The 122,091-nt window shown below is 42.9% G+C and overlaps 1 protein-coding gene and 1 long non-coding RNA gene across 3 annotated transcripts; one reads left to right on the forward strand and one right to left on the reverse strand.

The window, feature by feature from the left end:
* Positions 1–3,775: 3,775 nt before the first annotated feature.
* LOC113747915 (uncharacterized) lies at positions 3,776–9,492 on the reverse strand. Its single transcript, XR_003463989.1, has 3 exons — positions 9,386–9,492; positions 9,024–9,243; positions 3,776–5,055 (listed from the first exon to the last, which is right to left on the reverse strand). It is a non-coding gene; the product is annotated as an uncharacterized LOC113747915 (long non-coding RNA).
* On the forward strand, positions 9,250–120,703 carry LOC104929798 (zinc finger MIZ domain-containing protein 1). 2 transcript variants are annotated; one of them, XM_010744452.3, is made up of 23 exons: positions 9,250–9,484; positions 39,149–39,248; positions 80,907–81,026; positions 86,556–86,669; positions 90,725–90,830; positions 110,521–110,656; positions 111,073–111,187; positions 111,375–111,592; positions 111,681–111,882; positions 112,247–112,522; positions 112,612–112,794; positions 112,879–112,956; positions 113,043–113,211; positions 113,299–113,440; positions 114,445–114,655; positions 114,866–114,971; positions 115,061–115,221; positions 115,328–115,395; positions 115,492–115,560; positions 115,655–115,899; positions 115,990–116,153; positions 116,579–116,866; positions 116,955–120,703. In XM_010744452.3, exons 3-23 carry the CDS (start codon positions 80,958–80,960, stop codon positions 117,060–117,062), a joined length of 3,228 nt encoding a protein of 1,075 aa, XP_010742754.2. In that variant the 5' UTR covers positions 9,250–9,484; positions 39,149–39,248; positions 80,907–80,957; the 3' UTR covers positions 117,063–120,703. The 2 variants fall into 2 exon arrangements, with proteins under 2 accessions (XP_010742754.2, XP_019124905.1); XM_019269360.2 differs by lacking the exons at positions 9,250–9,484; positions 39,149–39,248; positions 80,907–81,026; positions 86,556–86,669; positions 90,725–90,830 and adding an exon at positions 96,822–96,959.
* The last annotated feature ends 1,388 nt before the right edge of the window (positions 120,704–122,091 follow it).

Raw genomic sequence — 122,091 nt, forward strand, 5'->3', positions numbered from 1 at the left:
TCCATGGGACTTAACAAGTTGCTGCACCTTTCCTATTATTAATCTCCCGTTGCCTAATACGGCAATGACTGTTTCTGGAAATAGTTTAGGATGCACGAGGAAGGGACGCCAAAAGGTCAAAGGATTTGGGTGCATTTATATTTGGTCTTGTTAAATAATGTCGAGGCAAAGTATTTTAGGAATAAGCATAATCAGGGCTGCTGTTGCTGCCAACTCAAGGTCACATCCTTGGGATTCTTTTTGTGGAATGTACAATGCAGAAAGTTACACATGGAGTCTCGTGTGTATTGGGATTCCCATTCCTCTGATTCATTTATTTTTGCAGCAATGAATAATGTGTGTACAGGGACACATTAAAAATAAAGGAATGCAAGCCATTTTGCTGCATTGGGAGCCTGAATGCTTTATTGTTCATTTCCAGATGATCTACAGCAGACAGTGTTGGGCAAGTTACTCAAAAAATGTAACCTGTTACTCTCACATATTGCCAAAGGTGCCTCCGTACCTACATATCATGTCTTCTGTATTAGTTCCTTTTAAAAACAGAAGACGTTGTGGCGTGCAACCAATCTAGCATTGCACTCCTGTAACAATGTCAGTCTCACGGTGGATAATTAAAAACAATAAATCGATGCAGCACAACCAGAGATGTAATAAGAGAGTCTTTTTTTTAATTGCACACATTCCTCCTGGTCAAAAACTTGATTATATTATGCGCAATGCACCACCCACAGTCCACGGTTCAGTCAGAGATTCAGGTGTTCTGTGCTAATAGAGCTTTAAACAGAGATGAGAGGTTTGATAAAACAACTTCAATGCAATCTCAATTTCAAACTTGTAGTCATCACTTTAGTACTTTTGCAGTACTCCCCAAGACCTGTAAACATGCAGCAAGCCTATAGTTTGGAGGTATTTACTGACCAGTAAAGCTTAGCCTTAGTTGAGTGCAGAAGACCTCACCTCACAGAGAGCTTGAAATATAAGTTAGAATAAATAATATAAGATATTTCTTACAGCACCTCCAGCCCTTGTACAAAGGTAACACATCCTGGACCAGTTTATTCTCCCAGTTCAACAGCAAACAAGACAACCCTCAAAATAACTAAAGTAGAAGATGATTACTGGGATTAATAACTGTGATGTAATTGCTAAACGTCAAAGCTTCCACTTGCTAAAAAAGTAATCACATTACTGTAGCATTACTGGAGTAGAGGTAGATAAACTTTCCCAGTCTGAGATGAACATGCTGCTACAAGGTGAAAAACCTCTGCTCTGTACATCGTCGCACCTACAGTGTCATATCATATCTGTGAAAATGTATTACTGATGCGTTTCTGACATTATTTTTCTTATTAGTATTAAAAACAGACATTCAGGCAACACTCAGCAGCAAATGAGGAAAAATAATCTCTTCTTTATCCAGGACAGAGCTCTTGCATCTTCAGTTTCTAGTCCCGTTTTGTTGTTTGCCAGAATGTATGTCAAGTGTTCCTGTGGATAGCCAGCCAAACTCTGATGCCAGCATCCGGCTGCTACAGCAGAGTCTGATTGCACAAAGTGTTTCCGTGATCTAAAACATCAGAAGAAAACCGAAGCTTCTTAGAGAAAGAGCTTCTTTATGCAATTTGCACCAGCAACAGCAACAACAACAACGGATATCTCGGAGAGATCTCAGTACACCGTGACGCAGTAAAGCAACAAGACATGTAAAGGCTTTGTTAACTACAAGCAAGAGCCGCGGCAAGTTCACAAGTTCACACTTGCTCTACAGGGGTTTGGGGAGAGTTATTCTGCGAAAAGTAAGAAATCACTAACAGATACACAGAGAAACTGTAAGAAAATCAATCCTGGCAAGCCTGATGATGTATAACAGAGCATGAGCATCGGGGGGGTGATTTTTTAACTTTAGAATCACAGTAGATCTACGCCTTCTTAGATCGTGTATGTTGATACCTGTCGTCGAAGTGAATTATCATGTGAGGGAATCACACTCAGCTAAGCTCCTTTGATGAAAAAATAACTGAAGAGATTCAGCCTGACCTTAAAAAACATGTGACATTTCCCATCTGAGGAGCTGGAACCCATCCTCTACGATAAGGAGAGCATCTTACTTAAATGTCACAGCGCCGGACAGACTAGCTGTGATATTGTTAAGGGACTGCCTTTTTTTTTATGAGTGCATATGAAACTGCAATGCAATTTACTGTGGTATCTCATTAAACCGTATAATGTCTTGCCAATAATTAAACGCTCACATTTAGCAGAAAATGATTCGGCAGAGATCACAGGCCCGGGATTCTGACAAACACAGTATGCAATGACTATAATTGACTTTTCACTCTGCCCTGGAGTTACAGGAGAATAATGGGCCTGGAAATAGCTAGTTAACCTCCTGTCAGGTAATACATAAAACGAAAACAAAAAAAGTCTTCGCAGCACTGCAATATACCTAAACCCTTTTTCCTCTGAGAGGGAACAGAGAGATGTCAAGGTGGGAGTTGTTACACACAAGTGATTTTATTAAGTGGAACACCCACTGTGAGCTCAATCTGTCACGCAGGGATTGTTTGACGCAAATTATACATAATTCCCAGTGCATGACAACACACATACTGTATGGTTAAACAGCACAGCACTGTGCCATATAGAAAACAAAGAACTAATAACCCATAAATCAAGAAAATATTACTCAGTGATCATTAGGTTTGAAAAGGATAATTGATCAGTCGTGGAAAGAAGAATAAAGACGTTTACTGTGTATGTTTTTTAACAGGTTAAATTAAGATTTGCTCAAGAATATTTTGTCTGTAATGTCTTTAATGGTAAATATGGTATGTTTTTTTTAATCTATAGTGATCTACAGGAACCGGAAACAGCCTCAGACAACATCTTAAAAAAAGCAGCCTTCATTTTATACTATATTATATCTTATATTTTATTGGAAGAGTTTAAATGATTTCTTCAGTCTATCAGCAGAAAATGATATTGTATTAAACATCGTTTAAGGAAAATGCTGAAAAAAAAGTGTAATTGTGAAGTGTGATGATGTCATCTGGGTTTATCAGGAAACCACAGTTTATTTATTTTTACAATGATCATTTAGTAATCACTTTAAACCGTGATGTTTTTATAACCCTCACCATCATCTTCCCCTAACCACTTTGTTTTATGGCCAAACCTGACCACAGTGCTGTCACATCATGAAACTGATTTAAACATTCAGTTGGTTTTGGAGCCACAATGATGGAAATGATGTCGTCCTGCTTACTGTGTCAGCACATTAGCTTCTGTTGTTGTGTGTATGTGTCGTTCTAGAGGGCATCTACAAACTACATATTTTGTTGTTTTATTTCGAGGACTTGCTGAAAACTCTTAACATTTAACACTCGTTAAATGTCAAATTAGCTGGAGACAAATCCAAAACATTAATCTGTTTTCTTAGTTTATATTTCTAAAAATAAATACTTTTTTTGTATCTATGGTGATCTACAGGAACACACAATATTTAAAATTCAATATTTACACAATATTATATATATATTTTTTTAATGATCGGTTAGTCTATCTATCCCAGCATGAGACTCTGTTTGTGTTTTTGCTATTATTTTAACATTGTTTTATTGTTTATTATTGTTTTTATATTGTTCTTTGTTTTATATGTCTTATTTCATGTTCTATTTTATGTACAGCACTTTGTGTCAGCTGCAGCTGTTTTTAAAGGGCTTTATAAATAAAGTTGAGTTGAGTATCCATTCGGCTTTTTTCTCAGTTTTATATCATCGTAAATGGAATAAATCTGTATTCTGAGCTTGTAGTTTTTCTGCTTTATAATATTTTTAACGGACTATTTTTGATAGCAATTTGCCAATGTTAGCTTGGGCTCTCGAAACTGGTGACAGGTATTTTTCACCTTTACACATCCAGTCTCTAGAATGAATCGACTAATCGATTAATCGCAAAATAATAAACTGATATGAATTCTTAATGACGCAAACATTGGCAGTGGCTTTGTTGTGATGTTCTTTAAACAGGCGATATTCTCGTGATGTGATTTCAGTGGAGTTTGTATTACATTTCCTGCACGTCAGCACTGCAGTGATCATGTTATTCCTCTCAGTTTATAGTAGCAAAGGAAACATGTTGTCAACCCGCTCGCCTCTCTTCTCTCTCTCTCTCTGCACTGTCTCCCTCTGTCTCTCCCACTTCTTCATTGCCCATGGCCTGAGGGAACAGTTGGCTTTCTGAATGCTCTTCCCCCCTTTGTGAGCACACATTGATTGGCTCTCCGCTCCCCCCAAAAGCAAAGCAGCATGGGGTGCCGGCAGCCAGCTTTCTGCTGGTGCTGCTCAAAAAGTCTGAGGGAAGAAGAAAAAACAAAAAACGAGGGGTTGGAAATCATCAGGAGGCTTCACCACAGCCTGTCGAGGTATGTCTGTTCTCTCTGTCTGCCTCTCCTGCTATAATGAGAATCAATGGGGTTTATCACATTTCCCTCATGTCTTTTTGTCAAATGGAGCGCAATAGTTGTCTCCACTGTTTGCAGAGCCCTCGTCTTCCTCCTCCTCCTCATTGCCCTCCTGATTCCCTCCAGCCTTTGCAATCCTATTTGTTGACCAGACTCCACTGCTCAGTCTGCAGCGCTGTCACCGGGTCAAACACAACAGAACCCCAATAACACAGTTGTTTGGGGATAGACGCACATGAACCTGAAGGGGCTTGGTACAGTAAGAATGAAAGCACAAAAATCTGTCGTCTACAGCGATAATTTAACTCACATTTTCATGTTTCAGCGAAAGAAAGTGGAAGCAAAATATGCCAGCACAGCTCTTGAACATCATAGTAAGTAGACCCTCGGGAATGAACGACTCCAACACTGTCTCTCTCTCCATATTTTCGGACACACCGCCGAGCAGCATGAGCTCCCTGTCCACAGCAGAGTAAAGTGTGCACTGTGAACACATTTGGACTGGAAGACAGCCAGTGGTTGGTTGGTTGTGGAGGATGTGGGCTGGTCTCTGGAGCCTGGCGGTTGTTCATTCATAAACCAGGTGGGAACTGTAAATGAAAACACAGACATGTCCCTGCCTACACTTTGAAAGATCACATTGTGCTGTTTTTACACGAGGAGCAGCAGGATGTGTGGGGATGTGTCCAACATCCACGTAAATCTCAACTGAAAAAAAAAAAAAGTGAAGAGAGTATTAGATTTTCATTTTTATTAAAACTTGGGTTGGATCAAATCTGACATGAAACTAGACGTGGTGAAACAGTCCATTTGTCTTCATGACCGCCATCTGGACGACACAATATGGGTGTTTATGGGGTGTTATTATACCAGGTAAATCCCTCTCATAAACTCTAACAAGCAATGGACACTGACAGACAGAAAGATCCGTTTATTCACTGCAATGCCTTCATGAGCATGATTTAAGAAGATACTCTAGATGAGTTATCAGTCCAGCACTAACCCTGTCTCATGAAACTTCATGTCCTGCATTTGGCGTGTGATCAGGTTTAGGCAAAACAATAATCTTACCTTATCATTAACAAGTGCTTTGACTTGCTTAATAATGCATAAATTGCCATAAGTGGATATTGTGGGAATAGGAAGTTAAATGCTGCAAGTTAAAAACTGACAGACAACTTTGCAGATTCATGCATTCAAAACAGAGGACGTGTAATCATTTTGCTGATCTTTTGACTTTTCCTGTAGCTCCATCATCATGTTTCTACCATCCAATGCTTTGCAACACGCTAAACAAAGATGATGAACATTATAAACATTATACCTGTTTAGCGTGCTCCTGTTAGAGTTTAGTGCCTAAGCCTCCCGAGCTGCTGCAGCACGGTTGTAGACTCTTTGTTTTAGCTGGAGCTTGTTTGCTGACAAAGTTAGCTGCCTCCTGTGGCTGGATATGACAATGATGAGAAAACAGTTCACTGGAAAAAACACTAAAATGCTGAACAGAGCTGAGGAGTTGACATGACGTCTCACTGCCTCTGATTGTCATGTCTGTAGATTTGCCACTACACTATAAAAAATGTTTTTACAGTGGAAAAACTGCCAAACCATGACAATAAAAGACTAAATAATATGCCATTTAGTATAGTATAGTATATAGTTTATCAAAAAGGTTATGCCATACATACTACCGTAAAATTCTGACAACCATAACTGTCAGTTTTTTACCGTTTCAATGTTAATTTCAATGTAAACTGATTTATAATATCCTCTTCTACTGTCTATAGAGCGACTTTTTTGGTCTCTAAAATCAGAATGAACGAGACAATAAACAACATTGTTACACTGACTATCGAACCCACATGAAGTCACACTCAGTTTGCACTTGAGCCTGTGCTATGTGCGAACACTTTCAAAGACTAAATTCTTTATAAGGTTTTAGATTTACATATTGCATAGTTCACTGTTACTGGTTTTATTTACCTGTTATTTACACATGTGTATATAGTGTTAAAATAGGATATCGTTTAGGTGTATAGTGTTAGTTTTGTTTTCTTGCTATCACTTACTATCTAACTTACCGTTTGGGAGCTGATGTAACGAAAACAATTTCCCTTTGGGGATTAATAAAGTATTTCTGATTTCTGATTTCTGATGCTACAGTGTTGAACATCACTCAAGAGTACAATTTTTAAAGCATTTTACTATCAGACTTATTCTGACTGAGCCTCCTTGACCCAGTTGTGATAAGGAAAAAAATTCCCATCTATATTTGGATCAGTGTGTCTGTCTTGCACTGGCGAACAACACGTCATCTGGAGAGAGGAGGTGTCACTACGCTGTGATCACAGGTCTGACAGGTCGATCCCTGTAAAAACATCCCGGTGGAACGCAACAGGGAGGATTTTAGATCATGACGGTCAGTTATTCTGCTGAGAAAGACAGCAAACGTGATCATCAAGTGAAACATGCATCGAATCCTTAAATGTGCCGATACTGAACCACAAGAATATACGTAGTCCTTCCAGCTGAGTGTGACGAGCTTAAGTGGCCTGAGACAAATTGTTGAATGAGGGCTATTTTAAGCTATTTAATAGGCGGCAATTGAGGAATTCCTACCAGTGAGAGCACCAAACAGCTGCCTAACTGCATTTAAAATTAGCCGTGTGGTACAAAATATAGATCTAAAGCACTCTGGCTCACACTCAAATAGGATTTCACCTATAAAGAGAACAGTTTTAACTAATTTAACCAACCAGCCTGTGGTCATATTTACTTGACTGACCTCTTTTGTAGTTGTACATGCAATCTTTAAAAGGTCCAGCGTGTCAGATTTAAGGGGCTCCATTGACATAACACGGCAGAAATGGAATATAATATGTTTTAATTAGTGTTTAATCACTTGAATGAGCCTTTTATATCTACAGGGTCCTCTTCCACGGTTGTCTGCCATGTTTCTACAGTAGCCCAGAAGGGACCAAACACTGACTCTAGATCAGGCTATCATAGTTTTTCCTTTACATTTTAAACAGGAAGGCGAGTGGAGGGGGTTGCAAGCTTGATGACACTAAATCCCACACATTGCTCCCTTAAGCATGTTGTCAACTTTGAATTTAGTAGCAGCAAATAAAATTTGGATGTGGAAACAAAAGTTTGTTCCTGCATCCTCATGCAACAATTGCAATTAGCGAGGGGGGGGTAAATAAATAAATAATCCAATCAGCGTTAGTGGGAAATGTTCGCATTAGCCAAATTCAGGGATGGCTTACAAGGCTGAAATCAATGCTTCCTGTCACCTTTTAGCAGGACAAATGGCGCCTATTGTTGCAGCCCTGTATCCCTCCCCCTAACTTAGACAGCTGGGGTAGACACACAGGCCAGAAAGCAGAGAGCGAGAGGGGGGGGGGGGGGGGGGGGGGGGACTCGAACACACCAGCAGTGTGTATCGCATGGATGTATGGTGACTTACAGAGGGGAAGGAAACCAGTGTGACCACAGCCCAACTTTGAAGAGTCAGTCACAGCACACCATGTGGTGTGTTTCTAACTTTTGACATGGGGTGCTTCCAAACAGGCCACAGTGGCAGCAGCAGGTCAATGTGTGTGTTTATGTGTGTGTGTGTGTGTGTGTGTGTGTGTGCGTGTGTCTGGATGCTGCTTGGCACAGTCATGGCTCCTTGACGTCAGCGCTCAGCCCAGACTGCTGCTGCTGCTGCTGCTGCTGCTGATGCCGCTGCTGCTCTCAAACATGTCTTTGTTATTCAGAGCTTTCCATCAGAGAGCGGCGACCTGCAAAACACGGAGGGTGGCGTCCACTGCGAGGAGGATCACGGGATACGACAGGGAGCACAGGGAGCGCGTGGGTCTATGCGTCAGTGCGCCGGTGTGAGCGCGTGTGCGCGTGTTTGTTGTTGTTTTTTAGGTTATTATGTCTTTTATTTAATTTATAGTTGATGTTTATTTTGTAAATAAACGAACAGACTGTGATCACAGAGTTCATTTAAAGGATTTATTATTATTAATATTATTGGATATTTATATATTTATTTAAATTATTTTTATTTTATTTTATCTATTGTGATTATTATTGTTGTATATTTTAAAATAAATATATACTTAAAATATTTTTTTAAATATTTTTAATTGACATTATATATTGCTTTTATTTGTATATATTTTTTGTTATAGTTTATGAACAATATATATTTATATATTTTTATTTTATCAAATTCTATCATTTATTATTTGATCTATTATGATTCTTATTATTATTGTATATTTTGTATTTTTGTAATTTGTTTTATTTTATGGATTAATATTATTTTATTGTTTATATTGTTATTGTTGTAATACATTTTACAATATTTTCATATTTCTAATATTTGTGTTTATTATTATTATTGACTACTCTTACTAATGGTAAATACCTATATTACTTTGTCACGTGATAAATAATTCATTTAAAATTGAACTAAATAACCATTTCATGTAATTGAATCAATAAAGAGAACAAATGAAACACTCAGCATGTTCAGTTTCCATGCGTGTACTCCATAACGTACTAGATTTATGTATCATAGACTGTGTGTACACAGCATAGCAGACCCGGCTCGGTTGGTTGGTTGGTTGGTTGGTTCCAGTCTCGGAGCGGGTCGCTCCAGCAGATCCAGTGTACCGGATGAATGCTGAGCTGAGCTGAGCGACATTCCGGCTCCGGTTCCTCTCTCTCTCTATCTCTCTCTCTCTCTCTCTCTCTCTCTCTCTCTCTCTCTCTCTCCGCTCCTGATGGCGTCAAAAAAGAAAAAAAATCCGCGACACATTTTGTCAGCAGCCACCGAGCATGGGTCCCTTTGGTAATAGAATAGCCAATGTAATTTGACACTTCAACTTACTGCGCTCTCTCCGAGTCTATTCAGTTACTCACCCACTGACGTTGAGCCCATTCTCAGTGGCCGTGAGGGGGGAAGATATTTAAAAACAAGAGCCCGAAAATTACCGAGGACTTTCTCCGCGTAATAACCCGGTGAGTAAACTGCAAACTTAAAAAAAAAAAACGCTGCTTATCCCCGGCGTGTCGCTGCGAGCCTCTCTTGTTGTCTCGGTTGAAGGTTTTTTTGGGGTTTTTTTTTTGTTTCCACTTTTGGCTCAGATTGTTTCTCAACAATAGAGTGACCACTTGAAGTGGCACTGAGGGAGAGCACACGTCGGGAGTCTGTAATAATAATCAGCCGCGGCTTTATTGTGATTATGATTATTGGCGTTTATTATCACTAGGCGGCTGTGCCCGTGCGCCCGTCTCGGGATTTGAACCGGCGTGCTGCTGTTGTTGAAAGCAGGTTGTGCATTTCGTTGGTAACAGATGCCGCGTTGATCTCCAAAGCGTCGGAGGGGCTACATTTGTAGCAGGCTTGCGTGCGTTTTGCTTGCAGAATGAATCACGCCGCGCTGCGTGTGTCTGTGCGCGTCTGTGCGCAAAAGCTTCTCCTTCATGTTTATTTATTTATTTATACATATTTATTTGGTACCCTTTTTTTTCTCGGATTATGATGTGCACAAAGCACATGGTTTGTGTGTAAATGTGCTGCTGCTGCTGCTGCCGCCGTGCAGGCTTGCAGGATCAACTCATCAGTGGTGGCCAATGCGCGGATTTCTCCACTGAAATGTCACGTTTAATGTTTTTTTATTTATTTATTTTTTATTTCTGAACTTTGGTAAGAGCAGCACGTGTGCATACTGTCAGATATCAATGTATTTATGTCACAGCCTCGGAGTTATCATCCTCCTCCTGCTGCTGCTGCTGTTAAATAAAGGGGGTTTAACAAGTTGACTCCCCAAATTCCTGCTGTCTGAATATGGAACCAGTTTGAACAAGGGGAGGGTGGCTCTCTCATATAGGACTGGGCTGGTTTCCACTTGCTGTACATCTGTCCGAGAAGCAAAAAGCATGGCCAAGTGGAAAAAGTAAGCCCCCCCACTCCCCGATCTGCTTCCTAACCATTGTCGGTGAACTAGAGAGAGTGTGTGTGTGCTGCTCTGTTGGTCTGTTTGCTTCTGAAAGGTCCAGTTTGGGAGTATCAAGCGAGCGAGCATGCACAACAAACACACATGCAGATGTTCCTTGTCTTTTTTTCTTGTGAAATGTCCAGAAGAGCTCTTCCTGTTTTTGTTTTGTTGCTGCTGAAAAGTTCATTCTCCTTCGCTCGTCTGCTTCGAGCTGCAGCATCCCGGTTTGTCCTGCACACCCGGCTGCTCATGGGGGTCATGTAGAAACTTCCGTGGTTACTGCTTTGTTTACATTTCTGTGTTGTGGTTTAATAGCTGCTGGACTGACTTCTCCGGGAGACTCGGCTGGTTTTTTAAAACTTTCAGATGAAAGCCTCGTGCACCTTGGTCCTCTCTGATTGCTCTTCGCACAAATCTCTGCATGGGCCACCTTTCCAAAAACACTGGATGGCGATGCGTGATTAAACGCTGATTGAGCTCTGCTTGAAAACTTCAAACTTCCAGTATAGGTTTTTCGTTGGTGTCAGACAGGAGGAGAAGGGGGAGGAGGTTTTCTGTCCCGTCCCCTCTGTGGGGCCCCAGGTTGGGCTCCTGAATAACCATGGGGCAGACCCCACCAGGCTGACCTTCTTCTATACAAGTTGAGGATGTTGAAACACCAGCCGTCAAACAAAAGACACATTGAAACAGAGATCTGCAGCCCAGCACGTGTGTCTGGGCGCTGAAGTAGACCATTTATTAACTCCGAATTTGACCAGCGAGAAGCGTCAGCACTTACTGAGGCAGAATAAAAAACTGTAAAAGGATATTAAGCTGCGTCTGGCACGGATTAGTGAGTGATAAACACACAAATACTTTTATTTTGAAATCAAATTTCACGTATCTCGTTGACACCTAGAGCAAACCTTTTAATTTGTCTGACCTGCAAGCTGGTCTAAGGTCTGTGTGTGGCTCTGTGCGGGGTGGGAGTTTTTTTTTTCTTTTTCTTTGGCTCTAGCCTTTCCACCCAGCCGACGAGGTGAGAGTAAAGGCGGAAGCTTGGAAATGGCCGTGCCACATGGGAAATAATTCAACTCTCAGATCAGAGAGGACACACAAGAGGCCTCATTACCTCCAGCAGTACTGCTGGCCAGCCCTGCGAGGAGAATGAGAGCTTGTGCGCCTCAGCCAGCCACACTCACCTCCTGTAATATTGTCTGTACGCTGCATCTTTTGTCTGGAAATATTCCTGCAACACAGCGCACGGTGACATTGTACACCCAAATAGTTAAGAGACAAACCCAGCATCATATGTCTCCCAATGGTTTGCAGCCTGAGCCTCCTTCTTTTTTTACCAACAATGTGTGCTTAAGTAGCTGGTAAACATGGCTGTTAGATGGTGTATAATGTCATAATGTTATTGATTCGACTTGGGAATTCCACTTGCGGCGTGCAGCCCTCTTAAGCACTCTAACGTGGGGAGGGAAAAAAAAAAAGAAAGGCGACCGACTGCTCTTCCTACGCGGTCAGAACCTGTGGGAGGTTTGTGTAGGTTTTGCTCAAGGTCCCTTTTGTGTTGTCTTTGCTAGAGAGAATAAACTCCTGGGATGAATCACCCCTGCTGGTATGGCTATTTTCAAAGAGTGAGCAGAGCGCAGGGCAAAGCGTGGCGCGCTCTCCGTGCGGAAAGTGTGTCACTGGGCAGCTGGAGTAGCTTAATCATGAGGTTTAGTTTCAAACGGCGCTTGGTTTTTTAATAATGTCCTTATGTCACATGCGAGCGATCGGAAACATCTTAACAGGTTAATGTGATGCTGTGATATCTCTGGAAGTGAGTAGATTGTACATTGTAACACATAATCCACCAAAAATACTGTGTTTCCTAACTCTGCTACATTTGTTTGAGAGCTGTAGCTACTAGCTACTTTGCAGATAAAGAATACTGTTTAATATTTTATGAAATATGTCGCATTTTTCTAGATTAAATCGACCTTTCCGGGCCTGTGAAGGAACCAAAACTAAGTGAAGAAGGTCAAAGTTTCTCGAAAATCTTAATAAACCGAGCACAAGATGAAGTACTTTCCATCTGCCCATAAACTTTTTGGAGTGCATGAACTTTTGTGGTGTGTGTTAACGGCTTGTGACCCTTTTAAAAATGATGCAACATGTACTTGCAGCTCATTGTCACACACAGTATTATTACACTGTGGTATAGTGCTAGTTTTACTATCTGAATACTTCTTCCACCACTCAAAATAACAAAATTTGCTCGACATCGCACCCCCGTATTCTTCCCACATGTGTAATTGTGCATTCCGTGTGTGTGTGTGTGTGTGTGTGTGTGTGTGCTGATTTGTGACGCTCCACCTCGGTGACGCACTCGCCACGGTAACGTGTAACCGTGCAGATATCCACAGAGGGGTTATATGATGGAGAGAATGGTCAGACTGTACCTGTCAGCTTAACTGTTGACTGTTAATATGAAGCTTCTATTTTCAAAACACAGCTCAGGGAAAGGGAATCCGTGTGTGTGTGTGTGTTCAAAACACAGCTCAGGGAAAGGGAATCCGTGTGTGTGTGTGTGTGTGTGTGTTTGTGTTTCGTGCAGCATGGAGATACAGAGCAAAGCGAGGGATGGGAGAGGTGCTGGGAGTGACGCCAGACCACACATCATTTAATCATGTTAGAGTGTGCAACCACTTTGTGCATATTTTCGGTTGCACTGCTGATAGGAGTTGTTGTTGTACAAACTGTACGTGTACAGAGGGCTCGACGGGAGGAACGGGGATGACAGTTTTGACAGAGAGGAGGAAAAATAACCCTTATTTTAGGGGCGGGGGGTTGAGTTTGTCAAATTGTAGATTAATTTCAGCTTTATGACCACGATACGGTAATAAAAATCTGATTTTTGCTGCTGCAGCTGCACGCTTGTGAAACGTGAAGCAACAACGTTCGAGACCACTTAAAAGTTGAGCCTGTGACCATTGTGCATATTAGCATTGGATTTGAACGTGTCCTTTTGGCTTAATCCCACTGTTGACTCGCCTGCTAAGTACTGAGTGTGTTATTTCTGCTCTTTTTAGGGAGCCCCTCTCTGCATAATCTCACTTAATCTAATCTATCCCTCTTTATAATAGACTGGGAATGATGTGACTTTATAGAAAAAGCTTTAGTGTAGATCCATACCAAACAGACTTCTTCCCCAACCCCTCTGGCAAAGCTCTTGTGAAAATGCAAGTGACCTCTGCGGCCCTTGTTAGTCTGAACAATAGGCCTGCCTCCTCTTACAGCTGCAGCCATGCTGGAGGGGAAGTTAACCGGAACACAAAAAGAACACAAAACTCGTGATTAATAGGTCTAAATACTGTATTTTTGGCTTGATCCCACGCCTGCTTGGTGCACAAGGAAAATTCCCTTTTTTTATTTATAATATCAATTACATGCACGATTTGGGGTTCTGCAACTAATAATTATTTTCATGATTAGTCGTTTTGTCAAAAAAGAAATCTGTATAACTCCCCGCATTTCATCTTGTGTTGTCCGGCCAACATATTCAGAGAGAAATATTCCGTTTCCAATCATCTATGACAAAGAAAAGCATGAAATCTTCACATGTGAGATGCTTTAACCAGGAAATATTGCTTTAAAAACTTCAGGAAAAAAGACGATTCGATTGACTAATTGTTGCCGCTCTCGCAGGATTAGTGCTCAAAGCGGCTGACGGAGTTCCTGAAGATGAATGGCATGAAACAATAAGTCGATTATTCAGTTTTATTAGCGTCAGTCGTTTATCAAGCAATGAAGCTTCTAAATTATGAAGATCTGCTGCTTTTCTTGTTCATTCGGCTTTAGACTCTTGTTAAACAACAACCCTGACTAATATTTTATAGACTAAACAAATAATTAATTGAGAAAATAATCAGCATATTAATTGATAGTGGAAATAGTTGCAGAAATAGTCTCATCTATGTGCCAAATTATTGTGATTTGTGCTTCAGCTGACAGGTTTCCCGAAGATCTGTCTAATGTGGGAGTGATATATGAAATCAAAACGTAGTTAACATACAGTAATATGCTGTTTGTTTACATGTTTGGGAGTCAAACAGGGGAGTTAGGCTGCAGCATGATAGTTGTAGTAAAGAAACAACAAACTTAAATCTAATCTGCCAACATTTGAACCCGTGCTGGATATATTTGGAGCTTTTGAGACCCCTAGCAGTCGCGGGCTCATGCATGTTGAATGTGACATGCTGTGAAAAACATACGCAGATGATGTCACAGTGCAGCACCGCAGCGTTAAGTGTAAATGAAAGGCTCTGAATCATGAATAACATCCGGCTTCTCCCGAGTCTCATCTTCTATAAATTAAACAAAGTCCAAACCCAGGAAGCTTGAAGGGTTGTCAAATCTTAGCAGCGTAGGATAGTGTTGCACGGCACGACATATTTCTTTCTTAAATTTCAGCGTAAACTGAGAAACTAGCAGCTGCTCTGGAAAATTTGAAAACGGCGTCTCGAGAGGTGTAATCTCACGATCAAAAAAAAAAAAGAGACTCCTGAGGGGTTCTGTTGAAGCATCGCAGCGTCTAGTATGAGAGTATAGGAGAGAGAGATCCACACCTCTGATGAGTAATGAAGGTGATTCTGAGCAAGTGGTGGAATTACATTCAACAGAGCCCGCAGGGGTCCATATCTCATTGTTCTCTGACAGGGAAAATTAACTGGGATTTACTAATACACAGGGAACGTCCTCGTCCTTCCCCCCATCCTCTCTCTTTCTCTCGCTCTCAAAGAAAAGGTCTGAGGGTAATCTCCTTCCCCAGCAACACCCCCGCCTGCTCTCCGTCTGAATCCTCCACTCGCTCCACCCCAAATACAAATGTCAGATGCTTCCAAGTTTGTTATCAAGATGTAAAACGCGAGCGGATGAAATCGCCAACGTGTCGGGCGGTTTGCTCGTTCGTCCGCTGCCGTATGTCGACGCACAAGAGGCTTGTATTCAAATATTGTTTTTGCATTTCACCTGTTTTCCTTTGCATAGTGCCAAAAGTCTGAGATGACCCGAAGCAAAGAGGGTGTTAATCTCACACAGGCTTTGATTCTAATCAATAATACTCCTTTTTTTGTTGTTATATCACTTAAAATCTCTGGCTGGTGTGTTATGATTTAATAACAGTTTAACTGTTAGGACTCTTTGCGTGTGATTTGATCCCATTTGATTGAAGCGACAGAAGAAAATAACCCAACATCTGTGAGCAGATTTCTGATCACTGCTGTCAGCCTGGAGGATTTGCTGCTTTTCTCTGTTTCATATGATTGAACATTGAATATGTTCAGATTTAGGACTGTTGTTGGAGACAAAAACAAGGACCCTGGGCATTAATAATGGGCCATGTGTCAACTCTTTTTACACCTACTTTAAAGCTGCGAAAATAGCACAGATGAACAATAACATAAAAAAACACTTTGTTCTCAAATAACCAGTTGTTTAAATGTTGGTATCGCTACGTTTTTTTTTACAGGACTTAATGTAAAACTGTCCCAGCAGAGCTTCAACAGAAACGTGTCGCTTCATTTAGGCTTGATAGATTTACTTTACTTGCTTACATTCAGTTTTGTTCCATGTTTGCTCCCCTCTCTGACAAATATAAACACAGTTTAGAGTGTAATACAAACTCTCTTCTGAACAGCAGCAATGATTCATCGGAAAAAAGCTGCAACATCCTTTTTAGTTTGCACGGTAGCATCTCCGACACAAGTGCTGCGAGAGTGTGTTTGTGAGAATTACAGGACTTTTTAACAATTTCTTCAGTGAATCTGTCAATAAAATATCCAAGAATGGTGAAAAATGGCCCACAAATTGCTTATCTAGTCTAAAATCACCCAAATTTAAAATCCCGCTGATCAGCTAACTGTTTAACTGATAAATCCTTTCAGCATCAGGTTCAGATTTCTCTGTCATCAGTGGAGCTCCCACAGAATCATTTATCTCACTTGATTTTCTCTCTTTTGAGTCTTTTTTCTTTTACTCTGTTCAAACTAAACCGTCTAACCGATGATGAAGCAGGGGCAGACAGCACTAACACCACACCCTCCGCCTGTGTGTCAGCTTACACTGCACCCTGGCTCTAACACGGTGTCTGTGTGCGGTCGGTTACCCAGGTGCAAGGCATGCATCACAGACCAGAACTGATACACTAACGTGACAGCTGTGGGCAGTGAAAGAAGACCATGACAGACCGTCTCAGCACTGGATAGGCTGGAATATGTTAACCCTTAACATCCGATTGATGCTTTTTGAGTCCTTTATGATGTCCATCCGTGAATTAGCTCAGAAACCGTTGCCTTATTTGTTTGTTGGCTCACGAGGATGGGAGCACCCTGACTATCATGTTTTTATGGTTATTAAATTGAACCTTAATCTCGCCCCATGACACTCAGATCTTCAGTGTTACAGTGATGCAGGTGCTTGTTGTCTGTAGTGTAAACAGGAACTGCTAGTAGCTAAAGCAGACGTGACTATTCATGGTGCAGATTTGGCCGCAGTGTAAACAAATGAAGACAAAAAAAAAAAAAAAAAAACTGGGATCAGGTATAACCCACAGATAACTCTGCGTGGCAACACAATACTTCCTGTTTACATCCCCCAAAGCATGACGGAATTGTAGTGTAAGCTTACAGAAAAAAAAATGGGAATAAGACAAAAAAAATCAAAGAAATCTAAATTATAGCTTTTCATCTTTGGTTTTACAATTTGATTTGCACAGAACATCCCACCAATGTGGTTCTAGTATTCCAGGAACACTGACACTGTCCTTTATTCGTTCATGTACAGACATGTGGTGTGTGTTGAATACTTGTGGACAGATGATACAGATTATTTCCAATTGTATACATGTTTTGTGTCCTAGAACATGTAAACTCCAATTGAAGGGTATTTCTGACAGACCCTCCAGGAATTCTTCAACGCAACTTCAGTGAATCTCCATGAATTCAGGGCGGTGTTGCAATTTTAACCAATCACAGCGATTTTTCCGCAACTTTGACCAATCATTGGCTTGAGCTTACGTCGCCAAACTGCCTTCCACTTCACTTCCGTGAACGAAACTGTGATAAGGAACACAGCACAGAATCCCCGTACGACGGGCGCATTTCCTCTGGGTCGGCTTGGAAAGGCTCGGGGGCAAAGGAAGGTACAGTGCCTTCCCACCCGAACCTCGCCGCTCCCCGGGGCCGTGGACTCAGTGCTCGCTGCACCCTCTCCGGGGCTCACCCCCGGGAACGGGGCCCCCTCGCCTACGGCGTGACTGTCGAATCACAACATATCCCAACTTTCACTTCCTCCCGCAACAAAAATGTAAAAAGCACCGCAACTTTCACCGCAATTTTTTTTTTGAAAACCTCATGCAACATCAGGCATTTTAGGCTGCAACTATTTTTTTTTTAAAAAGCCTGCGAAATCCTGCTGGGACTGTTCTGAGTAGCCAAATAATATTCTGAACGTTACTTGGCTACAAGCCCAGGGTTCAAAGGGTCAACAACAAGTTCACTGTGTGTCTGTGTATCATCACAGCATGCAAGTGACCAACAACATGTCTATTTAGCCACGTGCGATGCCGTCCCAGTGGTGACTTTAAATAACTCTTCTGTAAACACTTCCTGTCTCTTTCCTTATGCTCCCTCGTCCGGTTGCCCGGCGGGCCATCCCGTCCTCAGTGGTGACTTCGGGAAATGAACAAGAGGTTGTTTCACACACTAATAGTAATCACAGATATCATAACAACTACCGTTGCTGATGAATACTAATTAATTGGGAAGTGTTTGGCCGGATGTAAACACGCAGCGAGACACATATGCAGACATACTTCGCGTTGCTATTTATAGATGCAGATTGCATAAGATTTTTTATTTTTTTTTCTCCTAACAACAGGGTGTTCTCACTTTGTCAGTATCAAACAGAGAAAAGCTGTAACTGACCAGATTATTTTTACACACACATATATTGCACCCCTAGTCCTTCTTGGCAAACGGTGTGTGGCCCAACGGGTCCCACGGCTTACAAAAATGTTGACGGCGGACGCTATTTTTGACCATCTGCTCTAAAAGGAGGGCATGTTCGAGTCACAGACGCTGTGGTGTGAGGCTGCGCCCGTGATGTGCCTGGCATGTAGAGAGAGAGGGAGAGAGAGGGAGGGAGGGAGAGGGAGAGATGGCTCACCCGAGGGCCCAGCATCCTTCACGTCACCATGGGGCATACACACAGTGCGCGGCTGGTTTCACTAATGTGTGTTACATTAGCATGAAGGGTGATGGAGGCGGGGTGGAGGGTGTGTGTGTGTGTGTGTGTGTGTGTGTTGTGGGGAAGGGAGGGGTTCGATCCTCCACATCTTGGACGAAGAACAAGGGAGAAGATATCCTTGTGCTTGACTTCTAGTGTAAACATCGTCAGTGAGATGAAATAGTCTGAGGTCAGAAATGTCTCAACAAAAGTGTCTGTGTCTTATTCCACCTCTCTCTCTCTCTCTGTGTGTGTGTGTGAGGTAGGAATGTGAAACCTAATCTGGGCTGGCTGGGGGGGTTGGGCACATTGGGTTTCTTTTGGAGAATTAGTTTACGACTTTTTTTTTGGGGGGTGGGGGGGTAGAAAAATCTGGCGGCTACACAACTTTCGCAAACTACTTTCATATTTACCCATTTCTTTGTTTTATTTGAACTTTTACTGCTTGTCTTTCCATTGTTCACATCCTTATGATTCTCATGTACTTCCAAGTGATTTCTTCACGCACGTGTGCAGATAACCTTTCCGTCAAGTCATTTTGGCCTGCGCTTCTTTTCCTAAAACGAGCGAAAATCTTGACGGTTCAGCAGTCTTATTTCAACTTTTTGTTTTCTCTGAACGATAGCCACCAAAGTTGTTTTCCCTGGAGACTCAAACAGTGAATTTTGTCTTTAAATGTACCCTCTAATTATTCGCTGCAGCTGTTAAGAAACCCCCACACACTCCTGATCTGTGGTTTTGCTTGACCTTGGATGTTTAAGGTCGAATGGCACGTCTTGGTTTTGGTGGCACAGTTGCCCACAAGAACCACGTCCACGAAGAACCACGTCCAAAAAAAAAATTAAATTTAAAACATACTACTCTTAGCACTGATGAATCCATGACACCTTGTGGCTTTGTTATTGTCATGTTTGAAATCAGCTGATTGAAAAGGCTTGATGATCACTTGAGGCTATCTTGCAACCTCTTTGTGTGGCATCGGCAGCCACTTCCTTTAGAGGAGGAGGAGGAGGAGGGAGGTGGAGAAGATCATGTGAGCTGTAATTATATTTATGTTGGGTCCTATTCAATCTGTCACAGTAAATTTTGCCTGACTTGTCATATTGTAAATCATTACAGCGGATTAGACGCTGGTTATGAACTCAAAAGGCAGAGGGAAGGATTCTTTTTTTTTTTTTTTTTTTTTTCCTTGTGATCACTGTATTTGTTTGTTTTTGACAAGCTAGTTGTGATGATATTAGCCGTGCCAGTGTTTCCTGGATGTTCTGAATAAATTTTAATTGGGAGGAGAATGGGTAATGTCACCAACGTTTTGCTTTGAAGAAAACCCCTTTCAGAAGAGCGGGCAGTCTTCCAACAGTGGAAGAATGCCTCTAAAAAAGCCTCCGTGTTTCACGAGCAGTCCTCCATCAAAGTCGCACGATGAGCAGAGATGGAAGATTTGACTCTGTTTCTGGCAAGTGTCTTCGTTCCAACCAGTCCTTTTTGATTTATCTGAATCAGCTGAAGCAGGATAGATTTCTGGTGACTGAAAGACTGATGGCTTGCGTATGGCTGTCTTAAAAATCCATGTACTTGCTAGTATCAGTTGACACAATATTACTCATAAATATCCTAATGATTATTTCAATCCGTCACTCATTAGTAAGTGGCACGAATTGTTACTCCCAAATCACTAAAAAGATTAGTTCGGAATGAATGAACTTCTCCCGCCACAATCGTATCATCGGGCTCCGTTTTAATTCACCCCTCGTGAAATTTCTCGGCAGTTAAATCAACTTACCGTGGCTGTTTGACGCACACGTGTTCGGACGCCTTGAGCACAAAGACCGGGTGCGAGCCTCACATGTCGTAGCAGTTGCTTCATTTGTCTACAAAATCGCTTGTTTAGAGAAGCCCTGAATGTTGCATGCGGGCGATTTGTATGCGAATCACATCTACCCAAATAAGACCTCGAAAATTTCCCTAATGTTTACTGCAGCTAAATCACATTTCAGCCTTATTTATGCTGTTGTCTTCACCTGAAGACGTAATTTCATCCTTAATCTTTCAGAGACGCTCTAACTTGCTATATATTATGGATTTCAGCAAGTTCTAAGAGGGAAAGTATGAATTATTTGTGTCATTACTTTTGCTGCTGATAGGAAATGTTTTGCATAATAAACAGCCAAGACAACAAGTGAAAAATTAATGAGCAATATATAGTTTATGATGCATGCCGTGTGATGTTTGCTGATGACTTAAAAAGAAGAAGAAGAAAAAAAACACACTATTCTCTTTGGGGTGATTGTCAACCATCAATTTTCATAACGTCATTGTTGAGCTCGTGAGTATTTGTTTTTATTAATCTCCACAGTTTGTATTGTCATGTTAATTTACTCTACAAGAGTCTCACTACAGAGTGAAATTTTAAGAACAATGAGGATGAAAGCTAAGAAGACGAGGCTCATAACAGTGGAGAAGGATATTGGAGAAGAGTAGTCTACACTATGTTGAACTCCCAAAGCGTCTTTTTTAATATTTAGCTCCTGTCAGTTAAAATCAAAAAGTTTCTCACTTTCTAAAGCTTGGAGAGAGAGAGAGAGAGAGAGAGAGAGAGGGAAACTGCTTCACGGGTGAAAGCCCTCGCACATGAATATTTAATGGTTGCATTTTAACCAGAGTCATAAAATCCAAGAGGATGTGGCTGAAAAGAGAGCAGTGAGGAGTGTGCAAAGTAGGCTACTTTGTTTCTTTATAGTCTGAGCTGAATGCCTGAAAGTCATGTAACTCTTTTTCTGGCTGCACACTGAATCAAATATGTGGATTGTGTCAGGCTAATTTAAAGCCCGGGCCACGTTTAGCGATGTGTTTTTGCAGGGTAAGCAGCTTGTTCTTACAGCGGGATGAAGAAATCCCGGACCTTAAGGGGCTAAATTGAAAATGTTTCATTTTGACACTTCCTTTTTTTTTGTGCACTCAGGAAAATGGATTTGATACACTTAATCCATTTGGCCAGTTGACCAGATTCAGAAGCAACATCTATTCAAGACGCATCAATTTTAGCTTAATGCAGTTTGAGCCCCAAAAAAAACAAGATATCTGTGGATATTTAAAAATGCAACCTCTCCTCCTTCCTCTTCTTCTAGTCTTGTGATGCATTTTTAAAATTCTGTACAGCCCTTCACCGAGCCAGACTCGCAGCAGACAGACACTGAGCTGATTGTTAAGTTTGATAAAGCTCTGTATTTGCGCGTGGCGGGGGGGTTATTTTCGTGTATGTAAGCTTTACTTCACCGAGGTAATCATTTGTCATCCAATATTGAATCTAGTTAAATGGACTCATAAATTGCAATCACTTAACTCTGCCCAACTATTACGTTTAATATTGCTTTGTGGAAAAGGTCAGCCGGCAGTAGATCAGGTTCCAGCAACCCAGATAATTCAGCTGCCTTTTTATGAGTCTTTTTAAGCTCCGGAAAAATCAGCAGCCAAGCAAACTGACTGTACAGTACTTAACGGCAGCGGCACACAGGATACGACACCGCTACTGTTTATGTTTTCTGTCCTTAAATATCCTTAATGCAGCATTTAAAGTGTGTGTGTGTGGTTGGCAGCTTGCAGATAAACCATAGTGGATGCCCTTAAGGGAAGCAAAATAGAAGGCTTTCCCCACTGAAAGGTCCAAAGTGCAGTTGTCCACTCTGCACAGCAACAATGGAGCGGTTGTGCAAACGGAGCCATCAGCGGCACTGGCAAGCCTGGCAAACCAGCTTATCAGGAGGCACTGAGCAGTGGGTGGAGGGGGTAAGTGGAGGTTAGAGTGCATGTGTGTGTGACTTTGTGCGGCGTTCAGTGCTACACAACCTCCCTCAGTTCATTTGGAAGCTGTGTGTGCTCGCTCAGGCTGCAGAGACACAGCTGGGTTGTGCTCTACGCATGGTCCCGTTTGTGTTCGCATGTTATTAACAGCTCCGATTGTGAATATACATTGGTTTGCGTGTGTGTGATAATGTATGAGCTGCTAAAAGAATACTCCACCACAAATATTTCCTTTGTGAGTATCAAATGCACTGGCTGAAATCAATATTAGGATAATAAAGGTTCATATTTATGGCTGAAATGACAATATGCTCATGTCATGGTTTCATTTATTCATTGTTTGGACCAAAAAAATGTCACAAAATAGTGACTGGTGATTTCCCAGAGCAAAGGGTGACAAATTTAAATCTAAAAACCTCAAAATATCCAATTTACAATGAAATAAAACAAAGAAAAATAGTAAAACCTCACATTTGAGAAGCCGTGGCCACACGATAATCAGCTTGTTTGCTTGAAATCTGACTAAATATTTGTTGATTAATGTTCCGTTGATTGATTCAGTTTTAAATGCTAACAATAACACTGTAAGAGGCACTTGCGTCAATAAATCGACTATTTGTCGAGCTGCAAAGTGGTTAGAAAGTTAGTCACTCTGCTGTTTGACAAAGCTCAGAGCTCCGAGATGTTTACATGACATTAAATCTTAAGTATACAATACCACGGCTTGGCGTGTCAGGAGGAGGTTGTGGTGGAGGAATGGTAAGAGCTGAAACGGTTGATTAATCGATTGTTGGATAATAATAATTGAGTTCATTGTTTACACATAAAGGGGACAGACTGTCCCGAGTGTAAGCGTTTCATTTGGAAGGATTTGCTGTTTTTTAATAAATAAAATATCTTTTGAAGGCGTCACCTTTGGATAAACAAACTGTATTTTTAAATCTAATCGGTTTAAAAAAGCGTCTCTGAAAAGTTTGTAACTTGCTCGGTTTTTTGATTCATTCAAACTGCCGACGTCCTTGAAAGAGGAGAGATCAAACATTTCGGAGCCACCTTTCAATATTTAGTATTTGACACCTGAAAGATAGATTTCCAACAGGGTATTCCTTGAATCCCCCCCTTACCTGGAATAGCACGGAGCAGATGTTAAATGGCTCTAACAGGACAGGTGTGGTGAGGGCTATCAGAGTGTCAATATTTGCTTTACTTTTCTTGTCAGTGAAACACATTTTAAAGCCTCGTCTCAACACTGGAGTGACTCTGATTTGAAGTTGTCGGTGGCAGCTCTTTCTCAGAGCTGTTTGAGGTGTTTGGAGGAACGCTTCTTGTGCTCAGCTGAGTTTACTCACTCGCAATATAGTCTGTAGTGCTTTCACTGCATTTCCTTTGGGACACAACACTTGGAAAAAAAAAAAAAGAAGTCTCAAGGTGCCTGTGTTAGGCTTTAGATGTGACTCTGGGTTGGTAAATATTTAGAGAGCAAACATTTTGATACCAGCAGGGATTATAGTTGAGGGAAACATGTTTTTCTAAGAATGTAAATGTCAGCATATTGCAAAGCATAACGCTACATATTTTCATTTTAATGCCAGTCTCCAAAAAAACAGCAGTTTAGCAACTCAAATCCCGCAGAAGAAATCAGATTGTTTTTCCAAGTCTGGCTTATTTTGATGTCGCCTGCCCACTGAAACTCTTTTTTTTTTTTTTGTTGTTCAAAATAGAGTTGCACGATATCCACGGTACCCCGCGGTGCCAAATCGTAACGGTTCCTACTATAATAGAAATTCTACACAAGGAATACTATACTACCGGTTTTCAAACTTGTTTCAGTCTAATTCTTACATCACCAGTATTATGTTTATCATGCACCAAACAACATTATAAGTAATTAATAAGTATTTATAACTTGTACAAACACATTGCGGTTCATAAAAATAATAATAACAAAAAAAGGCTGCAGTATCGCGATAATACCCGAAACTGTGATACTTTGTCTGGTATAGTATCGTGGTTACTCGTTTTGATATCGTGACAACTCTCGTTCAAAAACCATCCCAATTCATCAGCAGGGATTGCTGCCGCCCACAAACAACCAGCATATTTGTTCTGCTGCTTCACCCTGTTGGCTTTGTTGAGGGAAGGTGCCAAAGGTGGATGTTAAACATGTCAAGTGCTATCTGCCTTATTTACTTGGCTGCTGAATATTCATGAGGCTTGATACTGGTGTCAGCCTTCAGCCAGCCGTGCAGAGAACCAGCAGCCGTCAAACAGGCCCGATCCCTCGACGCGCGACTCCTTCCAGAGATCCTCGTCTGCGGCACGTTTACATTTGTTTTCTAATAAGGTGGTGATTTCGCCCCAAAGCTGACAATCGCTTCCTGTTCCAATTTGCGTGCACGGGCCGGTTGAGGGGGACGAGGAGGAGGAGGAGGAGGAGCCGTGCTGCTTCTCGCTTGGAGACGTTCTGGGACGAGGCACCCCGCGAAGAAGAAGAGGAGGGGAGGAAAACGGGTATAACCCCATGTTCTGCAGTCATGCCCATTTACTCCCCCTGACACCTCCGGGGACACGCTCTGACCTCTGCAGGGATCTCGCCTCCCTCTTTACTCTCCCTCATGCGTTTCCTCTCTGCTCTGAGGAAACCGCACAAAATACTTTGTGCATTACAAGAGCTTTTTCGGGGAGGCCCGTCCACCGCTCAGCCTCGTCTAGACTGCCGTGACTGTTGTTGTTTGGCAGCGCCGCCGAGCTGCGGTGTGGGGTCAGACTCACTTGGTATGGCAGCGGAGATTGCAGTGGTTGTCTCATTAAATATGTTTCCTGTGTTAACATGAAAAGCTCATGCTCTTTGTTGTTCCTTGCCTCAGATGAAAGACAGCCTCTGTAGGCTGCAGACACTGTCAACGTGGTAAACGCTGTACATTAGTAATTTGTAGGGTGTTCCAATGAGATCTGGGCAGTGGTTGAATACTTACAAACCAAACAATCAATCAGTTCTTTCAAATAAAAGCTACAGCCTTATATGAAAGTTAAAAATTTCAATGGATCCAAGAATAATAATGATATAGTAACAGTTACGCAAGACATTTCTCTCAATTTGGTACTTTTACTTTTGATATTTTAAGTATGTTTACCCAAATATTTGTTGAGCATTGCTTAAATTGCATTCACTTGAGCTAACAACAACAACTAAGACGTGAGACATTTGGGCCCATTTTATTCAAAACCAACTCCCGAACGAAATATGTGTCACTGTGTTGACACTAGCTTTCAGTTTGGTGCAAAAGTATTGTTTTGTCCATTAGTACCATGTTTTCTTATAAACACAGCACTTGAAAAATGAGAATAAGTTGTTTAATAAATTAATTTTGGAGTAAGTATACGGTCAAATTGCCAATTTGAGGAGTTTCTCTAGGTAACGTTAGCTAAAAGCTCTTGGTAACGTTAGCTAAAAACTCCTAGATGTGGCAATCCAGAAGTCATGGCTTATTACTTGTCTGTTATATATATATATAATAGTGGTACCCAGCTAGCTACTTTTTCAGACTAACATTACTGGCTAGTTTAACCTGTAACAATGCATAATATTTTTTGTAAGATATTCATATGGCTTGTATGTAAAAACCTGAAAAGTGACTACAAAGTTTAGCTTTCATTTGAGTACAAAGTAAAGTACCTTAACATAAGTATAGTACTTGACAAAATGCACTTACTTCCTTGTACTTGTAACTGGGTTAGTACCCACCACTGGATGTGCGAGAGGAGGAGCAGAGCGAGTCTTCAGTGCTGGCACATGAGCTTGGCTGCAGCAGGGGGAATTTCATCTCCTGTCATCTCCCCGTTGATTAGTATTGATTGGTTGGATTGAATTGGCCTCTTGAATGGAAGTTGCATCAAATAATCCCTCATTCTTGTTTCCCAAATCCATTGTGAGCGCCGGAGAACGACTGTATCAGTGGCTTTCCGAGCAAGTTGAAACATTTCCTACGGGGGGGTCAGAAAAAAAAAAAAAGACGGGTTTTTCTAGCCTCTGTTTTACCTCTTAATGAGATTGTGGGGAAAGTTGACCTACCGAGTAATTGTGACAAACATAGCCGAGGGGGAGCCGAGTGTTGCCCTGCCCCCCTTTCACTGTGGTGGTTTAAAAAAAAAAACCAAGTCCCTGCACCTGCAGTTTGTATAGACATGAATCTTTTCCCAGACAAAACGAGGAATTCGCTGCAGCTTGGAAAGATCCCCCTGTGGTGCATGGATGACATGGTCCGCTGTGCCGCCACCGCCACCACTGCCTCTACCGCCACCGGTTGGCTTTCGATGGGGGCAGGTTGAACGTAATGATGAAATGGGAAAAGTTCCAGCGCAGTGAATACTCTCACACAGAAGGTAATTGGAGATTTTACCACCAAAGGACTCCACGCCACAGGCAGATAGACCACAACGTTTGATTATATTTGTTGTTAACTAACTGAGATCCTGTTCAGACAGGGTGCAAAGTGAGAAAGGCAGCTGCTTTTTTATTTTTTTTTATCTGTTACCATGAAAGTAGCGTCAACATTATTATTTCAGTCTGCTTCAATCTCAAGTTTTCACTGTGGAGGTGTTTTTCGAAGCACAAAGACATGCACAGGAGCCAGCACAAATAGGTTCTGGCATCCTATTCTTAATTTATGAGGCCCGAGTGTCGTGTATTAAATGATTGACAGGTTATGGATTGCTTGGGATCCCCACATTAGTGTAGCATTGTTGATGCATTTTGAGAGCAGGTGTTTGAGGCTCCTGTTAGCCTTGTTTAATTAAGGCAGGACTCGAGATTGGTGGTTCTTTAACCACTTCAAGTCTGATTTGACACTAGAGGATCGGAGTGTGTTCAATGGAAAGCAAATGAATGATTGATAAGAGAAGCAAAGCTGCTTCAAGTCCTGCTCAGAGGACATTAATAATGAAGGATTCTTTGAGCGCCTCAGTGGAAGACAAGAGATTTCATCACCTCCTGCATTTTGCAGTACTATTTTTTTGTTTTTGTATTTATACTTACTTATTTTTATGATTTTTCTTTTTTTGTAATGGTTTTATCTTCATTTCATTTATTTTTTTTTTAACTGATTTTATTCTTAATTATTTCTTTTGTTATATATGGAAATAAATCTACTGAATGTTTGGCCGGTAATAAACACATCTTTTCAGTTCTGGAAATGCTCACGGTTTTAAGTACTGTGCACAATCAGCACCAGGGCTTGATGTGGCCCGCAGTACAAAGAATGGATGTGACGTAAACCCACAGGTTTCTGAAGAGCCATTTTGAAGCTCAAAATATGTGTTGCCACCATGTTTGTAGTCCTACCTCTCTCGCCTGCCAGCTGATCTAAAAATTGGCAAAGACGTGGATCATTGGCATACCTAAGGGTGGGCTGAATGACACCTGCTTGCTCACGAGCCATCTGTAACCAGACCCACCTGCCTTTAAGCCTTAATGTAATTTGAACGAATTATATAAAAATTCACTCTCAGTACAGTTGTCATGAACAGGGAAATTAGCTCTAAAGACCAAAACAGTTTTTTGTACCAGGTTGTAAACATGCTTATTTCTGCTGTGAAGTTGGACATTTTAACATGGGGGTTTATGGAAATGGACTAGTTCTGTAGCCAGCCTCAAGTGGCCACTTGAGGAACTGCAGTTTTTGACACTTAGGCATGGGCTTCATTTGGTTGCCGTTTGGGTCCTACGCTTGTTAAGAATCTTTGGACACCAATTATGTTTTTTATTTTTCTCTATTTTACTTTTATTTTGGTTAGTTGTTGAAAAAAGAGGAAACACACTGGCTCCCAGGTAGTTTTTGGTGTTTGAGACCCGTAAACTGCATCGTTAAACGTGCATTTCCACCCATCTTATGCGCATTTTCAATCTGTGCACAAAAAAACTGGGCGAAAATGCCAGCAATTCAACAAAAATATTGGAAAAAGTAGAATTTTAATACAGTATCTTCTTCTGTGATGGTTTAATGGTACCCGACTGAAGAAGTATCTGTTGTATCTCATTGCACCCGAATCCAAATATTTGTAGTGGATAGAAATGCACATTTATTCATTTTCTTTTGCCAGATTTCTGAAAAGTTGGTTGGAATTTGCACTCGATTTGGACAGAAACTGATACCTTAGCAATTAAAATTTATTTAGCTCGTGCCCAATTGTTCGGCAGTGACTGGCTCATTTCACTCTGCAAGGTTGTGCCCATGGTTGGTGCTCAAAGTTTGATTGTTCACTTTTGAGTTATGAGTGCGAGAGGTGCCAAAACACATAAAAGATGTTGGAAGAGGAAAAAGGAAGATGAGGAGATGCTTTTTGGCAGTGCTTTTTAGCTCTGTGAAGCTGCCTCTCCTGTCTGTAGTGTAGATCCTGCTGCACTGTGTGTGTGTCTGTCAGGCTCCATGTCATCCTGCCATTGTTCAGGCCAGAAATCAGCACAGACTCCCATTGTTCTGCACACAGATCTGCAGCTACAGGCTGTTCTTCGCAATATCTCTACACTTTGTCGTCTCTCAGCTATGATAAGAGGTCGCCGCGGGTTCTGCTACCTCTACTGTCTCTGTGTGGTTTGGAAGTTACGACGACGTCGACGAATTCTTCAACCGAGCCATAATTTACTTCAGCGCATTCGGGTGCTGTTGTGGCAAAAAAAATTAGCCTGAGTGGTAAGCTCTTCCTCCGTAAACCCTAACCGGCTTTTGACAGTAAAGGAAGACATGCTTCAAAGTGGATCAAAGTAATTCCTCCCTCCCTCTGTCTAAACGGAGCAACATGTTGACATGGTCCCGGTCACAAGCTCCATCGTTTGTGGAGGAGGAGGAGGTGGAGGAGGAGGAGGAGGAGGAGAGTGACTGAGGATTGCTCCGGCTCGTGGGAAAGCATTCTGGCTGAAAAGGCGTCCTGACATTTGTTTTCCAAACACTGTTTGTCTGGCGTCATGTTAAGGGGCAGCGAGGATCTCGGAGTGTTCAGTGGGTTTTTCTTTCTGCACTTCTCTTGTGTGAGCTGATTGTATGTACTCCTTTCATGTGGTTTTACTTTGTGAGGCACCTAACTTAACACTTTCACTTTGCCGCTCCGGCTCTTCAGCCTGGTGAGGCTTGTGTGTCCCTTTCAATGGCAAAGCAGCACGGCTCCTCGACAGGCTACAGCAAGTAACCTTTAGTTCAGAGGATAAAAAACGTTTTTCTCAGTAAGACATTTACTCTTATGCCATATGCACTTCTTGGCCCTGGCAGTGTTCCCTTTTATAGTGTCCTTATGAAGTGCTCTCACATTGAGCAAAATAAATGATTGTGTTTGCATTAAATCCTGCAGAGCTGTGATGTTACTAACTCCACAAGAAGAAAAATGCAGTGTAATATATACTCTATGTCTTGTTTGGATGCCCACTGCACTGAGAGCAGTGAAAAGGGAGTTTACTCTGCTGTTGTGGAAGTCTGATCATAATGTTATGTGACCCGCTTGTTTGCTTTTTGTGGCACAGTGTTTAGTTCCCAACAATAAAGCATTCATAAGATAAGATAAGATCCTTTTTAAAAACTACATTTTAAATTTTTAATCATCCAGGACACTCTGGAAAGACCCAGAAGTCTTAAATTATTAACTATTTGAGTAAAAACCAACAATTTCTTTATTTGCATTCATTGTTTGTTGTATTTTTTTGGCCACTTTGGGGCAGAGGAACAAGTTGCACACATCCAGCAGATACATGTGTTCACAGTATAGTAGCTTCTGCACCAAACACAGTGGTTATGGACCAGTTCGCGTGGTTCTATGAGGAACTACTGGTAGCTATAAGCATGAACTACATGTGTGGTGTTTCCAATGATGACTTCCCGCACAGTCATGTTACAAACTGCTCGCTGCCGCCTGGTTATAGCACTGAAATTAAACCAAAACAGCAATTTTAACCAAAACTACGAGCTGAAAGAAGCTAAAACAGCCTTCGAATTATCCATGCTGTCGCAATTTTTCCACTATTAATATATAAACGTTGATTTGTACAGCTTGAAGCTTGAGACTGTTCGCCGTACATCTGGTATTAGTTCCTGTTAAACAGTACAAGTCAGCTATTATTATTCTATGCTGTGTTTTAGCTGTTCATTTCGGGTCTTCCTCATAGTCCTCATAACTCAAGATAACCGCTAATGAACAGCTTGAATGTGATCAACATTTGATTGAATTCTTAATTTGTCCTTGATTGATGCTGAGTGTGTAAGAACATATGGCTCTGGTGTCTGTAATGGCCTGCCGGGGTTCTGATGTTTTGCTCCAATAAGCCGCCAGACATTTCTCAGCCAGCGTTGCCTTCGCTATGACACATGAAGAGACCGCAGATGAGAATCACCTATCTGTGGTGAGCCCCGGGAAGCAGAGCCCATCTCCTCTCAAGGCGGGTTGTCACCGCGGCTATTAAGACTAATAGCGGCAGCCTGTGATAAGCACAGTTAGCTGAATTCATGACCTGAGCGGCTGGAGCGGCGAGATCATTTCCACTTGTGTGTTTTTCTGCTGATGCGTTTAATTTTTATCCTGTCCGGTGCTGTGACACAAGAGGGAAACCAGAGAGTGCCAGAAAGAGAGAGGAAAATAGAAAGGGAGTGATGGAGCCTTGGGTGGAGTATTGATTGGTACAATCCAGGATGAAAACACTGTACAGACGGACATTATATTCCCTCATGTGACATATGATATATGTGGTGCTGATTGGATAAAGCACAGATAAATTACTCTTTTGTCACTGATAGTTTCTTGTCTCCATTTTTTGGCAGTGGTTTGTTCATGGAAATGTTACAAATTACCTCACGAACCATGAAGATTAGTCCAGATTTAAAGGTCCAGTGTGTAAGATCAGAGTATTTATTGGCAGGCATGTAATACAGTATCCATTAGTATGTTTTTATTAGTGTATAATCACCTGAATATAAGAATCATTGTGTTTCTGTTGTCTTAAAATAAGCTCCTTTATATCTACAGTGAGAGCAGGTCACATTCTGCAACCTCACCGCTAGGTGCCACTAAATCCTACACACTGGACCTTTTTAAAAATTAATAATATAACAACTGTAATATTTAAATGGTTGTTGTGAAGGAGATCTACAAAAGAAAGCCCTGTCTCCCACGACCTGTTGATTGTACAGTTGTTAATTTCAGCTCAGTACGTAATGAAATCCACTCATCCCCGCTCAGAAGGATCACGTTTTTTAAAGTAATTTGGGCGAACTGGCCCTTTAAGGCAACGTGATTGAGTAGATGCGAAGATTTTACCTCCCACATTCACTCACCAACCATTCCTCTCATTTAAAAAAACAACTAACCAGATATTCGCCTGAGCATCACTTTGATGATTGCTCCCCCCAACTCGCTGCCACCACACGGCCGGTATTAGCCGATTTTCCTTGATATCACTGGAGGATGCCGTCGGAGCACTTGTGCTCCCTCTTTCTCCCTCTCCGTTCAGCTCAGCGCAGAGTGGCCCGCTTAATGCATTGTAATGGTTGACCATTATTTACGCAGGGGATAAACAAAGAGAAGCGAGGAATTGATGGAGTAATCCACTCTCGCAGTCATTAGGCATTGAGATGGAGGAGCCGGTTGGAGCCGCCTCCTCCTTATGCCTCTCGAGTCGAGCAGCTAATGGAAATGGGACTCATTAAGACACCTTATACTCCGACGCACCCAAGATCATGAGCAATTGCTAATTGATTGTCGTTAGCGCTCTCGCAATGAGACGCTCTGCCTGTTTTCTCATTTGTTATGAACAGCTTTGTTTTCTTCCCCCCGTCTCTTTCACTTCATTATTGATGTTGCTGTTTTTCTTTCCCTTTCTCTTCTCTCCCTTCCGCCTCGGGAGCCCTCCTGCGACTGAGTCATCCTAACACTGTTTTACCTGGTTAGCTGCAACAATCACAGTCCCGAGGAATCTAGTATTTCCTATAATTAGAAGGTAGCAACGCTTTAAAAATCAATATGCTGGACCCACTAATGACTGTATGTTCATGAAACGCACCAGGCCAAAGGCTAGTGTAAAAGGGCGGATGTAGAAAATGTGCTTCTGCCGGCATGGTCATGGTTGAATAGCAGGGAGAGGCAGGTCTCCCTGTGATGCTTTGATTATTGGCTCTGGAAATTCCTTCCTCTTTCCTCTAGAACCAGCAGATTGTGTTCATCTAAGCCTTTAATCATTTTTTCCCTCCCAATAGTAATGTGCTCTCTTTCCCCTCCCTGGATTCCTCTGTGTATGTGTATGTCCGCTCCCCACCTTTCTTCCCTCTCATTGCTTTTTTTTTCTTCTTTTTCCTTATTATGAGAAGGAGAAAGAAAAGATAAGGGAGGGAGAAAATGCAAATACACCGCCGTGGTTCTTTCTTGTGACAGATCAGGCCTCATTACACCCACCTCTCTCCTTTTGCAATTGGCTCAGGGACGATCTCCCCTCTATTCCTCTCCTCTCTTTCTTGTCTCCATTACATTTTGAAGTCTTTTCACCTCCGGTAAACCCTCCTCTGTTCCCGGGCCCCGGTGCAACGGTGAGAACAGCCAGGTGACCAAAGAGGAATCTCTGGCTGCAGGGCATGGGATTTGCTTTGCAGATGAAGCAGGACAGTAGTAAGGGAGGTAGGGGGGGGGCATCATTTTTATGTCTGTGGTCAGACGGTGCAGCATTTCTTTGCTTTAGTGCTCTGCCAGCAGCCTACACCTCTATCTCTGTCTCCCTCGTGGGAGTTGCTACCACCTTCTCGCTCTGATAGGGAAAGACTGGAAACAAAGGAAGAAAAATACAGACGCCCTCTTGGGCTGCTCTCGCTTTTGAAACAAGATATACTGTAGAGAGAGAGAGAGAGAGAGAAGGAGGAGGAGGAGGAGAAATAATATTGAAGCCATCAATTCATGTGAGACCCACATAAGCATCAGCTCAATCCTTTGAAATAAAAAAAACATAGATATTTAAACTGCAATGCTGGTTTCATACAATTTGGGTCTTATTTTGATGGTTTTGGCCGTCGTTCCTAGTAGTAATAATATAAGCGAGTTAGGAGACTCTTTAATAACTCTTCCGTGAGTGAAATTACAATCCTGAGAACAAAATCCGGGGAGCTATTTTGATTAAATATCACAAGCCTGTTCCTGACTTGCAAGCATGTTAACCTAGCTACCTTATTCTGGGGTTCAAATGTCGGCTTGTTTACAACCTGTTTTGTCGCCTGGTGCCTCATTTCGTGTCCGTTGATGTATTACCAGATCTTACCAGTCAGGTTAGTGAGGACAGCGATATCATAACTAATTGAAATAATTTCCAGAACTATGAAATAATAAAATAATGAACCTTTAAAACTATTATTCTTAATTATAAAGCCTGTTTTAGGACGACTTCATTCAATTGTTACACTCGTTTAGGCGATCCGCAACACGAGCAATTGTTGCCGGAGGGCAAACACATTGGGAAGTAACGCGCTGCAGGAAGTAAATTACCTGCATTTGCTTGAATAAGAGAGATAATTGGTAGTTGCCGCGATGCTGATCTGGTGGCACACAACATGTATACACTGCACTGTTTTGCACCAAAGTGTGTTGTATAGGTTATGCGTACGTGTGAGTGCGAGGCTTCTGCATAATTACAGCAGCGGTGGTTAACTAGGCCCCGACATTTGTGTTAATCAGTAGAGAGTGAAGACTCTGGGAGCTAACTGAGCTGGTGTCACTTAATGCTCTCTAAATGTATCACGCTAAAAACCATTATCTATTGTATTATCTATCTGAACCTGTAATCATCGACACCACTTGATGTTTAAGGCTTTGCCCCACCAACAACACGTGACTGTCTAATGTAATCATTCCATATGAATGTCCTCAGAGACCACCAGCATGTGTTGGTGTGTCAGTACAGTATACAAAGCGCACTGTTGTAAATGATGATAATACTTGATGAATGGCTTTATGTTGGTTTTGCAATAACCCAATAAGTTCACGCGCTTTATTTAATAACTGGGTTCTTAATTTTTATGGGAAATGTTGTGTTGAAAGTGCCACGAAACACGGAAGTTATCTGTTTCATGAAAGTATTTTTGGTGTTTCTCCTAAAATGCATTTTTGTTCCCACCACAATCGGCAATTTTACCAAATCCGAGACTGAATTTAGACACTAAAAGGTAAAAACTGAGTGGAACCGTGAAGGTTTATCAGACGTTACTGCTATTTTAATATTCCAAAGTCAATATTTATGATCTGCTTCACACTGAAACAATCAACAGATAGATTCATGTAGTTAATTGCAATTCATGTAATTATAAAGACTGATGAGTTATCAACCTTTAACTTTAATTCCACTAAAATAACCCAATTAAAGTGTTGCATGACAGTTGCAGACGTGAGAGTGTCCTCTTAATTAATTTGTCTATAATCACGTCATTAGTGTATATGCAAACACGCTGACTGTGAGGGAGAGATGACTGCCAGCGTGTTTCCAACACAATCCTGTTTTTCAGAAAAGCCGGATTCTCTGCTGAAAAATCGTTCCAGACGACGAGATCGTCCTCCCTTACGTTTGCGGTTGCAGCATTCCCTTCTTTCTAACTTCAAGTGTCTTTGTCTGGATGTCCTTTGAAAAGCAGAGACGCGTATCTCGGTTGATCTTGCGTGTCTTGAGCGTATCAACAACAGGAAAGAGCCTAAAGGAGGCGTTGTGATTCGTTCGTGTGCCAAGGTAACACCAAGTAGAAGTGGAGCGCTGTCGAGGGAGGTGAATGGGAGGTCAGAAGTTTCAGAGCTGGTATTTACCGAGGACATAATGGTGTGATTAAAACCGTTCCTTTTCACACATTTCTCTGCTTTTTTGAAAACTTTGCATCGCTGCTACACATCTGTCAAAAGACATTTTTCAAAGGGGTCATTTGGAAATATCACCCTACCTTTTATTCATTTTGCTCAGCAAACAGCATATTCAACACAATAATCACAAAGTAGCTCTGCATGTTTATGTTTTCTGAGCTTTTTTTTAATCACCTCCCTTAGCTCATTGTTTCCCTTTTTTTTTTTTCCACTGAGGCCAAAAAACCTCTTTAAAAACCTCTTTAATCCTTTTCCTGTTCCATTTGTTCACATGCTTCATGCCCATGTGCATTCGAAACCTACTGTATTTACCAGTTAAAATGCAAATAAGGGCCCACTGGGAATAATAGCCCCAGAGAGCTGGCTGGGTGGACAGACAGCCTGTGGCTCTCAAGAGCTTTTCCCACAGTGTTGAGAGCAGAGCCAGGTGAGAGTTTCTCCCCAGGTGTCCCCTCTCCTTTACCATTGTCCAGGCATAGCGGGTGGCGTTCAGCTCCCCACCCTCCAAGTCTGACTCACTGCCGGGTTTCATGGCCGCTTTGAATGTCTGTTCTTCATGGCAGACAGTAAAAGCCGGTGCTGACTGGGGAGGAATGAGTCTGTCCAGCTCCGGTGGCTACAGCGACAGTGGGGATTTTGACTCCATGAGGACCCAATTAAACCTGGGAGGGCCTCTCTGAAGGAATAATAACTATGATAAATGCACCTCTGTGGCCGGCTTAAAAGGCAGAGAGAAATGTTTTATTGTGCTGGCCTGTCTTGACACAATTTACTCCCAGCTTCTGTTTTTTTTGCAGTATCAGGAGGTTTAAAATCTCACCTTGTGAAAGCTTTTTTTGTTTATTTATTTATATATATATAAATATATTGGTGTCATCTTTTAAACATTGTGATGACTTTGCTTTCTCTCTCTGCATGTGCTTTGAATTGGCTCGGGATGGAGTGACTCCCTGCCAAAAGTACAAATAATGTGTGTGCGTGCATCTGTTGGTGTGTGAGTTGCACACATGATTTGAGCTTGCGTGTGTGTGTGTGTTTGGTGTGTATTAAAAAAAATGTGATCACAAATCGTGATTATGAAGTTTAGATTTGGCAAATATTTGCTGGTTCCATCGTCTCAGACGTGATGATTAGCTGCTTTTATGTTTTATATCACAGTTAATTAAATATCTGAACAGTCTGGGGTGATGGTCGAACAAAACAAGCAATTAGAAGATGTTAATTTGACATTTTAATCCCAAAAATATTAACAAATTAGAAGATGTTAATTTGACATTTTAATCCCAAAAATATTAACATATTGATCAATACTGATTTAAAAAAAACATAATCAAAGCAAAACTTTGATACTTTTCAACCTGGACCCGATGAAAATATCAAGAGTTTTGACTAAACTAGAGTTGTTGATTGTTGGAACGGTGGAAAGATAAAGGAAAGTATGGGTGAGTTGGAGTTTGGTACAACTTTTGTCAATGAAGTTTGGTGGCGTTGAACAGCGTTACAACAGCTGTTGCTGGTTTACTCGGTTGGGATCCTTTTTCATGATGTTGTCGTACACTCTGTGGCAAAATAAGCACTTTTTGTGAACGTACTTTGACAGCGAACAACTGCACATGAGGATTATGTTGCCAGTTTCAAAAATAGTTGCCCCTAGTAAGTTACTTAGACACATAAACATGGAAAAAAAATAGTGTCCAGGTTGGAAAATATCCTTTATATGAATTAACTTTTTTTGTATTCAGGAATGTTTTATACTTTGAAGACACCCTTTACTTTGGATTTACTCTGTCTTAGAGAAGATACGCAGTCACTTGAGACTCAAAGTGTGTTTTCCTCTGTCAGGTGGTAATTCAGGGGAAAAACTACTTTAATTAGATAACAGGCTTCTGTATTTCAGATTTGCACTTTGCCAGCAGTTTGTCAATTACTGCTTGTGGTTTCATACTGCCAGTCAGTCTTTGTCTGGGAGCTCGAGCCTCCTCCTCACCGCGCTGCAGAGCCGTGTTATTGTACTTAAACAAATCAATTCTGTTGCAGTTGAGCTTTTTTTCCTCCATCCCCCGTCATTATGAACTGTTTGCAGTGCAGAGCACATTGATTTTTCACAGCCCTGGAAAAGCTGTTGATGAATAGCACAGAGGTATCTGGGGAGAATCTGGCTTTAAAAAGGAGGCACCCAGCGTCAACCCCTCCTCCTCTCCTGACCCATTGAGCCCCCAGCTCTCCTCCACTTTCTCTTTTCAGAAAGCGCTACTTCCAACAGGGGAGAAATGCTGCCTGAAAAATCTTCCACTGATTAAAAAAAAAAAAAAAAAAAAGGGAATAAAAAAAAAAGTGCACAAGGGACTGCCTTCTACCGCTGAATGTGAAAGTACACCTTGTGGTTAGACAGTTTTTATATTTGGAGCATTAGCCTTGTCCTGTGAGCTCAGGAGAGGCCAGAGAGGAGCTCTGCACGGGGGGATAGAAATGGCGAGTATGCTGTGTCACTCTGCAGACGCCTGATGAATATGATACAGGCTGAACAGGATACAGCTATAGACTTTAAGGGAGGTGGTGGAGGGGGTTAAAGAAGGGGAAGGCATTTGTCACACACTTGCATACTCCACGTACATTCAAGTTAGAGCAAACACCTTCAAGACATTTTTATTCATCCTGTTGAACTAGCATCTCCATCAGCACCTTGAAATTTCAAAGTTCAACATTTGCCCTCAAACTGTTTGCGTGTCACACTTTCTGAACAAAGAACAGAGTTTAAGGGAATAGCAGGACAAAAAAAATAAAATAAAAAGGATTTGTCTGTACACCTATTGAGAGCTGTGCCACCTTAAAAAGCTGACTACCACCTTAACCGAGACTCCTTATTGAGTATTTTAGCTGACGTTGTACTCGCTCTCTCATGAAAGCCTGAATAATATCTTTCAACGTCCAAATTTACACATTTAAGATGTTGTGGAACTACAATGTAGATTAGAAACACTCCGACGGTGTCACAGCCACTCATTTGAGCAGTGAAATTATTGCAAATGTAAATATCCAAAGCGATTTTTCTGTCAGATGCCAGCGGAGGCACGTGTGATTTATGGAACGATAACACATGCTAGAATCCAGCTCATGCATATTTTGCTAGTAATTACAACTACTCACAATGATTAATTCACTAAGGAAAATTAAGTCCCTGTACTTAGTTGCTTGGGCGAACATAAGATAAGACACGATTATTAGCTGTGTGAGATAAATCAAATTTTCTCTTTACATTTTCGAGCAATATTACAGTATATTCAGAGTTCCTATGTTAAGTTCTTAACCAGCTTATATGTAATGGTTTCTTGAACCTCTCTAATAACCAATGTGGTCATTTTCAGGGATCTGAATGTCACTGGGTGTACGCACACAAGCCCTGCCCAGCCCGGTGTGCTAAGTGTAAAGCCACAGCCAAGGCCTCTCTTAATAGGCTTATCTGTCAATCGGGAGTGAATTGTGAACGTGCCACGGCGGTGAACCTACTCTGTGGTTGATGTTTATGATGCCATACTGATCATGTGAAGTATCGGTTGCTCTTTTGATTCGTCCTTCATGTGCAGGAGAGCGTGAAGGAGATTATCCGTGCGGGGAAGACGTGTATCACGTTAAAGCAGATGAAAGCCCAGAGGATGCTGTGAGAAGTGAAATCACTGAGTGGCAACCAAAAAAATAAATAAAAAATGCAAATGTAATAATGGAGTAGTGGATAATGCAGCAGTGATTGATGTATTTTTTTTTTTCTTCTCAGGGGCAGAAGACGTGAGGTGCTGAAGTGTTTCTCCCCCTGGTGTGTGAATGGGTGGGGGGGGTCCTTCGTGGTGACGGATCAAGGATTGAAGTCAACACATGTGAGTTCTGTTTATCTTCTTATACATATGTGGTGGGACGAAGAGAGTCCAGCTTGACTCAGTGGACCATTTGGTTTGAAGTCATGTACACAAATTAGAAATTTACGGTCTCAGATCAGTGTTACTGTAGCCGTGGAAAGTTTGCTGTTGCTACTCAGTTACTGAGGAACGCTTGGCTGCGTGTTAGCAGCTTTATCGTTGGGGTGTCTTCAGGGAACAGATTTTCTTACACTAATATTATTGGGTAGTTGTATTCATTAATTTAGCAGCGATCACTTGTGTGCATATAGCTTGCCAAAGTGTGTCCTACACACTTCATATATCAGGTTCAACTTCCATTGACCAATAGCAACCAATGACCATGGTATCTTTTGAGGGAATGAGTCCAGAATGGAGGAAGTATTAGTTGTGTTGCTCCTTCAATTTCATCTGTTGTTGACACACAAATTGCAGGAGTCGATGATACAAATACATCTTTTGGATGTTGTAGAGAAACGTACTGTTACATAATCCACAAAGCTACTTGAGCTTGCCTACTGATAGTTACCAACTTGCTGATGTGTTCGCCAGCTTTAGTAGTTCACCACCTCGCCCTGAGAGCACATGCAGGTGACAACAACATGCTTTAACTTAAGTTTCTGCAGGAATGACTCATTCGTGTGCAAGAATGTAACCATTCAAAAGCTAAATTCAGTCATCATCACATCCTTGAGACTTTCCGGCCTCTGCGAGGACCCTCTTATTTACCTGTTGCTTTGCACGAACCCTTACTGTAAAAGATATCGTGTCGCAACGGGCATGAAACAAAGCTTGTTGAGCAGATATACGCCTCCCCCTGTCACCGCAGTGATTTAAAGACTACAACTTTGTTTGCACGGGCCACGCTCTGTCCTCCTCTGTGCTCGAGTGTCTTTGGTAAACATTTGATGGCAGCAGTTTGTGTGTGGTCAGCCTCGCAGAGCATGTTGAGTTCATTAGACTCTCCTGGGGGGGAATGGGGAGGGGGGGGGGCTCCGATTAACAAAGTGCTGAGATGTTGCGTCTGTTTATATTTTTTTGCAAGTCCATAAGCAGTCTGGAGACTGTGTACACACACAGAAGGTCATCCTTATGCAATATGTAGCTCAGTGTACGTTCCACCAAAAGGGAGAATTATGTCGTGAAGAGGGGGATGTAATTGGTTAGTCCGATGTATTATACAATACAGCTATGGCTTCATGGATTAGGAATTAGGACATCCAGGACACACACACACACACTGAATAGATAAGAGTGGTTAATCTTGATTAGAGTAGTGTGAATGCTGAGAAATATGGTGCCCTGACAAACATCTGCCAGCCGCACAGCTGAGTGGGATAAACCAAAGTGATTATTGTGAAAATGTCAGGCGAGGTAGACAGTGAGAGCAAGTCAAACGAGGGTGGATATGACATGAACAGGGGGCATGACATGAGTGCTTCACAAGTTCACAGTCAGCTCTCTCCCCCTCCCTCGCTCCCTCGCTCTCTTAGTGACAGATTTCTTCACTCATACTGTCGATGTAAGGTTGCCGTACTGGAGGGAAAAATCTAGCTGAGTTTGATGGAAAGGCTGCAGTCAGAAGAAAGTCTCGAATAGAGAAGTGAGATGTGCGAGGTGGATAGCCAAATGCAATCACCCGGCAATGAAATGTGTCTTTCTTTATTGATTAATCCCTCGGTTATTTATTTATTTATGTGTTTGTTTAGTCTGTAAAATGTCAGGAAATCATTTTTTAAAAAAGCCCATCAAACATTCGTGCATCCCCGGATTGCTTGTTTTATTAACAGCCCGAAACCAAAAAAAATATTTCATTTACAATGATACAAAACAGAAAGAAACGGCATATGTTTGCATTCAAGGAGCTGGAAGCGATTAAATCCAGAGTAAATGACTTAATGCAGATCAAAATGGTTTATTTATACGCGATTAATCAACTAGTTCTTTCAGCATTAAGCACCTAGTTTCATATCAGTTGTTTGGTTGATTTAAAGGTTGCCAGGTTGGTCTTTGTCTCTGTTGAGCTTTAATGAATAATTGCTTTCCTCTGTGAAATGTGAGGGGTGCAGACTTTCTGTTAACCTCGCTAAAGGAAAAAAAAAGAAAAGAGGGAGGGGAAAAAAAAAATCTGCTTCCTGTCAGTGGTCTCTCTCTTTCTCTCTGTTCTTGTGAGATCTGGAACTGATAAGTGTGTGAGGGCCTCTGGTAACTGAACAGGAAGGATAGAGGGCCTGGCCTCGGAGCCCCTGCCTCTGCACACATGTCCACCTCCTCCCCTGCACGGGCAAACAAAGGGAGCAGAGTCTGCCACTTAACTTCAAGTTTCAAAAAAACATTTAAGCCTATTAGAAGGATTATTATCATTTGCCGGAGTGAACTCTTGTTCTGGAGAGATTTCTGTTGAATATAATAATGAAATAGACCTCCTGACAAATTACTGCTTTGCAGTAGCTTCACACCCGAGCACAATCACAACTCCCTTGTTCCACTGACCAATGTTGAGTCAAGTGGAAGCACTTTATTAAACAAGCACATGGCAGGGCGGAGTGAGAGTTTAACATTCAACCCAGAGGTCTGAATGACAAGCTGTTAAACTGATAACTGTGATGGGGCTATGTCTGTACATAGATGTTTCCTGAAGCAGGTGCTTGAACGTTGAAAGAAACAACAAACAAAAAATCTAACGCAGAATGAACTTTGACATTTAAAATGTGTGTGTAAACGTGTGAATAACCAGTTGAAAGAGAGGTGCAAAGATCAGTTTTGTGACTTAAATTTGCCATTACGACAAAGCAAAAGTTGTTCTGAACTTCTTTTGGTGAGCTTCTCGTGCCAGCAGAACAGACAGGACAGCATTTATGAAGTATTTACTGCATGAAAACAGAAATTACAGACAGGCTATCTGTAACTTCAGGGTTATAAACAACAGATTGCCCAAAGTTAGTCGAACATAAAAGGGAAAAGAAGATCTGTAATCTTTGTAATGATAATAGTCCATGGCAGGACTATGATTTTTTTTTCAAATATAAAAATGTCATCATAGTGAAAACAGGACAGTGTTTGCAAAAGTACTATTTAAACCATCCGTCTATGTCTGTTTTGTTATTACAGTCAAAAAACTAAGTGCTTTCTTTAAGAATGCCTGCTATTATTTTGTCATGTGTTGTTGTTTACGCTCTGTACCATGTTAACATGGTCTCAATGGCCTTTATTTGAATCAGCCATTCAGATCTTTACGTTGCATTTCAAGGCCATTTTGCTCTCTGCCGTGTTTTTTTTTCATTCATTTTACAAGCCAATAACACACGATGTGTGTTTCAGTGCAGCAACCGTGGAGATTGAGAAAAGATGCTTTAATTGTTACCTAAGCCATCAGTAGCAACAGTATAGTACAAAACTATTTTACTTCCCCCATAATCTTAAAAGAAAAAAAAAGTCCTCTTACTCGACTCAAAGAATCTCTTTCTCCACAAACAGTAGTTTCAGTAATTAAAGTGCAGCGCAGCCATATGACACGTTGCAGGTTCAGTATTCTCCAAATATTCTCGCTCCACTTATTACCACGAGCTGGATGTAACCAGATCAAATTCAGTGTGTGAGAGTGTCCAGAGTTTTGTAAAATACAAAGCACTTTATCACAATAAAAACCCTGTGGAATGAAGTGACCTACTCTTATTGATGTTTTTATAGCAGTGAACAATTACCAAAGGATTTTGCCCTTGACGTTAGTGCTTCCTGACAGAGATGATGCAGGGCTATTGACTCAACGGCTCACCGTTGACATGTAGTGGAAGGATTATTTTCCTGTACCTAACCGGGCCTGAGAAGATTGTACTGAAGCCAGGTTGCCCTCTTGCAACCTCTTTGGAATCCATCTATTATCTAATCTAACTTGTTTTTCCTCTATACTTAAAGGTCCAGTGTGTGGGATTTAGTGACACCTAGCGGTGAAGTTTCAGATTGCAACCAACTGAATACTCTCCCACTCCTCACCCTCAAGGACTCATTTTGAGACAATAAAAACACAACAATTCTTATTTTCAGGTGATTATACACTGATGAAAACATACTAATGAAGAAATACACACTGGACCTTTAACACTCATGAGGTATTTCCATCTGATCCCATCTTGTTCACATCACAGTAACCTTTAGTTGAAAAGAAACTTTGGGAATCTAGTGCATATCTTTTATTCAAGGCTGAGACTGTGGCTGAGATGTTTTCCGGAGTCACCGGAGAGAGAAAGAGGTGGATGAACATGGCATCTGTCAAGAAAGCGTCTCTTTTTTTTGCAGATAGCCTCCCCTAAATACCGCTGAGGAATCTTGTAAGTCTCTCCCACTGATGTAGGAGCTGGAGGGCCGGGGTCAGGGAGCAGAGCTGGAGCTATCCCGGTGTTCTGCTGCTGCTGCTGCTGCTGCTGATGACCCGGCCGCCTGTCCTAGGAACAGAGCAGCATAACACAGAGGCAGAACTCAGTGTACTCGACTAAAAATAGACGTGGCGTCAACCCTGCTTTCCCATAGACAGACACAAATGTGGACGCACGCGCTCATGCTCTTGAACGCGCGGCCCCATACCAGTGTGGGCGCACATCTTCAGAGGCAACCGCTGGTGATCGTCACCGACATGCCAGAACACGTTTGATTGACAGGGTGACTGCGGCGGTACAAAGTGTCTGTGTGTTCGGGACAGATGTTCTCGACAGCCCGCTCAGATGTACGGCAGGAGGAAACCATTAAGTAACACTTGGCTCCGAGATGAACTTCCCCACCGTTCTGTGACCCTGTTGAATCTCCGAGCCTCCTTTACATCTCGTGTGTCTTTGTATAAGTTATCTGCCTGGCTCTGACACTGCAAAGAAAACCAAGAGTACTAAACAACTGGAGTAGCGATTGCTACTTCCTTTGATGCAAAATTAAACCTGATATCCCTTTGACATGCCTTCCGCAGGTAACCTGTCAATTTCCTGCTCGTGATGAATAGCTTGAATAAGCTACGCTTCACAAGCCAACAAATTAATTAATGGCATGGCGTAATATGTTTTAAGAACACTTGGCAATGAGATGCTGTTGGCTTTTGAGCGGTCTGTGTCGACGTCGCCTCTTGAAATACGGCCGCATTAACAAGCCTTTCTTCTGTCTAATGCTGCCATAATATTGCATCCCTGTTCGTCAGTGAACGCTGTTACTGCAGTCTCTTTACGTTGGTACACGGTACCAACAAGCTTGACTCGACTCCACACGGCTTCTGCTAAATGTTCTATTTGTAATATGTCTGTTTAAAGCTAATGAAATGATGATAGTGGCAGCACTGCAGGGCCTTGAATTAGCCCATCAGCTGATCTGACTGCTGTTCAAGTGGCCCAGTTTGAAAATGTATTTACAGCAGGAGGACAAATATAAGCCCAGATCCGAGTTGCTGTAGCTAAGGTTCATCAAGTTTTCTGCACCGATTGATGTATTCTACTTTTTCTCGCACTATAATTCAGAGGGTTGGATTGTTGTTGTCATTTATTTGACATACTACTTTTCAGATTTCAGAGGTTTTACACAACTATTCAACAGTACATGAAGGAGTAAGCTACAAAGAATTATCACCCGAATCTGCAGTTCTCCTCGGCTGTACAAAGTAAAAGAAAAAAAAAAGTTTCAGCTCATTGTTTAGTTCAACTTTACGATCTTAGTTCACTCCCACCGCTCTCTTGGTGTCGTTTTCAGCTGCAGCAGGCAGCTATTTTCAACAGAAAAGCTCCCTTCAAAAGTTGGTGGAGACCAAAAACAGAGATAAAAGAGTGAATATTAGGCTTGAACTTGAAATCAGTGACTATGTGGAGCCATAACTGCTGGATGTGTAAATGATAGCCCTGTTATGTCTGTGCGCTCAGTGTCCAGGAGGCAATTAGCTTAGGTTAGTGTAAGTTTTCCTAAATTCCAAAATACACCTACCAATGTCTTTAAAATGTTTTGTCTTGTTTGTTTAAAATGCAAAAATGGAAGGCTTGGATGTTATGAAAACTGACACATGTATATTATATTATGATCAATCACCTTTACTGATCCTTAAGTTTTTAGCCACAGAGGAGAAGAAAAACAGATATTTTAGTATTTACAGATAGTTTTTTTGGTGTACAGCACTTTGTCATGTTAAAAACTGCGACGTTAAGATGTTGCTTTTCTGTTTCATTAAAGATTCTGATATAAAAAATGGTCTTTATTACCATTTTATGTCAGTAGCATGATTGTGTGTTGTACAATGACAGTCGGATCTTTTCGAAAAGCTCAGGAATTCGTGGCAGACGGGCTGATAGTCGTCAATTTCAGACTTGTTTGGTAATTTTTTTGGGGATCAAAGGCGATGATGATACTGATGCTAATCCCACTGAAGGGGATGATTGAGTCATCAAGGCAAAACAGCTGTCTTATGTGCCGCCGCCGCCGCCAACCCCCCCTCCCCAACTAATGGCTGATGATGACGGTAGCAGAGTGTAAGTGAGTGCAATTGACAGTGGAGTTCGAGCTTCCTCGGGGAGGAGGGAGAAAGGCTGAATCTGAGCAAAGGGAAGAAGGCAGCAGGGTGGCCATGAAACATTCATGCACCTGGGGACTCTTTGCATAAGGAGAGCAAGCTGAGCCAGTAATGAAGTAAAGAGCAGAAGACTTTTAATGGCTCTGTTTGTCCTTTTTATGAGATTAGCTTTAGTCTGGTTTCTTATATGAATTGCGTTAAAAAGCCTAATTGCATACAGTGATTTAGTGATTTGTACTCGCACAAAAGGTACCGCCGGCTGCTCATGCCTTCTAGGAAATATTATTTACATTTGGATTAATCTAATTGTGGTTAGCTACAAGATAATTGGTACCACAGGTGCAGCGGCTGGTTATAGCTCAAAGCTGGACAGCAGAAGGTGAGTTATTCCCAGCACTCTGCCTCGGACTGTTGACATGACAACGGAGCGCCAAATGTGGACATCCCCAGTTGTGCCGGTGGAACAGTTGTTCCTACTAAACTCATCTTGCTCGGCGACTGCAAGCTCACGTAGGGACAGAAAAAGGAGCGCAGAGGAATGGCAAGATGAAGAGCAGACGGGAGAAGTAATATTTAGACAGCTGCACGTGTAGTGCCGTGTATCGCTGTCAGAGGAAGGAGGGGAGGGTTTAGAAGTGGAGGGATATTTTGGTGTCCTCAGCTAGGCCTCAGACAAACTGCAGTATTGATGTCGCTGCACCCTAAATCACAAGTCGAAGTCATCTATAGATTTACAAACACCTGCTGCCTATGTACCCATTTCATAGCCGTATATTATCTGTGTGAACTGAGTCAACTTGTCCAAACATGTTTTAAAGCTAAGCCATTAGAGAAAACCTATCCGCGAGAAGCTCGCCTGTCAATGTCTTCGTCCTCAGCCCTGGCTTGCAAGACGTGATACAGTAACGTTGGTTGTGTGAGACAGCTGGTCACATGTCTGTGGTCCTGTGCTAGACTGGCCCTGTGCCTTGAGGTGGTGGATGGCAGCTGACTGCTCTGATTCACTGGGAACTCGACTTGTGTGTTGTGTGCCTCACAATGGACTGACTCATAGGGAGTCGACGCCGAGCTTGTTCAGTGTCCATCTCTCCGCCGTTTTACTGGAACTTTCTGTTTGACTCCTTTGTTGCCTCTGTGTTTTGATGGAGACAGTGGTCTTTTTTTTTTACGACTGTGTATTTTTCTTGCATTGTTCCCTCTTTCATTCCAGTGGGGATGGTCAGTTTGGCTCCTTTCCCCTCATCACACTGTGCTTCTTGTTACTGCTAACTTTCACACTGTTGTCCCGGAGAGGATGTGGACTGTCAGTCAGTCGCAAGCAGCTTCTTTTCACCTGACATGGAGGTGTTTCACTGGTGGTGGGAAATGTCCACCTTAATCAGACCCTCCACCCTGCCTCAACCTCAAACTTGCTAATGATCCCTCACTGGCTTCCCAGCAAACACTCCACTCCACAGCACTCTGCTGCAATGATCGTGTGAACAAAAAACAAGCCGACAACTACATAAACTACATTTTATGTCACATTTAATATTAAAATCACTGCATTACAACCCCCTCTAAATATTCAGCCATGCCACAGTTGATGGCATGACAGCTCACAATTAACACGCAGCAAGGCAACATGTTTTTCAGCTCGGATTTTCCAGGTAGTCGGCCAAGTATCACTACTATCACAGCAAGCGATGGAAATATTTGTCCCTGTAAATAGAGCTCAAAGAAATGCTGACACGTCTCAGCCTCCAACACAGTCTGAGGCTCAAATCGAATCTGAGCAACAGAATTAAAATCAGATTGAACACTGAAAGCTACGAAGCTTGGCGGACCGTGGAAAAACATTTCTTGTGATGGGGTTTCAGAAAGTCTGGGAATGACTGCTGCAATTATTTTTTCCTCGGTCTCGACCATTTTAACTAAGATGGATAACGATAGAACTGTATTCTCTTTCATTGGCTCTCTATTTCACCTTGTGAGCACCACTGAGTAACTAGTCTTCTTTGTGCTCTTCAATAAACCGCTCTGCATGGTGACAGCATTCATAAACCCGACATTAAATTCTCTACCTGCGGTCACTCTCACTCCCCTATCACATAATAACATGTGCAACATCCGCGCAGCAGCCGCTAATTGCTGCTGGATATTAGATGCGAGGTCTCCTAAGACACTGACCTTGCTTTAGCCAATCATAACAAACCGTGTTACCGGTTTGAGCTCTGATCAGAAGAACCCCCACAAGCACGAACAGGAGGAATTAATTATTCAGACCGATTGCTCGCACATTTTGCTGGACAGCACGTTTAATGACATCTATAATGGCATCTTTGTGAGAGATTAATGGTGATGTGAGACTATCAAAGCAGAAAATGCACAAAAGTCCAGCCAGGCAGCTCTCTGCGTGCCAGGTAGGAGCACAAAGGGAACGCTGGGTGTGAGCAATTCACGGTACAGATACTCCTCACTGCAATTCATCTTTCTAGATCTGACACATCTTTATGCCTTCTCTCTCTCTCATTTTGTGACATTTTGTCTCAAACTGACACTTGTGAACATATGGGAATGAGATTTGCTTAAATATTTATTGTACAAGGAAATGAAGAGGTAAGAGATTAGTGCCTGTCCTCACAATATTTACATCTCCGACAACACTGTTTAGCTTCTACAGCTCGAGGAAAAGGCTGAGTTCAGTGTAATGATCGGTAATTGCGTTTCTAGTGACCTTTTACGAGACAGAACGGCACTTGGATGGATTGAGAATGTTTTCACGTCTGTTAGGAAAAAGGGGAAGCGATGGTTTATTTTGGCCTGGCTGTCCTCTTGATGACAACTTCAGCACAGGGATCATTGTATCATTTAAATGAGATGTTATGCAGTACTTCTTCTTCAGGAACAATATTTCTCTTAGTGGAGAAGATCCACTGTGTAGGATTTAGTTGTAACTGCTGTATTGCAATCTCCTCACGTCACCCTTGCCTATCTAGTGTAAAGGAGAAACCACGCTTGAAAGGACCTGTCAGTATTTAGTTTGTCACTTCTGGGCTACTGTAGAACAGTGTTTCAACATGGTGGCCTTCATGGAAGAGGACCCACTCCCACTGTGGATATACAAGAATAATGTTTAACAACAACAGTGATTATACATGCATGAAAACATACAGTAGATATGAAAATAGAGCCCTGAAAATCATACACACTGGATGTTTAATTTGTGATTTTGCTCAATATGCATCAGTTTAAAGTCTAATAAATCTTCTTTGGATAAATATGTCCACCTCTTACTTTTTTAGGATAATAATTTACACACACACAACACGATGGCGATATTGATGTATTGATAAATAAGAGGCGTGTCGCAGGAAAGTAGGTTAGTAAAGAAAAACTGTCAAGCACTGCAGCTCTCGCAGCTTTCTTGTGTATTTGCTGTAAATAGTGCTTAGCAACAGCAAGGTTACTGACTCTGGATGCATCTGCATTATGCTAATGTAATGAGAGCAGGAAGCCAATGGAGGCCAGTTGCACCGGATCGCTACGGGGACACAAACGTGACGAGTCATCATGCAAATTAGCAGGATGGCTGATTGCTCAAAATAACAAAAGTTATTTTTTTTTTAATATATTTTTATAGAAATAAGGAGCCAAACCGAACCACACCTAAAGTGTCCAGGTCCGATTCCGATGTTGAGTTCTGCTTTGATATTTCGCTCTAACCAAACGTTCTTATCGCCACCCCCGAGCAAACATGCAAACAATCTGGCTTGTGTGTTTCCAGTCACATGGGCCTGAAGTGCTGGAGAGTCAGCGTGTCTGTCCTGGTATTTCCTGAGGCTTCGTAAACATGCATACACACTCTCTCTCTCTCTCTCTCTTTCTCTCTCCGTCACACACGCACAGTAGGTTCTGTTTAAACAGGCAATAATGATAGTAATACTATAATGATCATCTTTATTTATATAAAGGTAAGTGTTTAACGGGCCGAAGCAAAGTAAAACCTGTTACTACGGAACACAATAAGACTTTTATTGTCTGTATATTTTTATAACTGTTATTGTTTTTGGCCAAGGAAACCTGAAAGAGATTTGAATTTCATGTTTCCTAATGAAGTCACGGTTAAATAAAAAACAAGAACAGCAAAAAGAACTGTGATTTGACAGTAAATATCATGTAAAATGCCAAGCGTAATAAATTGAAGTTTAAAGGTCAAACCTGGAATGATCTACAGAATCCTTTATTACATTTTTCAGCTTGCTGTTTTGTTTTTTTGTTTTTCAAAATAAAATCCTTAAATCCTTTAGTGAATATGTTTTCACTGTAAGTGGAATAATCTGTGTGTGAATCTGCCTCCAACTTTGCGGTTACTCGGAAGGAAGTGTGACTTTATTTTGCACTTCTCTTTTCGTTCTTCTCATACTCACAATACCTAAAGTCAGATGAAAACTGTAAAAGCTGCGGCTACAGCTACAGAATGAAGTTAAATCCACTTCTTATGCATTAAGCTCACTAAAAAGCATATTCTTTTAGCAATTACACCACCATCACTAAAGCCATTAATGGATGTTGTTTGTGTGCGAGTATGATTATTTCGCTGAACTTTACCAGAGGATGGCCATGCATTAAATCATTATTCGATTTAACCAGTTGAAATGTGTGTGTGCATGTGTGTGTGCGTACTGGTTCATCTAATTGATTTGGAGTGTTAAAGTGCAGGGTTCAATGAATACTCTAATCAAAACCTTGGAGGCTGCTGCTAAATGGTAAAGAATGATTTAATGTGTCTCTGGCTTTTTATCTTTAAGCTCACGGCTTTAAACAGGCTCTGTGTGTTTTAACTTTTGTGCCGGCGTCTGCAGAGGGAGTTAATATAGAAACTGGAAAGGCAAACGTTTGGATCTAAAGTCTGAATAAAATTAAAGAAAACCGAAATCATGAACTTCCCGATGCGTTAAGTGCCAGTGCCGCCAGTATCTCTTGCCGCTAATCTCCTTTTTTTTTTTTTTTTTTACCCATTTAGTCGCCATCTAACACAATTTCATGGTGTTGATACAGAATCTAAAAATTCAATAGCTGAGCATGTATGCTGGGATTATAATTTAGAGGCTCTGTGGGGGATGTAGGTCAACTGAAAGGCTCCATTTCCTCAAATATTGTAATCCCCATTTGTTCTGCTTTTTCACCAGAAACACAGCTTTGAGGTCTTTGTCGGACGACAATGCCCTGGGCAGGACAGTGTCTGTCAATGCTGTTGTCATGTTTCCAGATGATTTCTCGACTCGAGCAATGCTGTTGTCATGTTTCCAGATGATTTCTCGACTCGAGCGCCAGTGTGCACATCCATATGATGTTTGAATCGCTTTCTTTACCTTAGCTCCCCTCTTTTTTCACACCCTCTGTATCTCTTGTTCCTGTTACTTCCAGCTTGGACTTTTACTTCTTTGGGTTGTCCACTCTCCTCGGCTGCAGTGCAAGAACCAAAGGAGGTCATGTTTATGGTTGAACTGTGGAACGGGGTCAGCAGGATATACCCATTTAACCTTGCTGGAGACCTGCAAGGCCCAGAGAAAGGAAGTCATTCATTTGGTGTCAAGTTGAACTGTCTACTCTGTCTGCCTTTTCATTGATAAAAAAGAAAAAAACTGATTTCTCCATCACTTTCTCAAACGGTTCCACTAATTCGGCATATTAACAACCACACTCAGCTGAGCTAATTCCGCGCCTGCTTCTCTGGGCTGCAGGAATAGTTTTGTGAAACCATGCGTGAACACGAAAAATTGATTTGTTTATATATCATTTGAGTATAATGGGTTTTTGCCCTGATTCAGTGACAAAACCTGATGTACCTTGTAAGAAAGGGAGGAGGAAAAAAAGGGAGGAGGATTACTCTACTCGCTGGCATGTTCATCTTCTGCTCCTGTGTTGTATAAACCTGATAACAAGTATGGCACAAGACAAGGCTGTCCATTGTGGAAAGAGCTTTTTTTTTTCTTTTTTCCAACAAAAGTCATTATGCTGGATCAATGCTCCCCGGAGAAACAGCAGGCGTAAACGCCACACACAGAGATGGAGGAGTGTGTCAAAATATGTAACAGCCCTAGGCTTCTTTTTGACGGTTCAACAGGCCAAGGTACGTACCACATACCTGCAATTATGTGGATGTTTTTATTCGGCTCACATAATTCATCTAATGTCTCACATGCCTTTCTGAAAAGTGACACAAAAAGCATTAAAATAACATTAAATTGTTTGTTCAACCGCTTAAACATATTTTCACACTTAACTCCAGCAGCCATGCAGATAGTCGCGGTTTTATTCGCTCGGGTCAATAAAACGGAGGTGAATGAAACTGGTGAGGATAGCACAGAGAATATGCAATTAGAAAAATCCAACTGCGTGATATCTTTCCAGAAACACGACTGTCAGACTTACTGTGGATAATCTACAGACCTCATTGTCAACAGTCATAGGAACTATTTGTTCAGATTCCAATGAAAGCGGCTCGCAGTGAAGTCTGTGGCAGCAGAAGTTTCCAAGATGGATAAATCAAAACCCTCGCAAATAAAACCATCAACTGTCAGTTGAAGGATGAGGCCCAACTGTTGCTAGTCGAGTTGCATTGTGGGCGATGTAGGCGCCAGCTTTTGACAAGAAAGAAGAATGTGTGGAAATAAAAATCCCCCCCCAAAAAATGCTGTCTTCCAGTTCTGCTTTCTCGATCTTGATCCTTTTTTATTTCAATATGTCCGTCACAGGTCTGGCAGTGATACAGGAGTGCGATGCTAAATTGGTGGAGTGTTCTTTAAAGTTCAGCTGGAGTTATTATGAGCAGTCTGAGTTAGACAGGATCAAGTGGATATCTTCCAGAGCTACTGTCTTTTTCTGTATTGGCAGTATTCCCTCTTTGTTTTAGTGTCCCTCTGCAGCAGCTCTGCAAGGAAACACGTATTTAACTCAAAAGACTAACTGGAAAACAGCCACTCGATTTGTCTGGAATACATAAATTTAGTTTCCTGTCACTTCGATTGGAGATCTCGTCCACAGACGTATGAACATAAGGAATGACGTCAGCGACTAATGACGCTTTCAGCTTACATAGGGGCATGTGGGTAATGTTGAAAAAATGTAAACACGTAGCCCAACCCCTTTCAGATCACACATCTCACATCAGGAACTAAATGCACATGTGCTCTTCTCTGTCTCCTCCATTCATTAAATCATGTCCGCCGGTCTGTCTTTGTCATCAGCCTGCAGCCTGTCTGAGGCGGTTGCACATGACAGCAGCGTGCGTATGTATGGACAGCACATTTAAGCTCTCTGTCTCTCGAGTTCACTTGTACCCACGGGTCAAGTAACATCTCGTTTAAAAAATAAAGTCAAGTATTTCCTTGGTTATAGAGCTGGATGATCTGAGAAGTCTCCCTCCATCTGTGTGCATGACTGTACGGTACACGGAGCCATGTGGTGGTGGTGGTGGTGGATCTGCTCGAGGGGGTTTTGTAGAGGCAAGTTAAAAGGGGGGGGAAGCAGGAGAAGTGGTGACAGCGGCAGTGGGCGCGGGGGGGGTGTGTTTCTCTAAATAGCCCACCCTGCGTTAAGAACCGGCATGCCGGGGCAGCGCTCTGTGCAGTCCTGACCTCGGCAACCGAGCCCCGCCGCTTACATTTCCTCACAGCGCGGGAGGCTGTGGAAGTCAACGCTCACTGTTTCACCACTTTATCCAGGTCAGATCTGATCTACTCTCACTAGTACAGCACTGACGCTCGTGACCTCGGCGCCCCCTCTCACTGCCAACCAGTGTCAAAATAACACGAGCAGCTCGGCCTCCGCCTGCTGTTGTGAAATCACGCCGCCCTCATTTGTGTGTTATTTTTTTTGTTTTGTTTTTTTAAATATCAACTACTCCAATACATTTTCAGATCAAAACAAAGCATCAGCTCGATTTGATTTCTCCACTGTTAAAGGAGAGTTTGCCTCGCAGCGTATGTGCGGTGGATATATATATATATATATGTGTGTGTGTGTGTGCTTGGAAGTAGGTCATTGATTTGGAACTTGGACACTGATTATGTGCTGGCCTAGAAATGCGCTATAATCGGTGTCTGTCATACCAAAACAGCTTTTCATAAGTGGCAGTTATTTCAAGGTCAGGACAACAGTTGTGTCTCATCGCTTACACATACATGCAGACTTTATTTATCTCCTTCTCGGTTTCAACAGATTGCTGTTTCTTAAAATCTGTCCAATCTTGTGAGATTGCTCATTTTAGGATATATTACCACTGGGAGGAAGAAAAGAAGAAAAGACTCTGAATATCATGTTCATCTCTCTTTATAGAGGATGAGAATGTGCCAAATCTGCAGGCATGCCCTGTTCTGTCCTCGATGGGGGTTTGATGTGCTCATTCAGATGCCATTTGAGCCAATAATGTAAATATTCGTGGTCTTTCAACAAGCCAAGACGTGATCTAATCTGTCTCTCGCATAGTCTCAAGCAAACTCTCCTGCAACACGTGTAAAGGAAGAAGAAAAAAAAGAGAGGGAGTTTTCTTCATGAACATGTTGGAGTAAATCTCGCGCTCAAAGCTGGGAATTAACTGTCAGCGAGCATCATCACAACTCCCTCTCTCTGTCTCTCTCTATAGCTCGAAGCCAGTGCTGTATTAGCAGAGGATTTTGCTGAAACGCCCTCCGGATGAAGCCTTGATATTGTTTTGAAAATGTAGCTGGATATAGATTGAGCTCCGCTCACAGTACGAGCCGATATTTGGCTGGAAGGACTGGCTGTGCGTCTCTTAATGGTGGTTGTAGGAGTTCAGAAGGGCATGTTTGTGTACTTCCTTTTCTCTTCCTTAGTCTCGGCTTCTGTGGGTCAAGAACAAACACTGGGAGCGTGCTAGTATGAATGGAGAGCTATTATTTTTGAAAGTGGCTGCATTCCCCCGGTGTGTTCTCTTGTGTGTTGTTGCAGCGTCTTTTCATAATGACACCAGGAAGAGCTCGAAAGAGCAAATCTGAGTTTGCATATCATCTCTGGTTTGCATGAGAACAGCGTTCGCGATCGCTCCTCCCTCCTCCTCCTCCTCCTCCTCCTCCTGCTCTCCGTTTGTCCCACATGAAAGATCCTGAGCGTGTGCGCCTGTTTAAATGAGCCCTCGCCATGTTTGCATTTGTTTAGGCAGAGAGGCAGAAACCGACAAGCAGGCACAGACAAAAAAAAAAAGAAAAAATCCTATCAAAAAAAATGACATCAGCCACAACAGCTGCAGGCTGTGACACTGGGAGGAGAGGAGGGAGAGAAAGGGAGAAGGAGAAAGAGAGGGAGGAGAACAATTGACCAGAAGCGACACGGGAAAGAGAGGTGACCTGATTGCTCAGCTGGCCAAGAGCACGGGAAGGAAGCAGCAGGAAAGGCCTGGTCCCCTCAGTCTGGCCTGGCTCTCTGCTACTTCTGGTGGGTCCCTCTGTGGCCTTCCTCTCCTCCCATTCGCTCCACCTTCCTCCTTCCCCTCCTCCTCCCGTCCTCCTTCCCGCACTGCTGCCTGTCACGGCTCACTACATCGGAACAAAATGATCAGCTCTCACCTCCTCATGAACACGGGTCATCATGGTAGCCATGCAAAGGCTGGGCCCTTTGTATTAGATAGGGATCACTGATATCTGTGGAGGAGGAGGAGGTGGAGGAGGAGAAGCTGCTGCAGCCAGCTGGAGAAGTCAATATTGTTTTGGTTTTTACTGCACATATATGTATGGGTGTTTAATTTTTATTATTTTATTTATTAGCGATGGCCTTGAGGTTACAAATTTTGTGGCTCTATTAATTTCATCTTGTCGCACTCGAGGAATTATTGGATGTGTGTGTGTGTGCGTTTATGATTCCTCTCTCCACAAGGAAGCACGTCAAGTACCTCTTTCACAGTTCCTGTAGCTCATAATGTAATTAATTCTAATCGCAATCATCGTAATAGCTTTTCAGATCAAATACCCAAGAGCGGTCCTAACAAAATAATCCATTCCTCTGAAAAACAAACACCCAAACTCTCTCTCTCTCTCACACACACCCTCCCTCTGTTTGGCTTTGGCTTGGAGAGAAGAGCAGTCAGTTGGATGAAGGGGGGGAAAAACATCAGAAAACAGAAGGACCTGCACATTTGCATACCTTTTTAGCATGTGGCTGAGGGAGCCTTTATTAAATTCAACCCCCCTGTGGGGTGGGCCCAACCATTGGAGTGAGGAGGAGGGGGCGAGGGGCACGGAGGGCTGAGAAGGGAGGCAGGGAAGGGAAAGGGAGGGGTGGTCTCATCTTGGAGACAGGAGGCACCATCTGAGCCAAGCAGCAGACAAACAATGTTTCCAGACGCGAGAACAAGGTGGCAGCAACAGCAAAGTGTTTTTCAGCAGTCTCAGCGCTGTCCCTGTCTGGTCATGGAGGAGGGCGGTGCAAGGGGGGGTGGGGGGAGGCTGTCCGGGTCCATGACCAGAAACAAACATTAACCCCCGAAGAAGAGCAAATTAGTGGTGCTGAAATAATTAGCTGATCAACAGCAGTACTGAGAATTAGTTAACCGTTGATTGATGGAGCAAAAAACGCCTAAATGTTTATTACCGCTTCTCAAAAAGTGAGGATTTGCTACTTTTCTCTTTTTAAGCAATCGTAAATTGAATATATATTTTGGACAAAACAAAACCATTTAAAGTCTGTGTAAAGTTCTGAGTTTGTCAGACCAAAGAAGAAAGTGTTATTAACCACCCAGCCAAATTTGAATGATTTTAAAATATCGACAAGTTGAAAAATAAATTAAATCAGGTGTCAAAATCTGGTAAATATGAGCAGTATTCTCAGCTCCAGGACTGTGGGCGTGTCCGCTGAAGCCACGCCCACTAGTGGGAGCAGTCAAGCAGCAATTTTGAAGCGACTGAAACATGTCAGATTAGTTCAGAAAATGACATGACTAACTTTGAAACACTCTGAGTGAGATGAACTCCTCTCTATCTCTCTGTTAGGGGTGCAGGGGTATGCTCAGGGTGCCCTCAGCGTGTCATCGAGCCACCATTTAAGGACCGCCCACAAAAATCCTGAAAACTGGTGAAAAACTGTTTTAACCTCTAACTCCACATTTCCGTAACATATCCTTCAAAGTAAAAGAAAGAAAATCTCAGAATTGCATTCACACAGACTTTAAGACATTATCTCAGGCTCTTACCTTTTTTGAAACATTTTTGGTTTCATCGCTACAAATCAGCACGTCTTAAATGTTATATAACTATATTAGAAAACTTGTTGCAGTCGCACAATCCTGAACAACCAACTGCTACATTATAGAGGTCTAAAACAGTTTTTACTCATTTTACTGTTTAAAAGGTCACAAAACTCAAGCACCCTACTTGCTGCCTATTAGCAAAGCGTGCACTTCTTGTTACCCCCTACTGTAGGAAAACACCTATTGGCTATTAGTGATTTGATAAGAGCACAGAGATGTGTGTGTGTGTGTGTGTGTGTGTGTGTGTGTGTGTGTGTGTGTGTAATGTATCTGAGGTGAAGTGGGGTAAGCCCCACAAGCTGTATAAGTATCCGTTTAAGCAAGCTGATGCAGCTTGTGGTTGTGCTTCACCTGGATCTAGGCTGAGATAATGAACCCATGCGGTGAAGTGGGGCTTCTCCCAACTGGAGAGGGATGAGCGATTAGCACGCTATGCCAGTTAGCATGTTAGCTCCCCTAACGAGCCATTTTATGAACAACTTTACATTTTATTAAAGGTTATCCATGTGAAATTATCACAGATTTACAGCAGGTTTCTCTTGACATAGCCGTATAAATGTTACAAGACGGAATACCTTTCTAACTTGGACGACTTCTTTAATGTTACAGCTTTGATTTATAAGTGCAGATGTGAGACATAAATCCTAACTTTGTAAAAATACTCTTTACTGAAGTTGTTTTTCACTCCAAAAAAAAAAAAGTTTGATCTCCAGAAAGTCAAGAGGGCACATGGCCATCAGTGAGAGCAGCATGCACAACACTTGTGCGAACCAAAAAAATACCCTCGTCTCTTTGCTGTTTTTGTAAGCCCCACCTTAGCATTTGGCACACCCAAGGCAAAGGGGGATGGGAGAACAAGTATGAAGTGAAGAAATATCACAGATGTTAGTCTGCATGAACTCCTTCCCCTTTACAGCCTTCCTGCTCAATCTGGCCTCTTTAGCCTCCGTTTTTTTTTTTTTTCCCCTCACTCTCCCTCCCGACAAAAGACAAATGACTTCTTCTAACCTAATTTCAGCTGCAGCATGCAAGGGTCTGCCTCGACGCCTGCCGGTCAATAGAGTTTTGAGTAGACACTGTGCAGATTCAAGCCACCCTGGAGCCCTGCTGGCTAGTTTTCTACCCACATCATCCTGACTTTTTGACTTTGAGAGGATTTTTCAGTGGGAAAAAAAAATTCTGTAAACGACTTACCTTTTCTCACATTAACTTGTTTTTGTGACTGTGTGCGAGCTTGCTTATTCATGCATGAGAAAGCTTTTTGCACCACATGCTGCAGGGCCAGTTGTCTGGTTGAAGAATCCAATGGAAACAGGAGGGTTAGGGTTTCAACCTACGCTACGACTATACTGTGCTGTGTGTGTGTGTGTCTGGTCTGTGACGGCGACGGGGTTCACAGTTGTGTGACATGTCAAACACAGTGTGTTGGCGGTGGTGCTGTCACTCATCCGACCACTCAGTAGGTCAACTCGTACTGTCATCTGCAGCCTAATCTTGCTTGGGTTTAATTCGTTTAAAGCGAGGAAAGCCATCTTAACCTCATCACGGTCCAGAACGAGACCTGTTGAGATGCTCTGGACCGATAAAGGGCAGGAAGTGGCGGAGCGTCTTTGATTATTTGGCCTTTCTCTATTTCCCTGGGGAAATGTTGCTGCTTCAAGCTTGGCAAAATCTTTGCCATGACCAGGAGGGACCTTTGATTGGTTCCTGATGTGTGGATGGCAGTCGTGTCTCAGGGGTCCACAGCAATTTATCCAGAGGATATTAAATGACCTAATGGCCATATTTACACAGAACTAACCTGAAGGAATCTCTGTGTGTTAGGTAAGGTGTTGAGATGTCTAGCCACTGTTCTGCCTCACTTGTCTTGAGATGCATTTTACTGTGCTGTGAAAGACATTTAAATGAGCTGGATACTACCAGGGTAATGAAAAGGTCTGTCAGGCGTAGACAAGCTTGTGCCATTTTGTCTTTAGGATGTAATAGAGGCCTGAGAAGCGTTATAGAATAAAACTTTTTTTTTAAAGCTGTGCTGCATTGATGCTGGCCTCTCTCAGCCTCTCTTTCTCTTCCCCCAACAGGAACTGGCTAATTTCCTGAACTTGATATACCATTTGGTCGACACAGAGGGAAACATCTGAGGAGAGGGGGATCTCGGTGAAATTCTCCACTTTAAAAAGCTTAATGAGTGTTCAAATCTCTGGGTCAACGCTTTTTAATGTTTTACAGGTGACTTTTGAGTTTTTTCTCTTTGGCTTTCTTTCTTTGGAGGCACCTTAAAAGGAAAAGTTAGCAGTCAGGAAATGAAAATTTTTGCTGGATGAAGAAGGAAAAACATTTTTTTTATTTTTCTCCCGTGGGTTTGTTCGGATTCCCTTCATGCTCAGTTGTTGCCTCATTCACAGATTTCCTCTGTGTGATCTCACCATATCACAGCGTTGAATCACCTGCGCAGCCTTCAGTGTGTAGCTTTTCAATGACTGCTTCAAAGAATCTGATGCTTATCTTCGCTTAGTCTCGGTTTATTGCGAGTGTCTGTTTCTCCAGCCTTGGTTGTGCTCTGTGTCAAAGGTCACACCCTTAGCTGGAGGTCATCTCTCTGGTCTGATGCTTGGCAATATGACCCTCTCTCCTGATGGGCTGACCTCCTTCCCCCTCTCTCTCTCTCTCCGTCTTGCACTTTCCTTTCCTGGTGAGCCTACAAAGTGGCTAACACGTGTAACTTCCTCCATTGATTTAGATGAACCCTCGAACAACCTCGAGAGCTTTGGTCGTCGTCATCGGTGGCGCTGTTTCTTTAAGCAGATCTAGTCGCTTTTGTTTTTGCTTTCAAACTGTGTTGCTGGTGCAATAAAAAAAAGGAATAATTTCCAGACAAAGCTCTTGTCTGCCTCTGTACAGCTCAAGCATTAAACTTGTGCAGAGTATTACTTGTGCCTATTGATCGGAGTCCTCTGCAGTAGAGAGGGCAGTGTGCAAAATCAATGCTTTATTTTCTCCTAGGCTAGCCTTGTTCATGCTCGTTTTTGTTTTTTTTTGTTGTCTGTGAAAATGAGAGGAAAACAAGGGAGAAACCATTTACTTCCACTGTATTTCATTCTTTCCATTGACTTTAGTGACTCATTCTGACTAATTCAGCCTTGTTCTTTGTCATCTCTCAGGCCCACATATTTTTTCACTCCTAATCTCCATCGCATGAATCCACCTCTTTATAGCCGGTGATGTCATGCTTGTTTTCTCAGTGGTTGCACTGTGAGGTTTTGTGTGTCACTTTGCCACTAAATGTACAGTGGAGTGCGGTCGTCCAAGGTTTAAAGTTGAGTCTGGCTGTTATCATGTGCAGCTGTTTGTTTGTTTTTTTTATTTCGGTATCTTTCATACAGATGTGGCTGCAATTAATGATTAGTTTCATTGAATACACCAGCAGATCATCTTCTCAATAAATTGATGAGTTATTTGATTTTTTAAAACATCATAAAATTGCCAAAAGATTACCTTGTTTATGTCACTGGAGGTCCTATTTTGTTCAACCAACCGTCCCTAACCCGACAATATTCAGTTTGTGGTTTTCTCACATTGTAGAGGCTATAAATAGCTTAAACCTTTAACCAATTATCAATATAGTTGCTGTTTAATTTTCAGTTAGGCGACTAATTGACTAATTGTTACAGGTTGATATACAGTACAAATATGCCCTGCTTACATGGGATTATAAGATATTACAAATGATTATAACGCAGATCCAGAGTGCAGCATGTACGTTTTCAAAAGATACTACTTCAAAAATAATTCACAAAACCTAAAAAAACAGATTTTTAGACCCCCATTTCTGCAGCAAAATACATAAAGTAATAATTAAATAACTGGAAGTAACAGAGTCATTTTCAAATGATTAATAATTACTCCGTCTTGTCTTTCTTTCCAAGCTTCTGATATAAAGTTAGCTCACTTAGAACCTACTTAAATTAAACTACAAGTCCAAATTTGAAGCAGAATATTAAACAAATTTCCATGAATACTTGACATCAGCCATCATTTAGTACAGTACAGATGTGAATGGGCCTCATAATCCACTTCTTTGAATATGCTTGAATCTGCCAACCTCAATAGCTAGAGGAAGACAGTTCTAAAGATATTTAGCTTCTGGATATAAAATATGGAAATCCAGATAAAGGCTTTATTTTTTAAAACACCACAAGTTATTTCCGTGTGACATACTGTACAGCGTATTAACCTCCTCCATTGTGTAGATCTGAGGTGCAGCTTTTAGTCGGACAAGTCCGAGAGAGGACAGAGAAACACAAAAAGGGGTCAGCGGACAGGAACATGGCCGGTGACAGGCTGCCTGCATGTGGGGTGGTTTCGCTAACGAGAAGCCATTGTGCCCTCGGTGAAGGTTAACTCTCTGATTCTGGGAGGCAGGAAGTGTTAGCTGCCTCCCCTGCACTTTTCCCATCCGCGGCCTCTGCCAAGCCTCAGCAGAACAATCCAGCCCCTGTGACTAAGAGAGGAGGAGGGGGGGGGGTACAAAAAAAAAAAAAAAAAAAAAAAAAGAGTAGAGAGGTCCAATTCTGCAGGGTAACATCAGGCTCCTACGTTATGCAAGCGTTCCCTTTTTGTTAGGTTCACCCGGGGTTTTGATATAGATTGCATGAAGCATGATGGTAACACAGAACATCGGTCTGTACCCTCTTCACCAAACCAGCCTCAGACATGCTTTACTCTAAAAATCGGAGCTGCAAAGTGGCCAACTGTAGCCAGGTTCCTGCACATTTGAGCTCTGCACACACACACACACACACACACACAACACCAAATGCACTCAGAGACAAACACCCACACATAAAATAGACATCTCAAAATATGCGCACAAACACACAGAGATAATAGATATCTCAAAATATGCACACACACACACACACACACGCTCATAAGTCACAACACCTCATACCGAATCAACAATCGCATCTTTGTTAAATTATCCAGGAAATTGTTTGCGGTGCTTTGATAACACAGGTGTTTATATGGTAATACCTTCTGGAGGCTGGATAAGAATGAAACAATAAAGTCATTAGGGTGTTACAAGAAGAAATGAAACCAGGCTCATGCACACGCTGCAACTCATCTCACACACACACACACACCAGCTCAGCCAGAAGAGGCTGAACTCATACACACGAATTCATTAAAAAAAAAAAAAAAAAAGCTGTTGTCAGCTGCTTTAATGACCCTTGATGTGTGTGAACCTGTGCCAAGTTGTCCGTGGAAGGGCAATTTATCTCCACTAGTGTTGCGGTTATGTGGAAGATAAAAGAAAATAGAATAGAATAGAGTATACACGAGATCGGATAGATCATTCATAGGAAGGTACCTCACCTACGCCATTAAAATAGCTCCTCGTAAGCGGTTTTTATCTTAAGTGCCGTGGCACAGAGTTTACGTAAGTTGCCGCTGATATGAGGTGATGCCCTGTTGTGTGTGAGGCTTATTTCCCACCTGTCAACATGTCATATCCTCGGTCGCCTGTTGTAATTCTCTCCATCCTCACAGGCAGAAACCTTCGCTGAGCTCTGAAGTCATTCATACATCTGTAGGCGTTTCTAAGCTCAGTTACTTCATAACTCAACCTTCTCTTGACCTTTGCCTTGGGAAATATATATTTGATTGTCTTTTAAAGCTGCATTCATTCATATTTTTACACTGATAGTAGGAAATTACTAAAAGTAATGTGAGAGGGGTCACTCGTAGTGACAAACCCGCAGAGAATTACCAGCAAAGCAGTTTCCCTCAGCTGTACACAGAGTTTAGCGTCTTTCAGCTCTTTGTTTTGGTTTCAACTAAACTATTTTGGTTGACTCTCTTTTCTCTCAAACTTATGTCCCCCCACATCCTCAAATAAACCCAGTGTAAGCAGACTGATAATGTTAGAGATTAGTGGAGCATTTAGATTTACAAATTCAGAAGTTAAAAAGAGAGTGAATACTCCTCAAGCACACATAAATATAACCCTGAATGAACGCTAAAGTTGCTCCTTATCCTCTTGTGTGTGCGTTAAGTATGTTACCTTTATAGTCACCCCTCCTCTTTTAGCACTAGTATCCAACTATGAATGTTCCAGTCTTATAACTATGAGATGAAAGTAGTTTTGAGCATTCGGATGTATCGTTTTATCTCGCAGTGAGTCATAGTAGAAAAGTCTTTGTCTGTTCTTTGCACATCGTGCAGGTTGCGGGTGACGGGAAGCAAATTTTGGTTTGGTTTCAACATAGTCGGGCACGTTTCTTGGTCAAGTCACAGCAGGTCTGATCACCTAATATGGCATAGAAGATTAATAAGTAAATTTTAAATCTCAATCTTCTCCAGACAGCGAAAAACATTGTCTGTTTGCCCCGGGTAAGAAGCATTAAAGTGCGACAGGCAGGCAAAGTGCGAACAAAGATGTCTCTCCACAAAGGTGCCCTCTCTCATCTGATCCCAACACATCTCTCCTACAAAGGAAGGGCTGTGCACAGCGTGCAGACGCTGCTAGCCTGCCTCTGTTGGTAAATAATGAATAGGTCACACCTGGTGGTCTCTTACAGGCTCGCTGCAGCCTCCGTCCCTTCTCTGGTGGTGGTCTGGGAATAGGTGTGTGTCTGCGTGGCGGAGGTCTAACATTAATCAAAATTCTCCTGCAGTCTTCATTTTTGTTGTGTTTTCTTTAACCTTTAGCAACACGGTGTCCTCTCGTGTCACACTCTCTAAAGTGCTATAACGGTGTTTGTGCTTTTTCAGTGTGCTTTATGTGTGTGCGTTGCAGTGACATTGAGACCCAATAAGAAGCATTAGCCGGAGCCTGTGTGTTGGATATGACCACATACGGATGCGGTCAGCGACTTCCATCTCTACAGGGAGTTTAAAATAGAGACCAAGCTTAAATGCGTCCAACAATCCGGTGTTCATTATGAGGACGGATGATTTCTTAAGATATGTCTTTAATGCCTTAGGGACCACAAATGGCTACGAGCTAATTCAATATCATTATTTGTGATCACTTCGAGAGCTAGAACGAACGAACGAACGACCGACCTGCATGGGAGATTTCTCAAATACCCCAGTTGAGATGTAATGCATCATCAGTCATGCCAGCAATATCCCTCTCTATCTAGAAGGCTTGTCTCATTAAAAATACATGCCGCTGTGTCGAATTGAAGTGAACCAGTCATACAAGCTTTCCATAAAATAAAAAAAAACTCCTCATGCTGCTTTACAATCAGCAGGTAATGAGCAGCTACAGGCCAAAGTGGATTTACTACAATCTGCAGGATTCTAGGGAAAGACTAGGGTTGCTACCGAGCGGTAACCTCCTGTGCTGGGTAATTCTTCATATGGCCACTTGAGGCTGGCTCCAGAACAAGTCAATCTCCATAAACCCGCCATGTTAAAATGTCCAACTTCACAGCAGAAATAAGCATGTTCACAGTAGGGCTGCCACAAACGATTATTTTGATAGTCGACTAATCGCCGATTATTTTTTTGATTCGTCGACTAATCGGATCATGCGTAAATTCACTGTCCCGGAAAGGGGCAGGTGGGAGGGCGCTGTAAACCTCGTGGACGGAGCCGTGAGCCACCTTCGCCCCAGAGTCTTTCCATGCCGACCCAGAGCCAGCGCGGAGGAAATGCGCCCGGTGGAGGCCAGCCAGCGCCGGGGAGAGGTCCCACGAGGGGATCCTCCCGCATCGCGCAGCCGTCCCTGACCCGCCGAGTTGACTACGTGGAAGTTGCGGAAAAATCGCGGTGATTGGTTAAAATTGCAACACCGCCCAGAATTCACAGGGATTAATTGAAGTTGCGTTGAAGTTGCAAATCGCAACATCGTGAATTCCTGGAGGGTCTGTGTTATGGTATCATTTACGGTACAGTCAGGCCTGACGCCGATTACCACCGCCGATTGCATAGGGGTGTGTGTGTGTGTATGTGACAGAAAGGCAGGCGTGACAGTGGAAGCTGCGGCCACAGTTTCAAGAGAAAAGCAAACAAAACAAAAAAAAAATGATACTACTAAATTAGTTGTCGAACGATTTCGTTCATCGACATAATCGTGACTAATCGACTAATCGTGGCAGCCCTAGTCCACAGCCTGGTTCAGATGACGGTTTTGGTCTCTGTAGCTAATTTCCCCGTTCATGACAACTGTGAAGAGGAATGGTAACTGTGAATTTTTTTTAACTCAGCCATTCAGATGATATTAAAGGTTTAGTGTGTGTAAAATCGGAGGCCTCTATCTTCAGAATAAGGCAGACAAGACAAGTGCTGTTTCTCCTTAAGCAAGGGGTGACGTGAGGAGATTGCAATGCAATGATCACACCACTAGATGCAACTAAATCCTACACACTGGACCTTTAAGGCTTAAAGTTATGCAACATTAACAGCGTGGCCGCTTTTTAAATTAGCCAGCAGTCAGAAAAAGCAGTACATCCAACATCTTTATCCTGTCATTGGTTGCTGCTAGGTATTATTTGACTGTTTGGATTAATCGATTAATATTTAGTCTTTAAAATGTTAATAGATACATTATCATTGATCCACGGTGACATCTGCTTTTTATGTGTGAAACCCTTTTATAAGACAGAGAGGTGGCAAATTCTCATGAAAAGTTATTATTGCTTAATCATTTCGGGACTATAACTTGGGATTCATATTGCTGTCAGACTCCTCCATGCTATCACTTACGGCACTTAAGCTCCTGAAATCCATAAAGACACCTCAGCACTGTAAAACGTTAGAATTTTTTTCTTCTCTTTTTTTCTTTTTTCAGACGTAGTTTATTTATTCAAAAGGAAACTCTTCTAGAAGTGCTAGATATGACTGGTTCAGTCCTGCTTATCAGCAGCGCGGGCCGTGTGTGGCAGAGATTGTGTGCAGCAAGTGCGTCACAGAGAGCGTGTGATTGGAGCCGGATTCAGCAGTCAAACAGTGTTTTATCTCTTGTATATCAATCACGGTGCACTGTGGCCCCTGCACACACGAGCACCAGGGCTCACAGAGTTGTTTGTTGTAGCAACAAACGTATTCTGAAGTGGTATTGTGGTGCCCTTGTCTTTTTTTTACTTGTTTTTTTTAAAGGTTACTGTTGTGTTGTCAGGGAAGCGGAGAGAACAGAGTCCTCAGACTGTAGGTTCACAAGGCTCAGCCACAGCGAGGATAGAAATCATACGGTTTCTATGGACGTCGGCTCCTCCAGACTTCACAGGGGTTTGGTGTTAACACAGCGAGGCAACAAGATGCACTCCACTCTGCGAGATAAACTCCTTGTCATCAAGGAATTAGAGTAACTATCTGTTTTGTTTTGTTTTTTTCCTTGTGAGCGAACAACACGGCAAATCAAAAGAATGTTTAGTGGGCTGCAGGAGAGGAGAAGTGGAAGTGGAGAACAACACCATGTTTCCTGTCTAGTGATTTGTAAAACTCCTGAATTCATTTTGGCCTGGAAAGCTGGCTCTGCTTACAGGGAGTTTTCCCTATAAACAGTGGAAAGGAGACTCCTACCCCTCGAGTTCTTTCCATTCTTTCCGCTTTGTGTATGTACGTATGTGTGTGTGTGTGTGCTCCTGGGTTTGCACAAGCTCGCACACACGCACAGATTCCGGCACTTTATTCCCTTTTGTTCACACAAGATGTTAACGGTACAAGTCAATACATATTGTCATTTCTTTCGCTTATGAAAACATTATACTCCTGTATAATTCAAACTTAAATTAAAGGTCCGGTGTGTAGGATTGAGTTGCATCTAGGGGTGTAATTGCAGCATTGCTATCTCCTCAAATCACCCTCACCTACCTGGTGTAAACAACACTTGATAGGCCCTGTCTAGAGGCAGTATTTAGTTTGTCTGTTCTGGACTACAGTATAAACACAGTGTTTCAACATGGCTACCTCCATGGAAGAGGACCCGCTACCTCTTTAGATATAAAAGGATTCTGATTTTCAGGTGATGCATGCATGAAAACATAGTTATGAATATTATTTTCCATGTCCACCTTATTCTAAAAATAGAGGCTTTCGATCTTACACGCCGGACCTTTAAGAATTTCTTTTTCCTTTTGGCTGTTTTTACGTTCGGAAGTTTGCACAGGGTGTTTTATTTTGAAAAATCGACTCAAAAAATTACTTCCGGCCAATCCGTCATAAATAGAACAGCCGGTCCAGCGAGACCCACTTCTGGGACGTTTCTTAACCAGACAGGAAAGCTTATGGTGGGGTTTGAAATGGCCACGATTAGCTCTGGCAGCGGCGCACACGGCACACGTCACATCCGTGCCCAGTGGAGTTTGTCCTTTAGGTACTGCATATCTTAGCATTACTGGTAGGAATTTTTCTAAAAAGTTGTGATAAGAATCATCCAAAAATGTCCAAATAAGCCGAAACTGCTAAGAGTCGAATATAAACGACAGGTTGTTACACAGCCCACACATCTACTTTTTCATTTGTCTGCCTTCCTTGTACTTTTTGTTTGCCGTTGTGTGATCAAGATACTAAATTCTTTGCCTGGGGCACGTCTCAATTTTTTGATGTTTCTACCTACAACACCCCAAGTCCGCCGAGGCGAGGAAGAAAAACAAGTTTTCCATGTTCGGTTGTTGAACATAATATTGAATCTTGAACATTGGTATTGACTCGTATCCCACCAGACCAATTTAATCTGTGATTCAGCTCGTACAGTGCATCCAGCAAAAGGAATCATGTTATTAAGCCCCCTTAATGAAACAGTCAGGATGGACTCTCCATATCTTCTTGCACTAAAAAAAGCTCATCTAAATGGAAAACACATTGTCTTCTTTATTTGCAAGTGTTGAATGAAGGCAGTTGCCATGGTTACGGCCATCGGAGGCTGAAGCCTGGTTTGAGGCCAGAGGGGCTACAGGAACAAAGTGGCTCCTAATGGTAAGATTGTACAAATGGCTCTCTGAGAGGGTTATATATCGCTGGCATTTCCATGTTGGCCAACACAGTGGCAGCGCAACAAATGGTCAGTTTCACATCATATCCTCGTGTCAGCGCCGGCTCTGGTTAATGAAACAAGATAAATCTCACCGACTTATTTGCCATTCCACAGCAGAGTCGACTAAATATTCTTAGAAACACATTTCTAAATGGCTATTCTGTGTTGTTTTCCAATGCATCTGCCTTTTTAAAGAGCCGTGCGGAAACTTCCAGTGTACTCCAATCAAAATGCAGATTGTCTACACAGCATGGTGTCCACCCAGGAGAATTACAGCTGAATACTAAGCAGGAGAAAGCTCTTCGTTTTGACTGCTATTTATGCTTTTAAGACAGAAAGAGGGAGGCGAAATGAGAGGGAGAAAACGGCAGCGCTTAATTCGTTTTCGTGTCTGAATGTAGGTTAAATTACCTTTAAATCCCACACAGAATTGCACATTGCAGGTAAATGAGTCGCTTGGCAGCTGATAAGCAGCAGCAAAGACACGCTGGGAATCAGGGACAAGGTGCCTTTTTTTTTTGCTGAGAGAAAGAGACACATTACTAATAATAGAGGAAGTGGTCATGTGGGACCTCCCTGCTCTATGATTCATGTCAGATAATAATTGGTTTACCTGATACGACGCCCTGTGTTTGGACGGTGATGGGGCAGCAGTAAAACAAATTACCAGGGGGTTGACCTTTGGTAGCGCAGTGCTGACCCCAGTCAGGGAGGCTTCCTGACGGGAACACCAACACACCACAGTGCCATACAGGCCAATCTGGATGTTTTATTATAGAAAGATTAATACTGTTTCCTGCATTTATATACATTTATATTAACTCAGCAAATTACACATTTCAGTGACTTCAGCTACCAAGCTTTCTGTAACAACTGTCGTTTGAATTGATGTGCAAAGTGCAGCAGTCTTACTCACTGTATCAGTTTTGTTACACCGGGCATGTGTCCGTCATGTTGGCTGCGATGATGTTTTGGTCTGTTTTCCAGCAGGAGAACTTTTCCTCGGTTTTTGTGCTTCTAAATATGCAATGATCCTGTTAATTGTTTCCCTTTTTGCACAGGGTGCTTTATTTTGAAAATCTGCTTGTTACTGTGTGTGACTTCCGGCCAGTTCGAGCTGCTCTGTGCAGATTGACGCGAGCTGCTCGGGGCATCCGTCAAAAATAGAACAGCCCCGGTATTCTCTGCGGAGCAGATAGAGAGACCCGCTTCTGGGACGCTTCTGAACCAGAGCAGGGAGCTTCCAGTGGGGTTTGAAATATTGAACGGCCGTGATTAGCTCCAGTGGCCTCTCTGCATCCGTCCATCCATTCGAACTGGCATTTAATGTTAACTAAAAGTAGTACTATCATTTTCGTATAGTGTGTTGAGATTAATAAATTACACATCTAGATTAAAGTGAGTTTTTCTGCAGGTCAACTGCCTGACAGGCAAAACCCAGGCCAAAAATAATGTTCAGAAAAAGGACTTTCTGTTGCTTTTAAATCTTATTGTATGAGTCAGTGGTAATAAATGAGTAGTGTGCAGCATTTTTGTCAATTCAACAACTCTGTGATTATGACAGCCGGACCATAAGATGAAGCTGTTTTAGTGAGTAAATTAAACAACCTCATCCACAGTGAAAATTCCCCCTGTGCGTAAAGACTACTAGGTGACCTTCAGATTACGATTGAATAGATGCAACGGCAGATTTCTGATCGTCAACATGAATACGAGCAAACAATTGAGTTTTGATGTTTGTTGGTGCTTTTAAAGGTTTCAGTGTTCTGCACACCAGCGGCAGCTTGCTGCGTCTTCTTTGTGCAAGGTTTATTTTACCCCGGCGAACAGGTTGTTCACACGTTTGAAAAGAGCTCTGTTTGTGCTGTGGCTGGCCTTAAAGCCCCGTTTCATGTCTTTGTTTATCTGAGAAGAGAAGAGTTCTCAACTCTGAAGACTTGTTTGTCCTTCCTGGGCTCCGACACTCTGCAGTGGCGGATCACGAGGGACTCTTTTTCTCTCAGTGTTCCCTACCAAGCGTTCATTCATGTGATAAAAAAGATCTTGGGCTTTTCGAGGGCCCCGGCATGACGTCTGCAGTATCCATTTTTTTTCCTGTAGATCAAGACTAGATACACTTCCCAATTTGGATTTGAATCCCAGGGAAGTGTCTGCGGCCTTCAAGGCACGTAGCACTGTCTCAAACAGGCGCCCGCTCGATATTATAACACAATTTGTATGTTAAAAAGGTGGCTCCTGTTGTTTGGATGTGTTTCTAAGTGTGTGTGTGTGTGTGTGTGTGTGTGTGTGTGTGTGTGTGTGCATATCGACCAGTGCAGGATGTGTCGCTGACAGGGCAGCCTCTCTGGCCATTGTGTCGGGGAGGGGAGGCTACTTGCTTTCAATCCATTATTGACTAATCTCATTAGCCGAGGATCCTAACGCTGAATGAGCGGCAGAAACTGACTTCTCCCCCCTTCCTCCAATCACACACAAACACATTCACATGCAAACGCCCTTACATGCACACACACACACACACATATTGAAGCCCTCTGCCACAGAGGAGAGGGAGTCACTTGTAATTATAGACAGCAGTTTTGAAAGAAGAAGTTTTTTTATTGCCCTTAATTAATCATTTTAATTAAGTGCCTATCTGTGCTTTCTACTGGATTAGCTAATTATATGTTCAGCACTTTCTACTTGTGTCCTGCCGTATGTGTGCATGTGCCTCCCCTCTCGCCCTTTGTCCCATCGGTCGCTCGTACTGTACCGTACCGCCGCGGCAGCCTGTTTGGTTCTGCCGCCCGTGGATCACGCTCACCTGCGCGTCTGTAAAAACAAGCGCTTTGCATATCAGCTCGGCTCCTGACAGCGTAATCTTTGCAGCCCCGAAAAAAGAGATGCAAAGTGTCAGTTTGATTTGCACAGACTTAATAATAGATCAGGCGGCAGCTTTTCGCATTGTTGTTTTTGTGTGTTGTGTGTAAGTGTGTGTGGTGTTTGTTACCAGCCAGGTGACTACAGGGCCGCACACCTCTGCAGTATCACCCAGCAGAGACAGAGAGAGAGAGAGAGAGAGAGAGCAGACCACTGCAGAGAGAGAGATTCATGATCCAGCCAGCCTGTAATTGCTGATGGTTCAGCAGTTTTCGGGGGCTGAAACAGGAGGATACGGAATTTCTCAGCTTTTTCCGCTTCTTGCAGCATTCATTTCCTCCTCCCCCTCCTCCTCTGATCTGGTGCGTCTCTCTCTTCCTCCTCTCCCTCAGTGTCTCGCTGCCTCTAGCACCTTCTTTCTCTCTCTCTCCGTCTATCTGTGTATGTGTTTGTCTTTAACCGTGTGAGCGAGTGTGTTTGTGTGTGTGTGTGTGTGTGTGTCCCATACACTCCTCGAAATGCTACTGCAGGCAGCATTGTTTATGTTCACCTGTCAAGCTCCCTCAACTTCCCTGATGGATGATGCGGAGCTCTGTTGTTTGCCAACAGCCCAGAGATGTGCTGTTGCTAAATTACACCCATGAACATGCAAGATGGGGTTATTATACAAGCCATCGATCTGCAGGTAGAAAGGTCCTCTCTTTAATAAGTTCAACTGGTGACTGAATATTTGACAGAAAATATGTATCAATCGCAGAAAAGCCAAACATTTACTAGTTTCAGCTTCTTTTCCTTGCTTTATGTTGTTATATATTGAATATATTTTAGTTTTCTGTCAAAAATATATGTTATGTCATAGTCCTCTCGGGACAAAATAAGAAAATAGTCATTAATCTAAACCAAAAAACCTTTCTAGCCTGCTTGATTTATGCAGTGATATGTCAGCATGGGTGTTAGAATAAGCTTAAAGCGCCCTTTGATTGCACACAATGGTATCAATAAACAACTCTTCCCGTTGTAAAGTATCCGTGCAAGCTATTTTCTTTTTCCTTATGGCGCGTTTGAACGAGATTATCTGATGTTTGCGCCTGAAAGGACGGAGCCGTTATCGTTTCATTTGACAGCATAAGTCGCGAATTGCATAACACCTCCTCTGTTCTGGCATTCAATATTCATTTGTTGCTATATTTAGCTCGCTGTAAGATTATATAAAATGAGACATACTGTTCTACAAACATGCGATCCACATCACACTGAGGCCACTTGCCTTTTTGGCTTTTATTTTTTTAATATGCTGTTCACAAAGAACGCCACACAGTAGGATGGGTGGAGTAGATATACATTAGATGAAATAATTCAGGGTGCCTCCACTAAGGAGGGAAGACAATAATTGAATAAATGTCTTCACTGTTTGATTGAGGACTCTGAAGTTGACTCCCCTGGAGAATCTCCTTTTTCTCCCCAGACACATTCCTCACAGCCACACGTGAAAAAAGAGTCTTCCCGATTCATTTACACAAAGGCAAACTCTGGCAAATTAGGGCAACGCAAGCGGCACGGTGCGGACCCCATCATGGAGGTTGAAGAGGGGAGTTGGAGGTCTGTCTGTCTGTTGCATGGGATTCATCACATGCCTGTGTGTGTGTTTGCCGCCCCTCACGGCTCCACGAGGAAGATTTGTGACATAGATTTACGGCTGCCTGTGTTACCTAACCTCTAAATCACCATCCATCCCACACAGCCGACCCCCACCCCCACCCCTCCCTCCTTTACATACAGACACGCTCTGCCCGGTCATGGACGGACAGTGGGGGGAGGCGTGTAAGGACGGTGGTGGAGAGAGGAGAGCATGGAAAGGGGGGAGGGAGGGAAGAGAGGGCCGAACTGCTGCAGTCAAAAGCCTCCTCTCTGCAGATCAAGCGTCCGCCTGTCTGGTAATGTGTTGTCATTGACCAATTAGGAAATCCAGATCAAACAGGCGCAGGGAATGGCCCCTCGCTGCCCCTCTCTAAGCACTCTGCTCTTTTTAATTGAGCACATTTGTGGAATGAGAGGCTTCTCCCTGGAGGGGAGCGATGGCTGCAGATACGAGCAAGCTGTTAACACAGGATCAGTCCGCTCAGTAAGGTTATCAAACAATCTACTAATATGAAAAAATATATCTTTATGAGTCGTGCCAGTTAGAGGATGATAATGCAGGCCTGTGGTGTGTAGGAGTGTTTCCAGGTTCTGGGAAGTTTGGACACAAAAACATGATCAGCAAACGATGTGGAAGGATGTAAATGTAAAATGTAGTATAGCTAACTGACTCTGTAATATATTTGACTTTGAAACCAAATATGTGATGCAGACTTAGAAAATATGAACTGAGTAATCAACTATCAACGATGTAAATGAGATCAGAGGGATGATGTGAGATGGATTAAAGAAGATTAAAAGAAAAGCGTGACTTTAAACTGGATAAATAACATCGCAAGATATCATAGAAGTCAGACGAATTAAGTCTAGTCTAGAAACCTTGTGGATTAAATCATAAAGAATGTAATTTAAGTCAAATATGTTCTGGTTCCAGACAAAAGACGTCCTCTTTTCGCTTTGGCAGCTTGTAACGGTCGCTATTTGTTATTATTAGAAGCTTTTATAGATCAAAACGGTAATTAAGGTCGATATATGAAGCTTTTATAGATCAAAACGGTAATTAAGGTCGATATATTAATAGATAATGACAATAACCATTACGTTGTAGCCAAGATACAGAAACTCTGCTCATGAAATTTTAAAATAGAGACGTTCGCGAGGTCGTTATGAGTGCTGTCAGCGTGATGGCATGTCTTCTCAGGCTTCTTCGGTGAAACAGAGAAAGCTCATGTTGCTGCTGTCCGTCAGGGTCCGAGCAGGTTGAGCTCATGCACTATTTAAAAATCTCTCCCTCTCACTCTCTGCGTCTCTCCCTCTCTCCTCCCATTCACTCAAAGTCACAAAAAGCCAAAGGTCACCGGCACAACCCCCCCACGTCAATAACCCCATCAAAAACCCACACACAAGCCAACAAAAACACACAAATGCCCCGCTCCCTCCCCGTCCTAACTTATCACCGCTGCCCGCGCACCTTACACACTCGCAAGGCGGCGAACACACAAACATGCACACCCTCGTGTTCAGCTCTCAGCCTTCTTTTGAATTCCTTCCCATGTATCTTGCAGCTCGCCTGTCACTCCTCCCCCCAGCGCTATCAGTCTCTCTCTCCCAGACCTCATAATGGCTCCTCCTGGGTAGCGGCTGCGTCTGCGGCTCCCACTATTTCAAAGTTTTAGCCGGGCCGGATTAAGCATGGTATGTGGAAAATGAACAGCCACTCACAGGAGAGGACACATGAGCTGAATGCATAATAAACCAAGGAGACTGGCAGGAACAAAAAAAAAAAAAAAGGAAGGAGGGGGTAAAAAAAAAAAAAAAAAAAAAGGAAAAAGAAAAACACTCACTCACTTCAAGTTGTCTGAAGCGGTGTCAGCACCTACACGGCAACAGTATCACTCACCGAAATGGAAACAAAATGCTTCTTGTACTTTACCTCCGTGCTCCAAATCAAACGCAATTTTTTAAGACAAAGTGTTTCAAAGGGGGGGGCTGAGGGCAGCGGTGACTGCAACAGTTAGTGCAGGTTTACACTTGGCTCGCCGGTTTCATCATCATCATCACATACATCCAAAATTCCTGGAGGATTGCGGAGGAGAGAGAAAGAGGGGAAAGGAGAAGCTTGGCAAGCGAACGCCAAGGCTGATAGAGCGCCACACAGGGCCAGCTCGCTGCTAGCTCCACGCTCTGCGTTTTTGTTGGGGTGGGGGCGACACGCAGTCATGTGGCTTATCTGTGCTTGCCTAACCCTGCCCCCCACCCGGGGGAATTGACCTCCCCGCTGCCCTCCTGTGCTATTAGCGCAAGAAATTAAAAGAGTATCTGTTTGGAGGAGGAGGAGGAGGAGGAGGCGGCAGAGGGCAAAAAGGAGAAGGAGAAACCACAACGATGCTCCTCATGTTGGACCATCTCCTTGTCCTATTGCTTGCTCTGGTAGCCGGGCCAGTTGGACTGGAGGGTGGTGGTGGTGAGAGACTGGCCCCCATCTGCCTTTGTCCTTTTTTTTTTTTTTATCACAGGCCTCTGAGACTTGGTGAAACGTTACACTTGGTTAGAGAGGAGATATTGCTTAGGCCCCTCTATGATCCCCAGCTCTCTGTTTTCTTCTTCTGCTGGTGCTGGTGGTGGTGAGGGTGGATGGGTGGGTGGAGACAGGGGGGGTGTTGTAGCAGCAGCAGCGGTAGTAGTAATGGTGGTGGTGCCCTCCACTACCACCATGCTCCCTTTGCTTTTCTAATCACGCTGCAGATGTGCCTGATGGCTGAACAATCTCTGTGTACTGAACGTGGGGCTCCCGCAGGAATCCAGGAGGCTTGCTTATGTGAGCTGTCATGAAAAAAAAAAAAAAAAAAAGAAAAAGTGAGAGGGCAGGGTGGGAGTGAATGTGGGTCTGCATGTGAGAGAGAGAGAGAGGGAGAGAGGAGTGAGTTAGAGGAAGAATGGGAGATGGAGAAAGACAGAGGGGAAGAGGGAGAGATCAGTGAACAGCGACCAACGCAGCAGGGCTGCTTGGTGTGTGTGTGTGTGTGTGTGTGTGTGTGTGTGTGTGTGCGTGCGAGTGAGTGGCACAACTACGAGCCCACCCTCGCTCACGGTTGCCGCTGGAGCTGCAGACCAAACCACATTAAATAAAAGAAATCCATTCCCAAGCCTGTTAAGAAGCCATGTGGGGAGGTGTGAGAGAGAGGAGAGAGAGAGAGTGTGTGTGTGCACTCGAGTGGCTGTGTGTCCATATGTGTGTGCAGCAGAGGAATGGGGGAAGGGAGGAGGAGGTGATGGAGAAGGGCTGAGGGGAGGGGAGGGGAGGCAGAGTAAGGGAGGTGGGACAGGCAGGAGGCAGCTCATATTATCCTCCGTGCCAGCTCTGGATGGAGCCTGCCGAGGATTATGGCACATTCTGTAAAGCAACAATGGAAGTGGCGCCGATTCGTACACATTTCCATCCGCTCTGCTTTTTCCTCTGTCGAACAAACACAGCTTTGTCCTCGCTGCCCGCCTGGCCACTTACCAGGCAGAGAACCAGGCAGACACCTGGAGTCCTAGAGCTGCCCTCTCCAAACTAAACCCCCCCCCCCCCCCCGTCCGCCTCCCTGGGTGCGAGAAAACAGGCGTCTCTACAATGTTGAGATAATTAAAGGGGAGCTTTCACGGCGGCCTCGGCCGACAGTCGGAAGAAAACAAGACATATCTCTGAATCAGAGCTCATTAAAACCATGAGGGTGAAGAGATGCTTCCTCCCCTTCCTCTTCCTCCTCCTCCTCCTCCTCCCTCATCTTTATCGCCCTTAAGCAAGTGCTGCAAACAGCCGAGCCCTAGTCAATGATGGCGCAGATTAGTCCTTTATAGCCTAATTCACCTACAATAGACGACATGCGGGGACGCCATCACCTTGAGCGGCCGCGTCCCAACGTGTCCCCATGAGGTGCGAGAGTGATGCTGATTTCTCCGCTCAGGCCACCTCGTTCCATTTTAATAGTGTCAGCAGTACTTTGAGCTTTCGATTAGTGAGATGTGTGTGTGTGTGTGTGTGTGTGTGTGTGTGTGTGTGTGTGTGTGTGTGTGTGTGTGTGTGTGTGTGTGTGTGTGTGTGTGTGTGTGTGTGTGTGTGTGTGATGGTTATTTGAGGGGTGGTGGGGGTGTGTTTCACACAGCTCTGTGGAGGTGTAACACCCTGCCTGTAGTGTTGTTGTAAAGCACATTAAGAGTGACTGAGGGTGTTGTTATGGTATCATGATGCCGGTCCAGCACTCAAGGGAAGGTGAGAAGATCTGTGTGTGTGTGTCTCCATGTGTGTGTGTGTGTGTGTGGTCGGGATGGTGGCCAACACGGCTTGCTGTCTTTCCACTCATGCAGCCACCTTCCAGCTCTCTCTTTAAAGCATAAGTTTATTTTAAGTCTCCCTCCTCTGTGTGTGTGTGTGTGTTTAACTTATTGTGACTCCACTTGTATATTTGATGTTGCGCGTGCGGAATGAACCGGGGTATAAACCGTTGGCTTGTTTTACAACCTGTCTGATTGTCTGACAGCTAATTTCTTGCCCTGTCGGACTTGCGTTGTCGCCATGTTCCCAGATCTTTTGCAATTACTCTGCTGAGCACACTGTTATCATAACCAATGACCAAAACTACAACAACAACAAAAAAAAGACCCCTGTTGTAATAAAGTGGAAATATCCTTTTTAGCAGCAGCACTGTGCTTGGCCCCCAGAGTAGTCTGACTGTTTTGGTTCAAAAGGCATTTATATGAATAAATTAAATCTGTTTACCACTTCCCTGTGCCTTGACAGCTCAGCTGAGAGCCTGTGTAAAGCGGCGAGGGTTCGTGATCCATTTGTTCTGCTGTGATGGTGGGATAAAGCTAATCATTGTCTACTCTTCTTCTCCCCCCCCCCTCAGACTGTTTTCATCCTGCAGAGCAGAGGCGCGCGACTCGTCTACATTACATTAACGTGCTAGAAAGTCTCTTTGAAGACGCCCGGGGTTGGGTTTTAGGTGTCTGAAATAATGTTTAGATTCCAAACTGTGCGATTGTGACAGTTCAAAAAAGCAATGCCTCTGACTTACCGGGAGATAATGTTCTACTTTAGTGTCTTCATTCAACATTATTTAGCGTCACCGTATTCCAGTTACCCCGCGCCGTGGCACAGTTTTGTCGTCAAATTAAATCCGCAAGCCCTTTTCAAGGTACACTTATGTAACATGATCACGTAATGATACAAAACACGCGCCCGGCTTGACGGGAGACAATCCCGTCCTCTGCGGGGTGCCGTGTGGAAACAAAGCTTTTTAAAGTGGTGGTACAGGGGCGAAGAAAAACATTGTTTTACCCTAGAGGTGGGCTGATAGCACTGTGAAAAGCCCATTTGAAGAAGGTAGGCCTCATCTGTCACTGGGCAATGGAGGAGGCAGCCATGCAGAAGCCCTCTGATTATAAAGAGATAATTTCATCCAATCCTCCGGTGGTGCTCCATCACCTTGCCGCCATCCTCCACTGCCTTTCATATTTGTTCCCAGCCTGCATCTCCTCACCCGTTTCGTTTTATTACAGCTCCCACTCAATACATATATTTTAGCTCCCCCTTGAATAGGGAAGGAAAGCGGGTCTCCCTCCTCCCCTGCACACTCTCCATCCCACCTCAACCTCCACCCCCCCCCCCCCATGTGTCTTTTGTTGTGCAGGAATCCACAGCTCTCTACTTGTTGTGTAACGCCTGCTGCGCAATTTAGTAGATTAAGCTCGAGTAACGCACGTATCGGCGCCCGTCTCCTCCCTCGTAACCTCGAAAGCATGCGGCAGGATTTTCTAGGGGGGGGGGGGTAACTAGCTGAATCAAAGCAAATAAGTTCAAATTAGGCAGTGGCGCACAAAAATAATAAACGATAACATCTGTAAGATAGAGAAGAGCGTGTAAATAAGGGGGGGAAAGGCTCATAATTGCATCTGTTTTCATATCTCTGATGCATCATGGGTTTAATCTTTAATTTGGCTCTCGTTAGTCATTAAAGATATAACAAAGGACTGGTGTTTAATTAGAACAAGTGAATATCGGAACATTTAATTACTCTAAATTACTTTTTGAAATGATCCTGGGAAGAAAATAAATGTAAATATGTGAACACGTGCTTTTTTTTTTACTGCGTGGAGGTCAGAGGTATCATTACAATGTGTGTTTAACAGGGGCGGTGAATGGCAGCCCTGCCTCTTTTCTCTCCCCTCATTTTAACTCACTGCTGGAGGTAAGAGAGATGACATCGAGAGAGACAGAGAGAGACAGAGAGAGAGAAGGGAAGGGCAGGAGGGAAGAGAGAGAGAGAGAGAGAGCAGGTCGACTCGCTCATCAATAACCACAAGGTCAGACAGGCAGTGCCGGGCTGAGTGGGCCCTGTTAGGAAGCAGCAGCTGAGGATTTGTAGAGCTTGTAAAGGCTTAAAGCAACACCGCTCCGCCTTCTTTGTGCCACTAGCCAGGCCTTTGAAGGACCAGGGAGACACCTGCTGGCGGCTGAGGGGCACGGTGATCCAGGGCCGCCTCCTCGCCAAGGATCAGCACAGTATCAGCTGGCACAGAGAGAGGGAGAGGCAAACACCAGAGAGATGCAAAGAAAGTCGGCGCGTGGACACATATATATATCACGTAGGCTTTTCTCTTGTGTGTAAAAACACCACAGCTTCTGTTTCTATGATGGCAGCGGAGGTGTTCGTGCACAGATAGTCTCTTAAAATCACCGTCATCATCGTTTCTTCTTCCAGAGCGATTAAACCGTGTCAGATTTGTTGACTCCTGCTCGTAAATTCCCTTCAAATTGCCACATTTATGAGATTTATAAAACTTTACAAGTCGCTAAGGTGTTTCGACCGGTGCGCCTAGACTTCCTCTTCAAAGTCTCAAAAAAAAAAGTCCGTCTGTGTCAGACTTCAGAAATGTCAACAAACAAATACTTTCCATCTGCAAACAGAGTCGGAATGGAAAAACTCCTCAGATGTCTCTTTTCTTTACGAGCTTTCTAATTTATGGAGGGGAATGCACTAGTGTGCCCTTCTCTCCTCTCAAGTACAGGCATGAGCAGCTCCAATAGGTAGCATAAAAGCTCTTTAGCTGTCTAGTGGAGTAGATTACTGGCCCTACCGTTAAATCCAGCTAGAGACCCCTAAGTGAGCATTATCAGTATGGTGCAGCATGCTGCCTCCTCTCTCTCTCTCTCTCTCTCTCTCTCTCTCTCTCTCTCTCCCTCATTTCACCGGTACTCTGTGCGGTTGAAATTTCCTCGCCGTGTGATGGTAATGGAGAAAGATGGCGTGGGGACGGGAGGGGTCTGAGTGAGAGATGATGCACGGCGAGAAGAGATGCCCCTGCAGTAGTAGCAAGAAGGAAAAAGATTGAGAGGGGATGAGATAAAGGAGGAGGAGGGAGTGAGAGAGGGGGGAGAAGATGGGGAGGGATGCTTTCCACCGCCACCACCACCCATACGTGTGCTTATTAACTCACTTACCCCTCCACATGAGGCTGCAGCAGGTCACCGTGAGTTATAGCCGACACCCAGAGTGTGATATTTATGTGATGTTGAATGCAACATTAAATCAGAGCCCCGCGGGTAAAATTGATAACCTTTAATGTAGCTTGTAATACTTTTTAACTTGTGATAATGTTATGTGGCGTGTCAGATCACAGCTCTATTGTTTGCCTTCCGTGAAAAATTAATTCCTATAGAAAAGGGAAAAGAGAGAGAGAGACAGAGAGAGAGAGAGAGAGGTTTTCCATAAGCCGCTGCTCCAAAATCAATAGTGCGTTGTAAGGGGTTTTGTTAGAGGAACTCTTATGTAGCTGGAGAGCGGTGGGAGGAGGAGGGAGAAATGAAATGTAGAGCATGTCTGGGCCCAGGGTACAGATAATTGTTAACCAAAGATTACATAATGGCTAAGTAATGTAAACAGAGAGCCACATGCCAAGTTAATGTTCTCACAGGCCAGGACTGAAGGGTTTCATGCAGTTCTCTGAGATAATGCTGACAGACTCTACCCAGTGTGAGTGTGTGTGTGTGTGTGTGTGTGTCCCTTCACCTCTGTTCATTTTCACCCCGAGGTGCTTTAAACATGGTCAGACATCCCTCTCTAACTCATCCAGTGTGTCCTCTCCGAAGGTGTACGGTGAACGTTCGGGGCAACCGCCAGGGCTTGTTAAGGGTGTCACATGAGCTGAGAGGAATGTCATCCTTTGGGCTCTCTGAGGTGCTTGTCACCTGCCAAATCAATATCTCCCTGCTCAGCTCACAGCACCACACACACACACACACACGCATGTACGCACTAAACTGCAATATCCTAGTGGTGATGGGATTGGCAGCTTCTCTGGGAAGAGATGCTTTAACACGTGTCCGTGTTTCTGTTGCAGAACGCTCCAGTTTAATGGCTGGCAGGTAGAGGCCGAAGAGGGACAATCAACATGAACTCGATTCCGTCGATGGACAGACACATACAGCAGACCAATGACCGTCTGCAGTGTATCAAACAGGTGAGAGCGCTGTGCCGTGTCAGCTGTCTGATTTACCAGGTCGCTTTGGATTATTATGTCAAAGCTTGACACATAAATCACACCAGGGAAATGTATGCTACCTGTTACATGTGGTGCAAGAGGAAAGTGACAATCACATTTACATAAGTATTCATGTGAATACCTGAAGTACTGATACTTTATTTTATCCACCTTTACTCCTGGAATTACATATTTGAGGTTGATCTCATGGATTTAGTTGTTAGTTTACTTAAAATTTACTTTTTAGAAGGAGAAAATTGATTTGAGAAATTGAGACATTTATGAAAATATAGAACGAAACTCTGTCTTTTAATTGTGTATATCTAATATCTAGTCTTGGGAAGCATCTCTGCTATCAGGGAAATTCCCCAAACAAGATACAACGGGTTTTCCTTGACAGTATAATGCAGTAATCGAACTCGGCTTCACCTGGAGCATGCGTAGTATCAGGCTAAAGGTTTAAGGTTAAAATATACTGTGTTATTGCGACTTATACTTCATTTTAGCCATAAGTTGAATTAAACAATGTAAACATAGATTATGATATTCAGCTTCTACGCTCAGTAGGCTGAGCACAGAAGCGAATTGGGAGCTACGATAATAAGTTCCCACAGTAGAGAAAAGTGAATCTACAGGTCGATGCTTGGTGGAGGTGATGCTTTCTACAGCTTTCAGATGAGTGACGTGGCAGCAAAAGTCGGATATACAGTATGTTGCCATAAACCGTGTGAGTATAGCATCAGACCAGAGTTTCCTGCTTGAACTAGCTTTGTTAACCCTTTTATCAGGCGAGGAATATTGATATTTTGACATCAGTGTCAAAAGTTCTGTAAGACTATATGCCTGATTGTTAATTTGGAAGTAAATGCTCCTTCAACTTGATATATGTATTTTTTTTACAATAGTTTTATCCACATATTTTTGTGACTTTTCTGAAACTTTCTTTTAAAAAAGTATTTCAATAAGTTCCCTATAAAGCGTTAAAGGTTATTGGTACTTAATTAGTACATATCATCATCTTGTAAGTCACTTAAAGCTTTAAAAAAAACATAAATCTGGTTTTCACCAATGTAATTTGCATGAACAGATGTTTCTTTTCTACACAGACCTCACACACACACACACACAATCTTGACCACAGTGCATCCAGTGCGTCTTCCTGTTTGGCCACAGTAAAGTGACTAATCTGTTCGCTCTTATTATCAGCGCTGTGGTGTGACTCAGGTTACTGACTGGGGTCAAAGAGTAGAGGCTCTCCCTCCCTCCCTCCACCCTTCTTTCTCCCCTCCACCTCTGCTGACTCCCAGCGAGTCCTTTTGTTCTCCTCTCACCACCGTTTGCTGCGGGACGAATCTCTGGCAGAATTAAACAGACATACTTGCGTAACCCCGGGCTACAGGGCTCCCTCCCTTTGATCTCTTTTTCTTAACTGACGGCCCATTTTGTTCCTGGGCTCTGTGCGGTGAGGTCCACCTACTGAAAAATACATCAGAAACCCTTTGGGACGATGTATTGTATTGGGGCTTGCACTTAAAACACACAAGTGTGGACGTGGCAAATTGTTTTACCCTCGGCAGGGAGTTCCCAGCTATTACTGAGAAAGAGACAAGGTGAGGCAGATAGCAAGACAGGGCGAGTGTTTAGGGAGCAAACAGAGGGAAGCCCCTATGTGTAGAGACAGGCTTTGGTGTCCTTAAGTAATAAGGCAGAGAGAGGTAAACAGTCTTAGTCTCTCAGTTTGGTTACCTTCTTCACAGCAGGATATTAAATATTCAATATCCGCTCCTTCTTTAGTTGTATGGGAGGTGAAATTGGATTCTATTAATGCACTGTATCACTAATAGCTCATGAATTATTCTGTAAAAGAAGCGCACAGATCAGGAAAAAAGGGATTTGCATCGGTCTTACACAAAAGTGTAAACAATCCGAATGGTCGTGGGGTTAAATGTATTAACCCCGCAAGGCAAAATTTTAAACAAACACGTCCCAATGTTAGCGGCCGGGGAAGCAGCACATGGGCAAACATGCCAATTAGAGAGATCCATGGCATACAAGGAGGCCTCCAGTCCATCTAATAAATGGTTAAGCACCGGGTCATTTCAAACCAACCAGTAAGAGCCAGCACCCTGCTAATAGAGGCAGCTTTGTGCCGCAGACAATCAGGGTTTGGAAGGCCCGCATAATAAATACCATTTATGTCCTGCCAATTAGACTAGCAGTGAGCCCATTCAGCCGGTCGTCTATTCTCCTCCCCGCACACAAAGATGATCATCAGGGGAGATCAGAACAATTAACTCACTATCTTCTCCCCCTGCTCCCCATTGTCCAATATCCAAGCCATTAAAATAATTAAGGAAATATTGTAAACCAATCCAGCTGTTTGCTTTAATTGAAAGTGTGCACATGCTGAAATTTGGCATCTCGGAAAGAGAGAAAAAAAAAAAAAAGCAATACAGACGTGGAGCGAGAATATAAATGAAGCCTCCTCCATTGTGTTGTTGTTTTCTGGAAGATGTGACATGTCTGTCTGAATACTCCCAGCCAGAGCAGCGGACAGGGGAACAAATTGATTTTGTTGCTCAAATGATAAATTACTGCTGAGCGCGATGATAAAGTAGAGGAAATTGGAATCTGTCATCCTGATTGAATCATGGGTTGAAAGTTAAATCAGAAATCATTACGGCGGTAATTTTTAAATTACCGTCTTGTTGTGAAATCGCAATAATGTGATTTATAAACAATATCTTAAGCAAACTCTTCATGAACTATGAGAACGTGGTTATTTTTTTCACTCCAGTACACTCAATACTTATATCGGATACATTTGGATTGCTCGACATAAGCGTAAGAACTTAGGTGAATAGGTTTCTTTTGACTTCAACTATTTAATCAAATGATTATTGATCAGTGACAGATAGCGACATGCTCGACTAAACTTTTGATAATCTATGATTTTAATTGTAATTCTTCCTGTAAAAATGTCAAACAAAGCTCCTGAAATGTCTTACATCAGTGTTTTTATTTAAATATCTCCAGCAAACTTATCTATAACTTTTAAAGAGCAGTACAGCAAAATAAATATGTTCACTTGTTTGACCTCCAAAAAGACGTGGATGTTTTTAAAAAAAATGATCCATAAAAGCAGTTATCTGATTTCACCCCCCTCCAGCGCACGGTTTCTCAGTGGCAGTTTGTTTTCCTCTCTCGCGTCCTGGAATTGCACCGTTGTGAACACTTTGGGGGGAAGATGGGCTCGGTGATACTGCTGGTATCTATTTCAGAGACAGTATTTTTCCTCTCACTGTGGGGAAGCAGGCTCGCTGTCAGACAGACTCTCCACTCCACTGATATGTACAGGGGTTCGTTCGGCGGAAGCTATGAACTCTCCTCTCGCTACAGGAGCACTTCCTCAGACTGTAAGCGTCAATATTTCAAGATAAACTGGAAAACAACCCTCTCTGTACTGCTGCTGCACTGCGTGGCTATGCAGCTGGGGGTTTTTTTGTTGTTGTTGTCTTTTCTTTCCAGGGTTAATTGTCTCCATTAATATGTTTTCGGTGCTCTGGGGCGTCGCTGAAATGTAGAACAACTAAACCAAAAGCTGTGATTTTTGAAAGGGATGGGGAGATCGCATGCGCTGTCACATTTAGTTTAGCTGCAGATGTGCAGATCAAGTCGTTTCCAGACGTGACTACAGAGGATGATTGTATCTGAGGAAAGCTGTATCCTCAGGACACTGCGAGTCCTGTCCGTCTTTGTTTCCCCCCATCGAACTGGGCCGAGCTTTGACTGGAGTGTAAATGTTGGAGGATCATTCTCACCCAGGGGATGAGGAAAGGCTGGGGTGGGGGTGAGTGAGTGAGTGAGTGAGTGAGGGGGTCTCTTGGCCACTAGTTTAGGTTTGATTGGTGGGTTTTGGCCGGAGAAAGGGGAACATCTGTGGCGTGGCAGTGCCAAGCTCTCCATGTGACAGCCACACTGGTGGGACCAATTGTTCTGAGTGCAAAGAACAGTAATCACTTCAAGCCCAAGTGTTGGTGGTGTGTTTTCTCCCTCCCCTCTACATAATTCTCCCCCCTTTTACTCCCCCTTTCTTCCATTCTTGGTTCACTGATTGCCTGTGTTGTCTAGCTTCCAGACTCATCTAAATTTAGCATCTGTGTGGATGTGTGTTTCTCCAGGAGACTTTATCCACCAGTAGAATTTGCATGCTCAGTAACCCCACTATGTCCCATGTCCTAGTCTCGGACACAACATAAAATAAACAAGACTGGTTTCATCCGGCCCTTGTCGAACACCGGCTTTGTAAAATGATATGAAAGCTGCCTTATCAAATCCTGACCTCTGCTGCCCCCTAAAGAGCAAACAAGAAAAAAATCAGTGACTTGCACTGCTGTCACTTCCTCTTCTCCCTTTCTCCCTGACAGTGAAATCAAAGCACACAGACGTGTTAAGGCAGACATTCACTTTAAGCTGACAAACCTCTCTATTTGCCTTTGATGCCATGGAGTGGGAGTCCATTTGTTCCCCCGGTTTGCACAAGTGCACCGCAAAGGCTTGTGTGTATTATCTCTCCGAAGGCGATAGATTACTGCAGCGTTGAGGTTTGTGTGTCCGCTCTCCTGTGTATAAAGTGATTCATTTTGAAGTTTTGAAAGCTTTAAGAGAAGAAATGACCAGCAGTGAGTCTGATGTGGCGACCCGGAGAGGTCGGCTTTTCAGTTTCCTTTGCTGGCTCGACAGCAAGACAGACAACAGGGTTAGTGAGTGGGCTGCCGGCTCCAGTTGGGGAATGAATGCCATAAAGGGGTGCCTGTAGGTCAAGGAGCCTGTTGTCAGATAAAGTCACAGCACAGCTCAGGGCCGGCTGCTGAAATAAGGGCTTCCTCAGCTATGCAGCCATACGGGGGAGATTTATTGCAGTCAGTGGCGAGGCGGTGCTACAGAAACCTGGGGAGAGTGAAGAGTAAAGCACGAGTCTAATGGGGACATACCCCTTCAGCCCTGCGCATTAATACTTTAAACCTACAACATAAGTCATCTGAAGTGTAATCAGATACATTTTGGGAAATGTGGTCGTAAAAACGCTGTTTTCTTTTTAAGCCACTCTTGAGTGCTTTTAATTATTCATCGTGTTACTGGCGTGGCTCTTATTTTGGTGACAAGTGATTTTCTCTCTCACGACCCATCCACCCGTTCTCCATCACTTATCCGTCTCTTCTCCGTCTCTTGGGTAAACCACATGCCCCACATCCGTTTCTTCTGACGGAGAAAAATAAGTCAGGTATTCGAAAAGGATTTTAAAAGCAGGTGTGAAATGTTTTTGTTCAAGGAAATCCCCACGTTGCAACTTTAATTTAAAGAGTCATGTTAACTTTCTGATTTTGTTTAACCTGTCATGGGTGTATGGGTAACTTAATATCCAGCTATAATCTCTATTCTGTGTCATATTGACCTTTGAATGCTACTGGACACTAACATATTCCCAACATTTTTCTCCCCCTCCAGCACTTACAAAATCCAGCAAATTTCCAAACAGCAGCGACCGAGTTGCTGGACTGGTGTGGCGACCCCCGAGCCTTCCAGCGCCCCTTCGAGCAAAGCCTGATGGGATGCCTAACAGTAAGTCGCCCCCTTTCTGCAGCCTTATACTTCGGGAAGGTTCAAGGACAACGAAAAGTGCGGCTAAAACAACTGCTGCATTAGCTCTTTTCATAACTCCCGATGGGATACGAGGGAACTAATGTTTAGCTGCCTGATCTTCACTGAGGTCACTGGAAAATAAAAAGCGTTTTACCCCGTAGAAACTACTGAGATTCAGTCACCTCTCAGTGACTTCAGTTACAGTTTGTGCTGTGGTTCATGAAATTGGCACACTGGAACATGAAAAGGAGTGCAATAATGTCCTCAAACCACAAAGCAATCAGTGCTTATTGGGAAATACACTAACCTAGCTGCTAATTCCCTTACTTCAATATCTAGGGGCTTTTGATTAATTGAATAATTAGCATCCCATGATGTTTGGGGGGGAAAGAAACTTTGAGACATATACTGTAAACAAAGAATGATTTTGCCTAAAAGCAAAAAGAATAATTTTCATATTTTATATGACAATAATACACACACACACACACACACACAAAAAAAATCTGTGCCTCACTTGTACCTTGTTTAAAAATGTCTCTGAAAAGTTTGCAGTTTTCTCCTTGGTGGATTTACAGCAGTTACAATATATTCAAATGACTGTGGAGTTTCATGGTCAAATAAAAGGACCAAAATGTCTATACAAACCAATTTTAAATGAGTACTCTGCCGTTCAACATTCATATTTCCAAGCCAAAACACGGCTAAATACACAGCTTCTGTTTGTCGCTAGTCCTAACCAATGTTAGCTAACCGAGCTAAATACAGTCGTGACAAACGGAATCTGTCTATATAGTTTATATTTTAGTATATTATGACAAAATAGTATTTGAAACATATTATTACTCTGGTATCTAGAGTGTTGTTTCAGCAACCAAACAGCAGCTACGTTAGCTTATGTTGGTCACAAATTAAGTTAGTTGCGTTAGCAACGACGGTTGTTTATTTAGCTATATTAAACCGAATATATATAGTGTTTGAAGCGTACCAGGAATATGGATAGGCAGAAGTTTTGTATGTTTTTCTCATGGCTCTCGAACCACTGTTGGAAGCCATTGTAACTGTTTTGAATCCTACTATAGGTAGGTCCACCACAAACCTACAGGTGCCGAGCATTCCTTCTGAAATATTCCTGTCTATGTTACTCATTTAAGGTATTACTGTCTGTCTGGAAGTTTTTAAGCCGACAAGACAGAACAGACAGTCAGGTAGAACAATGGATGGACTGCGGATGTGTCAGTCACCTGTCACCCTGGGCCATACTGTGCTTTAACATGCACATTTCCATACTGCCTCCAGCAGTAGATAAGATATACATATAGCTCCTGTTGGGTGCAATTTGTAACCCTGTAGAGAAAGCGTGACTACAGCAAGCGGAGGAACCCGAGAGATTTGTACTTGAGCGCCACAGCGCAAACCGTTGTGACACATCCCTCCATTCAAGTGATTGTTTGTGTTACTGCTTTAATGTGCAGCAGCAGGTGCCTTTTCCTCCATTTCGCCAATTCAATTTGTTTCCTGCCGTGAAAATCTCAAGGCTTTTCCTTTTAGTTTATGGGTTGTATAGACCTTAGCGTGAGCCACACTGGGAGGGAGCACAGAGAATCTGATGTGATTGTGAAATTACCCGGTCTCAGACTGTAATGGCAAACACTTCACCTCTGTTGTTGCCGGCATGTTCTCACTGCTGCTTCAACATTGGCATTTGGTGGTGTCAGACAGGTGGCTACACTGCAAAAAAAGAAAAGAAAAGAAAAAGCAAACAGCTAAATATTATGTCATCAAGAGAAATTTGCTATGGTACCAAACAAAAGTCTGACAGATGGGTAAGCAAAACGGACTCTCTCTCTTGAAATTAAACTAAAAAGCAGACGACTGTGAAACATATCCAATCTTGTGTTTGCCATAGATATAACGTTTTGAGATATTACAGGGAAGGTAGTTGGTAGAAAGATATTTAACCCTTTATGACCTACGGGACATTTGTTTATCTATTTTTTAAATTGCAACCAAATAAGAATAAATAATTATTTTTGCATATAAAACCAGAGGAGTTACATATCGTGCATGCATCGAGTTTTTCCTTCCACTAATGGGTTTGTAAAAATCTAGTAAAAACAACACAACAAAAACTTGTGGGGACGTTGGAATATTTGTCATCACGAACTGTTACGTGGTTTTCTTGCATGTCACTACACGCTTTATTTCATTAGTATGGACTTCAGCCCATGCATATTGTTAAAATTTTGAGTTGTAAGGGTTGTATTGATGTATAGCATATTAAAAAATGGCACTACAGCTTGTAATCTTCTTATAAAGAGTTAATAAAACACTGGGTGTTTCTTTATAATAATGAAATACTTCGGCCGAACTTGCGTCACTCGTGCCACAAGTCACAAGCAGCCTCGTGAAAGCAATGTGGCAGAAAAGAATGAGTGACTACTGCACGGTAGACACTCCACCACCACAGCTGCACCGACTGTGTACAATTTAAGTCCTGAAATTAGAACTACTTGTTGAAACTTCTTACACTAAAATTACCATTTAGCTAAATGTCCCTCACAAGTTTAGATTCTAATTAGACAGCCTATACTCATATATCTTCTTCTTAATGGGGGATTCCTATAAATAAAAGCCAGATATACATACTCTGTTTTGGTGTCACGTCGAGACTATACTTACAGGAGATAATGATATGGTGCAGGGAGCAGTGCTCAGCTGTACTACCTCAGGGCTTGTCTTGAACTTCAGAGTGTGACAGCAGGATCGCAGCTATGAAAACCCAGGCATGGAGAAGAATTTGTTTCTAGTGAGGCACGTTGGTCTACACGGGTCTTAGTATGTCCTAAAGGTTTAAATGTTTTGTGCGGGGTCTCTTTGAGCTGATTATGGCGACGGTAAATCAAAGCAACGTGTGCCACATAAGGGTGATTTACATCACCTCCTCCTGTGGCATGTGGATGTTTCTCTTAATGTTTCCTCTCAGTGGCCACATTTTCTCCTCGTCTTGCTGTCCGCCGACTCATATGGAACTGATAAACTTGTAGTGGCTTTATCCTTTAAGTTAAACCGGGTCTTTGATGCTGCCAAGCTTCACTCTTATGCAACAGTCGGGAATCTGGGAAAATGTCAAGATAAAATGTTAAGTCCTTTTGATCAGTTTAACGACTAGGATGGGCCAGTGTGTAGTGTATTTTACTATATATTATATTTTACTATAGTAATGTACTGATGAAGCATTGGCAAGCAAGATTATGTATCCATTCCTGATTATTTGTCTTTTGTATTTTTAGCTTGTTAATTAGCAGATGATATCTCAAAAAGTAGACTTTAAAGTGTAAAGGCAGTTCTGAGATTTCTGTCAAAATACATGAAATATGTTAAAAAATATAGAGATTAAACAGTTTTTCACCAGTTTTCAGTCTATGATTTTTGTGGGCGGTCCTTAAAAGGTGGCTCGATGACACGCTGAGGCCACCCTGAGCATACCCCTGCACCCCTAACAGAGAGATAGAGATGACTTCATCTCGCTCGGAGTGTTTCAAAGTTAGTCATGTCATTTTCTGAACATTTCTGCATTAAAATGAACAAAATCAGGCACATATATCCCTGATGATCTGTCACTGTGTCTATGTAAATGCAGACGGAGATTAAAAATGTGATGTTCTGAAAACACATGTAAAGGATTTTGCAACCCTGAGCACCTTCCACTCATCTCTGCCATTTAGCTGATAATGAAGTTGTCATTTTTGTGACCTCCTTCCGAGGAATAGAGATAGAATAGAGAAGCCGCCTGGAGATAACAAACCTCAAATCTATAAATCACCGTTTCCTACAACACATAACAGGATTCATTGACCTCTTATCTTAATTTTATGTAGCCTCACAGTATTTTAATATTTATGTGAGGTCAGACGTGAAAGTTTTCCAAGAAATAACAGAGCTAAGTTCACCTAGTTGTTTCCTCAGTCCATAATAAAACAGAATATCTGACGGTGTCCTGACTGAGTGCTGCATGCTGTCGTTGTGTTCAGGTGGTCAGCCGCGTAGCAGCACAGCAGGGCTACGACTTGGACCTGGGCTACCGGCTCCTGGCCGTGTGCGCTGCCAACAGGGACAAGTTCACTCCAAAATCAGCAGGTAAGACCAGAGTTTTCTCAACCACCGTCTCAGACCATCTGGCCATGCTGGCCTGTCCGTGCTCAAAGTTCCTGTCTGCATTCTTGGCTGCGATTTCATGATCCCCACCCATCGCTACTAGACTGTATAAGATCCTGATACTCCAGAAAAGTACTGTGTTTGATGGCATGTTCTTTATTTGATTATCGGATTCTTGCAAAGATTAAAAGAGACAAATGATGATCTTAGATTATTTTTATGGCTCTCTGCATGTTTAAAAAATCCAGTTGTAAACACAAATAGTGATGCAAAACACCTTTTCCTTTGTGTATCTCACTGAACATTAATCATTACCCTCTGATATCTACATAAACTTCGGCTGCTTCGTGTCGCATTTCACTTACAAACTTGTTCACAACACGGAGAACGATTTTGTTTCTTCGCTGGAGTTTTTAGACAAAGTGTGTGCAGCAGCATACTCCATTTGTCACACAACGACAAAACTACTCCATCAGTGACGATGAGTTCCTGTTTTCATAGAGCGCCGTCATCTTGGTACAGTGATGGATTATTGGGACGGACGTATACTGCTAAATGTTGTTATCAAGCTGCCGAAAAAGCATGCTGAAGCACGATGGGAATGAAGATGTATAGGCTGTCAGCAGCTCGGGAGATAACAGGAATATTTTGTGCTCCTTTTACAGTTTTTTGATTTGTGGTTTCCACCTGTCTTGGGTTAGGAGGAAAGCCGGGGGTTGTGCAATTGCTTCTGTGTGCTCGGCCTCTCTCCGCTGAGCCGTCTTAAGTCGACTTGGACATGAAAGTCAGAGGCACATATTGTTTGAATTTTCACTTGTGTGTTTGCCTTCTCTGATTTATGACATCCATGGTTTTATATGTGGTAATGCGAGGCTTCAAATCATGCGATGTCACTCTTATGTCAGCCACGGGGAGGGGAATCATTCTCTGCTTGCAATTAACTTACACTGCCAAATGTTCTAATTCTACTTAATGCTAAATCAAATCTCAGGCCCTACTTTATGGGCTTAGATAAGATTGCCAATTGATTCTCTGTCTGAATAATTTCCTGCAACAGTAGTCACTTGGAAACCAGCAAGTACTCCAGTCTAGGCAGCATCCCAAAGTGCATTTCATGGACAATTATGTACCTGTATATGCATGAATATTTTGAGAGGAGAGGTCTGTAGGAATAGAGAGCGACTCAGTGGAAACCACTGAGGAGGCATTCTCCTGCAAAGCTCGAGAAACTCCTTAGAGTGGAGGCCCCAGTCGAGGAGGTTGTTAAGGCGGAGAGAAAGCCCTCTCTGGCAGCCAAGGGAGATGGCTCTTAAACGACACTCCCACGGGGGCCCCACGGGCAGGACCAACTCCCCGGTATCCAGCGGGGCCGTTGCCGAGTGACGGGAGGGGGGGGAGAAAGGGGAGAGTGAGTCACATGATTGGGCCCCGGGATGGAGGCAGGAGGTCGGCCTTCCAACACCAGAGACAGACGAGTCAGTGTGTGCTGCCTGAGAATCTGAGAAGCTAGATTAAGTCTGTGCGGAGAGGACATGAGATGTTTAATTGAATACAGCATCTCGCCTTTTTTTTTTTTAAATGTTAATTAATTTAGCCAAATCTGACAGTTTTCTTGGATACGATCCAAGTTTTTTTTTTCCAGCTCAGTCATAAATACAGACAGTCTGTCATTTGTTGCATAGCAAGCATTTTTTTTAAATTGTTCTGGATATATGTAACAGCTTGAAACTGTTCCACCTTATGTTTGTTCCTCATCTCTGCTTTGCTTGTGGAGCCCAAACCCTGAGTTTACTTAAGTTTTCTTCAAAGAAAAAGCATCCAGGGAGCATTTGAAGCCAAATACTACTCTCATAACCACTGGCCTGCTTAGTCACATCATGTATCTTGTAATCTGCTCTGAAAATCTATGTTAAAAGTGTGTGTGTGTGTGTGTGTGTGTGTTTGTGAGAGGGGGGGGAAGAGGGCGATCTCCGGTGGTTACAAGCAGGGGCTGTCGACCACAGAGGACATTAGGTCAGTGAATGAGCGCTAATAAGTAAATCAAATTTGGTGTTCCATTTTAACCAGACCTAACATGTCTTGGCTCTGACACACACACACACACACACACAAACAGAGCGTGGTCGAGCGGTTGCGTTTCTGTTATGTCATCTAAAATACCTCGCCTGGACATGGGAGAAAATCGAAGGGGAGGGCAGAGCTGATTTCAGCAGTAAGAAATCAATGTTCACAGTCAACTTAGAGCTGAAACAGGTTGTAGCTTTGACAAATTGATTCATCGCGAAATGCCTCCAACGGTTTACGACGTCGGTTTGTTAATTTCTTTGTAAGGGGAAAGAAAAGAGAAAAAAAAAAAGCTGAGACAGACAGAAACAGAAACCTTGATTCTAATGACACCCGCAATATGTATCTTCTCACCCGAGGGAAACTTCATTATCACCCCCTATTGATTTTATCAGTTAACATATGTATCTGAATTTCAGCAAAGTGGGTAGTTTGGATAAAGCCTGTCTCTGCAGCAGAGTGGAAATGGGGAAAAACTACACACAGGGCGATTTAGTGATCTCTTCAATAGATGTACTCAGGGGGATTGGCTAGTTGTAGTCCTTTTTTTTTTTTTGCCTTTTTGCAAAAGCGGCCCACAATGCTCGAGCAGAGCTGGGAGGGGGGTGAGTCCGTCTGCTAGTAGTGACCTCTTTGTGAATGAGATTAGCCTGCTCTATTAATCTGTGATTACTCGGACTGTCTTACCGCAGGGCGAATCCATGCACGTGGAGCCGTGGCGACATCAAAGCTGGGGGGGAGATCACTCGCTCTGTGTGGATAAACTCATCAGGGCCTCCCCTCTCTCTCTCTATCACCATCACAGGGTACATTACAAGTCCTGTTAGGCCTATTTCATTACACCCCTCCACCTCCTGAAGGACTAAGGTGGTTCAAGTCTGGTTCGAGAGTGTTGACAAAACGCTTAATCACGTTTTTTTTTTCCTTCTTCTTCTTCTTGTTCTTCTTCTTCTTCCATGAGGGTCAGAGTGGCACATTCCCAATCGTTTGCGCCTCACCAAGCTGAGGGTCAGAGTGGCACATTCCCAATCGTTTGCGCCTCACCAAGCTCCTGGAATTCCTCAGCGCGAAAGAGTGAAAGGAGGCACCAACTTATAAGAGAGGAGAGGAGAGCCAGGCAGGGGGGGAGCTCAGCTCCTCAAGCCGTTCCTTTCTCTCATGTAACAAACGGCTGGTAAACCAGCTATTCAGCAGATAATTAGTTGGGCTTCAGCTCTCGCTCCGTCAGGCTGGTTTGTCTCTACACTTGTTTTACACATGCAGGGGCTGTTTTCAGGTTTGATCAGTAGACATCACGGGTTGTAGTGTCAGCCCGGGAAAAAAAAAAAACATTCAAGCAGCAAGAGTTTTTTTAGTTGGTTTGACTGTGGGAATTTTTTTTACAGAGGGACTTCTCGGGTCTCGATTTTCCAGCATGGGGAAAGCAGTGAGGGGATGTTTGTTTTTTTTGTACATAAAGATTAGGCAGTGCGATTAAAATAAATCTATCTAGATTATAAGAGTTAAGAGCCAAGTGAAGTTAATTTTATCCACATCTATAAAAGCACTACTTTGTCTCAGGGGGGCTTTAAAACATGTACAACGTGACACCCTCTCATTTAGACCCTTGGTAAGCAAAATAAAAAAAGCTGTATGCAGAGTAGACAGATAGAGCAGGAGTAGAATTACAATATTAAGTAAGTAGTTTAATATACACACGTATCGTTAAGTAAATGTTAAGTGTAATAAGAGTTTGATATAGTTTTTGGAGTGAATGAAACAGAAGCACAGTCTACAATCCAGGTGAGAACATTTGGAGGAACTTTAGCTCAGTGCTCTTATTTCAAGGTATTGATTTTCTAAATGGAAATTCCCCGAGACGGGACAATTACAGAAATTCTCAGCGTTTTCAACGCAAGCAAAAGACAGTTAAAGTTAAGATGAGCGTAGTTCAAGTGTGCCCTATAGCTTTTCTGCTTGTATTACTGAAGTGGTTGAACTCTTTTGCTCGCTCGAGTGCAAATCTAACGCAAATTTACTGTAAACTGTAACTTGAAGCGCCGATCATACGTCGGCTTTTGTCGTGCCTTTCCAGTGAAGTGGTGCTTAAGATGAGGAGGTCAGACGAGTAGACACTGAGCTGTAGAAAAGGTCTCCAGATTCGACACACAATACAGAGGTCAGATAAACACACACATGGGACCTGAAGGGCTGTAATTTCCCTTCCCAGAGGTTTCCACACCAAAATGTTTTGTTTTTTTTCCCGTCTCTCCGCCTGGTGTGCTACAACATGTAGTTTAGCTGTGGCTTTTCCTAAATAGAGAATAACACAGAAGTCTAAAAACATTGTCGGTGGCCGTTTGATTTCAGCTGTGTCTGAGAAACAAACCAATTAGTTAATCAAATTGAATCAAATACTTACTTTATTTCAGATGATGGTGGTGGCTAAAGGTGGTGTTTAGTCCCAGCAACTCACTCATTCACCACCTACTGTGTAAACTTATAACTCAGTATTTAGTCTTGTAAAGTCAGATGCACACTTCATCCACTGTAAGGCGTACTTAACATGCATTATGGATGTGGTTATTTTTATAGAAAAGCTCTCTCTTAAACCTCTTGAACTCTTCCATAAATTTCCCTTTTCACACTGTAGGACAAGCACATGCATCTCCTGTCAAGTTACCCAAGATGCTATGTATTTCTTTTTTTTTTCTGGAAATATTCCAGATGTGTTGTGCGTACATTTTATACACATTCTCCAAGATTTACACAGATACGTGAATTCGCTTGGCTGCAGATGGATTCACGTCAGGAGTTTACGAGGTTAAAGGGTTATTATGTGCACAGAAGCTATAAATCTCCGCCGTGGACAATCTGTGTGTTTTACAATATATGATGACTCTATGTGAAGTCTTCCAGCCGACGGGCCATGATTGATGTGTTAACTTTCAGTAGGGGTGTAGGGCTGTAAGTCACCTGCCGTGCACTTAGCTGATAGTAAATACCAGGAGAGCAAATACAGACAGGAAAGACTAGAGATAAGGGCTGTTGAGCTTCCTCCCCTTTTCTATGTAGTTGTCGCAGTTATTATGTCCGTGGCAGCGGGGTGTGATTGGTAGCATCTTCAGCCGCTCGCACATGGCTCCAGTCATCAAATGTTTGCACATTAAAATTAATTTACATTGTACCTCGTGTCCCTAATTAAACGCTTCTTGTTGTGTTTTAGCCGCACTAATTTGACACCTGAATTGACTCGCCGCCGGTGGAGTGTGAGCATTTTTTTTTTTTTTTGTTCGCAGATGACAATGGGGCGCTTTGCAGACTGCCTCAGGTGGTGCGTCTGCCCACAGTTTACATGTTTTATATGGGTGTAATTATTTATCCAAAAGCTTTACCCCGAGCCCATGTGTGTGTGTGTGTGTGTGGTGAAAGACAAACGTGGTCTAATTGGCCCCTCCCTCTCTGATTCCAGCCCTCTGCGCATTAGGAAGCCACAATACCCAGCCTCCTCCTCCTCCACCTCCTTCCCTCTCCTCCTCCATGCCCCTTAATTACAATGACTAGTTTGATGGATTAAGTCGACTGTATGCAAAGACAAGGTTTTTTGGGGGGCTTGAAATCACGGCTTACCTGAACCATCTCTATCGCCACTTTTTTTTTTTCCCTCTCTCTCTCTCTCTCTCCGTCAGGGCTTTCGCTACACCTTCCTCGTGAACAAAATGTTGCTTTAAATCAATTGATTGAGGCTTCTTTTACTCGTTGCTCTGGACCCGGGCCAAGATACAGGCTGTCTAGCACATTAGGCACCACCCCCCTTTTGTAGGTTTGAAATGTGAGCCTGCCTGCATTTTTTTTTTTTTTCCCCTTCCCTTCTCTCCTCTCCTCTCCTCTCCTCCCTCCTCTCCTCCCTCCTCCCTCCTCCACCTCCCTCCCCCCTCCCTCTCTCTCTCTCTCCCTTCTGGCGAAGTGGCTGTGGCTGCTTCTGTGTGATGTGTGTATTGGGAGAGCAAGCAATGGATCACTAGACAGAAAAAGAAGATACATCAATAACTGCTGCATACATCCGAGGTGAGGAGATAAGCATTTGGTCTCTCTCTCTCTCTCCCTCTCTCCCTCTCTCTCTCTCCCCTGTCTGCCTGTCCTCCCCCACCTCCCTCACCCCCACCTCTCCCTCTCTGTGCCTCCCCCTCTTTCTCACCCCCCCTCCTCCACCCTCTCTCTCTCTCTCTCTCTCTCTCTCTCTGTCTTTAACCCTTTTACTGCTGCAGAAGCCGGCTCCTAATTTCTTTGCTGAATTATTTGTCGGGGCGATACGTACCTTTCTTCTTCTTCCTCCTCTCTAACCACAAACGTGTGGTCCTCCTCCTCCTCCTCCTCTTCTCCTCCTCCTTCTCCTCCTCGTGGCTGTTAGTGCTGTATGAAGTTTCTCCCCCTCCCCGCGCCCCGCTCCCTCCCCTCTCCTCACCTCCCCGTTCTCTCTCTCTCTCTCATTGTCTCTGGGGTATTTGTTGCTTGAGTGCAAAGAAGCCGGTGGCAAGTACAGCAGGAGCCCATTAGCAATGACTCCATCTGTGATTGGTTTTGCCTGTGAAACGGAGAGAGAGCAGCCATGAATAATTGATGTGTATTGTGCAGTCAGTCACTGGACACGCAGGGAGAGAGAGGAGAGGAAAACAGAGAGGAGCTGCTGCCCTGAGACACCGAGGGAAACGAGAGGGGAAAGGAGGGAGGAGGGGAGAGAGAGAGAGAGAGGAAGAATGCTAGAGAGGAGAGAGGGAAGGTGGGAGGGATAGAGAGACACAGAGAAAGAGCTTTAAAATAGCTGCTGGCTTCAGTAGTGCAGAGATTAACGCTGCCCTGTATCGCCTTTGTTCTGCTGTTGCAGATTTGTGCTCAGAAGTGTTTCTAGACACATGAGTCGCCCCTTTTTTTTCTGTGCAGTGAAGAGTGAGAAATAAGCAGGGACATTGCTGGAGTTAGTCTGGTTGAAATGCGGGTGGCATTTTAGACATGGAGGGAGGGTGGTGTGTGTGTGTGTGTGTGTGTGTGAGTGTGTGTGTGCTGTGAATAGGACAGAGCTGCGAAGCTGTGAGCTGTCAAAAGGAGGAGACAACAGTTAAAGAGGGTTGTGTTTGCAGGGGGGGGTGTATTCAGTGACAAGAGTGAAGGTAGATCCACTGCTGCTGCTGCTGCTGCTGCTGAGAGTAACTTCATGTTATTTTACCCGTGGGGTGGCGGGCATATAGAGGGTTGATTTCTGCATTGGTGGGTGCAGGCAGGCACCCTGCCACGTCTTAAACTAACGGAATGGGGTTTGACAGTATGACGAGTGCCTCGCAGCGCCCCGCGTGATAGAGTTGCAACAGCTGACTGCTGCATTTGACCCACTTACAGCTCACACAGAAGGGGTCAAAATGGCCTTGATTATCTCTCTGAGTCGCGCTGACCTACTTGAGGCGGCGTTTTTTTTTCGCGAGACTCTCGGCAGTTTATCACACCCGCCGTCCCCCCCTTCCCCCCCTCGGTGCCACACAGCACAACACAACCAGACTCTCCCTGGAGACACCCCAACAGATTCTCCTCTTATGTAGTAATTCAGGCTGGTTTCAGATCAGGAAATCAGTGTTTCCCATGATCTAATCACATCTGGTGAGTTTTTTAAAAAAAAAAAGCAACAGGTTTAAATTTTGAGACCGTGCTGAGGTGCGACCGTACCTGTTCAAATATCTTTTGTTTGAGTATCGAATACTTGCCATCTGTAGTCTCACAATATGCCTCCGAAAAGGATGGTGGCTTGCTCCCTCGTTAACGGCAAAAGAAAGTATCAAGACATAGATAGAAAAACTGTCAAAACGCCACTGCAGTGCAACCGACCTCTCCACCATTGATCTATACGCTCAGTTTTCAAAAACTCTAAACAAACTTCTTCCACGTCACTCTGTCAATCTCTCCGTGATTTATTGTCGAACGTGCAGATCAGCGAAGGAGAAGTGGATCACGTCGCAGAAGGTGGAAGTGTTGCTGTGTCTGCTGCGACAGCAAAGGGAGCGAGCTACAAACTTTTCAGAGCCACCTTCCGAGCAAAAAAAGACGGGAGTGGAAAGTCACTTGAGAATCATATTCTGGCATGTTGGCTTCTTTGTTGTTCACTTTGCTTTCTCTCCACCAAGAGGGGGGTTTTGTTGAGCTGTACAGTAAAGTCCCAGTTTGGGCAATTATTCAATGACTTATTTTTTTTTTTCCTCCTAAAATGTGTCTGTGGGACAGCTCCCAACATGCTAAGACAAGAGAGGTTTTTGCAACAGGCGGTGTTGGTAAAGAGATGTCTGGCTAGCTTTACAGTACTCCACACTTCCAACTATTCATTACTGTTGTTTTGTCAGCTTCAATGAAGCTCTTGTTCTCTGTATTGGAGATGTTTTTTTCCTCCCCCTTCCACTAAGTTGTAAGATCGCACTGACCTCTTTGAAATTTTTTCCAATAAAGTCACAAATCACAGAGCAGTCGGCGCACGAGAGAGGTCGATGTCACTTGTGTATTTGCAGAAGATGCATTTTAAGAACATCCAGCCACTTACAAGATAAAGTTTGTTTACATCTCTTGTTATATTGTAATCATCCGATGATCACACTTAGATCAGATGATATTTACAGACAGTCTCCAACAGAGACAGAGTCATTTTAATTTATTTATTTTTCAAGGTGATCTATTTTTAGTTATTTAAGTGCCCTTGAAGCACGAAGCTGAGAACCCTGAATATAATCCTGTCTGACTAATTGTCTGAATCAGGTTTCCAAACTGTTAGATGAGGTCTTAAAATATGGAGAAGGTTGCAAGGCCAGCAATAATACCGGCTTAATCAATGCAGCTTAAAAATGAAAAATTTAGATTTTTAGGCTAATGAACTTCAAATATTCTGTTTCGGTGAAGGGTCGCGTGGAAACACGCTGCCAAACAACGCTTCAATTTGTCACAAAAATAGGACAAAGTTTGAGGAACATGAACCTTTTCATAATCAGGTGTGTCCGTAGGTAGACTCTACTCCTCTGCCTGCTTCTTATTCCCACTGTAAGTCCTTCAGAGGACAAAAGGAAGGCCTCTGCAGGTTCGCTGTTATTTGATCGTAATTTATGATCAGTCCCATAGGTGAATAGTAATCATACATTCGGTCTCTTGTCAGCTGTGGATCAGGTATCAGAGTGCACAGCGCTGGAAAGTGCTTAACTTGATCTCCGTCTATGGCGAGAGTGAGTTACCGACAGCAGAACGAGAGCGAAGTCGATCTTTTATGTGTGTCGTTCAGACAGTCTGAAAGCAGCTAAAAGAAGCTTTTAGAGGGTTTAGGGAGATCTGACTCCATAATTGACAGAAAATGAGTCAGTTATGAGAGATTATGAAATGACTAGGGATGCACAATTAGATTTTTTTCAGCCGATAACTTACAATTTCACATTTCTGTGTCTTTAACAACAGTGTATAACCTGTAGTTTATGCTCTTAACTCTTCAAGTGTTCATTATTTTTTTCTGTGAAAGTATACACAGTATAGCATACTTCATAGAACATAAATCAAACATTTACCTCACAATTAAAGAGAAATTATTAATATTGTGAACCAATAACTTGACTCAATATTTAGTGTGCATGCGTACAGATGATGGTATTGGATGATGCTTAAACCGCTAATTAAAGGGGCATTAAGTAATCTATGACCTTTATCGACCTCTGTATGTGAACAGCAAAGATTTAAATAGAACTTAATTCCTCTTTCACACTATGGCACAACCTCCCTGCGCACATAAACACACCACCTGTAAAGCATAACCGCTGACCCCATCATCGCGGATCATCGAATTCTGATCACACCTCGGTAGCTGTTTTCGGATAAACATTCATTCACACTTTGAGCAACAGGAATAGAGAAGAGAAGGCTTGTTAATAAGAAAATCGTCTGTGGTAATCAGATGTGTCAGACTTTTTAGTCATTTTTTAGTGTTTGAGGCGGGTATGTCATGATGTGACAGCCAGAAATGTCAACAATCCTCGAGCTGCCGCACTGGATATCATCGTCGTTTTGTAGCATTACACAGTAAAAGTTGAGTCTATTTAACTTGAATTTCTTTGCAAATCCATTACACCTGTAATTTTCCTTATTTCAAGTCGAGTATGTTCAGTCAGTCTCTTCTCTTCTGAGATATATTTCTCAACATCCCATAGGTTTGTGTTTTGAATGAGGGAGCAACTCCATAATCAAATGTCTGTCATTTACTGAATATCTTTAGAAATGTTGAAGTAAAATGTAAAATTTGAACCCTACAGAAACCAGCTGCTGCAGGAGGTGTCAGTCTGACTCAGGTACTTGCTGTGTGTTTAAGTGCTGCACAGGAAACTCATACACATTGGCTGAATCCATCCAACCGACCATCCTCATCCTGGTCCTTGCATTATGTCCTCACATCGGACATGTGTAGACATACTGTACATGGAATGACATCAGATGTGCTTTATTTATTTCTTTTTGGTTGGTCATTTAGAAAAGCTACATGGCTGCTGTTGTGTTGTCTGTCGGAGTTTGAAGTATGTCACACACACACACACCGTTGTTTTATCATCTTGCCTGCGTCATACTTCACACTTGTGTTTTTTCTCAGCTGTTCATCAAAGCCATTAACAACTTTATGCCTTGTTCCGTTTGGTGGTTTGTATGTTAATACCCCCGCCCTCTCACTTTTGTTGAAGGAAAAAAGTCCGAGTCAGAATAATGTGATGTAACTTTAATGAGCGCTGTCAGAAATCTGGGACAGTGAGAATATAGAAAACTGGACGCTATAGACAGTAAACATGTGCAGAGTTTCATCTCTGGACTATATGTAGGACAAGTAAATATGTGTATACAATATATAGATTTTAATCTTATTTACATATAGAAAAATACCAGAACCTCAACTGATACATAGATTTATAAGATGGTAGCTCACCTACCTGGTAGAGCACGTCTTTGCCACAGCGGCCCAGGGTTCAATTCCAACTTATGGCCATTTGCTGCATGTCCCCCCCTATCCTTAATTTCAGCTATCTATCAAATAAAGGTTCAAAAACCCAAAAAATCATCCTAAAAATTAGCATTTAAAAAACGGACTTAAAAAACAGTGTGAAATACACTGTATGAAGCGTAATTTAAAATTAAAATGTATAATAAACATTCATAGAAATGCAGGAATCCAGTTTAAAGGAGCAAGATGATTACATGAAAATGAAAAAACATTATCTTGAAAACTGTATGTCGATTTAAATACATGTGACAGTCCGGTGTAAGAATAATCTCGGCTTGTTTGACATGGATGAGGTTTTATTGTTTCCATTTGATCCAAGTGTTCATTGTGAGGAAGCTTTTTATCCAAATCCTGCGCTGTTGCACATATGGATGACTCTAATGAGCCTAGAGGGGTGCCAGGACCCGACCCAGACTCCTCCAGTGTCTGTTCCTACTGTACTTCTAAAGGGAAGCTTTGACCCCCAGGCCCACTGTGAAAAGGTCGCAGGTGAATCAGCCACCAGCGTATGCCACCGTGACACTACCGGCCCTGCCCAGCACCCTGAGGTGGGCACTAGTCTGGGCACATCTGCTCCGTGCCTAATTAGTATCATTGTAGACGAGGGCTTAAGGGTGGGCCTTCGTTAATAGCAGCCTGTTGCTCGGGGGAAACATGCTGGCTCCTGTAAGCTGCTTCTTTGCAGGTCTGCTCATCTGATAATCTGGTTGCAGAAATGCACGATTTAAAAAGACACTCTGTGCTGGTGCTGCCGGCCTCACTGGGCAGATGGCAGAATTTTTTAGGACCCTCAGTGTGGTCAGCTGAGAAGGTCATGAGTTAGACAACAAGAAATCAGAGGTTTTGGAGGATTTGTCTTGTTTAAGCAAAATAAATCTGTGGCATGTCAAGATTTGATTTTATAATATTAGATTTTAATGTTATATAAATTATATTATTAAATATATATTTCCACTGGTTTCCACTTATTTCTATATAGTGTACAAATCAGTAAGCAAGCTCTTGAAACTTCATTTGAGTTGTCAACCATTAATCATATTAACCACCTCAAGTTTATTTATATAGCACTTAAAAACCTTTAAAAAGAAAGCAACAAGAAAATTAGAAACTTTGGAAAAAGTAACAGCAAAAAAAAAGCAAAAAAGACTAAATGTAAAGATTAATGTAACTAAACTTGGACTTCTAGTCTGCATTAAGTTAAGGTTACTTAAATTGCATTTCCATGCAATGATAATGTGGCAAAAAAAAGCAGACTTACGCACACTTATATATGTAAGAAAAGAGTGTGAAAAGTAATAGAAACAGTCTCAAAAATCTAAAACACGCTGGCGTGGTTTGAAAAATGGTTAGTTGTGAGCTGCTATGAACGCTTTGACATACTGTTGCCAGATTTTAGCTCCTGAATTCAGACATAAAGATGTCGGTTTGGAAGGTGTTTTGCTGCCAATCAGCTTATTGTAGAAGGGAGCGACATTAAAGTAACAGACTGGAGATTGGTCGGTCGTGGATGTTTGGCATTAATGCACAAGGAATTAATTCACAGCAGGGGCGTTGAAATGCTATAGATTTCCACCTTCGTGCTTTACTTGGACCCCGAATTGCGTGCCCTGTTTTTAATGAAGAGATTTGTTGCGTGTGCCAAGAGAGATTATCTTTGAAAACACTGGCCCTGCTTAGGCGATGGTTTGGTTCTTGTATAACCATGACCAAGAAATGACAGTCAGAGTGATGAGATCTGCATAAATCATCTTGAGCTGGTGGCGTATGTTGTATCGTGTTCCAGTTGATATGTAGTTGGTGCCAAGTGGATTTCTTTAAAGATATAAAGTCTAATCTTGATCTCCAATCTGTGAACACAGGTTTTTATTTGAGTCTTATCTTTGACATATTTATTTAGAGCTCCTGCGTTTTTTTATATGTACACATCGAGACATTTGCATCACAAAGTGTTTAGCTGGATATTTTGATACTGAAGTTATTATGACAGCAGAAGTGGGACGTTAAGAGGGATAAAGGATGGCTTTACTGTCTGTCAGTAATGCAGTCTTTAGCGGGTTTTTGGTTTTGCAACAAAGAACACGGGATGTCAAAACAGCAACACACAAACACCAAATCTTTTCCTGCTTGTGCCGCTTGCCTCCACATGGCCACATATGCTTGTGGCCTCAGTAAAACCTCTTTGGCACGAATCCAAGCATACCCCCCCTCCTCCTCCTGTTCTCTTTGCCGGATGGACATGGCACGACATTGCGGCCATGTGGCCAGCAGGAGGCTGTATTTAAGCCGGGGCAGCTCTGAAATGGGCCATAAAACCTAGCCAGCAAGTCTGGCTCCCCATGAGGCTACGGGCCTAAGTACTCATTGACAAGACTCCAACATCACTGACTTTCCAGAGCGAGAGCGGGAGAGGAAATAACGCAAGAAAAAAAGAAGCAGCAGACAAAGATGATGTGCCGACAGGAGGCTGTTGTCTGGCCTAGATAGACGTACTGTTTTTATAAATGTTAATGTTTTTGCTTTCGATCCACAGTAGCTGCTCTCCTGTCTTTCAACACTAACACAACATTTTTCATTGTGATTTCTTTCTTTTTTTTATTTGTCTTCTAGCTCATTTTCACTTAATGAAATAGCTGCTTAACCGCCCTATGTTTAAGGCACCTCAGGGGAAATATGTCACATTTTGATGCCACATGGCAGCCATGACATTCACATGTTCCCACTTCACACATCCTTCCCACTTCATCAGCTTTCCGAAAAACATCAGTCACCCTGAAATATGTCAACCCAACTTTAAAATCGGATCTAACCGAGCTAATGAAGTCAGTTTACAGACTTCGTTTTTTTACAACCCTCCAAGTTCACACTCTGAGAGCGAGCGGAGAGGTAAAATGTGTGCCATGTGTTTTAAGGCGGTACACCTGTGGATAAAACAAGTAGCACAGCATCTCTGGTCGGGGCACGGGGGTTTTGACAGGTCTGTAACCTGTTATAAAAGACTGCGTGATTGACGAGTCGCTCCCATTTCATTATCAAACTGGCATCGGTGAATAATTCGTGGCATCTGTGAAAAGACAAAGAGAGGTTTGATTGCCGCCAGGCGGGCATCCGTGGTGACTCTGCTGCGAGGCATAGTGGGTCATGATTTACGATCCAGCCGGTAGTTTACGATAATTTGGCACCGGCATCGTAAGCAATGTCATAGCAACCGGTTATTGATATAGTTTTCCATGTATTACGAGGTAAATCCCAGAATTTTACAGTTCCAGGAAAGCGACATGAGGCACAAGGAATTCTTTGGCTGAAGCTAAACATGGCTGTTTTGCATGGCCTCTTAGGTGCTTTCAGTAACCAGGGATACTAGAGCTCCCCAGACTCTCTCTTATTTTAATTGACTTTGGCCTGCAGGAGGCTTGTGTCCATTCAAACCTTTCTGGGCAGAGAGAGAGAGAGAGAGAAAGAGAGAAAGAAAGAGAGGAGGGGAGGGAGGAACAGAATGTGAATAGAGCTCCCTCCGAAACTAAAGAGTGCAGCCCACTAGAGCCGTTCTTGTTAGTTTGCTCATGGTCTTTGTTCTCCTTTCAGCCCTTCTGGCTAAATGTCTTCAAACAAGCCGTTTGGGGGCTGTGAATCTTTCCGACAGGTTTATAGCAAAAAATTGGACTTCGTTTTTACAGTTAGTGTGGGAATAAGTGAGGAAGTACCTCTGATAATGTGCGATGAGTGTGATGTGATGACTGGCTGCGTTACTCTGTTGTGTTTGCGCGGACGTTAGTGACCAAGCCATGTGGGACGATGCCAGGTGGGAGTCCAGGGTTGACAAGGGAGCAGGTGTCTATTAGATACAGAGCAGAGAGGGAGGGAGGAAGGGAGGGAGTATCATAAGAGCTCTTGGCATCTGTCTTACCTGCTGCTTCTCATACAGTCCTCCTGCCAGTAAACGGAGGCAGAGAGCGAGCAAAGTCAAAAGATGTTTTGGAGAAGGCGGCAAGTGAATGAGTGACCTTTTTAATGGTAGCCATTCATGTTTTTATCCTCTCCCACAGGTTATTTGTGCTCTATTCATTCGCTGTACGTCGGTTTTCACCTCGCCCTAGTTACAAAAACACATTTATTTCATGTCTGCCTCCGCCGTAACACAATGGAGATGAATGGGATTTCATTTGCCGCGCCGAAAGCGTTGAAAAATGAACGCGTCTCTCCTGAAACAATGTCTGCCCTTCCTATGGATAATCCACCCAACATGCTGTCAACAGTTTTCATAGCGCACTACTCCTCCGGTGAAGATGGATTTATAGTTGATGCGAGGGGATAACGGCGGTCTCACCGTAGATACCTCGAGCATACGTTTTGATTTATTGCTCAGCGTCCACAGCAACGGTAGACAGGTGTATCATTAATTAGCACACGGTCGCCACAGTGACTGTGTTTACGTTCTTTCAGTTACGCTGCGATATGAGGGCTCGGGCTGGTGCGCATGGAAGATTTGCAGTGGAGATACTGAACAGGAGAAGACCACTGAGGCTTTTATTAATGTTGTGTCATGTTGCATTCACTCTCGACAGTCAGAAACTAGAGAGTACAACTGACCAGACTCAGTTCTTGCAGTCCCAGTGTGGCATATCTGTAGCAAACATGTAGTCAGAGGCATACAGCAGCTATAGTGTACGTATGTAGCAGACAGAAAGGGGCCCAAAACCCCTACAGGTAAGTGAGAAAATCTGCTTTTGCAATTTGAGTGAACTGACCCTTTAATCTAGGACACAAAAAGACAGAATCAAGCTATTTAATCAGCGCAGTTTATCTCCCTGCCTCCTGTCAGTATGTGCGGTGAAAGGTGGTGGGTTTGGGTGGGGAGCATTATCATTGGAAAGAGCATTGAACAACTGTCAGGGATGCAGTCCACGTCATTTGTCATGCCTCCCCGGGGGCTTTATGACAGAGAGAGAGAGAGAGAGTGAAGCTGGAAGCTGCAGGCCCGGCTACCGAACCACCCATCTAGCCCCAGCAGATGCGTTTACCGCCCTTTCGCCATGGCTGACCATCAGGCTGCACAGCTGAGCACCAGAATATCAATACGGCTCAGACTCAGCCGGACCCCTGGGACCATCTACAAGGCAAACAGGACAGGCTCCTCTCCTTATGGAAGACAGAGACCCATTGCCACCAGGGAGACCAATGTAAACAGAATAAAAATAAAATAAAAAAGATGCTTTGTAGCACCAAACGGCAGTTTGATTCACTCCAGACTAGTCGCTGTGATTTTTGAAGAGCCACCCCGTTAAGACGGTTATCTCCAGTTTTTTTTTTTTGGCTCTTCTTAGGGGAGGGAAACAGATGAGTCTATTGAAGGGCCGTCTGTGGGAGGAGAGGAGAAGAGACACAGTAATCCTTTTGTGCTCCTCATCTGCACTGTCCTGAGAGATGCACGGGTTGAAAGAGGAGGGAGAGACTGTGAAGAGGAGTAACGGCTCCTCCTGTCATATGAAACCTGAAGTTTATCCTCACGAGTCAATGACAGAGCGCCTCTCTTTAAACAGGTTGGTGCTCAGCGGAGGTGGTAATTTTGTGCGGTGATAAGCCCTTTATCTAATGGTGGGGTAGAATAATTCCTCCCTTAAGTGGCAGAGCTGCTGCTCTCTCCCTCCTTAGATATGTATTGTCATTTCGCCGCTTGGCTCGACGCCGTTGTTGTTTTTTGTCCTGCGGCTGTTGATGTCGTCAGCCTCGGCGTGTGAGACGAGGATACCGTTCGCTTAGCCAGACGGCCTCGCGGTGGCACAGTTAGGGGATAAATTGTGGAGACATGTTTATCAACATAGAAGAAGTGCAAGTTACCCCTTGTTGGAAGAGAATAATGGGACCTAATTGAGCTGTAACATGCTGGCTGGTCGCCAGGCCCTTGAATTGAAAACTCACTCCATCAGAAGGGGGTCTGGGGAGAGGGAGGGTGCTGCTGAAACGCTGCAGGACATCCTAACATAGATGTAAACCTCGTAAAAAAAAAAAAAAAATGCATCCACACTTGGACCTGATTGTACTTTAATTAAAACTAACCCGCAAATCTGCGCATCTACCTGCGAGCGTGATGTTTTTTTTTGTTTTTTTCAAGGAACACCTGAGAGGGGCCTTTTCTGTCAACCCAAGCACACAGCCGTGGTAAAGTCAGATCAATCCTCTGGAGGAACAGCACAGTCTGTCTCCTGGCACCTGCCTTGCCAAGAACAGGAGGAGGAAGGAGGGGGGGTAGAAGAGAGGAGAAAGAAAAAAAAAAAGAGAGAGGGAGCATGAGCGGGTGGGAAGGAGGAAAAACCCAGCTGCCTCTGCGCCTCAGCCCCGTGCTGCTTTTAAAGGAGCGGGAGGGAGGGAGGAAAGAGAGAGAGAGAGAAGAGGGAGAGGCAGGGAGACTGCTGGCACCATCTGTACATGTCTTTTGTATTCCAGCCCTCATCTTTACACAGAGCGAGGCTGGTGTGCTCAGTGTTCAAATGAAAGGGAGAGGAGGTGCCTTTTGGGGTTGCGATGCTCTGAGAGGAGAGAGAGAGAAGGTGTGCGCTTGTGTGTCGGCGACGCTGAAATCCTGTTTTGTCCTCTGAAATTCGGCGCACTCAGAGGACGTCTCGTGTCCTATTTATTTTACCTGTGTGTGTGTGTGTGTGTGTGTGTGTGTGTGTTAATGTAAGCCGGCGTGGTGTCTTTCCTTGTGCTCTGTTTGCAAGCACTCATGTGTGGTCAAATCTCTGGGTTGCCATGTTTGTGATGGGAGTCAGAAGCTTTTGTTTGTTCCTCCCTCCCATCAGCCCCATTAGCCTGATGTCTCCTCTCTCACTGACTCACTCAACCTTTTTTTTTTTATCTCTCCTCTCTCTCTCTCTCTCTCTCTCTCTCTCTCCCTCTCCCCCTCTCTCTCTCTCTCTGTGTAATACGTGCTGTGGCGGCCCGTCCTTGCATGTGGCAGCAGGGTGGATCTGCCTGCGAGGACAGCCTGCACTGTCTGCTGTCATATTGACGTGGCTTTTTTTTTTTTTTTTCCCTTTTGCTCGAACCGCAGCTGAAATCACCAAGCACTCTGTTTCACCCACCCGCCTCTCCTCCCCTCCCCTCGCTCCTCAGTCAGCCTAGAAGTGCTGTGAATCATAAGAGGAGGTGGCTGCCCTGCTCTTTGATTGAATCCACATTCCCTTTTTCCTCTGACGCCGCAGAGAGAGAGAGAGACAGAGAGGGAGAGAGGCTAGAAGGAGGCAGGGGGACGCAAAGAGGGAGAGAAAAAGGAAAAGTGAGTCTTTTGTAGTTGGCACGGTACAAAAACATGCACTGCAGATGAAAAGCATATGATTCGATCAAACGCGCTCTGTGGTAGTTGCCTAACCAAGCGGTAGGTAAGAAGGTGGAGAGAAGGGGAAAGGGGTTGGAGTCCATCTGCAGGCTCAGAGTGAACCCTAGTGGCCAAGATCTACAGTGACATGTCGGACTGAGGATGATCTTTTATGTTGCGGCATAAAGGTGCCTCCTTTTGTTTCTTACTGTAAGGGGGGCTTGTTTTTTTTAATTCATGTGAAATAGCTTTTCTATTGATCTGTGCTGTGAAGTTTATTCAAATGAGGAAATGTTGGAAGGTGAACTACTATTCACCTGGCGTTTAAATGAACTAGTTCCACATTTTGTATGCTTCTGGCATTGAATTTGACATGTTTTCAGGGTAAAGTCCTGCTTGCTGTAGGATATAAAGCAACACATTATAGAATAAGTGGAAATAGCTATCAAAAGAAGAATGATTTGGAGGAAGAAATCAGATCAGTAAACGTATGCAAGCATGGATGCCTTTTCTCTTCTTTTATTCAAGCGGTTGAAGGTCTTCTATACATACACCGGTTCGGTGTCTCGCTTTACTCTTTGTATTTATTAAAGCGTTCATGTTATTTGCCAGTAAAAGGATTTTCAGTGAAAGGCGCTGAACACAAGGGGACAGTAAACAGGCTGCTAACATGTGTCTTGCCTATAGATATAACCTCTGTGATCATGTTCCACCTCTGAATATGTGAAACGTTTCATTTAGGTTCTTAAACTTCGATAAACACTAAACCAGTCCATAAGCAAAATTAAAGTTGTTGTTCGTCCAAAGGGTAAAAATTTCAATGATCTATAAAGAGTTCACCTAAACCAACTAAAAACTGCTAACTAAAAGACTCAGCAGATGATTTCAGACAGGGTTGTCACATAAAAAAAATTCCTGTAGAAATTTTAAATGTTGCGTCGTTACGTGGAGTGTCGCACTGTGTTTTGGAGGTACTTGCACGCACAGGACATCCCGACTTATCACAGGGTATTTTACTGAAAAGACTTCATACTTCATTTTGTCAGTCAATCCATCGCTTTTCAACTTTATGTCCCAATTTGCTCAGAAGCTTCTGTTCCTAAGTTGTTGTTTGTCTGCCCTCCTCTTCCCACATAATCAGTTTTTACAGGTTTTTTTTTTTTTTTTTTGCAGCGCTTGCAGCAGAGGGCTATTACCTCTGCAGTTATTTCTCACAGGAATCCGACAGCGACGATAACGCTCTTCCTCTGCTCCTCCTTTTCCAGCTCTTCTGTCCTCGTGGTGCGAGGAGCTGGGACGCCTCCTCCTCCTTCGTCACCAGAAGAACAGGCAGAACGAGCCTCCAGGAAAAGTGCCCATGCAGCCCCCCATGAGCTCCATGAAGCCCAGCCTCTCACACGGGTCAGTGTTCACACTGCTGCGCTTTTTGGCTTGCGTGTGAGGTGTGTTTGTATGTGTGTTGGGTGTGTGAACAGACAGACCAGGCCCTTGGGGGAAAGCCCTTCCTCTCCACATGAAGCTTGGTGTTCCTTATGGATCAGTGGCCAGACAAACTGCCAAGCTAACTGCTTGTAGCACAGTTAATAGGGGCAAACAGTACCTCTCAACCCCTTGTGCATGTAGTTAATAATTACAACAGAAAAACATGCTTTTATTTTATTGTACTAACAGTAAAACATTTGTCTTTTCCTGTCATACAGCTACTGCAAATATACTTATTATAAATGTATTTTTGCACACGGCAAATATTTGCGCAGTGACGCAGGGCACATTTTGTTTTGCCTCCGTGATGATGTGTTTCTGTCCGTCCCCTGCAGAGATGGGTCTTTTCCCTACGACTCAGTTCCCTGGCAACAGAACACCAATCAGCCTCCAGGTTCGTTGTCTGTCGTGACTACCGTGTGGGGCGTGACCAACACGTCGCAGAGCCAGGTGAGATCCTATACCTGTCGGACAGAGTAAACATCTGCATCAGATAGGATCATTGTGATGCCGTATACCGCTTTAAAAATTCAGTCACGCTTTGTTGGTTCACCGGTGAGGAATCAGACCTCTTTGTTTGCTTTTTAACATCCAATACTTGCACATATTTATCTCTCTGTATGTATGCTTCCAACAGGTGTTGGGGAATCCCATGGCCAACAACAACAATCCCATGAACCCTGGGGGAAACCCGATGGGTTCAGGTATGTCTGGTAACAATCCAGGGATGAACTCTCCTCAGTTCCCCGGTCCTCAACAGCAGTTCCCCAACAAAGGGAACTCCAACCAGGGCTACATGCAGCAAGGCATGTACGGACGACCCAACTACCCCGGAGGAGGAGGCTTTGGTGGCAAGTAAGTGGACAGTGGATTAGTAGTGGACATTGCCTCGCACTCCCCCAGCATGATGAGTAATTTCCTATATTCTGTTACTCTGCCGTAGTTACCCTGGAGGTCCTAATTCTGGACCTGGAGGAATGGGCATCCCTCCACACTCCCGTCCTCCTTCAGACTTCACCCAGCCTGCCGCCGCTGCTGCAGCCGCCGCAGTTGCTGCTGCTGCCGCCACAGCAACCGCCACTGCCACAGCGACTGTAGCTGCCCTGCAGGAAACCCAGAACAAGGACATGAACCAATACGGACCGGTAGGACAAAGCAAACAAATGAAAGCAGCTGTGTGTTAATACCTGGCATTTTTTTGAACATCACACACTACATCCAAGTCTCACTGCCTTTCAATACAAGCAATAATATTCTTATTGTTGTAAAAGGCTAAGTCAGTGTTAAGGGTTAATAATTAGTAGAAGTACTAATGGAGCCAAATAGCACATTTAGCTATAACAAAAGATAACTGGAACACGTTTTTTAGCTGTGAGACCATTTTTATCTTTTGTTGCTTCAAAGATTTTGGTCTTTTGTTATTTTAATAGATTTTATTCACCAGCAAAATTTGCCACATTGACAGTCAGGTCAGAGATGGCTGATGATTGAACTCATTTTGTCTTCCAGATGAGCTCCTCTTTCCAGATGGCACCAAACCAGGCGTACAACAGCCAGTTCATGAACCAGCCAGGACCCCGTGGACCTCCTTCTCTCCCTGGGAACATGGGCACAGGCATGAATGCATCCAACATGAGTGGGCCCCCAATGGGAATGAATCAGCCCAGGGGACAAGGCATGGGGCCTTTCGCAGCCCACGGTCAAAGGATGCCCCAGCAAGGTTATGCAGGTCCCCGGCCTCAGGGCATGGGTATGCAGGGCATGAAAAGACCGTACCCAGGGGAGGTAAGTGGATGTGAATTCAACACGTTCACCTCAGGTTTTAGCTTCTTTGCTGGGTGTTGAATGTATTTTTGTCATCGCTGCATCCACAGCCAAACTATGGTGGGCAGCAGTATGGACCAAACAACCAGTTTCCTAACCAGCAGGGGCAGTACCCCACACCGAATGCCTCTAGGCCGCTGCCGTCCCCCAACTACCCTGGACAAAGGATGCCAGGGCAACAGCTGCAGGGCCAATACCCGCCACCCAGCGGTGCCATGGGCCAGTACTATAAGGTACAGTAGTACTACTAAAATTTGATGATTGCGTTTTAGTTAAAAGAATGTAGGTTAATTTAAATCTGTTTTCTCAAATTACAGCAAGAGCCACCCTTTAATGGCCAAACAAATAACTTCTCCGGGAGTGGATACCAGTACAACCAGGGTAATATGAATGGGGTAAGTAAGAATATTTTAGTTTTATCACATTATCAAACTCTTGGTTGTGTTCTTTATAGTTAATTAATCGATTGTCTTCAATGTAGCCTCCGAGGCCGGTGGGTAACTACCCTCACTCCCCAGTGCCAGGCAACCCAACCCCTCCGATGACCCCTGGAAGTAACATCCCTCCATACCTGTCGCCAAACCAGGATGTGAAGCCGCCCTTCCCTCCTGACATCAAACCAAATATCACCTCTCTCCCTCCCCCTCCAGGTCAGTAACTGGAAAATGTCCAATGAAGAAACCTGAACACTGAGTTATTCATGATAGTCTGACCATTGCTCTTCTTCATCCATGTAGCCAACCACAACGAGGAGCTGCGGCTGACGTTTCCAGTGCGGGACGGAGTGGTTCTAGAGCCCTTCAGGCTAGAGCATAACCTGGCTGTCAGCAACCATGTCTTCCACTTACGGCCGTCTGTACACCAGACACTCATGTGGAGGTAAGACCATGCTGAATCAACATACAGTATACTTTCAGATATTCTTCAGAGAAGTTTTAGGTCCTGTTAGAGCCTCACGATAGAGTAATTTTCTTTTTGGTCTTTTAGGTACTTTAAGTGTCTGGAAAACAGCATTTCATTTAGTTCCTGGCTATTGTTGTGTCAGAAGGGATCCCACAGGGCTCTAGTCTAGAGTCAGTACTATTTTCCCATGACTTGACCAGCCTTGGTCAAATAATCAATATATATGCTGAAGCATCATAAAATACAAGCAAGATTGTGAGTGGGAAGCCAGTGAGGGATCAGTCTTGTTGCAGCTCGTACTGCAGTTCGCAGCTTTGACAGGAAATGTAATCCAACGTCCAGAAAATCATCTATTTAAAATTCAGGAACAAAAAAGGAACATTGCTTAAAAAACAAAATGTGATATGTAAAAGTATCCATATTTATGTGGATGACACTTGGCTTCCAAGATTTTCTTAATTTCCACAATCTTTCTTTTTGGCCTCTGCTCTTTGAAATCTCGAGTCAGTGGGGAAATTTATCTCATTAAATTCCTGTAGTCGAAAAACAACGGGTATTCTTCAGTTCCTCTTAACCTTTGGCAAGCAAAATAAAAAATTGAAAGGTTGTGCAGTCATACTGTCTACAGCTGAGAATTATTTAAAAAATCAAACCGCCATTATTTACAGCTAACTTGGAGAAGGTCATACATGCATTCATTTACTCTGATTTATTGAAATTCCCTTCATGCTGCTCTCAGGCATAAATCACTCACATGTCTGGATCTTATCAAGATCATGAAATTAGGAAACTTTCTGGTGTCAAAACTGTGAAATCACATCATACATTAGTGCCCAAAGGATGTTGAATTAACAGTCTGAGGAACTCTTCCACTTATTATTACATAAAATGGGATCAAGTTGCATGATTAGTGAAAACAGACTGCTGTTACGTCCCAGAGAACATCTGGCAATTTAAATTGTTTCCTTGCCTGTCTGCAGATCGGACCTGGAGCTGCAGTTTAAGTGTTACCACCACGAAGATCGCCAGAGTAACACCAACTGGCCAGCATCGGTCCAAGTCAGCGTAAACGCCACGCCGCTCACCATTGAGCGGGGCGACAATAAGACCTCCCACAAACCCCTGCACTTGAAACACGTTTGCCAGCCAGGGAGGAACACAATCCAGATCACAGTCACTGCCTGCTGCTGTGTGAGTACACGGATCACCAGAACTAATAAAAAGAGGTTTACACAAATCCAGACAAATAAAAACTAACAAATAAAAACGGAAAAATCAACCTGATATTTATCGCTAAAGCTTAGAACAAAATAAAAGATTATGTCTTTTTTCTTCTGGAGACATAAAAGAAATCACCTTCTGAGGATGTTTGTGATCTAACAATGTTGTTTCCTCCTGCAGTCGCACTTGTTTGTGCTGCAGCTGGTCCACAGGCCCTCAGTTCGCTCTGTCCTCCAGGGCTTACTGAAGAAGAGGCTTCTGCCTGCAGAGCACTGCATCACCAAAGGTATATACAAACAATGCAGTGACATTTTGCAGCCTGACGTCCTGATCGACCTTGCTCACACACTATGTTCCACTCCCTTTGCATCAAAGTTAAGAGGAACTTCAGCAGCGTAGCGGCGTCATCGGGCAATGCGACGCTCAACGGAGAGGATGGCGTGGAGCAGACGGCCATTAAGGTTTCCCTCAAATGTCCGATCACCTTCCGGCGAATACAGCTTCCAGCAAGAGGCCATGACTGCAAACACGTTCAGGTAACCACTGCAAGGATAAATAAACACAGTGAGAGTCAAAAATCTGTTTCTAAAATAGTTTACTGGATAACAAATGTGATTTCTCCCCTCCCCTTTGCTCCTGCAGTGTTTTGATTTGGAATCATATTTACAACTGAATTGTGAGCGGGGTACATGGCGATGTCCTGTATGCAAGTAAGTATATAAAGCTCCCCTCTCTGCAGTTTTGACTTAATCCATACAGTTGTCACGGTCAGCATTTTAAACCCGGTCTCTCTGCTCTCTCCTTAGTAAAACAGCGTTGTTAGAGGGACTCGAAGTGGACCAGTACATGTGGGGAATCTTGAACGCCATTCAAAAGTAAACCAAGAAACAAATTTCTAAACACACATAATGTATTTCTCTTCATTTCCTTGTATCTTAAACATTTGATTTCATCTCTTTATTCCACCAGCTCGGAGTTTGAGGAGGTAACCATTGACCCGACGTGTAGTTGGCGACCGGTGGCTATCAAATCTGATATCCACATTAAAGAGGATCCAGATGGACCGCTGGCCAAGAGGTTTAAAACTATGAGCCCCAGCCAGATGATCATGCCCAATGTGATGGAAATGATAGCTCAGCTCGGTCCTGGACCTTCGCCGTACCCGTTACTATCTTCGCAGCAAGGGGGCAACAACAGCGAATACGGCAGCCAAGGTAGGACACAAACACACAATCAAAAACACGATTAACTTTAATGTACGCATGTATTTACTGTTTTGTTTTTTTATTTATTTTGCGTGCCAGGCAACAGTTACCAGGGACATGGGAACTTTGACTTCCCTCACGTCACCCCTGGTGGTACGTCGATGAATGATTTCATGCACGGTCCCCAGCTGTCTCACCCACCGGACATGCCCAACAGCCTGATGGCCCAAGACAAGCCACTCTCCCACAACATGCCTGACTCAGTGAGTTCTTCCACCATTTAACTCGTCGATGCTGATTTCCAACCTCTCTTGAACATAGAAAAACAACCCTAATAAATAAGATTTGATGGGTGTACAGGAACATCTCATTGCGAATAAGCTTAGCTGGACAAAACGCACGCATAGTCAGCTCTATCTACTGCACGTGTTGTTGTTTTTTTTATGTATATATGGCCACAAGAGAAGGGAAATTAAAGGAATAGTTTGACTTTTTGGGATATATTTGCTTTGAGAGTTGGATGAGAAGACGGATAGCACTTTTATATCTGTAAGGAAATTCTGTATCTAGAGCCAGAAGACAGACAAACTATAATAAATTCACAAAACAAACAATTTGAAGGTGTCACCACACTTGTGACTTGCTATTTTACAACCTCAGTCTCATGATTTCCCCCTTCCCTCTACAGATACCTCACTCCGCCGGCAATGACCAGTCGCATGGTCCATTGCAGCAGAGCTTACATGCATCTCCTCACCCTGGGAGCCAATCAGGGCAGCAGCTACACCACAGCGGGCCTCCTCAGCCATCACGACAAGCGCCGCCTCCTCAACAACAACAACAACAACAACAGCAGCAGCAGCAACAACAACAGCAGCCCGGCCCCAACAACCATCCCCACAGCGACCTGTCCTTCAACCCCTCCAGCAGTTTGGACAGCCAAGCAGGGTCGGACATGCCTGAGCCATCTTTAGACGTGAGTCCTGACAAACATTTTTAAAGCCAGATTTAAATATAACGCGTCCATGTGCGTGCCTAACCAAACTTTTCCTCCTTCCTTACAGCTTCTTCCAGAGCTCGCTAACCCGGATGAGCTGTTGTCGTACCTGGATCCACCAGACCTCCCCAGCAATAGCAACGACGACCTTCTATCGCTCTTCGAAAACAACTGAGGCAGTTCAGACACACATAAACTTTTCTGACTGCCTGCAGTGTCCCTGAAAAACCCAGGGCGGTCGCTCAGTACTTGATAAACACAAAGATGCACTCCCTTTCTCTTCTTCCTCTTGTACAGTTTTCATTGGCCAGCGCAGATTGACTGAAAGAGGTTCAAACTCAAAGACACAGCTGGATGCTGGGGGGGGGGGGCCGTGGCGATTACTTTTGAACTGTGCAGCTATACTCAGTTGATTTTTTTAACGCCACACACAGGTGTACGTGTGCACATTAGGAACGTGTTGTAGCATTTTTTTATTCATGTTTTTTTTTTTTTTTTTTTTTTTTTTTTTTTTTTTTTTCCTTTTCAGAAGAAAAAGGAATTCACTGTATAAAACAGAAAAATAACTGAAAAAAAAAAACCCTGCGCTATCTCTGGCCAGTGTGTGCGTTTATTATGTCCACGTTGTTATTCCAATCTGAGACGTCACAGCTTCCTGGTGTCACAGCTCCATTCCCTGACTGGTCTGGTTAGTCGCATTGTTTTTGTCCCATCACACATCATTTAAAAGCACAAAGAGATTTTGGCAAATGCAAAAAAATAAAAAAATGGAAATAAAAATCTTTACGACGGGAAAAAAAGATGAATTAAATTTAGCGTATGTCTGTCCTTGACGAAAAAAAGTTTTTTAGCAAATTTTTTTGCACTTATGCAAACATTTTAAAAAACGATTTTTGGGAATGATTGGCTTCCACTTTTTTCCACAATTTGATACATACATATTTTTGTCAAAAAGAGCTTTTCAGCGAGTGCTGACAGCTGGAACGGAGATTTTGGCCCCACCAAAACAAACAAACAAACAACGAAAAAAAAAAGTTTATATCGCATACCTGCACTTCTACATACTGTATAGTCACCATCCTCCTGTACAGAGGAGCGGTTTGAAAGGAAACGAAAGGTACAATATGAGAGATTGGGGTTCCTGTAATGATCCTGCTGCGTTTATTGCTTGCTGCTACAACTCCTTCCACGCCGTTCTGCTCTGCATGAGCCCCGGTGTCGCTCGTGTCAGCATTTTTGCCACGTTGCATCTCTCTCCCTGTTAAATGATGTGCTGTTTAAGTAGTCTACAAAGTGCATGTGTGCCAAGCCCTTGTCTAGTGCTGTTCCAAGTGGTTTAAAAAAAAAAAAAAAAAAAAAAAAGATAGTGTGGTTTTTATCAGTTGCTGTTTCCACAGCTCTCTCGTTTGTACGTTTTTTTGTTTGTTTTTTTGGATTTCTGTTCGACTTAGTATGATTTATTTAACACTAACATTGAAGGGATAATGCTGATGTATCGGCGATACATTTATCATGTATCTGCTGGGTATACTGTATTATGTTTGTTTGTTTTCTTGTTTTTTGTTGCTGCATAATTAAACTATCCATAAATCTTTTCGGGGGAAACTGCTCAACATCACCAAAGTTAGAGGGATGAGAATGGAGGAGGCGTTTGTGTGTTTGCTTGGTCCTGTGTAAGACTGCGAGTGTGTGTGTGTGTGTGCGTGCTCGAATGTGACTGTGTGTGTGTGTTTCTATTAGTGTGATGGGAGGTAATATTGATTTCAAAGATATAGGGGGAGGACAAATACAGTTTATCCATCACTGCTGTTTCGAGAAGTGGTTTTTAAAGCAGTATTGGTGCAGACCTTTTTGCCACATTTGTTTTTTTTCGATTTCACTTTTTGAGAAGAGTGCTGTTCAGTATGCAAATGTATTATTTTTTAAGAAATGCTATTGTACTGTAAATATCATTGTGAATATTTTTGTATCATCTTGATAATGTTTGTCCTTTTTGATCATTAGTCGTCCGACCTAACCGCGTATGCTCCCAGACTCCCATCTAACCACTGACTTTGTTTGTAACCAGCATACGACAGCTGTCTCGCCTCCTCGTTGTAGGGAAGCTAGTCCAAATGTCTCATAAGCTATTTCCTGCAGGTCATCGTGCTTTCTAGTCACTTTCTTCCCAGTGCACTCTTGTCTCACACCTGTCACTTACAGAGAGGTGTCCCATCTTTATCTGCCCCCCCACCCCTTCTCTGCGTCAGCTCGAGGTGATTGTGTAGCATCATGTCAGTTCCCAGACGTCAGTCTCTTGGCGATTTTCTTTCACGCTCAGATGTATTTGATTGAAAATGATCAATGTTGTCTATTCATGAGTTTATGTTAACATTTTATCAGTGATACTGAACAGTAATGGTTTTAAAAAAAGATGTGGTATCAGCTGGCTTTCAGTGTAATTAGTGAGCTATGTGAATATCATAATTGTTGCTAATTGTCAATACACAGTGGTATTTTAAAGATATATCACAACCATATTTTAAAGAAATCCATGATATTGTTTATATTTTTGTTATAGAAAATGTGGCTTTTTTGAAAAAAAGCACGAGACCATATACATTTTTATCCCCTTTTGTTTTTGGTAAATTATTTTGTACTGGTTTTCTTATTAATCTGTAAGGCTAGAAATCCAATTTCTTTCAACTGTAGCATTGTGCTGATTTTAACCGCCCTGGTTTTTATGTAAACATTATTTTAAAAACGTCATTTAAGAAATATGATTTGTTCCAGTTCAGCTCACTGACATGTTGTTTCGTATTTATGTCACAAAGAGACATCAAATCAAAAAAAGAAAATCCCTCTCTTAACAATACACTGCCACTTTTTTCTTTTTTTTTCTTTTTTTTTTTTACTATCTGAATCGAAACTTTTCATCAATCCCATGGAAGGAAGTCGTCATCATTTCATATTTTGTTCTCACTTTTCAGGTGAGCCAATTTGGTGCATAAGGCAGCACCCCAAAATCTGTAGTTGCACAATCACAATAAAAGGGCCATTTCTGTGGGGGGAGTTGTTTTAACAAAATAAAAAAGTAAAATAAATAAAAAAAAAATAAAAATACAGAGAGTAAGGGCACGTTCATCATTCTGGCCTGGGAAAAGATGTTGAGGGTAAGGCTAGGTCAAACGTCCCAAGGATGCCTGTATATATGTAAATGAATATAGAGACATGTGAACAGAAATGTATTCATTTTCCCTGGGAATGTGCATTGTTTCTTCAGAATAATAAAAAGCTTGCAACCCCTCTACTGGAAGTGGCTGAATATGGAAAATGAAACTTGTTAGTTAGTGTCTGTGGGTATCTCTCAGCATTTTGTTCCCCCGCTGTAATATACTTTCACCTCTTTTTGTTAGGGGAACTGGGACAGCTATGTTTTACATGTAATATTTAGCCTAAGTGTTCTAGTCTGTCACCTGCATACTCTGAGGTGCTAAAGCTTAAAAAAAAAAAAAAAGGAAAAAAAAACGGTTACAAGAAAATCGTTTGGAGGGGTGGGAGAAAGGAGGCGGGAGGGACGGGTCCAGAAGATTGTAACCGAATCCATAGTTTGTACAATTTTTGATATCATGAGCAGTTGGAAAAATGATACAATCTAAGGTGATTCATGCAATGTGGCCATTGTCTCTATTGTGTACATTGTATGTACAATCATTTCATATTCTAAACTGGTCAGAAAAATAAAGGAACTAATTGTGATTTTTAGTCTTGCAGAACTGTATGTAGTTAGATGATGTGACAACCTAATATTTATCTAATAAATATGTATTCAGATGATACCTGTATGTCGCTGTGGTCTTGTCTTTTGTGCACTTGGAGCAGATAGTGTGAGGATTAGGCCCGCCTAGCTCCTACGGGCTGTTTATTCAAGCAGAAAGTGTAAATTATGGGTATCAACTTTTGATTAATACAGTTTAGGGTCAGCTTGTTATTATGTGGAAATGATAGACAAGTCCACTTGTAGGAACGACGAGAAGGCATTATGCAATCTGCCAAGATGAAAGTGAGAAAATAAAAGTTTGAGTTCTGAAGAATTGTAAACCAAATTTACTTGAAGCACTAAAAGTACTAATTCTGCAGAACATCGAGTCCTGCGATAATAAACTAGATTATACTGTTGTAGCTGCTTGAGGTGGAGCTAGGTGTGACTACTTTATATAAAGTCCAATAGTAAGAATTTTAGAGTGAAAATCACTATTTCGTGCAACTCATAGCAAAAATTTGTTGGGAATAATACTAATAAAGTATGTTGTTCATTTTAATGTAGATTTTGTAATTTTCAGTAACTAAAGCAAATAAAGCTGATTAGTTGAGTTTTAAAAAGTGCTATTTCCCCCTGAAATGTAGCATAAAGTAGCATAAAACCGAAAACTTGCTAAAGTACAGTACTTGATTAAATATACTTAGTTGACCAAGATAGGTTTTAACAATTAGCAATGGCCTAACCTGCACAGAGATGTTGCTCAATTCTGCAGAAGTTGCTCTCAGTGCCAACTGATATCTGCTTGACACCCCACGTGAGTGCTACAAAGTACCTAGAAGTTTTTTTTCCATTCAAATCCTTAAAAGCAAAATCAGTCTTTTAATGTTTGGGGCAGTTCTTGTCCAGAGTAGACTTACCTGATGAAATATTGACTGAATTTCGTGTCCACTCTGCTGAAACCAGTGCATCAGTCACATAATATTAGAAGCCTAAGGGCCACGTCATATCATCCACATACAGATAGACTGACAGACCTTCAACCAGACCTTGAAGAAGATAATCCAGAGGTTGGGGAAAAAACAGAGGTATGAACTAGGATCAGTGGCCGCCATACTTCTTAGCATACAAGGAAGTACCCCAAGCCTCCATGTGAGCTTGCCTAAACATACAGAAGTCCTGTTACAATCAGGCAGCCCGGCAGAGATCCTTCAACCCTGACCTCAGCCACCTCTCAGAAGACAAACAGCTGCAGGTGAACTCAATCTGTGATTCAGAGAGAATCCTGGAAGGACAGAAATTGTCGAACGTAATGTTGTTATTGGAGAAACCAGTACACATATGTTCCCTCATGTCTCGTTTAGTCAGGTAGGTTTGTTCGGTTAACACCTTGTTCAGTTGCTGTTCTATTGATTATGGTTATATTTTGTAGGCTAGACGTGATGCTCATCAGAGGAATTGGATG

This window comes from Larimichthys crocea, chromosome XVI (genome assembly GCF_000972845.2).
Source record: "Larimichthys crocea isolate SSNF chromosome XVI, L_crocea_2.0, whole genome shotgun sequence".
NCBI classification, from domain to species: domain Eukaryota; kingdom Metazoa; phylum Chordata; class Actinopteri; family Sciaenidae; genus Larimichthys; species Larimichthys crocea.

What these genes read in the sequence shown, in the direction of transcription:
- LOC104929798 (XM_010744452.3), top strand. Translation starts at nt 80,958, where the DNA reads ATGAACTCGATTCCGTCGATGGACAGACACATACAGCAGACCAATGAC. An exon ending in AAGCCCAGCCTCTCACACGG is followed by an intron (nt 110,657 to 111,072) that starts GTCAGTGTTCAC and finishes CGTCCCCTGCAG; the next exon opens with AGATGGGTCTTTTCCCTACG. An exon ending in TGGCGATGTCCTGTATGCAA is followed by an intron (nt 115,396 to 115,491) that starts GTAAGTATATAA and finishes CTCTCTCCTTAG; the next exon opens with TAAAACAGCGTTGTTAGAGG.